The 144,179-nt window shown below is 41.4% G+C and overlaps 1 protein-coding gene across 1 annotated transcript; it reads right to left on the bottom strand.

Annotated features, from left to right (window-relative positions):
* Window positions 1–48,546: 48,546 nt before the first annotated feature.
* On the bottom strand, window positions 48,547–138,426 carry MARCHF11 (membrane associated ring-CH-type finger 11; the record flags this gene model as incomplete). The annotated part of the gene is made up of 4 exons (XM_028527684.2): window positions 48,547–49,140; window positions 73,135–73,327; window positions 136,453–136,608; window positions 137,818–138,426. Coding segments are annotated over 4 exons (1,281 nt in total), but the record flags the coding sequence as incomplete, so codon positions are not given.
* Between the last annotated feature and the right edge of the window lie 5,753 nt (window positions 138,427–144,179).

Here is a 144,179-nt window from a genome sequence, read left to right as displayed (position 1 = left end):
ATCCCACTGCAGGGAGGGGGCCTGACCACAGGTGCAGAGTTGGTTATATTTTAGCCCAAGCTGGACGCCTTTGTTCTGGCAGCCTTGCACTCTGTTCTTATCCTAAGGAGCACCATTTCTTTCTTTCACAATACCTCAACGACCATGAAAAATGATTTACCTTTTTCATTTTCAAGCTTTCAGTCCAGCAGTCTGGAACACTGGCTTTGTCGTAACTTTCATTTTTACCTTCATGGAACAGGTCATCCAACCTTCCCAGGCCTGCCTTTTACCATATGTAAAATAAGGCTATTAATGAATACCTACTTGTAGAGAATTTAAGTAACAATTACATGAGATAAGTCACATAAAGTACTTATCACAATGCCTGGAACTTTGTAAGTATCCAATAAATCATAGCTATTATTACTTCTGGTCCTTGGAAGGCAAGGGTCTGAGCCAAGAAAGTACAACAGCCAGAGTTTCATTTTCATTTATTCATACATCTTGTATTTCAGCATCCACATACCAATGAGGGTTCTTCATGCTTAAACTACAAATAAAACAGAAAATAGTCATTGAGAGCTGTGATGTTACAACTAGATTGTCATCCAGAATATAATGCAATTATATCAGGTGTGTGTTCAAACTACAAAACCATCCTTTTGTGATCATTCTCTTCTAAAGAGAAATTAGAAAGCCACTGTTACTGTCTTTGGGGGTATTTTTTAATCTGTTTGGGCTGGTATGACAAAGATGTCATAGATTGTATAGTTTATAACAACAGAAATTTACTTCTAACATTTCTGGAGGCTGGGAAGCCCAAGATCAAGGTGTGAGTAGATCTCGTGTCTAGTGAGGACCCACTTCTGGATTCTTCTTGCTGTGTCCTCACCAGAAAGAGCGAACAAGGGAGCTCTCTGGAGCTTCTTTTTTATGGCTGCTAATCCCATTCATGAGGGTTCTAGCTTCATGACTTAATGACCTCCCAAAGACCCTACCTTAAAATATCATCGTATTGAAAATTAGATTTCACTACAAACAGCAAGTGCTAGTGAAGTGGTGGAGAAAAGGGAACCTTGGTGCACTGTTGGTGGGGATGCAGACTGGTGCAGCAATTGTGGAAAACAGTATGGAATTTCCTCAAAAAGTTAAAGATGGAACTGCCTTTTGACCTGGTGATTCCACTGCTGGGAATATACCATAACAATCCTGAAACACCAATTCAAAAGAACCTGTGCACCCCAATGTTCATAGCAATGTTACATACGATAGCCAAGTGCTAGAAACAGCCTAAGTGCCCATCAGTAAATAAGTGGATCAAAAAGCTGTAATGTATTTACACAATGGAATACTACACAGCAGAAAGAAAGAAGGAGCTCCTACCCTTAGTGACAGCATGGATGGAACTGGAGAGCATTGTGCTGAGTGAAATAAGCCAGGAGGTGAAAGACAAATACCATGTGATCTCACCTATAAGTGAAACCTAATCAACAAAACTAACAAACAAGCAAAATACAACCAGAGACATGGAAATAAAGAACAACTGACAGTAACCAGAGGGGAGGGAGGAGAGGATAATGGAGAAAAGAAGGGGAAGGTTCAAGTCATGGAATATGTATAAAGGACCCACGGACAAAGACAACAGAGAGGGAAGATTTAATGTGGGAGTGGGAGGTGGTAGGCAGGGGAGAGTAATCGGGGAAAAATAGGAACAACTGTAATGGAGCAACAGTAAAAAATATTTAAAGTCTTCCATCAAAAAACAGAGAGAGAATTAGATTTCAACATATGGCTTGGGGAGAGGGGCACAAACATTTAGTCAAAGGTTTGAGTTTCACTGGCACAGTTCTTGAAGGTTCTATTCATCTTGGGAATATAACATTGTGTCCTCTCTATTTCCTAGGGGCTGGGGGCTACGTACTCAGAAGTTGAGCTTTGGTAGCATCCCAACTCTCTCGAGGCCTTTCCCTGACCAATTCTCATAACATGCAATTATCTATTTCTTTAAAGTTTGATCCCTATCCTACCAAATGTTTTCTTTCAAACCTTTCAAAATACCCCCTAAGCAATATAGGCACATTCTTCAATGATTTCTCTAACTTCTTCCTCTGCAATCAAATCATCTTGTTCATTAGAATTGAGGCCATAGGATACATTCTCTGAATTATTTCTTCCATTGTTGGGAAAATCAACTAGTAAGAGAAGCTAGTCAATACTGTATCAGACATTCTACTTTCAGGCCAATGTTACTCCAGCAGATGGTCATGAGACTGAATTCCCCCAAAGAATCCTCCTCTGGAACCCTAGTGCACTTGGTGCAGCCACCATGGAAAACAGTATGAAGTTTCCTCAAAAGATTAAGAATGGACCTGCCCAATGACCCGTGATTCCACTTCTAAGGATTTATCTGAAGAAACCCCAAACACTAATTCGAAAGAATATATGCGCTCCTATGTTCATTGCAGCATCATTTACAATAGCCAAGCTATGGAAGCAACCCAATGGCCCATCAACAGATGAGTAGCTAAATATATGTACATCTCACAAGGAAAAATGGGGACAACTGTAATGAGTGTATATATATATATATATATATATATATATATATATATATATATAATGGAATGTTATTTGGCCAGGAAAAAGAATTAAATCTTACCATTTGCGACAGCATGAATAGATGCTCAGTGAAGTAAGTCAGTCAGAGAAAGACAAATACCATGTGATTCACTTATATGTGGGATCTAAAGAACAAAATAAACAAACTAAATTGAAACAGATTCATAGATACGAAGACAGAACTGGTGGTTGCCAGAGGGCAGGAGGTTTTGGAGGCTGGGTGAAAGGGGTGAAGGGGCTAAGAAGCATAAATTGGTAGTTACAACATAGTCACAGGGAAGTAAGTAAAGCATAAGAAACGTAGTCCATACCATTGTGATAACTATGCGTGGTGCCAGTTGCTTACTGGAAATATCAAGGGGAACACTATATAATGTATATGATCATCTAACCACTATTCCATATACCCAAAACCAGCATGCAAAAAAGCAAAAAATAAAGTAAAATAAAATTCAGTGAGTTTTGGGGAGTTATGTTGAAAGTAGCAAGTTGTAGAAAGATGTGTTTCAACAAACCGAAAGCTTAAAAGCACCAACAGGTTAGTATAAATTATGTAGGGATCTATACATGTCTGGCGACAAAGATGCTCAAAAATGAGAACAGCAAACATGAGAGTTGATCTCCTTTGGCAAAAAGTGAGAAATAAGACTGGGAAGAGATTACACTGCTTTTAGTTAGGCACTATTCTTTTATGGTTTATTTTTTAAACAGAGTGGTGAATGCATGGTTTTTTAATATTATTCTTTATACCTTTTGTGTCTGAAAGATTTCAGAATAAAAATTTAAAATATTTTGAAAAAAAGAAGAAGAATCCTCCTCTGGCCCAAGTTACTAAACTAGAACTATAATGTGTCTGTAAAACATCCTCTGTGGTCTGCTCAATCGATAATAATTTTATTACTTTCTTCCTTTATCCACTCCCATGGCTAAATTTTCTGACATGCTTCCATTCTTTGTTTTATAGATTTCCAAGCAGATATATGTTTTAATAGTCTTAAACATAATTCCTTTAGCAGAAGATGAAGACAGCCCAATCTGAGCTAGGTCAGATACAACAAAGAGCCTAACTGGCTTTTGTAAACAAACTCCACAAGTGAACGGATAGATAGAATTATGAACTCAAATGCCATCAGGCTCTCATTGGGTTTTCCCTCTTTCTCTTTCAGCAGTGCTAAGATCCTGTCTGAACTCTGTAATGTGCTGCCTCCATGACTAGAATACTTATGCCCTCAGGTACCTTAACTGTCAGCCGTCTTCATGAATTGCCTTGACTAAAGAGCTTCCCCGTGGTCAGCCAAGTCCTTCACAGACAGTACGTTTCAGCCCAACATTTTCAGCTGCTTACTTTCCAGATAATGCTTCTTTCCCTTCTCCTGCACAACTATTGATCCCAAGAGCCCTTCCTTTAAAAAACAAAACAAAACAAAACAAACAAACAAAAATCCTTCCAGCAAGCTCATCTCTGTTTCAGGATCTACTTCCCAGGGTACTCAACCTTCAATAGCTTCCATCTTTGGTGTCTATGAAGAAAGGACTTCTATTTGCCAACTCTGATTCAACAAATGTGAAAAGGACTGTTGTTGAGCTCCAGGACTGTCCAATTGTGTGGCCCGGACTGCCCCGGGCAACCGTGTTGGATAGCGCAGCTCTGCACCAGTCACTGTGGCCTGGGGCCTGAAATGTGAGGGCCACTCTGAGGTAGGTATGTACCCTTACACCTATGTCTTTTGGGCAGTGAGACAAGATTATGTATGTCCCATTTGGATCTCAATAGTGCAATAGGGAGAAATGATTTGCATAAATAAATGGGCAGAATAGCATAGAAATAGCACTGGGAAGACCCATGGGAACCTGACTCTCTTCTGCCTCCCCTTTATGCCTCTGTTCCTGTTGAATACCTGTGCCTTCCATCACCATCTTCCAATTTTGAGTCCTACCCTATGCAGAGTTCAGGTGACCATGCCCCTGTGTTCTCTAGCTCATGCTGTTTGTACTAGTGCCTGCATATTGCCACTGAGGCATGTGATGTATATGTATTGGCTATTGTTCAAAAGGTATGCAAATTTCATCTTGATTACATTTTCCTAGTAAAGCAATACATATTTTTTTTCTATTCTTTTTGGGGAACATCTCCAAAAGGAAATCCACCTCACCTAGACTTACCAAACAGCCTCAGCTCGGGTCAGGCCCAAGGATATTTGTTAGCAGACATGTGCCCATTGGTCATGATGCATAGCACAGGAAGAACAGGCAGTAAGTGTCTTATTGCCTGCTGGTGCCACCTGGCTAATTATTATTGTAAACTCTGACCTCTGTTTCCCTCCCCAGAGTTTAACCGAATTATATCTTAGAACATTTTCAAATAAATGCACCCAGAACCAGGTACAATCTCTCTACTAACACTAGCGAAATGACTAGAGCAGTGGGCTTACAACTGTCCTGGACGTTGTGAGGGTGCTGTCCACACAGCGAGTCAGCTGGGGCCTTAAGGGAGTTTTAGGACCAAGCCAAGTGTCATGTTTTCTGACACTCAGATCTCAATGCCCTGGCTGTTCCTTTCTAAATTCAAAGGGATTCCCCAAACCTAAGGAGTTTAAAGTTGGCCCTAACGCCAAATCCAAAGGAAATAAAATTGCTTCTAATCTTTGTGCATTCGTTTACCCAATGGATCTATTCCTTCTGCCAGCTTATCCTTACTCTTTCTCCCCATTTGTCAAAGTTTGTTCTTCTAAATCCCATTTATTGGACATTGTTAATAGCTATTAAGTGATTTAAAGGTTAAATTTATTTTAACAGATCTCAAAGGTGTGATAAGGGGGATGTACATTTTATCTTAGAAATCTGGGCATGTGCTTCAAAAATTACAAAGAATGGCACTAGCCCTGAGAAAAGGAACAGAAAAAGAAGGACTGCCACCAGAACTGTAAAACTACCAAACCTGCTTCTGATAGCTCCATTTTTACAGTAAAAATAATAATAAAATGATCAAACAGCTCACATTTATAGAGCTCTTATGTGTCAAAGATTGTATAAAGCACTTGCCATGTAGTATTGCTTTTTTTCCCAGTCAGAGGATGCTATGAGGTGAGTAGGCCCTTTAGTTCACTCCATTTTCCCAATGAGAAATTGGATACATTGAGGCACCCCTGCCACAGCCCCCGGTTGGTTAATGGCAAGGGCAGGAATTACACTTGACTCCAAACAGTAGCTGCGCTTCCTTTTGTCTGCCCAGGGCATGCGGTCAATTGCCAGCATTGCCTCAGAATTGCATATTTTAAATGCTTTTGTTCTGTTTGGAAGAATTTCATGTCTATTCATTTAATAACTTATTCATTAAAGTGGCCCGGAGTTACCATCCAGACTGGGTGAAGCAGGCAGGGAGAGCAAGTCTCCTTGAGTGGACAGCTGTTCCTGAGGTTTATGTCACGTTTATATTATCTTCATTGGACCATAACAGTTAAAGCAAAATAGAGAAAAAGCTTCTTGTCAGGTTTTTTTCTCCCCTTTCATGTTTATTGGTTTAATCTTTAAATTACAAAAGATAATTGGACCAGTAATTCTAACCTTTGGGGGTTACAGATCCCTTTGAGACTGGTGGAAGATAGGAAATCTTTTTCTTAAAAAAATTTTATATCCCTATGCTTATTAAAGCTACCTAAACTTTCAAAAAATTTAGAGAAGCCCTAAAAAATCCTGCCTGTGAATACTCAAGAATCTAAAGAAACTATTTTTTTTTTAAGTTTAGTTACATAAGCTCAAATTCCTCTCTTGTATCCAGGGAAACACCAGAAAACAGAGACCCAGAAACCTTGCGTCTCTCCATCTCCTTGACCTCTCAGGATGAACCCTGGGAAGAGTAAGCCCCACCCTCGAGGCCCCGAGTCTCGGGAATGCAGGTTTGGCCCTGTGCAAGTGAGACTGACCAAGGTGGTGAGGACTGAAATACAGCTCATGCCCTGCTTACCTGACCACGCACCTTAGCACTGGGCTGCATCCACCATGAGTGGCACCTTTTCCTAATCTGTACAAAGAGGCTTGTATCAAGACATGAGCTGGTTCATGTCTTACATGACCACCTATAGCCCGGACTGTGCACACATCGACCAGAATTGCCCTGACTTACAGAGAAAGATCCCCTCACCACCAAATCAAAAAGCACCGGCCAGTTTCTCACAAAATTTACCTTGAAGTAGATTAAAGACTTAAATATAAAACCTGAAGACATAAAAACTCCTAAAAAAGCATAAGGGAAAATCTCCTTGACATTGGTCTTGCCAATGGATTTTTTTTTTTGGATATTACACCTAAAACCCAAGCAATAAAAGTAAAAATAAACAGGTGGGACTACATTACACTAAAAAGCTTACACACAGCAAAAGATACAGCCAACAAAATGAAAGGCAGCCTACATGATGGAAAAAAATATTTCCAAACCACATATCTGATAAGGGGTTGATACCCAAACTATATAAGAAACTCATGCAACTCATTAGCAAAATAAATAAATAATCCAATTAAAAATGAACAAAGGGCCTGAGGTGACATTTTTTCCCCAATGAAAACATGCAAAAGGCCAACAGGTACATGAAAATAGCTCAACATCATTAATCATGAGGGGACTGAAAATCAAAACTATGAGATATCATTTCATACCTGTTACACAATGGCTATTCTCAAAAATGTGAGACATGAAAGTTCTGCTGAGGATGTGGAGAAAAGGAAACCTTATACACTGTTGGTGGAATATAAATGGTACAACCACTATGTAAAAGAGTATGGAGTTTCTTCAAAAAAATAAAAATAGAACTACCATACAATCCAGCTATTTCACTTCACGGTGTTTATCTAAAGGAAATGAAAACACTATCTCAAAGAGATATCTATATCTCTTTGGGCATATTCCCATGTTCATGCAGCATTATTCACAATAACCAAGATATGAAAACAACCTAAGTGTCCATTGACAAATGAATGGATACAGAAAAACTATTAGATTTATACAATGGAATATTATTTAGCCATAAAAAGAAGGAAGTCTTAGCATTTGCAGTAATGTGGGTGAATCTTGACTATATTATACTAACTGAAATAAGCCAGACAGAGAAAGAGCAATATAGTAATCATCCTGGGTCCACCATCTGGAAGGTTTCACCTTCTGAGGTTTCAGTTACCCATAGTCCATTATGATCCAAAAATATTAAATGGAAAATTCCAGATTAAACTATTTTTAAGTATTAAATTCCATGCCATCCTTGGTAATGTGATAAAATCTCATACTGAGCCACTCTGTCCCACCTGGAATATGAATCATACCTTTGTCCAGCATCTCCCAACTTAATAGTCATCTCAGTTATCAAACCTGTCATCAAAGAGTGAGGCCATATTCATGTAGCTCTTATTACAGTATATTGTTAGAATCGTCTATTTTATCATTAGTTGTTGTTAATGTCTCACTGTGCTTAATTGATAAATTAAACTTATTCATGAGTATGTATATATGTATAGGAAAAACAATAGAATTTCCTAGTTTCCTATTGAGAGTCTTGGAACATACCTCCACAGGTAAGCAGGGACTACTGCACTGTATGACTCTTTTACATGTGGAATCTGAAGGAACTTCACTTTATAGAAACAGGTAACAGGTTAGTGGTTGCAGGAACGGGGGTGTGGGGAAATGAGGAAAATGGGTATAGGTGGTCAAAAGGTACAAATTTCCAGCCGTAAGATAAGTAAGTTCTGGAGATGTAACGTACAGCATAGTGGTGATAGTTATTCATACGGTGTTGTATATTTGAAAGTTGCTAAGAGAGCAGATCTGAAAAGTTTTCATCGCAAGGGAAAAAGGTGTGACTACGTGAAGTGATAAATGTTAACTAAATGTATTGTGGTGATCTTTGCATAATATATACATATATCAAATCATTACATCATATACCATATGCAAAGTATATCTCAATAAAACTAGAAAAATAAAAACAATTTAAAAGCCCAGCACATCCCATTCACAGTCTCCACCCTCTCTGCTGAGTCACGTGGCATCTGAACACTAGCTCAGTGCGCAAAGCCAGCGTCCTGCGTCCAGGCTCCTTTCTGCAGCAGAGCAGCATGGAAATGGTCCTGGGATGTTGTTGTTTATTAGCTCGTTGTCATGGGCACAATTTGCTAATTTTCATTCTTCAGACTATGTTTGATTTGACCAAGAAGCCTTTGTTTCTTTCTTTTCCACCTGCTTATTCACCACAGCCCACATCTATACAATATTTTTTAAATGCAAACCACTTTCCCTCCTCATAAAGGTCATGCTGGAACCATTTTCCAGGAGTAGAACCTGCACAATGAGGATTTCCATGCCTAGTGTCATTACAATTCTTCACAGACCTCATCAGCTGCGACAGTGCCAAGGATCTGCATCTGAGTCTTTCCTCCGTGCCACAAACACTTCTAAAATACCTGCTATGTGCTGAGCGCCGGGAAGCCCAGGGGAGGGCAGAGGTAAGAATTAGTGTCATCCACCTCGGAGAGGCTAGCGTAGGATCTATGTGATCAAAATGGATAGATAAGCCCCAGAAACTTTGCTGGTAAGACACTCTCAAGAAGAGGTAATGCCCTCACCACGTGTCTGTTGGGGCCTTAACTTGTCTGCTTTTACTTATGTAATAATATCAGCATATTAACATGAAGGGTAATCTTGGATGGTTTAGAGAGATCTGCCTACCTAAAAGCAAGAGAGTAACCCAAATGGCCCCTGAGTTCTCTTTTAATCATAATGTAAGGCATCGACAGACAAGCCAATCCTCTCAAGTTTTTTCATACACTTGGGGAGGAGGAAGCAGGAGCCAACTTTTATTGAACCCACTTGTTTAAGTTACAGAATTAAGACATGAAATATGTTTGCGGCCTGATAATTTGAGACCTCCCCTTTTAACCCACACTTGATACTAAGCTTCAGGCCAAATGAACCAGTAAGAGTGCAGCATTAAGGGTCAAGTCAAGGAACATGTGTAAAGGACCCATGGATAAAGACGTGGGAGGGGGTAGGCAGGGCAGGGGAGAGCAATTGGGGAAAAACTGGAACAACTCTCATTGAACAAAAATAAAAATTTTGTAAAATTCAAATTTCATTCCATCTCTGCTTTTTCTGTGCTTTGTCCTTAACATCTGATATCTTGTAGCCTTCCATTTATTTCCTGTTTTTTGATTGTTTACCTGTCCCTCCAGATCTGACCTTCATGTTTTGACTGCTTTGTATGAAGAGTGTCTTCTTTTCTTTACCCAGGGTGCTTTGTACTAATTCCATTGACACGACTCCCTGGCACACCTCGCCTCACTTCCCCCAAGGCCAGCATGGTAGACAGATTCTCCCATTCCCAGAGTGCATCACATCTTCTCTGGCTCTTACGCCCAAATGTTGGATATCCTGTTCAGGTGCACGTGATGACCAAAATAACAAAAACACACGGCACCTGACCAGTGAGTGATCTGACCTTTAACTGTGTGTGGCTGCCAGTTCCACCCTGCTGGTTGCCTCCTTTGAAAGCATGATGGTACCGAGTGTCTATAACCACTTAATCATTCATTCTATGTGAAAATAGCTTCAGGTTAAGCAAGTCTTCGAGAGTGTTGAGGAGACCTGACTGAGTGACCATTCCAGTAGCTTTTGAATGATCTTGGGGCCAAGACCAGAGGCCCTTCTCAAGGCACAGTTAAGACAGCTCCATGGTGGCATCACCAACGTTGGCACCAGAGGGCAGGGGAAGCCTCCCACGGGCAGCAGCCCTTCTGGGGGTTCCAGTGGGCGTTGATGTGTCCCTGAGGAGGTTCTCCATGCCAGTATTCTGTCGTGTAGATTGTTGGTAAATTGTTCCAAAACAAGTCAAGCTGTGCACACTTAGAATTATTTTTTTACTATTTGGGCAACCCAAGGAAAGGAACATTTGCTCTGGTCCAGGGACATAGTACAAAGGGGAAAAGGAGACGCAGAGGAGGAAACCGGCAGCTAAAACAGTGTGGCCAATGACAGTAGCACAATGTTCCGAAAATATTCTGTTGGGTTACACTTTGAATAATGGCTTTGTCTGGGAAAGAGAACCTTTAAGGCCATGAGCATTTATAAAAATGATCCCATGCTGAAGAAAAAATGAATAGATGGGGCTTTGGAGGATTGTAGCAAAACATAAAGTCAGACAAATATCCATGATAAACTTTTATGTGGAAGTGCATGTAATTTATTTATGTTGGTGTTGGGTTTTGGTACTGAGGCATGTATACCCTGAGGTTCATTTTGTGAGAGAAACAAATAAATAAAATAACTGTCAATAGACTTAAGAAAGGTTAATTCTTTTCAACTGACAAGTACTTATGCTTGCCTATAGGGCTTAGTGAATTTGGGTCTCTCTGAAGTAAATTATTCTTCCACAGTGAATAAGTGTAACTACCTTTTGTTTTGGGTAAAGAATGTGAAGGAAGAACTTGAGAGATGTTGATTGTCAGGTTAGAGGAAAATAGGACAGGAAATATGGAAAGGCAGCTTGTGCCAATAGGGAAGGGATAAGAAAAATAATAAGCATTATAACAATAATATTTTTCTCAATGGAATGTAGACTTCTTAAAAGTAAGAAATTTGTCTTAACTAACCTTTGATTGCTCAATCCTTAACAAAATGTCTGGCTCAACCTGGGAACTCAATAAGTAGTAACTTCATGAATATACCAAAGGACAGTTAATGAAAGAATGTACTATTTTATGTAATTTTTGCTATAATCCTATAAGTTTTTATTTATTTTCTTGATTTATGTATGAAAAATTCAAAACATATGGACAGAAAATGACTTGTCCGAGATCACGTGACTCATAGGTTGAGCCTGAGTTCCGGACCACGTTTTCTGTCCTCGACCAGAGCCATGATACAGCAACAAAGCTCGGATTTTAGGGTGAAGTAGGGTTGGAACAGATTTTGAAATGAAGCTTAGATTTGGGTTTAGAAAAGGTGAAGCGATTAGCCAAAGAACATATACACATAACCCATAGACACAGGTAACAATGGGATGACGGCCAGAGGGAAGGGGGCTAAGGGCTGGGTGGAGGCGGGCAAAGTGGGATAAATGGGAACACCTGTAATAATGTAAACAATGAAAATAAACTAAAAATAGATGGGCTTTCTTTTATATTTAAGGTCAGTTGCTATATATCAGCGATCATCACAATAATTTTGTATTATAAAAATTCCATCAAACTCAGTGACAGATGAAAATAAGAGTTAGCCCTGGCTGGTATAGCTCAGTGGATTGAGCGCGGGCTGTGAACCAAAGTGTTGCAGGTTCAATTCCCAGTCAGGCCACATACCTGGGTTGCAGGCCACGGCCCCCAGCAACCACACATTGATGTTTCTCTCTCTCTCTCTTTCTCCTTCCCTTCCCTCTCTAAAAATAAATAAATAAATAAATAAATAAATAAATAAATAAAATAAAAAGAAAATAAGAGTTTATTCTCAGCACAATGGGTCTGAAGGTCAACCAGCTACAGACGGACTGGCCCCAGCTGAGATTGGGTTGTGGCTCTGCTTCAAGTTTCAGGTTGGGCTGAGCTTGGATTTCACTAGGTTTTGGGCTCTTCCAAGAGTATTCACTCTGGGGCCCAGTCAGAAGGGCCATCAGCTACATAGGTTAGTTCTTCTCATAGTGAATATGGAAGAACCAGAGATAAAACCACTTTTTGCAGGTACATTTCAAGACTCTGCTTGCATCTTCACTGCTAATATCTTTGCTAACCAGTACCGTAATCAGAATGGACCTCAAAGATGCCCATGCCCCAGTCCCTGGAACTTGTCAGTGTGTTATGTCACACAGAAAAAAGGGTATTTATAGGTATAATTAAGATTGTGAACCTTAAAATAGAGAGGCTGTCTAAGATTATCTGGATAAGCCTGATCTAATCACATGGGTCCTGAAAAGCAGAGAACTCTCTTCAGCTTGGAGTGAGAGCTGCATCAGAATAAAAAGTTGGGGAGATTTGAAGCATGAGAGGAACTCAGCCCACCATTGCTGGGGTGGGGGGCACACGGAACACATGAGAAGCAAGGCAGAGGGCCTCTAGGAGCAGCCCGGCCCCCAGCTGTCCGCCAGCAAGGAAATGAAACTCTCCATCTTACATTCACAAGGAACTAAATTGGATCAACAACGTGAATGAGCTTGGAAGCACACTCATGCCTAGAACTTCCATGTAAGTCTCTGGCCCTTCCATAACTTTGATTGAGGCCTTGTGGGATCCCAAGCAGAGGACCCAGTTGAGTCCATTAAACTTCTGACTTACAGAAACTGCGAGATAATAAATGGAAGTTTTTTGAAGTCAGTAGCTTCATGGTGATTTGACATGATAGCAGTAGAAACAACCACTGCCAATGAAAGTCCGGTAGCCAAGTCCAAAGTCAAAAGTCAAGGAAGGCTATTCTCTCTATCATATGGTTGTGGTCAAACTTAAATGTAATACAACAAGACAGTGAAAAAGTGGAGCCAGCATTTTAAACTTCTCCAATAGAACTGAGGTGAAGAAGAGCACCAGCTTGTCTGGAGGAAGTTTAGCTAAATTGTTGGGAGGTCAGGATACTATTTAAAAAAATCTTCTCCCAAGATATAGCAGCTCAGAAAGAAGAAATATTTTAAATCAGTTGTTAAACTAGAGAAGTTGTCAAGTGATTTTTGGAAAAAGTTACTTTGACCTGAAATAGGTGGGGGGTAGCTTGTACATTTTCCCAAGAAGCAAGAGACTGTTCGGTGAGGAATAGAAAGGAACACTAGAAGGTTACTATTCTGGGCAGACTCCACAACAGACTAAGCCTCCATTGGTTATACAGCTTTGTATAGTTTTCCACTTGAGATTTTCTCATCAATTTATGAAGGTATGTTTGTGTTTCACAAGGCAGATTCTAAATGTTCAAAGCAGAAAATCCAGGAATGATATGGAGTGCATGGCTGTGCTCCAAGATTTGTAATGGAGCATCTTCTGCTTTCTTGTAGATGGTGGTGGCATGTATTATTGTGATAGCATCTCCCAAAGGCCCAGGGACGTGCTGCAAATGGATCCTTTAAGGATTTTAAGGAGAGGATTACTTTCAGACTTCTCTTATGTTCTCCCTTGCATCATAATTCTGGCTGGCAGATAAAGGGAGTCATCCATCAACCAATGCAAAGGAGCTAGGTCAATCTTCTTGCAAAGAAATGGAGTTAAGCTTCTCTAGAGAAGCCTTGTTTGGAGACAACTGCTCCTAAGTAGAGCTCCATGCTAGGCCACTCACTTTTATCAGATTTGTAAGACTTGGGCAATTCAGATAAAACAGCCTATTCTAAGGTGGGTCCTCTTTATGTGTTGGGAAATCTGTGTCCATTTCTACCTGTAGGAAAAATGAGCTCCTATGTCCGGGGAACCATCTTCTCTAGCGAGGATCTGAAAGCCAATGGCGAAGGGTCTCCGATCTGAATGGCTGTGAACCCCAGTTCTCCTCCAGCATAACTGTGTGATTTGGGGTAAAGTACTTAATCCCACTAACCCTAACATTATTAATCCATAAACAGGGGCTACAATAATAGCCCCCTCATAGGCAGAGAGCCATTTGGAGGATCAGTTAATAGCCGTGGTTATCACGATGCAGGGTCAAGCAAAATGTAGTCAGCAGGAGAAGAGGTTTAAGTTTGACATAAAAAGGAGCTTCCCAGAAGAAAAGGTTACAAATCTTACTGTGAAAATTTATGGAAACTCTTCCCATGAAGGCCTTTAAAAATAACCTGACGATAAAAATTGTATGACAGAAGTTTCTGGCCATTCAGGAATTTATATAGTTGAGTGATAGTCATTGCATCAAAGCTAACACTCTGGGGATTTTATACTGATTCCAACGATATTACTTTCGGGCAAACACTCTGGCACCTCATCACAAAAAGAGCCTTCAGAGAATGTAATGCACTTCCTTGCCATCCCTTTGAAAAGGGCTGTTGTCATCTTAGGAGGACTGATGCGACATCAGCACGACCAAAAGCAGTCCGAGCCAGTGAAGGGAGGTAACTAAACAATGAGAGACAAAATCTTACATGGTTCAAGCACTTGCACTAATGTTTGCCTTCATGAGCTCTAGACATACGACCACATCAGAAATAAAAATAACTTGGTTGTGTATAGGTTTAATACGGTTTCAAATCCATTTGTTTATGACATAAGTGAAGTTGTTTTAATCCACTTGTTCATGACAAAGACCAAAAAAGGTTGTTTTGGTATAAGCATGAAGCCAGTCGTGCCAGGATGCCACCCTCCTACATCTGTTGTCATTGGCAAGCGGTCAGCAGCCCAGCTGGTGAGGAACCCTGCTGGGGGCTTATTGAACATGTGGAGAAGCAACTAGGGCAAGGAGACATTTAGAATATTAATACTGAGGGTTTGTGAGGACTATCTGAGAGTTTCAGTTTGGGTGCTATGTCCTTTGGCTAACTGAAAAAACTGCCCCCAAAACCCTTGAGACATTCGCTCCCTGCCATGGCCAAGGCGACTCTTTGGTTGGTCGTGGCATTAACAGTGCAGCTGTCCAAGGAGTGACAATCTCCAAAGCTGCCCAGTCTCCCCACTAACACTGGCATCTTCATTCCTTAGCAATATGCTTCAGCAACAGGGGACGTTTGCTTTGGTCCTGACAGCTGAAATCAGCTCTGGGTTGGTCACCAGCTCTCCTAAGTGCTTCCTTGTAAAACATGGTCCACTTCCTATCAAATTTGAGCTTTATTCCTCTACCTCCCCTTGTCTGCAACAATAGTGTGTAGGGTGCATACTTCCAGTATGAGTCCACAGGCATGAGAACCAGAAGAGTCAGTGTTGTAAGTTCTAGTCCAAGGGCAGGTGAAGACCAGCAGTGTTCGAGCTCAACAGTCAAGCAGGCAGCTACCTCTTACTCAACCTTTTCATTCTATTCAGGTCTTCATTTGACTGAATGAGGGCCATTCACATCAGAGAGGGCCATCGGCTTTACTCAGTCTACAATTCAAATGTTAACTTTATCCAAATACATCCTCCCAGACACAGCCAGAACAATGTTTGACTGAAGGTCTGGATACCTCGTGACCTAGTCAAATTGACACATAAAATTAAGCCTCATACCCTGGCTATTTTTAACCATGACCTGAAGTTTTCCTAAGGGACTGGTTCCCTTTTGTAGCTCCCTCTTTGGGGAACAATGGCATCGTGTATGCACAGGGGAAGCTCTGGCTCCTATTCTCAGTTTAGTCTAGAATCAGTAGAGAGATCACACCGATGCTACCCTTCTCCACTTCTGTCCCTGTGTGGAAGTCCCTGATACTTGGCCCCAACTCTCTTTCCTGATGAATTCAAGGTCATTCTCTGAATTACTTCTTGCATAAGAGTTTTGAATGTGACAATCAATCAATAGAAGTTAGCATGCAGGATGAAAGATTTGCCATCCAGACTCTTAGCCAGCTCCGAGTAGCTCAGTAAGCAGATATTTTATGTGCTGCGTCCTCCAATAATTTTTAAATGCCAAGGAACTTATTATAATATGCATAAGATTTCAGGGGTTACTTTTGTAGACTCAGAACACCAGAAAAGTTAAAACCTCAGATATCAGTTAAGTCAAACTGTTCAGCTTGCAGAAGAGCAAAGGGAGTCCTGATGTAGATGGTCTCTCTGTCTCTCCATCTCTGGCTGTTGGTCAGCTGAACCGTCTTACAAATGGATGATCCCTCAGTTCATGAGTCTCAGTGGAAGGCGAAGCTTGACTCTCACTGAAGACCCTAAAAATGCCAGATTTTTACATTCTTATCCTTTCTTGCAGCTAAGGCATGGACATGGGTCTAAGGCTCTCGCAATCAGATGCATTCATCCCAAATTCTGAATTGGGAGCTGGAGGTGTGATGAAGCCCGGGAGGTTCCATTCTGCTGGTGGGTGGTGGGAGTGGCGTTGTCAGGAGTGCAGGCTCCATGCTGCAGTAGTGGCATTCTTGTTCAGTCCTAGAGGCAACAATGCTGTCCTGGCTGGTTTTGTGGCATGGTCCCAGCTGCTGCCTGCATCCCATGCTCCGGAGCAAGCCTTCTATGGCCTTCCTGTTGTTTAGAGAGCTACCCCATGTCTTCTCAATACAATGCTTAATAGGTATCTGCCTAGATCAACCAAAGGTTTTACATTTTGTGTTGTTTGGGGTTTGCTTTTTAGTTTCTTGCAACTAAAAATGCTGACTGATATGTGACCCCCTGGAGACAAGCTCTCAGTTGGTCTTGTGGCAGAGCTGCCATGTGGGCCATGCAACTTCCAGTTCTATGCAATTTATGGGTGTAAACCTTGCTCTTGTTATGCTAATGTCACTTCTAGTCCTATTCTCTCTCCCTTCTCCTGGGAAGTGCCATCCTAGGATAGCATATAGGATCAGTTTCACTCAACATATTGTGAATAACAGTTTAAGTGTCCATAGTAGTGAGAAATGGTTAGGTTAGGCAGCAAGCAACCTAAAACTTCTACTATCAACAGCTTAAAAATGCTAGAAGTATATTTGTGTGTTACACAAACTAGAAAGGTGCTCTAGGCTGTGAGAGATGCAGGCTCCTTCCCTCTCATTTTTCCTTCGCCCTTAGCACTAGGGGTCTGGCTTAAAGTATATTTGTAGTTAATATCTTCTTGTAGACAGATGGACTACAGAGCCTACAATGTTTCCTATCCAGCCATCTTTTTGGAAAAAAAAAAAAAAAGAAGAAGCATGCAGGCACTTGCTAGAATTCTCCCTCAGGCTGCTGTAATAAATACCATAGGCTGGGTAAATGAAACAGCAAACTTTTCTCACAGTTCTGGAGGCTGGAAGGGCCAAGAGCAAGCCACCCATCAATTTGATGTCTGGTGAGAACTTGTTTCCTTGTTTACAGATGAGGCCTTCTTGCTGAGTCCTCACTGGCAGAGAGAGAGAGGGTTCTAGTCTCTTCTTCTTAGCCCCACGACCTTATCTAAACCTAGTTCTCTCCCCAACACCCCACCTTCTAATACCATCACTTTGGGTGTTAGGGCCTCAACATATACATTTTGAGGGGACGGAAACATTCAGTCCCTAGCAGCACCAATGCTGACTTTTTGTGTGGACACTGTTCTTGGTTCACACAGACTCAGGATAGGCTCTTATGGCAGGTGGGTGTCAAGGCTACAGAGCAGACATCTCGGGACTCAAGTAGCACTGGCTATGCAGTTCTGACCCACCCAGCACCGACAGTGAGTGAATGACCTTGGAGAGGCAAGGTCAACTCTCAGTTCAAGGTACAAAGCCAAGGCAAAAACAAAGTCCTGTCTCGGAGTGGCACACCACACGGATGTGCCTCTGGGCACAGATGGCGAGCATTGGGCACAGAGGCTGCAGTGCCAGGAAACGGAGGCTTTTATCTTGAACTCTTCCAGCCAAATTCAATCTGAGTACATAAAATGATTGCATTGTAAATCTTAAGTGCGTGATGAATTCTGACTGTCTTGGCCTCCGTTCCTCTTGAAATCATCAGAAATTATTCTGTATTCACTCTCGGCAAAACTCCCAAGAAAAATAAAGGATCTCCTGTACTAAGGAGATTATTTAACATCTCTCAAAGCCAAGATTTTATCTTCTAGTAGCTTCATTGATCATCTGCAACTCTTTCTTCATTTGCCTGCTTATTGCCGATTCATACCGGCAGACGTAATCAGTGATATTCATGTTAGTGACGAGCATTTTGTAATGGGATACGTCTCTCTCTCTCTCTCTCGTGCCAATGCAGATACATGGTAATTATAAAAAGTCCTCTGTGAATAGGTTTATTACTGATGCTCTCCTGTAACTAGACCAGGCTCCTTAACTTTTAATTATCTTCTCCTCCTTCAGATCCTGAAAACAATTCTTTTAAGCTACGGAATCTCCACGACATCTATCATTTTGCCTCCCACCTCTTCAGACACATAAAGGGAGTTTCTTCCCTTCAACATCAGTCAAGGTTAGCTTGTAAGAGTTCAGATCTTTCCACGTCTCAGTGATTACATCGTCCTCAGTGTGGGGAAGGGGTGACGAATAGCCATAAGCAGAGCAACAGAAATAACAATAACTTTTGCAAAACACTTGGGCAATTACAAAGTGTTTTTACATAAACTGTTAAAAGTTAACAGCCTGAATCTCCCAGCCCAACTTCAATCCAGCCAAAATGCCAACCCTGAGCAAATAATGTTTACTGCCTTAGTTTTCTTGAAAAAAAAAAAAAAGAATTTTTTTTAATTATCCTGTGAAAGTCAGCAGAAGTTCAGCAACTGGTTTTAAAGAAAGAAAGAAAATAGCTCCAGGTATGTTTGATAAAAATCAAACGACCCAGAAAGATGGGCTGAACAGACCAGATTACACAATGGGGATGCTATGAAAATCAAACGCATTGATTTTTCTTCAAGCAGAGCATGGGCTCCCCGTATTGAAAGAACACCTGATGCTTCTAGTCTCTGGCTATGAAACAGGAAGCAAGCTTGGCAACCGCGTGAGTACAGAGTCAGTTTCTGCCACTGTACCCGAGCAGGGAAAATACTGTGGAGGTGACTTACCTCCCATTAGAGAGAAAAACAAGACCAGCCTCTCAGGCACTACTCTATATGGCATGATACAACACCTTGGCCACCACAGAACTGGTGAGATGCCATAAAATAACTTCTGCCCTTTACAACGTTGGGTTAGCTCACGTCAATGAGAAAAGGTATGTCCCATGACTGATGCTTCAAGAAGTCTCCAAAGAGATAGGAGGCTCAAGGACAGGTGAACTGACATGAGCCAAAGCTTCCCTGTTTGCAGGACTTTAGAGACAGCTGTCCCCTGGCCTGAGACTGTGTCAGCAGCTGAGCCGACCTGCCGGAGATGGAGGGCTGGCCCCTCACGCCCGCCTGGGTGGTGGTGGGGAAGTGAAATGCTGAGGCGGCTAGGTTTGCTCTTTTTTTTTTTTTTTTAGTAACTTAAAGTTTATTATGTTTCCTTTATAAATGTTGGCAACAAACCAGAAAGATAAACTGAGTTCATTTGAACCCACCAACGTTTCTCTAAAATAATATACACATTGTTCCATATAACAATTATGAAATTACTGGTTTATCAATTACCATTATTTTACAAACAAAAGTCACTTTCATGGCTAGCATATCAATCTTAGAGATTGTGAATGGCCTGAGTAAGCGCCATGTGGTTTTTGTCCTGCCCTTGGCCTCTGCTTACCTCTCCAGTTTCAGTTCCTGCCTCTCCTTCTTCCCTGTACGCGTTGCTGCAGCTACAATGAACATCTTGTTCCTGTGAAACACTGGGGTCCTCCTTCCTACCCCAGAGATTTTGCATGTTCTCCTTCACCTCACTTTTGATTGCCCACCTTCCATCCCATATTCAGGTATCTACTTAAAACATAATTTGCTATGCAATTTCACAGCACACTGGACTTCCTTTGTCTTTACCATAATAATAACAAATACTTATACAACACAGGGTTCTTGGCCCTGGCCTAAGACTACATATTCACACACCACACACAGACATGTGCCTGTAGGTCTGTGTGTGTATCCATGTACCCACCATCCAACTGTAGGAACTGCCATCAGATATAGTATCAGTCAAAGCAGAGGAAGTAAGGACGTGCAAAATACAATATATGCAGATAAGATTTTCAAAGCCTAATAAAATGGAGCAAGAGAAAAAGACAGAGCACCAGCCAGAAGGGCAGGTTCTTTTCCAAAGATGATATCGTGAACTTGTGATTGGGGATCTTAAAAATTGCTTTACATCTTGTAACATGAAAAATTATGTAAGTTTTGAACTAGAAGGTCTTTCATATTTCTTCTAAGGGCCTCTGAAATCCAAAGCAATGATGCAGTGGTATACAATTTTGAAAGCAATAAAATGTTCCACCAACAGACCACTCTTCATCCTGTAACTGAGTTGAAACATTTGTACTAACAGACCCATCATATATGTGCACATATGCACATGCAACACATACACATGTTCATGTGCTGACACACATATGTTTTCCTGAAATATCCCGTGAATAGAGACCAAGGACATTTGGGGACTATGAAATAGGGAGAGATTGGTTAGTCTGTTAGCTACTGACCATTCTCCTTTTCAAATGGAGAATGAACAGAATTCTGTAAATGAACAGAGTCGACTAAATCCTTATATTTAAGAAAATATTGATACACTGGCAATTGCACTTGGAGAAAAATTTTACAGATATGGGAGACAAAAAACTTACAGATGTAAGAGACAATCAGTGTTATAATCATGTTTGGAGAATAAAAGCATGTTTTCAATTACTGTAATCCCCAGAGTCAAATATTTAAAGCATGATGTCACTACTGGCCAATGAAACGCTAAGACTCCTCCGCTGCTCTGGTCTGGGTGGGGCCTGAGAGTGTCTTCACTCGAGAAGCAGAGCCAGAAACCGAGGGTCGCCAGCGAACCGAGCTCAAGGCCAGTGGTGAGGCCGGAGAAATGGTCTGTTTGTGGAAATGATGAGCTCCATACTGCTTCTCTACACCAAGATTAGGCAACGTGCTCACTTGAAACCTTGCCCTTGTTAATGTGTTAAGATTTTTCATGTGCTAAGAACACAAGCGCTGAACTTCCCAGAGTTGTGTGTGTGAATCTAAAAAGCCTGCATGTATAAAGCAAACAGGAAGCCCAAGGCTTTTGAATGGATTTAGACATCTTTGGCAGAAAAAAAAATATCAATGGGGAAGCCTTCTAAACATACAGATACTGGTTTCCAATCCAGACATACATGAAGCAGAGTTCCCAAACTCCCCGGCACCCACCCACACCTCCAGGCCGGGCTGGACCAGCTTGCCTGCCTTTGGCTTTAAAGGGTCTCCACAGCTGAGGCAAGGTTCTTAGCTGAAGGTCAGCTCTCTGCCTGACCTGTCTCTGTCCTTCATCTAGGAAATCTTTTTGCAGACGGCAAGTGGGGAGAGTGACAATTTACATAAATATGAAGGTGGCCTGCTTTTGGCATGTGTCACCCATTGTTTTCCAGAGATAATATGTTTGATCTGGCTGCTTCAGGGGGCCCCGACCCCACAGGAGCGCTCCAGAGATAAGTGATACCTGTGAGGGGTACAGAAAGGGGGTATAATTTCCACATAGGATCCCCCAAATTTTACCTTTTTAATTTGAAATAATGTTTTTCTCCCTTAAGTATGGTACTTTGTTTATAATGCTTGAATATATTCTACTTTTTGCAAATTTTCTATTAATCAATTCCTATATTAAGACACAGATTGTATACATTAGAAAAGTTATTACTGCCAGGAAATTTAAAGTGTTTTCCAAATTTGATTTGATTTTATATATATATATATATATATATATATATATATATATATATGAAGTATATTTAATGACTTTGGGCCTAGACATCCTGAGTTCAAATCATGGCCCTGCCGCTTGCCAGCCTGTGACCTTGGACTTAGTATCTTGCTATCTCAATGTTCTCATCTGTGGAAACTACTTTGTAGGGCCACTATGAGAGTGAAGTGAGCTAGTATTTACAAAGTGCACAAAACAGAGCTTGTGTCCCAGCTGGTGTGGCTCAGTGGATTGAGCACAGGCCTGCAAACCAAAGGGTCGCTGGTTCGATTCCCATCCAGGGCACATGCCTGGGTTTCAGGCCAGGTCCCCAGTAGGGGACGTGCAAGAGGCAACCACACATTGATGTCATCTCCCTCTCTTTCTCCCTCCCTTCTACTCTCTCTAAAAATAAATAAATAAAATCCTTAAAAAAACAGAGCTTGAGGAGTAGTAAGGACCTAGTATGGGTTAGCATTTATCATTCTATTCCTTTTAGATGTATAATAAAGCATGGCTTTTAAGAAAAGAACTTCCTACCCTGTAACATTTTTCTTTTCCTTAAAACAGAACAACAGATAATGAACTCAGCTCTTCCATCTACAGATTGGAAATGGGAACTCAACCAACCTTCACACGGAAACATGGGTAGATCTGGCAGGATATAATAGGCCCCTTTCACAAGACCCTGGGTCTTTGGTTCGTATTCTCACTGGGGGTGGGGGAGGAAAAAGACTTCACTCTTCACTCCCTAAGGACCCACCCACTTGGAGAATATTGGAGCATTAGACATCAGCCACTCGTCACAGTTGTCACGAGGAAGGTAAGGAACAGTTCTGTGTGTATCTACATTCTGAGAAAACTGCAGGGAAGACCAGTCAAGGAGAACTGAAGGAAGTAGGTGAGAAACAAACACCTACTGAGTGCCTAATATGTGCCAGGTAACACAATGCACTTTATGCTCACTATCTTTTTACAGAGTAAGGAATTATTAACTGCATCTTTAGATGAAGGTATTATGTGTGGCAAAGTCAGGATTTGAACCCAGGACTGGCTCACCCTGGCAAGTATGTTGAATTTGCTTTTACAACACCATGCCACATACACTGCATATGCCCACTGTTCATAATTATAACCCTAAGCAATCAAAATAACATTTCTTTCCTGTAGGGTTTTTTTTTAATTAGGCAAATTCATGGTATGTTTTAGACATTTTTATTCAAAATAATTAAAACAAAACAACTGCTTATTCTTAAAGGATTGATGCACATGTTTTGAGAAAAGTTCTCTGAGTTGAAGCCCTTATTCTTTGTCAGTGCAGGGTAAACCATGGGGAAGCGAAACCCAGCAGCCGCTGGGGCGCACTGGGGCCTGAGGAACCGGAGGCAGCCCATGCAACTGTGACCAGCCGTGAAGCTCCGTCCCCAGCTTTAACAAACATTTCCCGTAGTCTAAGTTTAAGGTATACAATGTGATGCTTTGATACATGTAAATATTGTGCAATGATTACCAAAATAAGGGTAGTTAACACATCCTTCACATCGCATAATTACCATGATTGTTGTCATGGTGGTAGAAACATTTAGGATCTACTCTACTAGCAACTTTCAAGCATATAATAACGCAGTGTTATCAACTGTCATCGCCATACTGCCCATTTGATCCCCAGAACTTATTCATGTTGTAAGTTTGTGCCCTTAACAAATATCTCATCACTTCTTTCACGCTCCACCCCTAGCCCCTGGCAACCACCATTCTACTCTGTTTCTGTGAATTAGGCTTTCTTACATTCTACTTGTAAAGTGAGGTCATGCAGTTTTAGTCTTTCTCTTTCCTTAGCATAAAGTCCTCAGGATTCATCCATGTTGTCACAAATGGCAGAACTTCCTTTTTTAATGACTGAATAATATTTCATTACAGATACCTGAGAATCTGGATTCTGATGCTTCTGGTAATAGCTGGCCTTCAATGGGCAATGCAGGTCCCCCAAACAGTGATATTTAGGACACCTGGCCCTGGTTCCTGCCTGCTGGTCTCAGCACAGCTGTTTTCTCTCCACAAGCCTCTCCAGGGATGAGACATGAGGGCAGGTGCTCATTTACAACCCGGGGACCTATGAAGGAAGACCGCGCTCCTTGAAGACGTCCCCAGCACTCACCCCACCCCACACCTGTGCACCCCACCCTCACCTGCATGCTTCTTCCCGGAGATGATCTTCATTTCTTGGGTGAAGAAATATACATCTGTAGTATATCCCAGCATATTAGATGTTCCCAAAAGTCTCTTTTTAAATTTTCATAAATATATCTTCACTTTTTTGGAGGGGAGTGTTTACAGAATATGATTTTAATAATATTAACTATTTTCTCATATATATTGAAGTACATGTAGTCTGTAAGTTATTTTTTATATCTTTCATATTTTCTGCTTATAATAAGAGGCAATCTGATAACACAGATCAAACAAAAACAAAGAGAAGAACTAAATGTTGAGTCATGCCGGCCACATACCGTGTCCCCTGGGAAACAACCAAGGCACGGACAGGGGACACAGGCCTGGGGAAAAGCCAGAGGACATGATGAGAAAGGACCTTTCGATCTTCCTACGGTCAGACGTGTACATGAAGTGCAACCTTCCCACACACATTGACATCTGCCTCCAGGGAGGATCCGGAGAGAGAGGTTTCTGAATGACTAAGCAATTTTCTAGTAAGATTGAGCATGACCTAAATGGAGCATTTAAATCATGGAATTGGATTTAAATTATTTAAATTATTTAATTTCATTTTATTTTTTCAAAGCGTAAGCTACTTAACGTACATAAAGGGTAAAGCTACCTAAAAGTGCACAACGTGATGATTTGTTATAAACATGCATTGTGAAAAAAGTGTGTCTTTTTCATGTTAGTAGTATTTGCTCAGTCTGAATGCAAAATGCACACATTTTAGACCAGAATAATTGTCAGCTATTAAGGTACTCTGTGAAGAAAATGTGCATTTTATGGAAATGACAGAATTGCCTAACTCGGCTAGAGCTATCTTGAGTGTCTGTGCCTATATTTTATAGGAACACAGATACCCGTGGATGACCCGATGATGCGGCGGAAGAGGATGCCGTTGGGCATACCTATCCCAGGTATGGGAAATGCCTTCATAGGACATACCTATGTCCCAGGAAATGACCAACATCTGAAGAAAAACAAGTGGCCAGATTCCCACTTCCAAAGCACATTGCTAGAGCACTCTACATGCAAATTTCTGGAATTTCTCTGTACGCATAGAGAAACTGTCACGAAAATATATTGTATTATTATTTCTAAATAAGGCTTTGATACCAAGTTGCCATTTTCTTTCCTATTTCAGTGACCTAAGATGGTTCACATGTAAGCCTAGAGGTACATGTTTACCTGCTTAGTATAATGGATAAGAAGAGAGTCTAATGCAAACTGCATAGAACAATACCAGGCAAGAACCCAATATATACTTTATAAGCATTAATTACTATTATTATCACCATTTGTTACTTTACATGGCAGCCCCCTCTTCTCCTGAACAGTAAGCGTCAGTCTCCTGACCTGGAGTTAATGAGGAAGAGGCTGTCTTATCCAAAGGGGAAATACAATGATACTACAAAGCATTATCCTGCTAACCGACAGTTTTCAATATAATAGTTATATTTGTTGGCTTCTTTTTTGATTTTTGAAACACAAGACAGACATAGCCACGACCGAAGACTGATGAGCTTTACATTTGGAGGAACATTATGCCTCAATATTGCTTCTCAGTTAGGCTTCTTAAAGTGACACTGATGTATAGACCAGCCCCATTTTTCTACCCACTACGCTGATAACTATTCTCATTCAACGCTGGTTATCCATAGCCATAGAGGAGTATTTTGGTGATAGTTACCCCATAATTCCCTGTGTTCTTAAGAAAAATAGACTTGGGTTTTTGACCCACAAATAGATTTCAGAGCATAACATATGCAAGATAAATTGTTTCTTGACAGTGCGACCAGACAAATGATGCCTTCAAGGGAAATAATGTTTCAAGAAGCCACTCACCTGGAATCAAAGCCAAACTAGAGACCTAAATTAGATACCAAAGGTCAAATAAAACTGCTGGTTTCATTGAGAGGAAAAGTTGAGAGGTTTATTGAGGGATACAAGTATGCTATTTCTTTCCAAAACAAAACAAAATTGTCATCACAGAGGTTTGTTTTTGCAAGTAGCCACAGCTGTACACAATATGTAAGTATGTGTCTCAGGCTCAGAAACCACATGGAAAGTAGGCTGAGAGTCTGGCTTATATACATTAAAGTTTGGGTAATGTCAAGGTTACGCCAAGTCTTCCAGCCACAGAACACCCCGGGTGATGCCAAAGCTCCTCCGCCCATCTGGTTCTCCATAGCGGGTTGTTTGATCACCAGTCACTTTGGATCTCACCATGCAGAACGTCTGGAAAGCAGAGACTGGGGTTCAAAACTCCACTTTGGGTTCTTTTTTTCCCTCTTTCCCCTTACAGTAAGCTCTGAGTCTGCTCTGAGTCTAGGAGTGGACCACCATACTTTCTAAGCCTTTGTCTTCAAAGAATTGCACTTCTAGTAAGAACTTTCTACTACATTTACTGGGGTGGCGCTGGTTAATAAAATTATATAGGTTTCACTTGTACACAAAAATCTGAATAAAAAAATAATCATGGTATTCCTCATTGTGCTGTGGTGTGTATTACAAGGGAGACAAGATAAGACCAAAGAAAATCCAGGGGGTGACATTATGGGATCCCTGTCCTGCGGATGTGGATTTGGAACAAAGACAAATCTTCGATTATAGCTAAGCTAATCTGTCTTTGAAATGGATTTAGGCTAAATTTGTGCTGGCTGTGGTGACGAACAGAGAAAAAGATTTTGCTGTGGAATTGTGTGTGAATAAAGAGTAAAGCTGATGGTGGCTTCAAGTTGGAAATAACCTAATAACAGCTGCACATTCACAGTATAAATGTTCTCTATTTACATTTGTCATGTGCCTTTTCACAACTATGACATCTTTGCAAGCAGCAGGAAACACTGTCTGATCTGACAGATCTTTTCCATGGATGAAAGTGACCGCAGAAGAAATGGAGACACGGAACCAAGGAGAGATCTGTTCTGTTCTAACCCTAGAACAGAACCTTCTGTTAGAACCATCAGAAGAAACCAACCCACTGGCACTTTGATCTTGAACTGCAAGAAAATAAATTTCTGGTCCCTAAGCTTCCCAGTCTGTAGTGTTTTGCTATGGGGGCCCAAAGAAACTCATGTAACTGCTCAGTTATATGTTTGCTCTACAGAGATGAGAAGGGCAGGGAGGGAAAAATGAAGGTGTCCAAAGAACAATACGGAAGAACTGACAGGATTACAGCTTCCCCCTTGTGTTGACCTCCTTAAACTGCCTCAAGGAGCTCCATCTTTCTGGCCCAGAGCAGTATCACTGGATTCTCTTCCTCCATCAGTGAGGAGATTCTGGGAAGAATTGCAGCTACTTGCAGACAGAGGAAAACAGAGTGTCCTCATCAGTATCAGTTTATAGACTCATTTTGGAAGGACACTGAGCTTCAAATCATACCACAAATAAAAGCAAAGCCCTCACTCTCCCCAAGGCTAGTCACCATTCGCAAGTATAAATCAATAGTGTGGTTCAAAATGTCTTGTTTCTTTTATAAATGTCTTGATTTCTCCAGGCCAAAGAGACTTAGAGTCCAGAGTAAGATAAAACAAGCTGGGATGAGATGCATCAGCATCAGCTCCTAGGGACCTAATCAGTGCAATCATTAAACAATATGTTCTGGGAATTCACTTACCTAGGGTGATGTATGCAAACGTGTAATTTCTTACTACAGACCTAGCCTGCTAATCTATGTCCATCCTGGCTGGGTCCAGGAGGCTAAGGGAAACAGGACTCAGAGTTGTATGCCTTTTCAGGATCATCTCAACAACAAAAATTCACAGAGATCTAAAGTATATTGCTGCCAATAGCTGGATCTTTTATTGCGAAGTGCTCTCTTTCTTTTGCTTGTGGCATAGTTTTAAATCACTAGTGCAGCTTATGTTTAGGAGAAACCAGATGATTTCTCTCCATCCTGAGGTCAGCCCCCAAGAGCCTGTCAGTTAGCGTAGTGCTATTGTTGCCGTGGGTGATGCATGTGATGTTTTAAGTACTTCATTAGTCTGGGGCTTTGTTCCCTGGGGTTTCCATCTGACAAAAGGTATAATGGGTGCTTTCCAAACGTTCCCATTGTTTTAAATCATTGTTATTAAATGCAGGCAAGCGATGTAAGAAAGAGAAGCCTGGGATTTTAGATGGTACCTTTGAAATCTTTCAGTGCCAGGGTGGCAAAGAGATTTTACTTTGTTAACTCTCAGTAATTGATCATGGCTACCTAGAGCATGTTGTTGAAAACGTGCCAAAGCCAAATGTGGGCTCAGCTGGAAGTAATGCCAAGATTGACTTGATATTAATGTCTGTTGTAACTCTTTCTTCTTATAGATGAGGAAACTGAGCTACAAAAATATTAAATGATATTCTTAAGATTGCATAATTAGTTAACAAAAACATCACAGTCAGAATCAATATATCCTGATCCCCTTTCTACTACACCATTGAAAAAATCTTAGCAGCATGAATGTAGCTTAACTCTGTCCTCCAGATGTTAACACAGGTCTTTCCGGCTCCTGTGAAAATGTAATCCAGGGAGCAGTGTTAAAAGCCTCTCTTTCCTCACACCCATTTATCCCTCAAGGACATTGACTGCGTTTGCTTAGAGTTTTCTCTAGAGACTCTTTTTATGTTAGGAATTCTGAGATACAGGTTGCCTCTCAGTACTATTGACTCATCTGTAAATTGGGAAGAGTGATACCCAAAGTCTAAATTCTTCATGTTGAATTTAAGTCTCTAGAGCCCTTTTGAGTTTTTTAGAGAAAGATTTCAAATGAAAGTTTCTTTTGTTATCAATACGCCAAAGAGTGATAAAAATATTAAAGCGTACATGTAAACATAAAATAGTCTGCACTTGAATTGAGCGAGTTATAGAGGGGAAAGGTTTTGAAAAAGGGAAAAAATGTTACTGAACTTCCGTGAAGGAATAAGAGTAAGGAGTTAAATTCTAATTCCTCATAGCAATTATTTTTCCCCCTTGGGGAAGGACATTAAGAACTTTGTGCTGTAATGTCATCTATTTTTTATTGCACCATGGAACAAGTACATCTTCCCAAACTGCCACTTTTCATTGCTTTTAAATAAGAATAGATGGGGTTGAAAAGATATGAAGATTCATTAGTTCCAGCTCTAAATATTGCAGGTGAAATTATTTGCATACACTGCAGCCTACTGCAGACCCAGAAAAAGCATCACCGTCCCCTTGAAAATCACATTTCCCAAGACTGTGGCCCCTGTGGGGACAAATGCAAAGGCAACAAGGCACAGGCTTCCTGTTCATGAACCCACCTTCTCATGCGCCCTGCCAGAGACAGAGTGGCATTCGATGTCATGGGACAGAGTCCTTCCTATACATTACGAATATCCAAAAAACTGGAGTAAGGGTGTGGAATGTGATACTGATATGGCATTTTTAAAGAAGTTGTTTAGTCAGAAAGAAAGTATTGTTAAAATGCACCCTTCCATCCATATTACCCAGGACAGTATGTGCTCCAGAATAACTGAGGCAGCGTTTACTCAGGCAAAAGCTGGCACAAGGAGCTATGGATTTTCCTGAGCTCCCATCTGCCCTGCGCCGTAATTGGTGGTTGGCATTTATTATTATATTAATTGTCAGGGCACTCCAAGAGTAGATATTGGGATCTGCATTTTATGGGGCACAGAGGCACTGAGGGCTTAAGTACACTGAGGTCATCCATTGTTCCGGAAGCAAGACTTGAACTGTCCCCTGACTCCGTTCCCTTAGGCCAACCTGAAGACTGTCCTATCCTGTATGTGGTGACCATGTCAGATCTCTCAGCATAATAACTTTTTGAAGTTCTGTTTTCAAAACAACCAAACCTCTGTTCCCAGAGAGGGGCCTGACCCTGAGCTGGTCTGCCAAGGGCCAACTGCAGTGTGTGGGTTCTCGACTTCATGTAGGAAAGAGGTCACAACACGAGTCCAGGTGACCTGAGGATACATTTATTAAAGCTGGGGAACAGTGGAACAAGGAAGGGCTTAGCACAGAGGAAGCAACAGGACAGGTTAGGCTGGGCTGCCTCAGCCCACTGGGAAGTCGGAGAAAAAGGGGTTTTAGGGACAGGTTCAGGCTGGGACAGGCTGGCAGCTGCACGTTGCTGTAGAGGTTAGGAGGTGCGTGCCTGTGGGGGAAGAAGCGAGGGGAGAAGGAGGCAAAGGGAACGGTGTGGGCTGCTCCCTCAAGAAAGAGCGCTCTGCTGGTTGCTTTGTCTTGAGGAATTTATCTCTCTCGCAGGCAGGAATCTTTGGGGAGGTCTCATCAGCTCTCCAGGTGTGCCCTGTCGGGGTCATGGTCCCCTCTGATTGGTCAGTGCCAGGGCAGGGGGTCTTTAGTCACTGCAGTTGGTTTTGGCATCACCCACCTGGCTTTGCTGCTTTCCTGGGCCTGCAACTGGAACACAGCTGAGGCCCAGGTGTTCTCTCCCAGGAGGAAAGGCCAGGGAAGCAAAGGTCTCCCTGGGAGCAAGGTCCTGGTTTCCCGGTCTTGCTTTCACCCTGGTGACCTTCTGCCCCTGGCTGAGAATTGTTCGGCCACTGTGCTCAGAGCTATCTGTCCCAATTTCCCTATTCCACTTGCCAAGGAATTTTCCTAGCTTCTCATTATCCTCTGTCGCCTCTACTTCTGTATTGTCATTTAGTTTACCTCCCCTTCAAGTGCCCAGCCCCTAAATGGAAATACCTAAGTCTCTCTGCACATAGGAAGAGCTAGTCCTACATACTTTCTTGGGGTGGTGTGTTGAGCTTGCCTAAAATGTACACAGGAAATAAGACATGACTAGGGAGGGACTACCACACCTCATTTACAACATTTGTTTCAACTTTCAATTCACTAGGCTTTGTCACTGACATGACTAAGGGCAAGAACTATGTCATACAAACTGAGTCCCCCATGGCATTTAGCCCTGTGACTTACACAGAGTAGATGCTCAGTATTATGGGTAGAGTGACTGATGGATTGAATGAATGAATGAGTGAATAATAGCTCAGTGGTGGGGTGTCCTCAGCTGCTGATCTAATCCTTCCTTTTCACTCACCTTCTAGCACCTGAATCACATCCCAAACAAAAGTTCTACCCTCCTCCTTCTCCTACTGCTCACCTGATTTGCCCTCCACTGCGTCACCCTCTGTGGACTGGCCACAATGCAATGAGGACCCAAGGAGAATGATTCAGCTCAGGATCACACGTAGGTCTTTCACGACCTTTTCTCCTTCATCATTTGTTCGTTGCCAATCTGTGTGACTCAGCTCCTGGCTTAGTGAGAGTGGTGTTTATAGTGTATATAATATCATATGTATGTATAGGTATAATTTTATATAATATATTTTTATGTAAAATAAATTTTTAGGAGCTCTCCCACAGTTACTCTCTCATTTGATTGACAGCATCTTCTGGGGCCAACAGGATGCACTGCTGGAGTCTTATCTGACAGGGAGGTAAAGGTGACTTAACCAAGGTCACATAGCTAGTTAAAGCTAGTAAGTGTCAGATACACAACCCATGTTCTTTTCACTGGACCACCAATCTCTTCTTCAATTGCTGAATGACCTTGCTTCCACCCTCAGAGCAAAGACTTAACACCGACGGTTCAGTTCCAGCACTGCACTATGGTGACTGATAAACTTGGCCATAGCTTCTAACAGTAAACACTTCTTTTAACTCACTAGCCTTGAAGAACTTGAGAAAGCATAAATTTGTTATGAACAAAACAAGACCTGAAATATTTAATATTTTTTTAAAAACCCAACCTCACTGAAATCTTATCAAAAACTGTGCTAGTGAAGAAAGAGGCTATTGTCAAAATCAGCCTGAGAAAAATCAGCATGGGGGGGCGGGGCACCCAGGCTGGCCAGCAGCTCATGGCCAAGGTGCTCCGTCTGGGAAGATGAGGAGGTTTGTCCAGGAAGGAGTGGTGGGCGACAGGATGTTCCGCTGGAGAAAGACGACTGATGTAGCAGAGACACGGGCTGAGGCAGGGCTGTCAGATTATTGGCTCTGGCAGGATGCTTAATTGCTATGTGCACCTGCGGGAACATTTGGGTCCCCAAAACACGCATTTAGGTCTTGTTTTTAATTTAATTTATTTTTAATTGATTTAAAATTATTTTCTCCTGGATCCATTTTCCTGCGTGTCAGGAGGTTAAACCGAGACAAATGTGCCACTTCTCAGTTGTGTGACACAGGAAGAGTTTCTAATTTCTCTGAGGCTTGTATTTCCGCTTTTGGGAAATAGAGGGATTTAGACCTGCCTTGCAGCATCTCTGGGAGATAAAATAAAATGATCTATGTAAGGCATCTAGGACAATGCTGGTCACCAAAACGTTTCATAGTGATTTACTTTCTGGGTGGGTTTTCATGTGCTTCTGTCTCTTATATCAAACATGCATGCTTCCAACAGTTGTCTTGACACTCAAAGTCCAGATCCGTAGGAAACACTCTTGTCAACATTTCTTTAGTCTGGAGACAAAATACATTAGACAGATAGGCAGAGAGACGCGGAGAGAGAAATGTATGATGCATTCATGCACACGCAGAGAGACAGAAACGGAGAAAGAGAGAGAAATTGACTGGTGGAAAGACAGAGATAGAGGACTGAAGTGTTGTCTCTGACTTACCCACACCCCCAGGAGACATTGCCATTTAATCTCCCTGAATCCAAAGCCTTCGTAATTGCAAGTAACATTTGGCCTTAGGAGGTTTCACTGCCTGTCCTGGTTATTTGAATTTCTTTCTTATTACTGAGTAATGAGATATCTGAGGAAAATGGAGGTCATGGACAAGAAAGAAAAAATTAAAGCTACTCAGATACTAAAAATGGGCTTCAGTGAGAACCGGAGAGCAGAGACCATCTATTCTTCCTATACTAATTACATGTCTGCAACCCCCAGCTCCAGCAGGACTCCAATGAATGCCTCACCCCCTCACCTCCTCTTCTTGCCAAACACGCCTCTGACCTCAGCTTTCACTGTGCAGCTGGGAGGTTTATGTGGAGCCCAAGAGGATGAAGAGTCACTCTGAGGAAGAGAAGTAAAGGCTGTGGGGGGCAGGTTCTTGGAAGAAAGGGCATTGGAGGGCAGAGTCCATCAAGACTACATGTCCTGAAATAATGGCACGTATCTCCTACACCTCGAGCAGGAAAGAGTCTCAGGCAGCGATATCCGCCCTGACCATTACCGTGTACAAGGACACAGGCAAGAACTGGACATGATAGGTCTGAACAGAGTGGTCACAGTATGCGTTGCCGACTTGGGACTCCTGACAACGGTTTGCAGGACTTACAACCGTGGGTGGGACTGGCTCAGTTCTTCCCAGCTAGGCCCCTGGAAAAGAGGTTTCGTTCTGAACTTTCCCAGGACCAAGAACCCATTTTTAACTACAAAATATTTTATGACCCCTTCCATAGTAATAATTGTAGCTAGCATTTTAAGAGAAGTATCAAGTGCCCACTCCATTTAAGTGTTTTCTGTATACTGATTCTGTCAATGTTCATTCCGTCTTTACGAGGTAAGTAGTATCAGGCCATTTCACAGGTGAGAAAGCCAAGGCACAGGGGAGTTAGAGTAGCTTGCCCGAAGCCACCACGCCTCCGGAAAGTGGGGGCTGAGTTGTGACCCTGCGGTCAGGTAGGTTTCAGAGCCCCACAATGAACAATTCTACTATGCTTTCTCCTGATGGGAGGTGTGCTCCCACTAAAGGAGCCACATGAGGACAGAAGGATTCCGTACATCCAGTATCACTTTTATCTTAACATCATACAGCTGAAAAAATAATTTTCTGCACATTCAATCCATAAGCAGCACCTGAGAGTGCGTGGGGGAGGGGATGGCGTGTGATGGACAGACTCCTTGCCCTGGCACTGCATGGTCAGGCCCTTTTTCTTGGACTTCACGGCTCCCCAGGCTTCCTGTCTCAAGGTCTTGTCATACTCACGGTTGCACACTGGCTAGATCCGCCCTGTCCTTGTGCTCAGAGACTGTGTCTTCGTTACTGGAATTCATGCGACCATCATTTCTTGCCCATAATGGGTGCTCAGTAAATAATTTTAGGATGAACGAATGCATAGTTCTGTATCTAGCTCCTCCCTTCCCCCACTGAATATATTTGCAAGTACAGATGATTGGGAAATGACTAGCTTAGACTGTATAACTGGTGGTAACGAAGTCTTTTGCAAGAAGAGATTTCAGAGTAGGGCTGCACAAGAGCTCCCCTAGAGGGGCTAGCATGAACAGCACTTCACGGGTCGGCTCCAGGAGCCCTTTTCCTGGGCTACTGTTAAAGCAGCTATTTGGGGATGTGGGGTGAGTGGTCAGTGAAGATGGCAGCGTCTTTGGCCAGTCTCTGTCTGAGGCTGCTCTAGATCACGACTTGCATGTGGAAGCCAGGACAGAGTATGAAGCTCCTTCCTCAAGACCGGGAGGACCGCGCTGGCCACCAGAAGCATGAATCAGATGGACTTGCGGTGCAGTCATCATACTTGGGCTGCTGTCCCCACCTGGCTGTGGAGCAGAGGTCTGCTCCTTCAGGTCAAACCCTGGCCAGTCCCCAGGGAAATGTTTCCTCCCCAAACGCTACCAAAGGCATGACCCTAGGTGGGAGTCACTCATGGCTAATCAAAATGAATAAAAGAGGGCACTGGGAAATTTCAAGTCTGAAATTGGGTTTTGTCAGGCAGTAAGAGCTTGGAAGGTTGGCACTTTGAGATGCTGGTGAAACTTTTTGCCACAGGCCTTGGGTCTACTCCATGGGGATGTTTTGAGTTTACAAGTGGTTCCCTCTCACTCTAGGAAGCAGCTGAGAACTCCCGGCAGGCCCAGCCTGAAGCCAGGATGGGATTAACGAGAATTCCCAAAAGGCAGCTGGGTCTGTGTTATATTATTAGAAAATGGTCTGTGAGGCTTGGATAGCAAACCATTGATGCTGAGAGGGTCTTTTTGTCCTCAGTTGGATGGTACATGCTGAGCTCATTTCTTCCACTTTGTTTTGCAGAGCACCCATCACTAAGGGTGGGGGAGGGGACGGACAGAGAAGGGGATGCAGAGAACATTCCCAAATAGGTTACCATTCAGGTAGGCTTATACCAAAGAGGACTGTCCTTGAATCCATGTTTGTAAAGCCCACTCCGAGTCGACAACAGGCTTGTCCTTTTCTGCCATCCAACATCCACCGGCCTTTGCACCACCACCATGACCTTGGATAGCTTCTCTTTGAAATGAATCCTTGTACACTCAGCACAGCAGCACAGATCAGTCATTGCCTATTAAGTCTTTAAACTTCTCAAAAATGAGAAATATATAAAACGAGCATGGTAGCAATGTGTTGGATACACACCCAGAATCACGCTTTTGATTTCTGGTAGAAATAAATCAAAAGCAGACACCGCTCTTGACCATGCATGAGGCAGCGCCTGGAGCTGGATAACAGCAGGCTGCAGAGTCTAAAGTGCACAGAAAATCCAATTGTAAGTTGGCTGACCACAGAATGAGACTGGATTCACTTACTGTTAATTAGGGTGAATAAAAAGAGACACAGGGAGATGTGAAGCTTAGGATTATGGGTAGTGAAAGTTGCTTGATGGTTGGAAACCAATTCTTCCTGGTGTTTTGCAAAAACACATCATATAGCATCTGATCCATTATCTATTCCCTGAAGTTTGCATGTACTGAGAACCAAGAATATTTCTGATAAAACTACATTCCAGGAAATCCAATCTGAAGGGGCCTGAGGGTCCAAACTGGGAAGGATGAGCGTGTTGGACTCCCTATTAAAGAATGGATCTTCTGTTCCTAACCAGCACAGAAAGACAGTTTTTCTTCTGCCCCAAGCTGTAAAATGCACACCACTGAACAATTCTCTGGATACTATCAGTTGAGGCTGGTGTGATGCCAAGATAACACACTACATTATTGATCATTTTATTTGCGCCTCCTGCTGCTAACTTCTCTTTCTTAGGGTGAACTCACTACTCCTTTATTCTATTTAGAAAAGAAATGAACTGCTAGGTCTGTGCAAGCTAAGAGCAAGTGTAGGGAGGTGTCAGGCCAGAAGAAATTAGTTAGATATCATGCTGGTTAATAATATAAAGGAAACCTTTGTGGGAATTTTTACTCTATGATAATGGAACATCTCTCTGCCCCACTTTCTGACCAGGAGTAAGACGGGAGACTTATTTTAATTTTAACTCCATTTAGGACATTGGAGTCTTCCAAAGAGGAGGCAGGTTTTGCTGAATATTTTAAACAATTGATTCCAGGTGGACTTTCTTTGTATCATTTTTGGAACTGTTTTCTCTAAATGAATCCTAAAGACAGAATGTACATATTCACCAAAGACTGAAGGATGCTGAAATATTAAGCAATGAGAATGGCAAATCTAGCTGTATTTGCACTTTGGGCTTCAATTCTCATTTTTTTCTTAATGCTTAGTGATGTGTCTGATACACTAACCCTGTCAGGGTAAGCCTCACCAGATGAATTTGCGGAATTTACTCATATGCATACTTTTAGGCTATTTTGCAATAATAAAGAAAAACTTTTATTTCAAGGTAGTTTTAAGAGCAATTGTAGTGAGAATTGGGGGTGCTGTATGTGTGATAAAGGGAAAGGAGAGTCAGAAAGAGATTCTAGTGAAGAGGCCAGTATTAAAACCAGGATTTGATTCCCACCCATGTTCTATTTGTAAATGGTTATCATCCAATAATCACCATGCAAAGGCAAGACTCAAGGGTATTGGTGCAGCCCCAGCACTGTTCAAACAGAATCAAAGCCAGCTGTAACTTTTAGATGGGCCGTAACTATGCTTTGGGTGAACATCAGCCATGAACTGATATTCCAGAGACTCTGTACCCTTGCTGCACCTCCAGCCAGGGTGGAAGTGCATGTGTTGTCTTGCTTTGTGCCATCAGACACAGATATCTTGGCCATAACAGAATAAACCACAGATTGACTCCTCAGCTAAAAGCCACATGATATATGTAGTAGCCCAGTGGCTTACAAGGTGGCCAAGTACCAGATAAGTGTGCTGTCTTTTGGATCAAGGGCAGCCAACTGAAAGAGAACTCTCTGGAGTAGCTGAATGAGTGGCACAAAACGCAGAAGTAGGAAATAGAGGCGGGACAGCCGTAGAGAGAACCCAAGAGTAGAGAAAGCAACAGCTAGGAAGAAAGCTGAATGTTGAGAAGGGCAAACTCGCTAGAGAAGGTCCCAATAGATGCTGCTGACAGACAGGACAACAGGGCACTCAAGCTCTTAAGGATCTGGATTGATGCTTCATTCCTGGGACACCTGCTGTGGGAAAGTGGGGGTGTTTCCTGTCCCTCCTCAGTTCACCAGGTTTTCTTTGCTAGCTCTCCATCACTTGAAGTATCTCAAGCATGTCTCTTCTCCTTGTGAACCAAAGTAATTGTAATAATAAGTATTACAATAATCAAATGCTTACTATATGCTAAGTGTTTTAAGTAAATTTCATGTTTTAATAATTTCAAAACCACTGTGAAATAAATATTATAATTATAACATCAATTTTACAGATGAGAAAACAGAGACAAAAGAGGGTTGAGAACAATGGAAGCCTTCCCATTGGATGCAATAAGTAATCGGTCAGTTAATTGAAAATGCAAATTGAAACAAGGAATTGTTAAAAATTTATTCATGCATACCTTAAACACTTTACTTTCTTTAAAACATATTGATGTAGATCAATTTGACAAGGCTTTTCCCTCCAGTAGAAATTGCTAAATGGAATTCAGCACTGTTTTTCTGGCAGAAACCACACACAAAACATATGTTCGACATTTCCTAGTTTCAGTTTCTTTGATGCAAAATAAACCTGGAGAAATGTGTGAAGCAATCCAATGCAGAATCCTTCTAAACTTCTCTTTTATTTTTTATAATCTTTTATAGTTATCCTTCCAAATCCAACTGGTATAGCTCATTCTTACCCAGTCCTTCCAAAATATTCAGCCTGATTTTCATAGGGGAAAAAAAGCACTTTTCTTTTTGCACTGATTTCATCATTAATTATATTTAATTAAATTATGCGAGGGCAACTGGTATGAAGAGATTTGAGAAATAACTTGAGAAGTAACTCAGACAAATCACCTGGTAAAAGCAAAAGTGTTAAGGCTATTAGAGAGGATTCTATAGTCCATGATGGTTGAAACTACACATACCATCTCACATGCTCTTTTAGAATCTATGCTAAATGATTCTCCCCCAAAGCTGAAGGGGACTTGGTGACCACATGAAAGAGAATGGTGAAATTGATGCTACCTGAATTTCAAGCTGATTCCAAATTAATTCCCTTAGCCTGTAGCCCATAGCCCATAGCCCACAGCCCTGACTGAGCTCCCAGCTGATACCACCACCAACTTGCCAACTATGTGAATGAACTATCTTGAAAGCAGATCTTCCAGTCCCAGTCAAACCACTCTACAGTGGAGATGAGCTGTCCCTGCTGAGCACTTCCTAAGTACATATTAGTAAGCAAAACAGAAGACAGTTTGGGTGGTTTGTTCTGTAGCTGTAGATAACTGGGCTAAGTGCTTTGGGTGCAACTGATGTGTTTCACAGAGGGAATGGAGAACATACATCAACCAGCTGCTATGTTAAGTAAACTTTCCCTGAAATTTCCTTAATATTACAGAATTAAAAGACAAAGCCTAGCTTTGAACTCAGGAGACTGTAATTGTAGAACTACTCAATATATTACTATGCCCCCGAAAATAAATGGAGAAGAACCTTAACAATTTGGTTTGATTTCTTCAATCCATGCTTATAGATAAGTTCTTCATATTTACAGAGTCCAAGGCCAGAGTACAAATTAATGCCAGAAGTTCAACACTTAAAGTTAAAAACTGTTAACTAAAATAAGTTTTATCCTCTTAACTTTACAAATACTTCTTGGAATCTAGATGGTCCAGTCTGAGTTCTTGGACTCCCTGGTGTTGCCACTTCTCATTCTACTCCTGGGTCCTCTCCCCATTACAGGGTCTTTAGTCACATATGTGTAACAATCCATACATTCAAGTTCATTCACACTTCCTGTTGCCCTATCAGCTGTCTCTTGCCTGGCCCCATGTCCTAGGGATGGCCATACTGGACAGTGGTCAGCCCCAGCACAATGAACCAAGGGAAGAGGTCATGTGGGCTCAGGAAGTAGACTTGAGCCATTTGGGAAATGCCTAAAGCAAGGTCTGAAGAAGAGGTGGTTCTGGAAGGACTCTGGGCGGGCATCTACCTTTGGTCCACAGTCTCCTTGTGCCATAGGAGTTGTGCAGCTAGAGGGCAGTAAAGCAGCAGCCTGTGGGACTTCTTTATAGCTCTAAGGACAACACTGCCTCCACCTCCCACTTGGTGTTTCTCTCTAAACACTCTCCCTCACCATCCTTCATAGTGTCTGGCACATTGTTGAGGATCAGTAAATACTGACTAAATAAAGTGTCCATATCCCCAAAGGTAAATTTTACATTTTCAGTCTTGGGTGCTGCTGGGGTCTAAGATGATCAGCCCTGAGTGAGGTCACAAGGCTGAGATATGAGCCAGGTTTGCAAACACCTCTGAGCACAGCTAGAAAATGGATTGTAAAGAGACTCTAAAGAGTGAGCACGGTGGAGGACAATTCGATTTGGCTCAATGAATGGTGACACAAAGCAAACACCAGACATTTGAGAATGAAACCTTGAGCTGATTATCCCAACTTTTCACCCTGAAAATACATTTTCCACTGACACTGACAAACTGCTGTCATCTCTCCCCCACACTCATGCCCTGCTGAGACTGCCCCTCTCCCTACCCAAGATACATATTCTTCTGGTAATGACAACCCAATCAGTGGAAGTGACTGGAGCTAAGGGTTACTTTGCTGCTCTGTAGCTTATAACGACTGTGCATTTAGGGAATTTATTTTAAAAGAACGACTCATCCTGATTATACCTCCCGAGAAGTCCCTGCAGAACCTCAGAACCTTCCATGTCCAACACCAGTAATGGTAGTGGCAGCATACTATTACTCACCAACTTGTAAGTCACAGGCCTTCTACACTTGTGTGTGTCACAGGCTGAAATCCACTTGTTGTTTTACTGCTCTGTTTACTGCCATATCCAGAAAATCATGACCCATGGAGGTAGATGTGTTCATCAGAGTTAGATGTTTTAATACTGTTGTAGTCCAAACCTAAAGAACTTGAGTCAAAAAAATTTTATTTAAAAAAGTTTGCTTACATCCTCACCATTAATATTTTAAAAACATAGAAATATTAGCTCCTTAGCATTTGTTTGTTCCTTTAATTACATTTTTACTATCCTAACTTTTGTATTAATTATTCTGCTTGATTTTCCTTTAAATTCTGTCCTGTATGTATGAGGTTTGTCTGGAAAAAGTCCAGCCATTTTTATATAAGGAGAAAGTTTTGCACAACATCGATATAACCTGGCAGCTGAGGAGAGTGGACTGGAATGCACATGGGTGAACAATGAAGACTTCGCTGTACCAGTGAGTGCAGGCAGTAGGTACCATTGAGTAAGCATGTGGACTGTGTGGCCATCACATTCAAAATGACTGAGCATACACAGCAATGAATCTTCATCAAATTTTGAACATCCATCCATGAAAACTCTTCTCAGAAGGCCACAGCTGTGAGCAACTAGTGATTGGCAGCTTCATCAAGACAACGCACTTGCTCAGGCATCACATCCTGTGCAGATTTTTTGGTGAAACTTCAAATCACCCAGGTGACTCATCCCCCCTAGAGCCCAGATTTGGTGCCCTGTGACTTCTGGCTTTTCCCAAAACTAAAATCACCTTTGAAAGGGAAGAGATTTCATACCATCAATGAGATTCAGGCAAATACGATGTGGCAGCTGATGGCAAGTGGGAGAACTGTGTGAGGTCCCAAGGTACCTACCTTGAAGGGAACTGAGGCATAATCATCCTATGTACAATGTATCTTATATCTTGTATCTTCTTCAACAAGAAAAGCTTGCCTGTCATTTTGATAAAACTGAGTTCTACTAGCCTCAGAAAAAGACTGATATAAGTTATAACCAAGGGAATTTTAAGTAAAAGTGAAAAGAAAAAGAAAAATTTCTACCTGCAGTCCGGTCAATAAATCGCATTTACTTTTATTTAGAAGAGGGTCAATGCAAATTCTTCATCAACATGGCTGACTGAAGGTCTCCACTGACACAGAGATTGTTGGCGCGTGCTTCCCCTAGGGTGGAATTCACAAGTGCACTTAGGATTCTGTCCTCTGCAAGGCCGTATCACGTCTAAGGCCAGCACAAAGATTAAACCTATGATAAATGGATGTCACACTCCCTTTCTAAACCTCCTTCTGACATTTAAAATGCCCCTCAGCTCCAGGAAATCCATCTTTACCTGAATTCATGAGCGGTGCTCTGGGCATAGACAATAGCCAAGAATTATATAAATTGATGTTTTAGTGCTACTTTCACCTTTAGAGATTTTTTTAGACAGTTTCATCAATGTATGGGAGGTGAAAGTAAACTATGGGGAAGTAATTTATTAATTATTAACTATTAATTAATCCCCTCTATGTGTATGGGAAACTAAAATGTAAAAGAGTGTTTCTCCTTCCCCCATCCCCAAGGCTGTGTTTGCATCTTTATCCCATTGCAGACGGGTTTTGGTTTTATTGTATTATTATCATTATTGTTACTTTCCCTGAAGATAATTATCCTGGGTCCTGGAAGAGTTGGGAGGTGAGAAGTGCAGGGAATAGCTGTATGGCAGGCCGAAGAATGGTCCCTCAAATATGTCCAAATCCATGAAACTGGTGACTATGTTCCTTTGCGTGGCAAAGGGGAGTTAAAAGAGCTAATCTATCTAGCTTCTGCCTATGTCTCTTTGCCCGGAATGGAGTCATGTAGCCATCCTTAGCCAAACAAACTGGAAAAGTGAGTATATTCATAAGGGTTTAAATATAGTTGCAAGAGGCAAGATAATAAGGTAGTAGGGAATGGGTGTTGGGTTGGCCAAGCAACAGTATTGGCAAAGTCCAAAGCAACACACAAGTGTTGGTGGCAAGTGAAGTTGAGGAAGTCTACAGAGGAAAGTATGCAGAGTTGTAATGCCTTGGCCTAATAGATTTTTAAAACTCCTTCCTTTGAATATTTAGGGAAGAGAAAAAAAGAGAGAGATTTGGATAGATTTATCTTTATATGACACTAAAATAACTAAGTGGAAGGAGGGGTGTTGTTGAGTTGAAGATAAAGTAACGTCAATCCGGCTGCCTGGGTTTGCCGTCAGCTCTGCTCCTCACCAACCCGGTAGCCTGCCACACGTCATTTAGCCTCTGACCCCGGAGCCTCTTCGTCCGTAAAATAGAAATAAACATCCCAAACACTTTCTAGCATGGAGCAAAGACTCGTTAATATTAGCTGTGTTTATTAAATCCTGCACTCTGAAGGTCTTCGAACACGTCACTGTATTTAATTCCTATAATGAAATATTACATTTAAAGAGGTAGTCAATCAATTTATAGTCTAAAGCAGTGCCCTCTGAAAACCATTCTCACCCATAATTTCCAAGTAAAATGTATTTTAAAGTAATTCTCGGGCTAAATAACAGTAACAAATAAAGAAATGAAAGCAAGGGATACTGGGAGAGGGACATGATGCTGCTGGTAGGTCTGTCTGGCTCCATTTCATCGCCCGTCAGTTCCACTGGGCTTTCTGATTCCAGAGGAAGTCCTGCGGTCCAGGGGCGTTTTGTCACAGAGGTGGTGACTAAGAAACTGCAGCGGATTGCTCTGTGATGGTGGTCTTCTTGGCAGCCGAGCAGGTGAGCCACTCAACATTTCAATAGGACTGGTGAAAGCAGAGCTCATCTTAGTAGAAGAGCCGCGCTGGGTCCTGGAGCTGAGAACAGAGCAGTACCTTTGCTCTCCCAGCCTTCCCCGGTTGGGCTAGGTAGTTACCTAGATTCTACATGGTTCTGAGATTTAACAAAAAAAATTGATGACTTGAATATGATGAAGACAGCTCTGAAAACACGTTTGGTTCCTGCAGAAAATTACGTTCTGCAGTGCCCACACCCAACTGGGACCCAGGCTTGGGAGAGGCTCCGAATGATGTGCTTACACAAGAGTATGGACTGAACATCACGCCTGCGATAGGCAGAGCAATGTCCCCACAAAGATATCCTACTTCCCCAAACCCGTAAACGCCTTACCCATCAGAATGGGCTTGGCACATATGCTTCAGTGAAGGATCTTGAGATGGAGAGATTTTCCTGGAACCGAATGGAATCACAAGGGTCCTTGTGAGATGGAGACAGAGGTTGGAGGGAGGCACTTTGAAGATGAAAGAGACCACAAGTCAAGGAATGTGGGCGGCCTCTGGAAGGTGGAAAAAACAAGACAAGAAATTCTTCCCTAGAGCCTTTCCAGAAGGAACCAGTCCTGTTGCTTTTAGTTCCTTTTGATCCGTCGGACTTCTGACCTCCAGAGATGTGCTGTAATATGTTTGTGTTGTTTTAAGCCATTTGTGGTACATGATAATTAGCTTCAGCAGCCAACAGGAAACTAATACAAGACCTTATCGTTTGCCATTTTCATGATCGTGTGTCTTAACACCTCCCTGCTCATGAATTATTCAGTTTCTTAGAGAGGAGGCCAGGCCGAAAGGTCCTTAGTAAATAACACTGAGACATGAACTGCCACAGCTCCGGTCCTTCCTCTAGCTCGTGCCCCTCTGCTCAGCCCCTACACACCGACACACAGAGACACACACACGACTCTCTTCTGCAGGCACTGGGTCTAGGTGGTGGAGCATCTCCAGATGCACTGGCAATGCCAGGAACAGGTCTATAGAAATAGGATTCCATTAAACACTGGGACTGTTCAAAGATGCCTGAAAGCCAGCCAAAAATGAGGCTGTGGAAATCCAACCTGACTCAGTGAGATTTACTTGATGCATTGTTTCAATAAACTACAATGGCCAAATCTAAACTTCTGACGCATGCCTTATTAGTTTAAAAGATTTAGGGAAAAGTAATTAAACACTGTCTCCCAGAGCATCCAATGTCTGTTCAGCTGACAGTCTGAGAAGTTACCCCACATCGAAGAACTCTGGCCAACGCCTGCATCGAGTGATTCTTTCTAACTTGACATTGGATCACTCACCCAACTTGACTCATTCTGGTCTTTCCCACCCTTTCTCCAGGAGGAAAGACCTCTATGTAACTAAAGGACTAATTGTGTTGGACTCTGTTGATCACCAAAATGCTACAGAGGGCATTTAGACATTAATCACACAGGCATTTTAGTAGCCTGTGGAGTCCCTGGGAAGCTGATATGATGAAAGACTGGTTATTCAAAAGCTGCTAGACCAGCTCCAGCTATGCAGTGACCCACCCCGTGGTCCAGCTGCTGGGTGAGTACTCCTACGTGATGGCTCCAGAAAGCAGGGTTTTAAAATGCCCAGGCCACCACATCCACCTACGCCCATTAGCCTGCACTCCCTGTGCACCTTAGAATAAACCCTTTTTCTACTTGTAACACTAGCAAAAGATCATTTTCCCTGAAAAGCCATGTAAAACTTCTAAACCTATATAAAAACATTACAGGAAAATTAAGTGACTGCTAGCTTGTTTTAGAAAATCAATATAAAATGCCCTGGGTGAGGTTTGTGATGTGTGTTTTAAAAATCCTACCACCAAAATTTTACAGGAAATGGTGCACAGTTTTCAGTCTCCTGTCGGCTCCCAGTGTCCTCTGTTTCCTAGGGGGGAAAAGCTCTTAAAATAACTTTGAAGTCTTTGACTAATTTACCAGATAAATCCATAGCACGTAAAGTGGCATCTTCATGAATGCAGTGAGTTAATCTCTAGATTCCACCAGGGCCTGGAACTCTGAGCTTTGCTACAAATTACAGAACCTGTTACACTGCTGTACCTCACACACATGATGGGAACATTTTTTTCTGGACTGGTAAACTAGGGACTGAAGTAATTGCCTAAAGAATCTCCATAAGGCCTTTAAACAACTATGTCTTAATATATCGAACATCAAATTATTTTTATATGGTTATGTCCTTTATACAAACATATATATTGAAAATTTAAAAAAAGAACTTTGTCATGGAAGTTTGATAAAGATTGAACTTGGACAGAAGATTTTAACATATTAGTTATATGCAAACTACTGCCGTTAAAATTTGTAAGTCAAACAAATAAACTATAAAGGAAAGTACAGACACAGTATAATCTCTGTTTAAAATGACATCAATTGCAAGACGACAACTAATCTAATTCCGGATTACCAAAGACAAATGAACGCTGCTGTCCCGCGCCACAGACAAAGGAGAACGGAGCGTTAGCGCTCCATCAGAACCACAGGCTGCGCTAACACTGCTAACCGGGGAGAGAGAAACGGGAGGAAAAGAACAGCAGCTTCACACAGAAGCAGACGCAACAGAGAGGGCTTGCTTTATTTTGGCCTATCTTTAGTTCATGAGAAAGATAGAAGAAAATAATTTAAATGATATTTTAAAAACTCATAATGGAGAAACTATCTTCTCCTTCACTCGAGCTACGATGCGCTCTCCCCCTCCGACTTCCGGCGTGGCTGCCTCCTGGGGGCGGAGGAAAGCCCGTTCTGCCCAATGGTTCTGTTGTGTTATGTCCTTTACAGCAACGGCACCTGCGTGTGACTTCTACCTGCTTCGTTGTGTAGGATTTCTCTAGACTCTTGGGGATGTGAACACAATTCATTACATTACTTTACCCCGACCTGAAGAAGTGGGAGTGCTGTTCCCACAGATATGGGCTGGAGAGAAGACATCATCCTTCAGAGATGACCTTGCCAGCTCCTTCCACCTGCTGCTTGAACCATCTTCTTACGGTTCCATGTAGAATTCAGTCCTAGCCACCCAGCCAACCCCAGAGGGTAGGGTCATGTCTTCACATGTATCCTGTGCTTCCCCATGGGAAATCTTTCACCTTTATTGGAACATGCCTCTTTTACCCCCATGTTGTTTCTAGAATGTTCTTCTCTACTTGTCTGATTGGCAGTCTCTACTCATGTTTTAAGATTCAAGTCTTGACAGCTCCTTGGTGGCTTTTGCACCTGCCCCAGGGAAAACCGATTGCTCCTCTGGACTCCCACTGCCCTTGGCTCACCTGTAACCCGACACACCGTCTCCCTCCGAACCTGAGGCATTCCGCGGCCTGCTGCCAGCAGTGTCTGACCCACACTGAAGGTGCTCCACAGGTGTGTGTGCTGCACATTAGTGGTTGGGAACAGACTGCACACAGATCTGTTTTTATAAGAATTAATTTAAAATATTTCCAACGTCTTTCCTGACCGTAAATGTTTTTGAACTTTACGGGAGCCCAAATTTGAATTACACCATTCACAATTGAAAGTTAGTTGTTCATAACTCATCTTGTGTGATACTAGAATTTCATTTTTAAGCAGTGGATTCAATTCTCTAAATGCGCTCCCTCCACAACCCAATGAGTACTTGAGTTTTTATGTAATAATTTCACCGGTGGTACATTCTGTTGAGTGGAAATTGTCAGATCCATACACCCACACTGACTCGCACCACATGTGGGGTGTGTGTTGGGTGAGCTAAGAGGTGGTGGCTGACAAGACACTGAGGGGAAATAATAGGTGTCGACAAAAGGTCCATCCAAAGGGCAAGGTGCTGGGAAGGATGAGAGTCAAGGGGCGCACGTTCCCTTCAGTCTGACAAACCCACACTGCCCTTGGCACTCCCGCCATCCCCACCCCATGCGCCCCACGCAGACACTGCGGTTCTCATCCTCTGCCCCTCCGTGTTTCCCGATGAGTTGACAGGAATACGAAGTGTCCCTTGATTAGAAGGGCGGGTTTGCTAATACTGCAGCAGTGATAGTCTAATCTGTATCTAAAATCTCTTTATCCAGCTCTGTTAATGCAGAACTCTACAAACAGTACCCACGATTATTCTCTGTTAAATGTGGTGCTCTTTATTAGTGGTTAAACTGTCCAGGACAAATATTAATACCTGCGAGGTATAAGTAATGGACTGTTGCTTTGACAGATTTGCATCCCTAGAGTGTCTATTACATAGTCTGCCTTCCTGTCCCAGGTGACAAGATTCCGAGAAACGGAGACCAGCTTCACAGAGCTGACCTCCAGGTCTCGGTGCCTCAAACACCCAAGGTTGTGCTCCTGTAGGATCAGATGAAAGCAGGCCTTTGGAGTAAGAATGTTTAACACCCTCACATCCTAGATCTGCCCCTAAATGATGGCTACATTTTCCTTCTTTCATGATTTCCTGATTTATTCACGTTTCTGAAAATTACCTATCATATCCTTAACTCGTTGGTGGCAATCTTTCAACTTGGAAAATATTTCAAGTGTTGGTAGAATTTGCTGTGTAGGAATCACAATGCTGCCTGCAAACATTCACTATCCTATCATCAATTTTTCAAAGGTTATTATTAGAGATTAGAATGTAAAGCATTTTATTCCATATGCTTTAAAATCTGATCAATTACTTCAGATGACCTACATTATTCAACTCATGTTTCTGAGGAAAGCATGACCACCTGCCTCCTCATCTATTCTGTCACTGTGATTAAAATGTGCCATTTACTTCCATTAGGAGGATTAAAAGGTGGAAATCTCCAGGTAACACTAGTTAGCAGCCTGATCCCGGGGAGTCAATAGCCTCATTTTTCTTCTCCTCTTTTCATTTAAAAACATACTTATCTAGTGAAAGAGAAACACTTCTCGCTGCTGGTGAACGTATTTCCCCAGGACTTCATTAAGCCAAGTAATAAGATTGGTGTTTAACTGATTAAGTAGATATCCAAGCTTCTGCAAAAAGAAAATCTAATTAAGATGATGCTCATAGAAATCAAGACACTAATAATTAACCAGAATGAGTCTGATAGGTCCATGAGAGGTTTATGCAAATGCGAGGCACTATTATCATCACACACCTAACAATGCGATGCTTCGGGAGCCCTCAGGGTTGTGAGTGTATAGGATGCTCTGCCTCTGTGATGTGAACTGGAGTGACACTATTTTACTTTACCTTTTTATAAGCTCTCTGGAACTGTTTCAAAAGTCAGAAAACAAGCCATAATTCCTAGAATCTGCTTTCCTGGTGACAGGTTATTTCATCCCAGCAAAAAAATTAAAAAGTCATGGTCAAGTTTGCCAACCAGCACGAGGCATGAGGAGGCCCAGTGCAGAGCAGCGTGGCAGCCCCTCTGGGCTGCTCAGCTGACGGGCACTGCGGAGCCTGCCCACAGAACTCTGAACTGCTCCCCATTCACAGTGAGTCTGAGGTATTGCACATGGAGCACCAGGCCTGATAAAAGTTCATATGAAACAAGCAAGAAAAAAAATAGTTTGGGCCCTAAGGATAACTTTCCATTCTTTTAACCCAGTTGAGTTAAATTATATGTATCATGATTTCAAGCATCAACTTATAAAATGTGTGATAAATCAGAAAGCAAACCACCAGCACTCTTTTTTTTTCAGAAAAATGTATTTGCAATTCAAATGTTCATATAAAAAGCATAAATTTTAAAAAGTTTATAGATGTGGTTTTTTTTGGAAGTGTTATGGGTTTGCCATTCATTGCAATTACATTCCGAAATGTGCAGGGTGGTCCACACTGCACCGTCATAGCCTGTTGTCACACTGACGTCACTCTCATCACGACTTCTCCTGAGCTGTTATCTTCTGACAGGTCTTCGTGGGCCCTCATTCGACTGAACAGATGCAGCAGCACGTAGCCACACTGAAACCTGGGGGAGGTTAACTGCGTCGGGTGGACCAAGTTCCTGTTCCGCAGCGCCGTCAGCGGCAACCATAAAGTCCTGCTGGTGGAAGACTCCCCCCGGCTACTTTCTTCGATATCAGTGGCTTTGTCATAATTTAAGACATCCCAGTGCAAGTTAACGGCTCGCCAGCGCTTAAACACTCTGTAAACTGCAGCTCCTTCATGCACAATGAGACCTAAAATTCAGGAAAAAAATAAAGTTAAAAAGACTGGTCATAATCCAAAGTGGGGAATGTTATTTTGTATGCAATTAAGGAATTAAGGATTTGGTCAAATCTGTCACTCATCATCTTTAAAAATATGGTATTTTGACTACTCAAATATTTTGGCTAATAGCAAAAATGAACCATATTCATGGGAATAATCAATATGCAATGATTAAGAACACACTACCACGCAGAGAGCATAATTACCATGGATATCATTTACTTGCTCCATTATGGCTCAGGACAGATCTTGGGCATTTCATTGCCTTAGGAGAAACATTCGGTTCATTTATTCATTCAACATATATTTAACATGTATTTCTTGAGCCCAACAATGTGCTAAGGGGTTGGTCCCAGCTGGTAACTTACTTTGGGAAGGAGACAGGTACTAAGATTGATACCATCTCCCCAGTTCCTAAAACGATGCTTGACACAAAAGGAAGTATGATACAATTTTTTGTTATTTTTACTTTCCTCAATAATTCAACAAAAATTTATTAAGCACCTATGTGAAAGCTTCATATATAGTATCTCATTTGGTTCTTATCACAGCCTTATGAAGTAATTATGGGCATGTCCCCCATTTCACAAGCAAACACACCAAAGCCCCTGGCACATTTAGAAACCTGCTCAAGAGCAGACAACTAGTTGCGGTAGCACAGGAATTCAGAGCCAGGCAGGCCAGTTCCGGGGCCCTTGCTCTTCGCTGCCCCACGGTGAATTGGATGATTACACATTTCTGAGACAGCATCTTGGGAAAATAAACTGGGTAATACAAGAACCTCAGAGTCCACAAACTACTAGTCAGTGAAGAGATACGGTGCCCTGATACATGGCTTCGCGTCCTCTGTCCACATAAGGTCCCCCCACACCTTGCACTTTTCATACACTTCTATTTTAGCAGGGAGTCCGAAAGCTTTGGAATTTGCGAGCCCCTCACAAAGAGGAGTCCTGGGCAGGGCAGTCCTTCAGACAGAAAAGTGAGGAGGGGCTCTCCTCTTTCAGGAGGATGGGATTCCACTGATCGCTGTTGGAGAAGCCAACAAAGTCCTTTTTTTAGTAGAATGCTTTAGACGACAACCATTTTTTAACAATAAATTTGAAAATGAGTAGATCTTCCCTCTCCTGCATTTAGAACCCTGGGTATATGCCTCAAGACACTCTCATAGACATGAACAAAGACACATGTTCAAAATGATTGTTTGCATGTTTGTTTGGTTTTTAGAAAAAAAAAGTATCAGCACGACCTCAGTGTCCATCCTTAGAAGAACAGCAGCTTGTGGTGTGTGGATCCAGAGGACTTCGGCAGTGAAACAGAAGGGAATCTAGTCACGGGCACTAACATGGATAAGCCTGAAAACACTAGTGGAAACCTCAAAGCCACAATGAAAAAAAATGAAAGTTTCAGAAATAATTAAAGAAATAACATATTTTTATGAATACAGATTGTGATAAATAAAAGTATAAAACATGCATGAGAATAAGAACCATTAAACTCAAAATAGCAGGGAGAGGAAACAATGAGGCAAGATCAGAGAGAGCTTCAATGGCGCCTTCCAACTGTATCTCTAATGTCGCATTTTTTTAAGCAGGTGCCGGGGAAATGGATGTTCAACATGTTTTTCTGTGCCCTTTTTTGTGTGCCTCAATAATTCATAATTTCAAAAATCACAGAGAATGAGGGAAATTGATCGAAGCCGGACTGTGGAATCAACAGGTGAAGCAGGAGAGTAAGGAGGTTACCCATATAAATGTGAGGAGCGGAGGGGTGGTAGTCAGGAGAAAACAGGGTGACAAAGCCATGAACTTGTCAGAGGAAAACTGAACAGCAACTGTAATACAGAGAAGGGGTAAATCAGTGTCCCACACTTTAAAGGCTGGAGAAATGGGTGACTGAGAGGATGAGTACAATGAGTAAGAGAGTCTTGAACACATTTTTGCTGGGAGATTATTTTATAGTTTCGTCAGTTAAAGTGATGTAACAGGTGAGAGAGACACCCAGCCCTTGGAACACCACACCTGCCTAATGGCAGGATTGCAGGTGTACATTGCTCCCTTACCCGAAGACCAACTTCGGGCACATGTGACTTACCAGCATTCCAAAGATATTGTCATAGGCCACTAAAAACGCGTATGGTCTAATAAATAAAAATGTCTTCAACTCAACTATTGTACATCACCAACTTAACAAGGAGATATGGAAATGTCTGTTAATTACAACAATTTCAAATAATTGTTATGATCAATTTCTTTTTCCTAAGGAATATTCAAAGTTGACCCAACTGATGAGATGGTTTTGGGAACAGTCAGAATTAGAAGTCAAAACTACCAGATTTTAATGGATGATTCTATTACCAGCTTTCTGAAAGCTCAGTCGTCAATAATTTAATTTTCCTGGTTCTATTTTTCCTCCTTAAAATGCAACTGGAATACCTAATCTATATGTTCAGCAGAACAGTATGAAGATAAATTGGAATTCATCAACTATAAAGCACTCAGATTTCCTCAGAGATGGTAACTATATAAATACAAGATATTATTATTAATTAAAAAATCAATAGTAAATCTATGTGGTGAGGAACATTCATTTGCACTAATCACAAAACCATTACAGCTTGCGACAGGTTCATTGCAAATAAGTGCCATGATGGGGGACAGCTTCACCAGGGCAAAGCACTCATTCTGCAGAATCCTATTCTTTTTTTTTTTATTGATTTCCTTTGAAAGGCCAGAGCTCAGATAATTTGCTAGAGCTTAATGTCACTTTCCATGCATGCACTCCTGGTAGCCCTCTTCTAAATACATGACTCTACCCAGTGGGCGGAAATAAACCCCACAGGTCTTCACAGAGCGCTTGGAACTGAATTTAAAGAGAGAACTACTTGAAGTTTTCGTGAAGACACAGTCTCTTAAATTTCCAGCTCCAAGTGCTGTTTGTTCATTGTATTTCAAATTATGAATAATGCTTAAATTGTGTTTTATTCCCCACAAGCTTTCAGAATTACTCCTTGCCCTCTAGAAGCTTAAATGTTGCTGAAATACGAGGAACCCCGTCCCATCCCCAATGCTGTGCTCTGTAATGTGCATTTTCCCCTTCCTTCCTTCCTTCCTCGAATTTTCTGGCGTTCTAGCAAATGCCTTCTGTACGAGTGGTTATGAGAAGACGACACTCCTGTGATTGTTGAAATCCAGAGGTCAGAATTCATTCAACTCTAGTTCCTGTGTTGAAAAATGCAGCCATTAAAATCTTACTGCTGACCTTTCTCTCTGGTGACCGGTCTCCTCCGGCCTCCTGGTGGAGATGCTCACTCCCTCCAGCAGTGTCACTCTCTGAGCAATACAAGTTAAGCTTTAAAAAGAACTGATCACCTTGCCATTTAGGCCATAGGAGAACAGACTTGACTTTACTTTTTCATCTGAGTCACTAAACCAAAAGGGAAAATCAATACTTTTGATAAAATGTGAGCATTAAATACTTTAGGATACTTGCTACACTATTAATGGCATGGATGTCAACAAGGGGTGATTCATGGGAATTTGGGATTTTAAGAGTTGAGCTCTGTGTGTGCGGCTGCTTTGTAGCATTTTCTTGCTGTAACATTTAATTGGGGCATCCCTCTATTGAGGTGCACAAGAGCATTTTGTTAGACAATAATCTTTAAAAACAAAGCCGTTAATAGTTAAATAGTTTCTGGTTTTGTTGAAATAAAGGCAATTTGTTCTTGTAGGTAAAATATAACTGAAATTCGGAAGTGATGTGTTAGCTGAAATTCTTTCATAGTAGTAGAAAATGAGCTAATTACCAAAAGAGCTTATGGGGCAGGCTATCAGGTACACGTGTTCACACACATGCACACACACATGCACCATATGTCTATTATGTCAACACAAATGGGTGTTGTAACTGGAAGAGACTCCCAAAATTCACAATCAAGTACAAATTTTGATATTAATGACCAAAGCACCAGTCAAACCATTCCACTTCTTATGTTACCACTCAGCTTTTGCCCAAATTAGTTTGGTGATTTTCATAATTTAAAAACCAAATTTTTATCAAGGATATATTCTGATGGCCACACACCGTGCTATGTGCTTTACAGGCACAATTTTCATTTAATCTTGATGGCAAATTTACAAATAGACAGTTTCATGGTTGGGAAAATCGAGACTTACAGAGAACCTGTTCAAAATCATGAAGATAAAAGAATGAGAGCTGAGACTAAAACTCAGATTTGTCTACAAACAAACCTTGAGTCCTACAGTCCCGTTCATGGGAAATGCTGAATGTAAGGCAGCCTCTCCCAGGCACAGAATGATGACCAACTAGAAGGCCTGGTATCAACTGAATGTATGTATCTCCCTAAAACTCGTGTTGAAGTCCCTGGTCTCTAATGAAACAATATTTAGAGGTGGAACTTCTGGGAGGGTTATAGGAAGTCATAAGGGTGGGGACCTTGTGATGGGATTAATGCTCTTATAAAAACTGCCATACGAGGATGTAACGAGAAAACAGTCATCTGTAAATCAAGATGAGAGCCCTAATCAGTCACCGCATGGGCTAGCACCTTCCCCCTGGACTCCCCCGCCTCCAGAACTGTAAGAAATAAATGTCTGTTGTTTAAGCCACCCAGACTATAGTATTTTATTTTAGTAGCTTGAACAAGCTAAGATAGGCCTTGCAGACACTGCAACACCCTCATTTAAAATATAAGTAAATTAAGCCCTGGAGACTGTGGTTGGAGCAAAGTTATACAATTAGTTGCCATTTTTAACGTCCCTGAGTGTCACTGCCAAGGAAACAACCAACCTCTTTCTTCCCTCCCTCACCCCCCACGCAAGAGAAGAGGGGTGGGAGCCTAATTTGAAGGCAACACTATGTGGTCAGAGCTTCATCTGGTAAGCTGCACGTACCCTGAGCCTCCCAAAGCAGTGCAAGGCCCTGAGGAAACCACAAAGAGACACAGGCTAAAGCCCTGTGTGCCGTTCAATCAAAACCAACCCCTGGGAAAGCTGAAGAGCTTGCAACTCACAACAGATATTTGGCTGGAAAGGGCTCTTGACTGTGAAAATGTCCAAGGTTTCTAGATTCAATTTTACTATTCTCCCTTGCCAAGATTATTTCCTTTCTTTCTTTCTCTCCCTGAAAACTGTATATAACCAAACTTTACAAATGTAATCCTGTGTCATTCTGAGAAGCCAGTGTGCAGCAAAAGACTCTGGGTCCCATTTGATCCCGTTTAAGAATATTTTAGAATCAATCTCATAAAAAAAGCCAGTAGCCTGGCTTTTGACATCTTAATTCTCATTCTTACTTGGAAGACCAGGGGATGTTTAGACCAAAGAAAGTTAACTAAATGAGACTTTGGTTCAAGATAACCTCTGTTGTGATAACCTTTGCTAGAATGTAATAAAATGCATTAATCCCCCTGGCACATTTTCCCAACCTGCCCAAAATTTAAATGCCCAACAGTCATGGAAACTTAGACATGAGTGTAGAGGTGCTGACTTTAAAAGTCACTCCTCCATTGTTGAATCTTGTTAATGTAATCTTGAGATAACCATAGGTCATCATTGCTATGAATACTGAATGTTTTTTGCTAGACTAAACTATGGATGGAGCGTAAAGAAAAAAACAGCAATGCAAAAATATGAAACTTAGATAGAGACAGAAAGCCATACATGTGTCATCACAGAAGTCACTAAGCTCACAAAACAAAGCTATAGTAAATCGATAACTTAACAGGCAAGTCTCTGGGAACTACAATGTGCTGTTTATATGTGGGAATTTTTGTGAATACGTATTTCCATCCTTGTCCATATCAGAACAAACAATGTAAAGGAAATCCCACATAAAATGCACTTATATCCACAAAAGATGGGTTGATTTTTCTATTGTTGAATACAAATTGTAGATACACGTTCATAGAACCAGGTTGTTAATGGCAAACTGCTCATGAAAGCTTAAGCCTTAAATGCTCAACACTCAAACCAGGGAAAACAAAATCTGTGCAAAAACCATGATAAGGACAACTTATTCAGAAACATGCCATGACCTGAAAACCTTTGACACTAGAGGCTGGCTAACTTCCAAATACTGGTGATCTAATCCACCCAACCCCCAAAGTAGATCCCAGAGCACATGAAGAAATGATTGTTGAGTAGTCAGGGCCCTAAGTGACTGTTTCTCTGAGCATGCACAAAAGAAAACTCATGGTCGCTGTCCCATGACACTGTCTGTCCTCTCGGCTCAATGAGACCTGCAGTCATCAGCCTGGATGCAAAGAGCTCATTAGTGCTGCATCTGCAATGCTGATGACATCACTGACTGGGAACAGAACAAGACGGCGCAGCCAAATGCCAGTACGGAGTGCAGTCTCTTACTAGCTGGCAGTGAGAGAAGCACGCCCTTCCCTGAAAGGTCCTGCCATAGGCTGAAGTGCTTCTGGACTGGCCATCCTTATTCGGTTAATGACCGTCTCCCTAACCAAGTCAGCTGAAACCTGAAAATCACCTAGACTCCATTATCCCCTTGCACCAATTCTGCTAATTCTGTCTCCTTAGCAAGTCTCAGATAAAAACATAAATCAGAGAATTCCCTGAAAGGAACACGCTCCTACATTTGCATGATGAAGTATTAAACATGCTTCAAGATCCAGATGCTCTCATAATTTTTGTCACTGACTCACTCAAAATTAATCACTCCCTCCTACCTTCCACCACTCCACATGAGAAATACCTGCACCATTTTACTTATCACCTGTACTGGGACAATTTGTTTATATGCCCGTGACCCTAGTCATCTGCGCGCTCTCTGAGGACAGGAACTCTACTCCTACTTCAACGCCTGATACATGGCAGGGATTCAATAAATCTTTACCACGTGAGAGGAAATGCGAAAGCAGCCAACACTGGAATTTAAAGGATGATGAGAATGCACAATCTGGTTATGACTGTTATTAAAACAGAAGGAGATCTCAAGTCTTGTTCTTTGAGGCATTAGGGCACTATCTTGGTATCAGAGACAAACAGATGTATTCTCTGAGGCTAGAGATGAAAAGGGCCCATATTTTATGACAGCGGATTCTGCGCCGTGTGGGTGTGACCATGAGGACACACAGAGACACACACACAGAGGGTCCAACAGGAGGAGAAGAGTTGTAAAATTCTCTACGAGGATTTGTTTTCAGCCCCAGAAAATTATAGCAGCCTCCCCCATTGTTTTGTTGGCCTGGTCATCCAGCGTTTGCCTGCATCGGTCAATCATGAAGCCGGACAATTACAAAATGATTGTGCCCAGGCCGAAAGCCTAAGAGACAAGAATGGATTCCAGGCAAACAGGGAGAATAAAGAAGATGTTATCCATTCATCTGACCACTTGCTTGCCTAGGAAGCCAAGCTCTCGATGAACTATTTTAATTATTTCATCAGAGAGGAGACTCCTTTTCTTTTGATTACGGGCCCTGGAGCACGAACATCCCACTGCTACATTCACTGAGCAGTCCTGGAGAGCTGCAGACTTTGTCATACATTATGAACTACACGATGTTAAATTGTCCTTTGTAAAAGGATTCAAAGAATTCACTCGAGAGAAGAACTGTTATATCATCTAAGTTTCTACCCAAAAAGTGCCTGAGGTAAGAAAACAGAAAAAAAACCTATAGATATGATTAGTTGAATAAAAGACATAAAGGAATGAGCCCAATACTTTTATAGATAAAAAAAAGATCTCCTAGAGTTCTCATAAAACTGGGAGCATGGATTAGAACCTGTTTAATTTCAGTTGAATGCAACTTCAATCTAGCGCTCAATTCATGAACAGATGAAACATTTCATAGCAAAGGGCTAGCGCTGTGTATCACAGGGCTAAGAGGACAGAAGCAGTTACTGAATTTCAAAATTAGAGAGTGTGGGGTATGACTTAATCCAACCCCTTCATTTTGGGGCACGAGGGTCCTAAGGACCTGAGAAACAACGTGGCTTGACAAAGCGTCGTGACTGGTTAGTGTCCGAGCCCAGAACCAGAGCCAGACGCCCGACGCCAGGCCCAGTGTGCTCACTCGGCAAGAGCGCAGACTCAGGAAGCATCCTTGGGCAAAGCCAGCCCTCACTGTGCCTCTTTGGCCCAAGGGGCATTGCACCGACTATGAAGTAGATAGAATCAAAATCTCTTTTCAGTTAAACCAGAGGCTGGGGTTAAGGTCTCTAGCCTTTAGCCTCGTGGGCCCATGGCAGCATGTGGACAGGAGATGGGAGAAGTACAGTGACCCTCACAATTTATAACAATAAATCACTCTGCAAGGCCGATGTAACGGTACATGGTTTAAAAACTAATCAAAATCCATCTTCTGTGTTAATTAAACCTTTTGGGATCAGTAATCAACTTTAATGTATGTCCACTTGTTTCCCACACTTTAGTGTGTGGACCAAAGCCAGTTCTTAGAAGGAGACTATTAGTGGACTTCCTCATGGGAAGCAGAAAGAAACCCAAGTAATTTCCCCCTTTTTTCTGCATCGGACAAACTGTCTACTGCAGACTCAGAGAACACAATGTTCTCAATCTTCAGGGTAAAGCATATATGTGCATTGGCTGTTTCACCTTTCAGGGTGAGAGGGATACTTTTAAAATCTAAATTTAAATATCTAATAAAAACCTGTTTATCTTTGTGACCTATAACAGGCTATTTCACTTTTCTTGGCCTTATTTTTCATTTCTCTTAAATCATACAGGCAGTGGGTAAAAATTCTGAACAGAAGCTACCATCCAAGCATAAATAAAATTTCTTTTCTTTTTAAGATTTTATTTATTTATTTTTAGAGAGGGAAGGGAGGGAGAAAGAGAGAGACAGACATCAATGTGTGGTTGCTGGGGGTCATGGCCTGCAACCCAGGCATGTACCCTGACTGGGAATCGAACCTGAGACACTTTGGTTCACAGCCCACGATCAATCCACTGAGCTACGCCAGCCAGGGCTAAAATTTCTAACTCTTCCCTTTCATTCACATCTGTCAAGTTTGTTTAATAGCAAATATTAAGGGAATTTTTAAGCTGACTATAAAAAATGCTCAAACCTCTGTTTCCTTAATATTTTATTGTGTGATCTAGCAACAGAATTCAAGGTTGAAATGTGGTTCCTTATATAAACAATTCTCACTAAGAAATTATTTTACTCAGACCAACGGAAAGAGAGATAGCTTTGGTAGAATGCACTAAATATTTTCCATTCTCTTTACTAATGTTTCTGTATGTTTTGAGGTTTATTAATTTAGCATTAGTAAAGACTTCACAAAATAGCTACATTACTTTGGGTTTTTAGAAAAAAATTTTTTATCCATTTCTGATCTAAAATCAGCTCTTTCATAGTTAAAGTATTTCTCTTTGATGTCCTGCCTCAGGTGTTTGAGGCAGCAACTAAGAAAGTAGATTTCACTTTACTGACTAGACATTTTGTAAATGAGCCATTCAAGCTCAGCATATAAGAAGCAGTTTTTACCAAATAATAAACAGAACTAACTGACCCAGAAATACACAGGCTCTGGAGCGACGGGGTCTAGATTCCAGTCTCGGGCGCCTCTCCCAATCCGTGTGACCTCGGGGACACCGGGTAGTGGTGCCCCAGCGTTCCCATCTCTGAGATGAGATCACAGAAGTGCCTGCACTTCACCGGGTGTGGTGAGGATTAAGTGTGAAAACTGAGTAACAGTGCTGAGAATGCGGCCAGGATCGCAAAAACACGATCTCGGCCATCACCAGAGGTACCACGTTGGAAGCACCTGAAAACATGCACGGACCGCATATCTGTGATCCTCTCTGTGGTTCCTCATGATGTAAGAGTCTGTCCCCTGCTCCCTGTCAGCACACCCAGTCCCTCCTCCTCTGTATCATACATAAAAGCATCAGTTAGAATAATCATTTCACATTCTCTTCAGTAAAGAAAAAATGTTGCCGCAAAATAGAACGAAATCAGGAGATCCCCGAAGATGGGGGTGCCAGTTCTGAAGAACGATCTCGGGTCATTAGGTCAACGAAGTTGCCTCTTGTCATGGTTCCCATTACCACACAATCTACTGCGCTCTCTCTTGCACGGGAAACTTCCCTTTTCCAAGCTGGGTTGGCCTCTTTAATAACCGCATTTCAAAGTGGCCTAGGAACACCCTCCTCTCTAATGTTGCAGTTGTTCCCAAGCCTCATGCGTTCAGAATTCTCATAATCACTCTTTTGGAAAATAGTAAAGTCACAGACAGAGTCAAGTTGCACCCCCACACACACGTTCCTGCCTGCACACACCAAGTCAGCACCTGACGGCTCAGCCGCCCTCCACAACTGCGGCCGGTGTGTCCTCTGCCTCTCGGACGTCCTCAGCTTCCTAGACCCATGCACCTCAGCTCCGCGTGGGTGACTCAGCCGCAACCTGGTGTGCCTCACCCCTGCCCTCTGGTGCTCCTCCTTCACTCCAGCTGGCAACTTGCCCTTCCAGAAGTTGTTCCAATTACAAACTCTTAAACTACCGCCCAGTGCTGACCATAACTACCTCCAGTGCTTCTCACCCACTCCCTTGCTTGATTTCAGTGGGCCCTGTTCCACCCCTGAAGACTCTGAGCCCCTGGACTGCGCAGTCTTTGCCCAGTCCACCGGTTTCTTTCTGGCTGTGGGCCCTTCCATAAGGACTGAGAAAACATATCCCATCCTGTACCGGGGTTTCCAACCTTTTGGAGCCTCTGGGTCTCAGTGGAAGAATTGTCTTGGTCCACACATTGAATACATTGTGACACGTAATCATAAAAATATCTCATACTGTTTTAAGTAAATTTACGGCTTTGTGTTGGGTCACAGGTTGGACACCCTTGCTTCGTCACTCTCCCACCACTGAAGGTGAAAGGCAAGGCTGAACTTGCCGCTGTCTTCCAGCAGCTCCGCATACAAAAACCCATCACAGCCCAGGCTCACCATTCCATCACTCTGCACTTACTCTTCATCCATCCCTATTGGGTGAAAAAGGAAGGCCACAAAGCTCTGGCAATTGGAGCCATCCCTACTCCTGCCTCAAGAGGGCTCTCAATCATGCCCAGTAATGTCTCCTGGCTCAGCTCCACCCGCCCCGCCCAAAGCCCTCCGTGGCTCTCCTCAGGCTCCCTTCTCCACACTGTGCTTCTCTGTCTCAGCAGATGGCCACACTGCCTATTTGACAGAGGTATTTTGCAAGGAGTCCCTTCAGTTTATTTTTCAGGAGCAGCAGATGCAGCCGTCTCCAGCTGTGCCATCGTCTCCTCCCGCCTGCCCACCTCAGGGACACCAGGTCCCTCCTATGCAAGGCAACCCCCACCCCCGTGTGCTGGGTCCTATCTCTGTGTCCTCAGGGGCATCAAACTATCCCTTCCCACCTGCATCTTCCCTCTTTCAACTTCTTCTGGGTCTTTCTTCTCAGCATTTGCCCTGCCTAACTCTACCATTAAAACATGGAGCCCTTCTCAATTCTACAGCCCCCTCTAGATTCTGTCCTCATTCAGCTGGGATCCGTGATACATTCTGAGCCCCCTTCTGCCTATACCTGCCATTCTCAGCCTACTGTGATCTTGTGTCTATTCATCCAAGCCCCATATCGCCAAATTCAGTGACCACACTTCGGCTTTATTTCACCTCCTCTTGACATGGCACCTGGAACTGTTGATCACTTGCCCCTCCTCCCTGAGGTTCTTCCTCTGCTCACCTGACCCCACTCTTTTTCACACTGGTCCTGTTTCTCTCTGCCTTCCCTTCGAGTCTCTCTATGTTCCTCAAACTGCCGATCATCTCACCTGAATCACTTCCCTTTGCTGACACACTGGTTTCAACCACCAGATATACCGTAAATCTCCCGCTCAAATTTCTATCCTGAGCTCCAGACTCATAAATCCAGCTGCTTACTAGCCATACTCACGTAGACTCCCCAGAAAAGAACATTTTCAAAGGAACTTATCTTTCCTACCAATCAGCCTCTATGAATCACATCAGATGGCCCCTCTCCATTACTCCCCAGCTCTGCCCTACCGTCATCGAATTGATCATCTTATCTTCTAACTGATTTCTTTTAATATTCTGATAGTGAGCAGCCACCCACCACCAGTCTTAATGCAGCTCTAATCACAACATTACAATATCTTTAACTTCTCTGGCACAGCCCTCTCACCCCCTCCTCTTCAACGTCCCCTGGGCATCGAGGCCGTTTCTTCCGCATCAAGCTGATCAGTCTTGTACAGCAAGCCACCCTTAGGGGGCCCCAAGCTTCCACAATGTGCTCCCACTGCCAAGCTCCATCACAAAGGCCCTCCAGCTGACCAAGGCTTACTCCCTCATTGCTACTTGTCAACAAGCATCGTTTGCTCTTACCACACGAAATTACATGAATCCTTAAAAATGTTACATGTTTTCATGGATTGACAAGTCCAAGCAGCTGCCTCTCTCTGGACCCTCTGTTGATCTCCTTTAAAAGTTAGCTCAAGACTTCTTCCTTCCCACAGACTTTGCTGACCCTGAGTATGGTTAACCTTCTCCCATCTGCTCCCACATGTACTTCTCTCCCCGAAATTTGCAAGTTGTAATTGAATTGCTTATCTCCCTATCCCCCTCCAGCAGCTGCAGAGCAGGGAGCATGCTATGTTCCAGGGCTAGACAACCATTTCTGCAAAGGGCCAGATACTAAGTATTTTAGGTTCTGTGACATTATGGTCTCTCAAAGGTTCCAACTACTCATTGACAATATATGAATGGAAATGTCTGTATTCCAATAAAACTTTATTTATGGGCACTAAAATTTATATTCGATACAATTTTCATATGTCACAAAATATTATTATTTTCATGTTTTTCAACCATTTCACTACACAAAACATTCTTAGATCATGGCCTGTACAAGAACATCCCTGTGCTGTTTACACCTCTACTCTGCACTTCAGGCTTTGGACACAGTAAACGGTCAATCAATTACTGACAATCTCTTTGGCTAACCTGTCCCCAACTGAGAGAGATGGCTCAAAGAGACACACTATGTCTTATGGGGGAAATGGAAGCCCACAATAACAATATATTTGGTCAGCTGCTCTGCTAATTATGCCAATATTTCTGGAAAAGAACTTGAAGTTTACAAGGTCAAATGAAAGAAGGGTGCTGGTTTGGGTTTTATCTCCAGAGGAGGCCTGAGGAGTTAATTAGTTTTGAGAGACCATGAAAGGCAAGTAGCAAAACAAATTTCTTTCTATTTTATTTCCTGGGTTTTTTTTTAAAGGCAGCAGTATCACTAATAACTAACTACGATAATAATCTTTAGAGAAATTGGTAAACATCAGTATGACTAAGGCATACAAAAGCCTATAATTTGTACCTCCAGAGTAAAGAGATAATAACAGTCTACTTTTTAAACAGGATAAAAATTTGTTTCATCTCTAAGAATTTCAGATTACAAAGGGTCACTCTGCCTCTCCCCCCATAGGGCCTAACCAGGATGAGCTCAGAAACTAGAAACCAGAGGCTGGGGCCGGTGTTGGAGAACACCCTCTTGCTTGCCCTGTATCAGATCTTTTCATAAATGAAGTCGTGGCATTTCCTGGGGCAAGAAATATCACACTAAAATAGTGTGTGATATTTTGACCAGGAAATATGATCTCCGCTTGTAAAGGAATTCCACTCCAAGAAATCCTTCCAAACAAGCTAGCAGAGCATGCAACTCTGCTAACAGTCCCGGCTGCAGGGGGACAGACCCTGCCAGCGTGGTCAACCTCACAGCCCAGGCCTTGGCCCGGGAGGAACTTGGAAGGGGAAACCCAGAGGGGCTCGGGCCAGAGTGGAAGAAGGTTTCTGTCCACCCTGCACTAATGAGCAGCTGTGCAAAGGCCTCCTACGTAGCCAAATGGCTGCACTGAATGGTTTAGGTCCCTGGTCAACTTATAGATCAGGAAGCGGAGTAGGGACAGCTAATAGTCTATGTCAGGAGGAAAACTGATATGAGGATTCAATAAAGAAATACTGGGAGAGTCAACTTTTCTAGCTACTTTACCAGTATTTGAGTTTGTTTGTTTGTTTGTTTCACATGCCTAGAATTCAGGCAGATTTACACAGGTTAGTAGCTTCCCATGAACTTCAGAATGAAACAAGGGCAAGGCCTTTGGCAATGTACCCTCTTACACTGTAACGCAAAATGCCAACCTCCCACTGAGGCAGCTCTCCGCGGCCCCCTCTGGGGCTGAATGCCGACCTCCTGACATTCAAAGCTGTTTTCCTGCGTGATCTCAGTGCTCAGACCCCAGACTTGGTGGTAGCGGTGCTTGTTATTGGGGTGGATGGAAGTGGTGTGATGCGTTTGGATCTGGGCTTCCAATGTTTTGTGATAAAAAAAAATCGACACAGATTTGAAGTCTTAAAATCAAGCTTGCTGACAATCTGGAATGGCGCGAGGCAGGTGTGGGGACATAGGCAGCTGACAGCTATTGTCTCCGCTCCCCGCAGGGAAAGTACTTTCCATGTGGAGATGGCCTGTGTCCAACCGCACTGGATGCTGGGGTCCCGCAGCCCCTCAGGGAGGGCTAGGGAAGAGCTTGCTCCATCGGACATCTGCACACCCTCTGCGCAGGACAGCGCCTGGGCGGGCCCCGAACAGTGCGGTCCACATGGGTGTTCTCTTGGTACTTGCACGTTTTCCCTGGGAACTACTCGATAATTTTATATTATATACATATATATAATTTTATATTTATCTATAAAATATTTTGCAGCTTAAAAATGCTCTCTCTACAATGATCCAAGGGCTGTACTTCCTGGCAACCTCACCGACCGTCGCTCCTTCAAGCACCTTCTCCTACGTGGTTGACGGCCCTGTGCGGTTACGCGGGAGCTGGAGGCTCTTCTGCGCTCTCCAGCCAGCTCGCTTCTCTCTGTTCTGCGTTATGGCATTTCGACTCCAACGCTAATTTCTTTCAAACCCTTTCAGCAAATATGTTTTTCATTTAAAGTATTGTCAATTTCTGAATCATGCTGATTGAGAAGTGCCAGAGAGCATGGAAAAACTTAAAAAGGAGAGAGTCTAAAATCATTTATATTTTGCTTGGAATGCATTAGAATTTTTTTCTTTAGTTGATTTACTTTTTTAATTATGCTTCGCCTAAGCTAATTGCTTTATGCTTGTTGAAAGTGAGCCACAGGAAGGAAGATGACCTAAAAGCTCCATTTTAGGAGGAAACAACACAGGCATTAAATAGAAGACTGGGCATTCTCAATGGCAAGCCCTCATTTGTGGTAACCGGGACTTTGCTATCCTAAAATTCTTTGTCACACTTCCTCACCTTTCCTTGTAACTATCAAAGAATTATCAAATGTACATTTTAAATTTCATGTCAATAAAATGTTAAGTAATGTAGTGCGTTTAATTGCATTGCTTGGAGGGAAAAAATAGCAAAGTGATGCAATAACAAAAGCAAGAGAGAAATATTACCTTGGCTCTTAAAAATGTAAACATATGTCTGATATCATCAGTCTAAAACCATAGGAATATGTTGTGTTTACTTATGCTTCTGAAGTTCTATAATGAAATGTGAATACAAGTTACCAACTGGGAACTCTAAATAGTTTTCCTGTGTGTACAAGTTTTTTAGTTGCTTTAGTTAGATATATTACCAATTACGAAAAAACAGAGTTTCAAAAGGGCTATAATATTGATACAATCTGCATGAGTTTTTAAAAAAATTTATTTTAGATCTGATATATAGGAAAATAAATATTTGGGAGGGTGTGGCATTTCTGCAGAGAAGCAGTTTTTTTTTTTGGTATTGACTATAACTGGTACAGTAAAGAGAAGACATTTTGATCTGATCCTCATTCTAGGACATCTCAGATTATTTTGAAAATTCCTTAATCTCTGCAGCTTTCAGAAGCAAGGAAGCATAAACAGTCCTATCGTACTTTATTTCATTATTTCAAGACAGCACTGCAACAATGCTCCGGTTTTTGGCTCCTGATGGGAACACTGTGCGTGTGTGTCTCCCCCATCTGCATGCTTGTGCTTTCATTTGAGAACTAGGAAAAGGCAGAAAACAAGCAATAACAGAATCAGTGATTTAGCCACAGAGCCAAGGGACCAACGGGAGAAATTTTTCTTAAAGCAATTTCAGGGAGCACTTTCTACATGAAAAAAAAGGGACAGATTGAGGAGTGAAGTCCCCTCAGTGTGGACAGTATAATAGAAAAAACGAGCCCCTGAGCTCTGAAGTGTGTGGGGAAGGCAGGGCTTTTGAGGGGCGGTGATCTTTGGTTTCCATCACCCCTGCTAGATTTCATTTTTCAGAAAGAAGGAGTAGAGTGTTTACAACACTGATCATCAGTCTCTGTCCCTGCACATCACATCCCTCACATCCTAAAAGCACCCGAGAGCAGAGCTGCATGTCTGCATGGCCTGGTGAGGCCACCCTCATATTCCTGGATAAAATTGCTTCACAGGTTTAAATAGTTATAGAATGGAATTTTTTTGAAAAACACTCTAATGGTGTTAAATACAGTTCCGACTACCAGCTACAATATCAAAAAATGATATCCATGCTTGTCAAGGTGAGGGAAAACTGAAACTCTGATAGTAGTGGGAGGTAGAGGAAAATATAAATTGTTAAAGCCTTTTTAGGGTACAAAATGTTACCATGTGCTTATTACTCAAACCAGACTTTCCACTTCTTGGAATCTGGCCTAGAGAAATACATAAAAGGATGTCCTTCACAGCGTTGTTCCTAATGGCAAAAATATCCATCAACAGAAGAAAGTTTAAGTAAATCGTGTACATCTGTTCTAATGTGAAAAGAGCTCCACATCATATTGTTGAATGAAGACAACTATTTGCATGAAAAATAAGACACGTACATGTCTCGGTGCCTGTGTGCACGTTAACCTAACGAAAACAATCTGGAGGACACGCACCAGACTGTCGAGAGGAGGTGTTCTTCAAATGGGGTGACCTACCAGAGACACGTGAGTAAAATGGTTCTTTTAAAACTTGATGTATTTCATGATTATATATACAAAGGTGTTTTTAAATTTGAATATGCATATATTTATGAGGACAATTAAGACATTTTTAAAAAGAACACAAGTAATACGAGCTTTTAAATTTTGTAACCTTAATTAGTTCCTTCCCTTAGTATTTCAGGGAAGATCAAACCATTTTCCAGACAGGGATTTGATACCACTTTATAGTGTTAATGAGATTAGGTATAAGCATTGCTAACTCTATTTCAGGAATTCCACTAAAAATATAGGGCTTTAGTTTTAGTTTGTTGCTTCTGCAAGAAACTGAAATCACCTCTATTCTGCTAGACACTAAATGACTTGGTAACTGCCCTTCCTTTTTAGATGCAAGTGAATCAAATAATTCCCTGTTTTTATGGCCACCTTAGTCCCACAATCTTTTAGTCATTAATAAACATATTCTTCTTGTGGCCCAAACTTGCTTTGAATCGCATCACCAATGGAAGTAAGAGCCTTCTACTTTCTCAATGCGCAAAGCACAGAGTTAGGAACCAGATGCTGTACCCAGTGCATCAGCCATGCATTTGCTCTTCATTTCTGAGTTTGCTAACCTCCCTTTGTCCACTGTGCAAATCCTCTTAGGAGGCAGCCTACCCGAGTCTACTTCAGTTATTACTTCTCCCTAAATTACTGCCCCTGGGCTACAACATCTGGGTGGTTTAAATCTTTTATATTAGTTTTCCTGGTGCAAAAAGATAGTCTGAATGCCATTTATTTAAATATTTAAAAGATCTCCCCACATATAAGAATTTTATCTCTTTATATATACCTCCATTTCCTTAAAACACATCTTCCTCTTATGGCTCTCTGTCTACCTCTGGACCACTGCCTTCTCACCTGTAGTACCCATCCTTCTCTTCATCCCCTTAACTCATTTCCACTGTATTCATCTCTCACAGAACAGTTTTTTTACCATTGAGGAAACACAACCTATTTATATAGACATAGTGAAACTTGTCAATCAAAACCTTATGCATTTGCCATTCGATCATCTAAAAATCTGTCCAATATGGTAGCCACTAGCCACACATGGCTATTTAAGATCAATTTAAATCAATTTAAATAAAATTAGCTTCATACTCAGTTTCTGTTTCTCTTTGACCACATTTCAAATGCTCAACGGCCAAGTGTAGCCAGTGTCTGTGGTGCTGGACAGCACACACATACGATGTTTACGTCACTGCAGAGAGTTCTATTGGACAGCCCTGATGTAGGTCCTGATTCAACTTTAATAGTACCCACACCCTTGAGAAATTCAGAAGTTTAATAGCAGAAAAAACTGGGGGCATAGGTAAACATGGCTCGCCTCCTCACATAGCCCCATCGAAATTACAACTAAAATACAGAACCACCACTCAGAACTATCAGAAATCAAGTTGAATGGAAGTCTGACAACTATGGGATTAAAGAAACCACATCCATCCAGACTGGTAGAAGGGGCAGAGATATGGAACAGGCTGGTCCCACATGCATATGTGGTGGATAAAAATTTGGGAGCTATGTCTCAGGAGCAAGGAATCCCAGCTCCACACCAGGCTCCCTGGCTGAGGATTCCAGTGACAGGAAGATAAGTCCCCATAATTTCTGGCTACAAAAACCAATGGGGATTGAGTCAGTAAAATAAACTTCTGGAGTCCCAAGAAGCTCCTCTTAAAGAACCCACACACAGACTTACTCAGATTCACTCTTCATGAGCCCCAGCACTGGGGTGGCAGCTCAAAAGGCACCAGTGCCAGACAGGGAGGAACTGAAGTGTTCGACATTAAGGCAGGAAAGACGATTTTCTCCAAGACAGAAAGTCAGGCAGAGACCATTGTCCCTTTTCTGAGCCCTTCCCCCAGAAAGCCACAGAGCCACAGGACTGGTAGGCTGCTGCCACATCTGAGGTTCCATCAATCTAGCTAACAAGGTTCACCCCATCTTAGAGATCCCCTGAAACTCTGTCCCTCCCAACTTATAGGCCCAAACTGTTAACCATGACTTTTCCCTATGAATGGCTTGTCTTGGCTGATGCTTCGCCACTTCCTAAATCTTCTCAAACAAGCAACGGCCAGCCTCAGTAAACCTCCAGCCCCTGCACCTCTTGCTAAGTGGTCACAGAGCCAGCACTAGCAGCAGCCAGCTTAGATTCACAGCTTGACTTCACCTGGGAATCTCCAAGCTCAGCACAAGTAGCAGCCATCTCAGACTGCTTTATAGCTCATGCAGGTGACCTTGGGCAGAACACAGGTAGGGGCTGACCCTGGGCTGCACTTCTCAGGAAACCCCAGGGCCTGTGCACCCAGTGGACAGCTACAGACCATGTTAGAGTACCAACATCCTGCCCATGCAGAGCTGATCCTCCATGGAGGGAGGAGGTTGGTGGTCAGTGGTCATAGTCAGTCCTTGCAGCTGACTGGCCTGGGTAAATCCTTCCTATTGACCTACCAACAGCAATCAAGGTTCAACTACAAAAGGAGGGTGTACTCAGCCCACACAAAGGGCGCATTTCCAGTACCCAACTTAGGTGATAGGGGAGGATGTGCAACTGGACCTTACAGGACACCTATTACATTAGATCACATTCCAAAACAGGAGTCATAGCACCTCTACCTAATACATAGAAACAAGCACAGGGAGGCTGCTAAAATGAGGAGAAAAAAAAAACATGGCCCAAATAAAAGAACAGATCAAAACTCCAGAAAAAGAGCTCAACAAAATGGAGAGAAGCAATATATCAGATGCAAAGTTCAAAACACTGGTTATAAGGATGCTCAAGGAACTTAGTGAGGACCCAACAGCATAAAAAAGATACAGTCGGAAACGAAGGTACAGTAATTGAGATAAAGAACAATTTACAGGGAAACAACAGTGAAATGAATGAAGCTGAGAATCAAATCAATGATTTGGAACATAAGGAACAAAAAAACAACCAATCAGAAAGAATCCCCCAAAATGAGGATAGTGTAAGCAGCCTCTGGGACAACTTCAAGAGTTCCCAAGTTCAACAAGTATAAACTTTCACATTATATGGCTGCCAGAAGGAGAAGAGAAAGAGCAGTAAATTGGAAATCTGTTTTTAAAAATGAAAGAACACTTCCCTAATCTGGTGAAGGAAATAGACATGCAAGTCCAGGAAGCACAGAGAGTCCCAAACAAGATGCATGCATAGAGGCCCACTGCAAGATACATCATAATTAAAATGCCAAAGGTTAAAGATAAAGAGAATCTTAAATGCAGCAAGAGAAAAGAAGTTAGTTACCTACAGGGGAGTTCCCATTAGGCTGTCAGCTGATTTCTCAAAAGAAACTTTGTAGGCTAGAAGGGATTGGCAAGAAATATTCAAAGTCATAAAAAGCAGGGACCTACAGCCAAGATTGTTCTACCCAGCAAAGCTATCATTTACAAATGAAGAGCAGATAAAAAGCTTCCCAGACAAGAAAAAACTAAAGGAGTTCATCATCACCAAACCATTATTGCATGAAATGTTAAACTTATTTAAGAAAAAGACTATCAAAACTATGAACAATAAAATGGCAATAAATATATACCTATCAACAACTGAATTTAAAGAACAAACTAAGCAAACAAGAAGACAGAGACAGAATCATGGATATGGAGAGTGTTTTGATGGTTGCCAGTGGGGAGAGGGAGAGGGAGAATGGGTGAAGAGGTAAGGGGATTAAAAAATACAAATTGACAGTCACAGAATAACCATGGGAATGTAAAATAGTGTAGGAAGTGGAGTAGCCAAAGAACATACATGCATGACCCATGGACATGAATCGTGGTGTGGGGATTGCCTGAGGGAGTGGGGGGTTCTGGGTGGAGGGGTGGCAAAGGGTGAAAAACTGGGACAACTGTAGTAGCATAATCAATAAAATATAATTCTAAAAAAAAACAGGAAAAAAGAAAAAAAACAGGATCATGGAAAAAGCAGAAAACATTAATAAATGAAAGTACCAACAAATTAACCAAGTCTAAAAATAAATAAATAAATTCCCCAACTAAATAAATTTTCTATAAATCTTTACATTTTTATTTAACAATCCAGTAAGAATCTCTTCCTAAACATTACACACACTGGCTGGATTATAACGTTTTTTGATTCTGAAGTAATCTATAGATTTTTAAAATCATTCTTTAAAAAGAACACTTATGAAGCTGCCAACTTACTCCTCATTTAGTTATAAACAAGTTGAAAAGCTTGGATGAACAGAGATGTAAGAATGGTTTCAACCACAGTAAAGCCCTCCGAATGGCCAGACAATCTTACATCCTCCAGCCGTGACAAGGGGGCCATCTTCCCATGCGCCAAGCATCTACTCCTCCCACAGCCGGCTTGGCTCTCACTCCCCCATGAAATCTGCCTGAAATCACCCACTCCCTGAACACAGCAGCCCAGAGTTAACCTCTCCCAGCTCTGTCCAACTACCATCTCCTCTGCATACTTGCACACTGTGCCCGTCTCCACGTTCTAGTCACCTACTACATGTCTACCCTGCCTATAGGGCTGGAAGCTCCTTGGGGGCAAGAAAGAGATGGACTCTTATTTTTATTTGCAGCACCTAGCACTGTGTCTGACATGGAGAATGCCTTCAATAAATATGTATTAAACTGAGCTGAGCAAATAGGGCTCAAACCTGCTTTTCACTCTACTCTGACTTCAAAGTCTTGCTGTTGGGGATATTTGAGGTGTAATCACTGTAATCTACTTTTGTCACTGTCTACACTTAATTACAAGACATTTTAATTAGTTTCAAATGTTAGCAAGAGCTATTACAGGCTATGATCTACTTGGCTACTGGAAGCTTATCTCTATTTGCTTTCTTGACTAGTAGCCTCCTGATTTCTTGGGGAAACAAAAAGATTTTCTTTGGCCCCAAACAGACTAGTTAATGGATTTTCCAAGTGAAATCAAGAATGCTGTTCAAACCGAATTCTTTAATATTTTTCAAAATATACAAATAAAATCACTGAATAATGAGATTTAATGAGCCAAAAGACAACAGTATTGTCAATATTTAAAACTTAGATAAAAATTCACTCTCTCAAGTATCTCCAAGAAAATGTCAATTGGTTTTTGTTCCTAAGAAACTTAACTTTATAAAATGGGCAAGCACCTAGATTTCAAAAACGAATCCCAAATATGTCATGTATTGTTGAAATATCATTAGTTCACATGTATGTGCTTTTTAAATCAAAATTCTAATAATCTTGATTGAAAGTCTGACATTAGCAATCAAAGTTTGAGATATAATTACTCAACACTAAATGAAAACTGTGAAATTCAAGACAATGGTTTCCTGACCAGGAGATATATGGCTCCTTTTGGTTAATATCAAGAAAGTCAGCTGGATTTTTTCCCCTCTAGCTTGGGTTGGGAACCTAATGGTTCTTTTGCTTTTCACCTCCCCTTTGAATATTAATAGAATATCACACTTCACAACATTTATGTTGAAAGACAGAAGAAACACTATCTCTGAATTTGTTGAGGGACTTGTAGAACAATTTTGTAATTCTTCTTCATTTAGAACACTACCCTCGAGATTACACTTGTATAGAGATTTTGAATTTCTAAAAGCATGCATAGGCATTTTCACATTTAATGCAAATTGTTGATATACATGATTAGCTCAATTATTCAGGCAACATCTGCTCAGTTTACATATTACCCATGACATTTCCCTGCCTTCTTTTTTTCTTTCTGGCTTTGTACTAAATTTGATTACTTTTTTTCTCACTAGCTTTGTACTAGTGACAAAGGAGAAAAGAAGATAAGGAGGGGAAATTCAGGCTGATCATATTTAAAAATTTACAGAAGTCTTTTAGAAAGAAATGACTGAGAATATTAAAACTGCTAGCTACATTAAGGCTTTCATGAGTGGAGGCTTTTAAGTGATTTAAATTATTTCAATGTTTGTGATTGACTCAAATACCCTTAATCTACAACTTGCGATTGATAACATGATTTTATAGTCATTATTTCCTTCATTTAGGCCCGTGAGGTAGGGGTGTTATTCCCATCTTTATAGGTGAGAGAACAGGAATACGGACAAAGTTGATCTGTCCAAGCAGAGGCCAGGATTAGAGGCCAAGTCATTTGATCCAAGCTGAGCACCCGTTCCCTGAAATCGGCGTGTGTCAGACCTTAGGAGGCTTGTAAAACGCAGATGGGGCCGAAGTTTCTGATTTGGCAGGTCTGGGGTGGGGCCTGAGAATGTGCATTCCTTAAAAAAGGTGTGACAGATTCTGCTCCTGCTGCCGGTGGTCTGCAGACCACAGCTTGAGAACCACAGCTGCCTCCCTCAGCTCTCTCCATATCCCACGGAGATAGGAAGCACATCAGACCAGGGAAAGTCTCCTTGATGGGGTGTTGCCCTGTCTCTCATGGTACAATATTAAGGAAACAACAGATCACTGAAGTGAAATGCACAACTAAGAAACCTTTTTGCGTAGGGTCAGATTGATCCTTTGCCTCTTCTAAGCACTGAATTTAGTAGGTGAAACACAGAGGCACAGGACAGTAAGTAAAACTGTCCCCAAGTCCCTGTGCTCTCCCCAAATACACAGTATCACCATTGGTGTCCATCAGTGCTACCCCAGCTTTGTGAAGGGTGACTGATTTGCTCTGACTCCTTAGAAATAAATGGCTGTCCTTTCATCGTCCACCCCAAATAATTTCTTTGAGCCTTCCCTTCCTTTGCATTGCAAAATATGTCACTTAAAATCGGCATTATTCTGTTTATTTTTTTTAGACTACTCAATACTGTAGATGTTATGCTTTTTGAGAAAAATGGCCAGATTGTGACGCCCCGGACAGTTAATTAGCTGGAGAATCAAGATCATGCGAATCACAACATTCTATGTTCCATCCATCTGATGAAAATATAATTGCTGCAAGAAATGGATTACTGACAGTTTGTGAATGTTTAACGTCATGGTCTTACCTATGCACACTAGATCCATAAAACCATACATTCCATAGCAGATTTGAAAAAGGATGTCCTTCCTCTGCCACACTGCATAGGGGCTGAAGGCTGACCAGAGGAGCCAGGTCACACTCGCTATTAAGAACAGGGATCCTAGGATTACAGCAATCATCTGAACTTTCTCAACCAGTGTTATAGAAATGCTTTGCCACTAAAAGAAAAACAGAGGCATGTAAGAAAAAAGGTGCTGTGCTTAGTTTTAAAAAGAAAAAAAAACATTTTTATCTCCATGTTTCTCTTTGTAATTTTAGATCCTTTTCAATCGGATTGGCCCCCAAATGAGTTTTTCCATTTCATCCAGGCTATACAAAATAGACAAAGAGATAAGTATTAAAGAATTGCCTTAATTTTATTCTTTTCAGTACTTCACCATTCTACAAATTTAGTCTAGTTTTATTCCAGAACACAGTACTGAGTGCGAATGGCTGAGGAGTATTTAGTACCTGGAATCACATTATCATCTTTCCGCATGCACAGAACTAAAAACATTCTGGAGAAACATGGTGAGGACTCCTCTATTTGGAATTTTATTTTGCTCTTAACAGATATGGCTACTGCAAAAGAGGGAATTTCTTAGTTCATGAGAAAATGTGAAAAACAAATAATTAGGTTATATAAGAACAAAAGTGAAAAAGCTATTTAAGGTAAAATACTAGAATAATTATAAGGGAACTATAAAATTATATATCATCTGTTACTGGTACTTCTCATGTAGTCAGATGTTACTGACTTTTAATTATCTATAAGGTAATCCATGAAGCCATTTTTGTCAAGATTTAGAATTTGTACACAAATGGAGCACCTTTGAAACTCGTAAACTGTATAAAGCACACTCTATTCAATGGGGAAAGTAATCTGAGACAATGTACAGTACAAATGATCAAAAACCTTTCAAGGGTGCTATCAACTTGAGAGAATTAATTAGTCATGTTCACACTTTTGCCTGATGGAACAAAACTAAAATCACTATATGGTATTCCAGCAAACAATGAAACTCAAAACCACTTGTAGATTCTCATTCTGTGTGAAAGAGTTCCAACTGTTGCAACATATGGCTTGTCAGAAGAATTCCTAAACAGTTTAAATAACCTTTAAAAACCAATGAGCTGAAGCGGGCCAGCATCTATTGGGTGAATCTGGAATTCTCTTAAACTCTTTACTTACCTGAAGTCTGAATATGTGCATCCACAAACAGCTAGTCTATCACTACCCACACTGCCCTCTCTCCCTCTCACTGTCACTCAGTCTTTCTCATCATAAATAATTTACATATAGTATTTAAGCGTGCATTTGGCCATGCATATTCATGGACAACCTTAAATTCTACATTTATGAAAGACTAAATATCAATATGCATTTGAAATATTTCATTCTCTAGAGTCATTTATTTTTCTTTTAAAAACAGAACCAAATGACAAAGTTTGGTGGAAATTCCATAAGAAAGACATTTCTAATCATTTTAATACAAAGATTCATTTACTGAAAAATGGTTCTTGCTTTCACAATTCTGGATGAATAATAATTAAACTAGTCAACATTATTTTATCATTACCAATCAATCAATGTTGTATTTCAAGCTGGCTTTTCACTAACTTCCTGACATAATTTTAAACACATGAATTTCAAACTGCTAGGCATCTGAACTTCAAACCATTTTAAATTGGAGTCACCAAACAAGTGTGGAGTATCACTGTCCGCTGTTCTTGTCTAGTGCTGATGCTCACTAAAATCTGCATGAAGTACAACTACATGGTAGGCAATATAGAGAATGGCTTTCAACTAGCATCCATCCTAGATGGGTGCTCTCGTGTCTGCATGCATTAGGACACCCCCCATCGATTTATTAATCACATCAGATGAAAACAAAGTATACTTTTAAATCCATGAGGCAACGGTGTTTGCCAGTAATCCTTTATGTTCCAGATTCATCACATAATTTTAGTGGAGTTAAATTTGGACAGCTCAATATTGTATGGTTAATTATATTTAGCTTCAATTAGTCTTACTAATTAATTGACCCAAGACTGCCTGCATGCCAATTCAGTAACAAATGGTGGCTAGAGGCCCTACCAGACTCTTGGATTTGGGTGAGCTGGTGGGATTGTTTGATGTGGCTGAGATGTCTCCTGAGACACAGGAGATTGTGGTGGCTCTCAGAAGTAGCATGACTCACAGTTAGCATGACGGCAAAGGGGGTGGGAGGGGCGCTCAGGTGGCAGCCTTTTGACACATGAGACTTAACTGTTCCTTAGCAGAAAAAGTGAATGACTAAAGGGACAGACCTCCTAGGAATAAGCAGCATTGATGCTTCACACTTAGTGTTATAGCAAATTTTAAATGGTTTAAAACTCAAATACTTGGCAGTTTGGAATAAATGTGGTCAGAATTATGTCAGAAAGCAAAGAAATTAAAAATGCAATTATAGTACACTAAGAAGTTTAATTATGTACTATTATCATAAACAATTTTTCTTTGTGGATATAAGAATTTGAAATTTTTGAAGCTTATTTTTAAAGGATAAACTGCTCAAGTCTATAATGAGCTTACTGAAATTTTTCATTTTGTATCTCTTCACTAACTATGCAGATCTGCCTAAAAGTGCATTGATGTTCTTCATAAACCAGTGAACCTTAAAATCAACACCATTTCACTGAATGCCTAATAAGAACCAACCATTATTGAAACCGAAATTATTAAACCAATTATGAACATAGGCATTTCCCTTTGAACGCTGATAGTACCTTGGTAATTTCTTTGCCCACTAGATACTGATCTTTCTTCTTTTTGCCATTACGTGCAGTAAGTGGGATGTGTTCACATTCTTCCCACAGGAAAACAATGTGGCTTTCCACCACTAGGAAACATCCACCTAGCATCCTTGCCCCGGAAGGCACACATTATCTACAGGCTCAGCCTCAAGGAGCTGTGCTAATGGACCATTAGCCTGGGCAATAAAAATAGAAGATGAGTCTCTCGGGACTTCTGTCTTTCCCCAATGGGATCCAAGGCCTGGATTTCCATTTGTGAGACATTTCTAAATCTTATACAACATTTGTCAACTGCTGAACTCATTTTCTCTCCTAAAATTTGATATATAAAAATGTATGTATACAATACTTTTTTCACTTAAATTTCTTCCCAAGATTGGAAAGGGAAACAATAGAAAAATAACCAGATTGGCTTTAAATAATTGCTATTATTTTATTTCTTTCCATGACATTTAGGTATGTGTTTATACTTTTACACCCCTGAAAAATCCAATTTTATGTAGCCTATGGGATCTCGCCAAGTTAGACCAGTCAGCTCCTCTTTTGGAAGTTTGTCCTCATTTAGTGGACTGGAATTTAATGACCCTAGCCTACATTAGGGCTAATACATTAGGGCCTACATATAGGGCTAATACATACCAGGTACTTTTCTAAGAGGTTACATGTATTAACTAACTTAAGCCCCAGGATAACTTTATCAGGAAGGCACTATTATAATCCCCATGTCGTAAATAAGTAAATTGAGGTAGAGAGATTAAACAATTTGCCCAAGGTGAAACACCTAGTGAGAACTACAAACTGAGATATAAACCCAGGAAGTCTGGCTCCTAGGTCCACACTCTTAATCCTTATACTATGCTGTGCAATACCACCATCAAGCTCTAATTAATTGCATATTCCCTGTCATTTCTGAGCCACAGCAATTTTCCCGATAAAAGCTTTGAGTCTTCCCTCCCTGAATCTACTGAAATAGCTTTCCAGCTGGACTTCTAGCTGTGAATCATTCCCTGATCCTCTATGTAACTCCTTAGGCCACGTTCCTAATGAAAGGAGAACCACCCCTGCTGGGCTGGACTCTAAATTCTGTCAAGGACGGTTAAGTGTTTGGTCCAGCACATATACCCAGTGCCTGGCGCATAACTGCTGCAGGAAAGATGAAAGAAAGGATAGAGGGGTATTACTGAAAAAAGAGGAAAGATGGGGGAAGGAAGCTGGAAGAAAGGAAGGGAGGAAAAAGGGTAGGAGGAGAGAGAAGGAGAGGCACACTCCTCAATGTCACTTCACCTGACTTCTCTGTATTCTCCCAAATGCTATGTACTTTCACCTTTGGCCCCTCTCTGCTTCAGAGCATGTTCCCTCCTCAGCGTGCAATGCCCTTCTCCCCTTTTTTCCCATCCATCCTTAAAAGGTCCTAATGCCATCTAAAGCTGTCTGCCTCATGCTGTTCCTCTTCTAAGCAGAACCCCTCTTTCTGGTCCCCGTAATCCAATGTCTATACTCCTGTTCAGTTTAGATTTCTTTCTCACTTGGACCCCAGGTACGTGTTTATCTCCCCGCTGTCCATGGACTACAGGTCTCATAACAGCAGAAGTGGAGTCTCGTCTCCCTTTACGTACACCAACAAGCTGAACCCACTGCTGGTGCGCAGGAAGACTGCCCAAAGAGCCCCAAATGACACAATGATCACCTTGAATTAAAGCTTCTTGCCTTGAATGCAAGATATACATCTCCACTGTGAAAGCTGCGTTCCATGCCCCAGTGGGGTGAAGGGGGGTGGGGGGAGGGTCCTAAGAGAGACACCCTTTTCACTAGAGTTAAGGAACCCACAACCAAAAACCTTACATAACAAACCTTGTTACTCCTTTACCACCCAAGCCCAAACTTCGTTTAGATTCCTCACGAATAAGCAACCCAAACTTCAGTGTCTTTGTTCTGTCACTTCTTCACAAATTTATTGTTTTTTGGCCTACAAAGTATAAAAAGCTGCTCATTCATCATTCTGAAAGTATCATTTTTGATCTCCCGTGTGCACATATTAAATTAGTTTTTCTCCTGTTAATCTGGTCTTTTTCAATTTTGTTAGTCCACCCATAAGAACTCAAGAGAGGCAGAAGGGGAGAATTCTCCCCCTCCCTGATGACACCAAGTAAATGCTTTGGATGCACAGTACCCTGACTTTAGTTCCATCATCGCTCTGACTGCCAGAGTAACATTCTCTCCGCACCCATTCTAGTACTACCTACTGGATAAAGCTGCACCTGTGTCCGAACCACCAGTAAGTAGGGAAGTGAGCATTTAAACTTAGATCTGTTTCCAAAGCATATGTTTTTTTCTAAAATGCCTTTCTCTCTGTCTAGACATCATTATACCTATCTATCTAAAAGGCAGTTGTAGGGGTGGAAAATAGTCAACTATGAAAAGCAGCTCATCAGAAGTGCCAACTAAATCTGATCCATGTAGCTTTCCAAACGGCATCCTCAAGTATTTCTTGAATCTGAAAGTTGCCGTTTGTTAAATGAGTATAAACATAAAGAAGAGAATCTCAAAGAATTATTTCTTTTAAATTTTAATGAAGTTTGGATGGAATTAAATAAACTCCCATTGGAAATTAGTTAACATTCTCTTTATACTGTTCACAGATGCACCAAGTAAGGGCCACCAGTCATAAAAAGATACGAACAACGTGCACGGCCCGGAGCTGAGTATCGTCCTGTGTGAGGGGCCACGCTACTGTGGCACTCTGCATGGGGAGTTAGATGCCTGCTCTCGCCCTTACCCAGGCTGCTCTGAAGCCATGGCAAAACTTGTTGCCCTTACCAATGAAATCCCACTAATCAACACAGGTCTATTACTGCCTTCAGAGTAGAAGGAGTAGAAGAAAAAGCTAAGAATTTTCTTCAAAGAAATGATGGGAGCCTAAGCCAAGGTAAGACCAAGAGTCAACCCTTGTAAAAATCTATTTCAACCAGCAAGTTAAGAACTGAAGAAAGGCCTAACTCAATGAGCCTCCTGCAAGCTATTTAGAAGCTGTACCTGTCATCCCATTGTCTGAAAGAGTTAGTATACCTTCTCAGTTTAGAATTCAGTTTCCTCCTGAACGTAACAAATGCTCACAGAGAACAAGATGGAACTCAGAGAAAGTAGATTCATTCAGTGTGCATTAAATCATTCCATCTAAAGTACTCTTTCATCTTTGTTTGTACGAGAAAGGCCAGATATGAATCATAAACTAATAGATTTGTAGCACAATGATTTATAGTGCACAGGTGACAGGTGGGATTACTCAACAGTGTCACGGGAGAGAACACCTGCTCTGAACAAGTGTCCTCTTCAGTAAAATGAATTTAACTAAAACCTATTTTCAATCATCTTTAGATGGCTTTTAAATTGAACCACTAAAGTTGGGATTTGAAATGCTGGCTGGAAAGATCTCAATGTATAATCAATTGGACATGTGGAAACAACACTCAATTAATTATATTCCCACTCTGTAGAACTGTATTTATAGGCTGCATATTAAAAGTGATTTTATGGTTTGGTATGGGTCTTCTCTGATAGAAAAACATCTTCAGCCTGGCTGGTGTGGCTCAGTGGCTTGAGCCAGACTGAGAACCAAAGGGTCACCAGTTCAATTCCCAGTAAGGGCACATGCTTGGGTTTGGACCAGATCCCCAGTGGGGGGTGTGTTTGAGAAACATTGATATTTCTCTCCTTCTCTGTCTCCCTCCCTTTCCCTCTCTAAAAATAAATAAACAAATTTTTTTAAAAGAAAAGAAAAATATCTTCATAAACTTACCACAGCTGAGATAAATGTCAGGTGTTAGAAATTTACTTTGCCTCTAAAAAAGGTGAAATCTAAACAGCCTAAAGAAAATAATTAGGAAAACATAAAACTGCTTCTTTAAGATATTACTAAAATTGATAAAATTCTAGCAAGACTAACCAAGAAATGAAAGAGGAGATATAATCACTGATCCTATAGATAAAAATAGTAAGGAAATTTCATGCACAACTTAATCACAATTAATTCAACATTATCAATAAAATAAACATTTTTGAAAACATAACTTATCAAAACTGACTTGAGAAGAAATAGAATTCATGAATAACCCTATATAAAGTAAATTGAATTTTTAATCAAAAACCTTTCACAAACAAATGAACAAACACCTCTAGGACAAGATGATTTCACTGGAGAATTTTATGAAACATTTAGAATATACAATATTAATCTTATGTAAACTACTTCAGAAAATTAAGGGCAGAAAAGTTCCCAATTCATTTTATGAGGCCAGCAAAAACATGAAACCAAAACCTAACAAAAACATAATGAGAAAATTAAAATTGTAGACCAATATCCTTTATGAGCACAGATTTTTTAAAAAATCTCTATAGAACATTAGCAAAATCAAATCCAGCAATATATAAAGGAGTGGAGTTTATCCTAGGAATGCAAGGTGACTATAACATTCAAGTGTCAATCAGTTAAATTCACCTTATCAACCAACTAAAAAAAAGAGTCTCTCAATAGACTTGGTACAATTACGACTAACATCCATTCATGATAAAAACTACAAACAGAGAAAAAAGTTCTTAACTGAAAAAAAAGTGTCTACAAAATACTTAAAGCTAAAGTAATACATAATTACGGTGAAAAAAATATCTCTGCACCCTATTCAAGATCAGGAACTAGACAAAAATATCTACCCTTATTCCTCCTATTCAATACTGAACTGGATGTCCTATTCAATGGAATAAGGCAAAAATAAAATAATAACAAGTATAAAGTTTGTAAAGGAAGTAGTATAAAATTGTCTCTATTTGTAGATGACATAATCTATGTAAAAAAACCTTATGAAATTAACAAGAAAACCTAACAAACCAGAGAATTTAGCAAAACCTCAAAATATAAGGTCAATAAACAAATGTCAATTGTATTTAAATGCCAGCAGCAAAAAGATGGAAAATAAAATTACAAAACATTACTATCAATATATAAAAAAACACCATAAATCCAAAATTACATAGCACTAAATTTAAAAAAAAATCATCTATGAATCATTGCTAAAAAAACCCCTAAAGACCTAAATTGACACTTAAGGATTTGAAGGCACAGTATTGTCCAGACAACCATTCTCCCCAAATTTAACTTCTACACTTAAAATAGAAAATAGTACCAGAAAAACAAAAGTTTCTTATCATTGTTTACATTATTGAAAAAGAAACTACTCCTTTAGAGTAACCATCAATTAGTTGATATTATCAACTGAAGTCTAACTCACAGTGACTGCAATTTCCAAAAGAATTAGGCAAAAGGAAGACCTCTACACCACTTCCTCATGGGCGAGAATCTTTACTAGAGCTCCCTTCACTACTGGTAATGAATATCCTCTGGAGGACAGTGTCTTGGCCACAGATCATTGCTTTATTTAATTAAATGCCTGGAACTAGATCATGTGACCAACAGAAATGCAGAGAGGTGGGCGGGCAGCTCCCCGTGTGTGCTAAGGGAAGCTATGAGGGATTCACCTCATTGTACACAACTCAGAACATCAACAATTTTTTTCTCCAGAAACCTGGAAATTCCAAGAGGTTTCACAAGCCATGTTTCATAACTTTGGAAATGTGCTCAATATGGGTTGTACCTCAAGGTGAGGGTCATCTTGTAGGATTAGTGTCTGGGACTGTTGACCTGGGCCCTAGGATTAAAAGAGAGAAATTGTCTTCTTCCAGAAAGGAAGTCCCTGGGTGGAGAGGAGCTCTTAGAACACTTCATTCCAGCACTGAGATTCTTCCCAGCTTTCCCCATGACAATGGGTTCTGCTGGGGTGGACACGTGAATAACCTGGGACTTTAGAGCCTGAAAAATAAAGTCCTGGAAGAATTCAAACAAAAGTGAAACTGGCCTGAGGCCACTTTGGCAGCAAAGGGACTGAGAATCCAGGCGTACGCCGAAGTGACCAGACAAGCCTGTAAAGTCTGAAAATGCAATTCCAGGAGGGGAGGAAACTGATCCAAAGTGAAGGTTTGATCACTAAGTGAGAAGCAAGACTAGCAGAGCCCAGATACATGGAGTAGGAGGGATGCTAAATGGGTGAGGCATCTGTGGATGGCCAGGAACCAGGACACGAACCAAAAGGGTGAGATGGGCCTTGTAAAGAAACATCTGTCCAGAAAACCCCTGCCAACAAAAGCTGTCCTTTATTACCCAGATGCCCCAGCATGGAGACAGGAGACCGAGTCCTGAAGACTACCCGATCTGCTGTTTCCAGGTCCACAGGAAGGAGTAGGTCAACCGCAGACAGGTGCCAGTGTTTCTTATACAAGACGAGTATCCTTAGTTAGACAGTTTCATCAAAGAAAAACCTCGCAAATGACTGAGTATTAATAAGAAAAACTACTTTTCAAACTGATTAGCAAACAAGATTAATTCAGCAACTATGGCGTATGGAATCTACATAAGAAACACCAAAGGGCCTGGATCTCAGTTAAGAAAAGGCATATCTATTCCTCCATTTGTTTCTCCAGAACTATCATGTCTTGTTTCTCAATGTAATTTCTTGTTCACATGTATTGATTATGATTGATTTTCATATACTTGTCAAGGCCTTTCTGGTCCACATTTAGCAGTCCAAAGCTGAACTATAAAAACATTTTAGCTCTACAGTGTTCAAGAACTTATGTGGCCTTTTTCCCTCTGTGTGTTAATTATTTCTTGTAACAAAAGCAGGTGCTGTCCATTATTCCAAATCAAGGACATTTGGCCCAACTGCCAACTGTCTAATAAAGTTAATCTTAGTAACTAGACTTTGCCCCATATGAATTTAATGTGTGTCTACATATAATGCATTTTTGTTTCATTACTCTCCTCAATATTCGGTATTAATTATGCTTAAACACAGTCATCCCAGGGGATCTCTATCTAGTAATTACTAGGTGGTCATAATCCTATTTGCCTGTTCTCCCCATGAGGAGTTAAAAGCTCTCTTCGCTGAAGGAGTTTATTACAACTCTCAGTGGACTGTTACTGTTTTCAATCTTGCTTTTGGAGTAGAATTTTCTTGGAAAGCAACTACCTTCCCATTTGCAATACTTCAGTTCATACAGACCAAACACTTATTCTGCTGTTGGTCAGAACGGCGCCCTTGGTAACTAGGGACCACAGCATGAGACATACCACCACTTCCATGGGATTTAGGCAGCATCTTTACAAAGCGGCTTTCTCTTAGTGATGGGGAGGCAGCATAATGTGTTGAGACAGAGAGCTGTGAACTGGCTCTACTACCAAACAAGTTATTCTTCTCATGAGGACCTCGATACCCCATTATCCTGAGATATCAAATGTCACTTTATAGAAAAAAACATTGAGGTCCTGTTCCTGACTTCTCCACTTGATAGTCTTACAGCCACTGGCCAGTCCCCAGAACCCCATTAAGGAAGGAGAACGGGCATGAAGGCAATCATTCTGAGATAACTACGTCAAATGTCCATTTACAGAAAAGGGCATGATCAAAGAAGGTAGTATGTTTGGGAGGCTGTGAAATTTTTGTCACTCGAGAGTAGAATCCATGTTGGTTTTTACCTTCAAATAACCTATAACCTACGGAAGGCTTAGACCAATGCATGCGAAACAGAGGGGGGCCAAACAGTAAGCCATGGCTGAGCATAAGAGGTGGGAGTTTCATAATGGGAGTCAGGTGGGAAGACACCAAAGCAAGCTCACGCAATCCAGAGTGGCTTTCTGGACGGGACAGGCTTCCTGTCAGTGGCAGGGAGAATCTGGAGATGTTGAAGACTGAGATAGGACCTTCTAGGCAGGAACAACCTTAGCAAGGTCCAAGGAGAGGAAACAACTAAGGATGCTCTTTCTGTGGCACCAAATTTAAAATAACGCTGTGTCTGAAGGACCCCAGAGGAACCATCTGAGAAGTAAAACATGTGGTAAGTATCTGACAGATTTGGCTGTATACCATCTAACAATATGACTAATTTCCTCCGCGTAAGTCCTGTGTATGTATGATTATCTGTTTACACATCTGCTTCCCCGATCTCACTGTGAGCTCTCTGTAGGCAGGAATTGAACCTTTTTGATGTCTGAGTCTTTGTTACTTGGCGCAGCACCATGGCACGTTAGCAGAACTTAAGAAACATTAGGTCAATGAATTAGTTTGGTTTTGCTTTGTCTCTTCACATGACTTGTTTCGACAGCATAAAGACATCCCAAAAGTCACTTTAACTTTCTAATTCTAGGCCTGTGGTTCTCAACCACAGCTAATTTTGCCCCATCCACTTCTCAGGGGACATCTGACAATCTCTGGAGACCTCTTCAGTTGTCATTACTGGACACGATCCTACTAGCATCTAGCGGGGAGAAGCCAGGAACGCCGCTGAACATCCTACAATGCACAAGTCAGCTGCCACAACAAAAAGCTGGCCCAAATTGTCAACAGTGTAGCAGGGGTGTCCGACCTTTTGGAGTCTGTACCACACTGGAAGAAGAATTGTCTTGGGCCACAAGTTAAATACACTGTGACGTGTAAACACAAAAATATCTCATAATGTGTTAAATAAACTTACGATTTTGTGTTGGGCCACAATCACAGTCATCCTGAGCCATATATGGCCTGTGGGCCGCAGGCTGGACACCCCTCGGAGAACGATAAACCTTTTTCTAATCCATTACACTTAAGACTAAAAGAGATGCCATGTTAGGACTTTGGGGTGTTTTAGTTGTGTTCTCTTCTGAATTTAAAGCAAGCTTATCTTTTAAAAGAAATGAAAGGAAAGAACCTAATTCTTTTCAAGATAATTACTCTTAGTTTCCTGGGAAACTTAACAGCAATGATGTCCAAAGTGTGTCTTTGGTCATCTCATCAGCCAGAAAACTGCATTACGTGGTGACTGTGGCCAGAAAACTGCAGGAGAAATGGATGGTGCAGAGAGGACAACATCAAATAGTGATTATTATGCTGATGTATTCAAGGTAGCTAGTTAACAAGTTCAAATTCTTTGTGACTCTGCCTGCAATAACCTACGTGAATATATTATTACAGCATGCTAATTTGTTAAATGAATGACAGATGTTTCAATGCACTTAGATGAGTAAGGAAAAAGCATGTTCCTTAAGGAAAGATTTCTTTATAACATGGGAAGATAGATAGAGATGGACAGAAGAATTAATTGATGAAAAGGAGGAAGGGGAGAAGAAGGGAAGAAGTATAGATGGATAGACTGATGGGTAGAAGGATGAATAGATGAATGAATAGATGACTAATAGATAGATTTACACCATATAAATGGATGGATGGGTGGATGATAGATGGGTAGATGATGGATGGATGATAGATAGATAGATAGATAGATAGATAGATAGATAGATATACAAACAGATGAATAAACAAATGAATGGATGGAGGAATGAATGGACAGGTGGATGGACAAACAGACTAACCTGCCTTCATCCAAAGCCACAGTTAAAGTCACTGTAACATTTATAATGTTGTATGGCCATCCTGTATTGTGTCTTCATACACTATAATCACCCAAATTTTAAAAAAATGGTTGGCCTTCTCTGTTTTTGGTTGGGGATTGGAAGAAAGCTATCGGAAAAGGTTAGGATGATGCTAACATTCTGGTGCCAAGCAACTTCTGGAGCAGGCCCCCTTTGGGTCTTGGGCAGGAGAAACTACCCTACAGACTAAACGACCGGTGGTTCTGGAGAAGAGATGGCTCGTCAGATGGGAGAGAAGAGCAAAAGCACTCTGGTAGTGAGACACGGAGGGCAGGGACGAAAAACGTGTCCACTGACCAAATCCAGCCTCGTCCACATCTGAACATACACAGTTGAGAAGTGCCCTCATAGAAACACGTTTGGAAGGAGACAGAAAGCTCCTCAGAGGCCCTTCATTTTTAGGAAAAGGGTGGTTAGGGACACCGACTGGGGGTACACAACATGGCCACTGGATGTGGTCCAGTGTTCCTGTTACTCTGCCACGATGCCTCTGAATTTACCCCGAAACCTCATTCTTTCTTCACTTGGGTCATCTTCTCAGTCCTATGGGCTCGTGTACTATTCACTCTCAAGCCTGTCTCGCGAACCCAAGGGAGTCAGCCCATCATTTATGACAGTGGCAGAAACCTTGTGCCCCATGACCCATAGCGTTAGAGGGGACTGGGGGAGAGCCTGGGACCTTGACCACAGCTGGGGCCCTGGCTGCAGGTGAGCTGTTTTACTGTTGTGACATTTCTGTCTATCCTGAAAAACATTCCAAAACAGTGAACATTTCAGAAGGGATAAATATGAACTTATCTACATGACAGCTGAACTAGCTTTTAAACTACCTGTGAACAAGACATAATCTAATGAAAGACGTGAAAGAAAATTTTCTAGAGTTGTCTTTTCCCCAAGAGATATTTAGAATGAAAAAATAAACTAAGTGGTTTGGAGAAAAGAGGAGGGCCTGAGGGAAGAACTATTGATTTTTCTGGTAATCAGATCCTGTATTATTGCTTTTTAGGAGGTTATGTCCCTATTAAAAGACAATTGATTCTTCAACAAATTTTGTTGACAAAAGTTTTGTAATTGGAAGTAGAAATGCACAACTAGAGCTAAGTATGCTTTGCAACAGGAAACTTGTACCCCCAAATAATCAATAAATTATTAAACAGCTATAACATAAAATGTGCCCCGCCACTAAAATAAATAAAGCCTATATCTTGGCATTTTAGGGCTAAAGGAGGAAGGGGGAAGGAGGGAGGGGGAAGGGGGAAGGGGACCTGCTGGTGTCCAACTGTTCCCAAGGCAGGACAAACTCCAGGTGGTGAAAAGGAGCCGTGTCACATTTGCTCACCTGTGGAAGACTCAGCCAGCTTGGGGCTGGGGAGCTGGGCAGAGAGGGGGTTGCAAGGCATGAGGTTCAGAGAGAACGCAAATGGGAGGTGAGGCCAATGGAGGCGGCCCACAGTGGGGGATCTTTGGAAGCTGCTCTCACTGACTCTGTATGTCTGGGGGTGGGAGAGTGAGCAACACAGGACGAGGCTGGCGCACCTCCAGGTAGTGGAGGCACATAACAGAGTGTGCTCTGGGCTGTGCTTCTCCTTTATGGAGACAGCATCTGTGTTAGTGCATGTGCACGTGTGTTCACATGTGTGCATGCATGTTTCTGATTATGTGCCTGTGTCTTCTGCCTGGTGTTGATGATGGTTAACATCACAAGCCTCAATGTGATCAGACTTCAGTGAGAGTCCCAAATTTGCTGTTTCCTGTATAATCTAGGAAATTTGCTTGACCTTCCAAAATCTCAGCTGCCTCGTTTGCAACACAGAATAACAATACCTACCCCAGAGGACTGCTATGAGCATCTCAGGAGAAAACTTTCAGGAAAGGCTTAGTAGCATCCCTAAAACATAAACACGCAAAGAACAGCATCTAGCTATTAAATGTTAAGACAACGGAGTTCCCGAAATGCACCACCAGAGCAGTGCGCAAAAGCAAGCCCAGGGATGTTGTCAAGTGGGCAACTTTTTTTCCCGGACCATGAGTGGAGCACACCAGTGAAGTCCAACTTGGGGAACACATCGTCTTCCCGGTTCTCTAGAAAGACTAGGCAAATTATATTTATATATTTTTCGTTGATTTAGAAAATATTGTAACATGTGCAATTCTAAAGGCCTCCCTTAAAAGACAAAAATGATAATGCAAAGGATTCTTGGTTAGGATACTGAGATCGAGATCACATAATTCAGTTTCTGTATTTTTAAGATTATTTTGTACAAAGGAGCCATTAAATTGTGTCACTGGACTCAGGAGACTGGATGAAATGAGGAAGACTATCCATCTGCTTTCTCATGTTCCCACTGTTGTATTATTTGCAATATGGGCTACAAGTTGTGTGTGAAGGGCAGCATCTTCATGTATGAAGTGGCAATCATGATACAATATAATATAACATACAATGTAAAGTGGATATTTATTTGAACTATAGAGTATTAGAGGTTAAAAAATGCTTAGAGACATTCTAGTCCAGGCGCCCATTTTAGTGAAGCTGAGGATAAAGGTAAGCTGATTTACCCAAGGTCACACAGCTGGTGATCAACATCATAAAAGTTACAGATCTTTACATGACCACTAGTAATAGCAAACTCGAAAATGATGTGGATTTATATTTCTAATCTCTAGCCTGTGAATTAATTGCTACTGTATTCCTTGAGGTCTGACAAGAAGATACTTCATTTAGTATCAAAGTCTATCAAATTAAAGAATGACACGGCCAGAAAGCATGATTTTTTATGGTATCCATGACAGGAAATTGCTAATGCATGTCCAACACTACTGGCAAACTTAAGTCTAGGCAATATATGACATGTTTAAAGTAAAATTGGCTCTGGTAGATACATTATTTTTCCTCAAAATTATTAGTACCTTAACATGATTTATAGAAAGTTCTTTATGCAATGGGTTGGCAATGTTCAAGGTATAACTTTTTTTTTGGTGGTGGAGAATGGAAATTTCCATTCCAAAGGACTCCAACATATAGTTAATCATTTTAATACAACAACCACAATTAATGTTGACTAGTGATCCAATGAAAAGCTTGACGAAAATTTGGAAGAATATTCCTACGCATACTGAAAACTCAATATGTTATTAGGCCTTGACTTTAAAACAAACAAAATTTTAGAAAGAGAGTCCTTTTAGATCAGAGGCTATTTCTCCAGTTAAAGTATATACAAGGTTGGGCAAAAACAGGTTTACAGTTGTTCATATGGACAACAGTACAATAATTAACAAGTAAGAATAAACTCTGGTTTCACATACTCACAACTACAAACGGACTTTTGCTCCGCCCTGTGTGTACTTGAATGAGGAGGACAAAAAGGGCGTAACTGAGGAATGACATCAGTGTCAACACCATGCTGTAGTGAGAAATTGTTAACAACACAACCCACCCTCCTAATGTCAATATTTGATATCAAGGGAATATTTTTATTTCCGAAGGAAAGCTATTACCGTACTTGTCACAGAGCTGGTTTACAATGCCAGGATGAAAGGTGACAGAAACCTTGGCTTTACACTGTAAACTGAGAGGATACAGCTGAAGAATACAGAAAGAGTCTTAAAATCTGAAAAACATTGTGTTTCATTTTTGCAGTGATTATATACGAGGGACAACTGCTTACATGCCCTTTTCTTCTCGCTTCCAGCTGGTTAGTCTCCCAGGAAGCACCGTTTCTCTTGGCAGTGCGGCCCCCGCCCCTCTCGGCCCAAAACCGCCGCTCGGCCCAAGCAGCGGAGTTGGAGGGCCTCGTGGCATGCGTCCACTCTTGAAGGGGCTGACGTTCTTGGAAGTCTTTCTTTTACAATCAAGAAAAATGACTGCCTAGATTATTAATATGAAAATGAAATACAGCGTGGTTTCTCACGCTCCCCCTTGATTAAATTTACTTTGTTTGGATTGCTGTTTTAAGAATAAAAAGCGGTGTTGTAGGGAAAAAAAACATTTATCAAAGCTTTTCTAGTCGTTGACATTTATCCATAGCACTTATCGGCACCCCATGGCTCACACTGCCGAGATTATTTCATCCTTTGGCAGTGACTACATTCCCGTCATCGGTGAGGCTCATGAATGAGGTTATGAATCTTGATTCTGCAGTAACATTTTTAATGGAGGCTGAGATGCATCTTTGGAAGGGAAATTTTTCAACAAGCATAACTTAAAATGAAGTATTTAGTCCATCTACTTACGAAGATAAAATTTGTGAGTCTAATTGAAAGCACCATTTTGGAAGGAGTGCCCTCTTGTTCCTCCATTTGACTGCCGTCCCAACACTGACACCCGACAGGCACTCACACCCTCTTCCCGTGCTTCTCTCCCTGACTGCCTGTTTGGTGCTGCCGGCTTCCCCCTCAGCTAAGGCAGCCGCCAAGTGCAGCTGGATGTCACAGCCTCTTCAGTGCAGGAGAAAAGAATGAACTCATCAGTACATCTGAATCAAGAGGCCTGAAGGTAGAAGAGGGGACAGAAGCAAGGCATGAAAGGGAAGTATTTTCTTTCTTCAAAAAGCACTTTCAAAAACCATGAATGCTGGTAGTCACCTAGTATTTTCACATGATGGATAAAAGGAAAGGAATAAAAAGATTTATGTTAAAATTTTGTACCAGTTAAATTGAAACTGGAAGCTGTGACATAGTTTTGCACATTCCTCGGAGGAGCTAAACAGTCTCCTGAGCACAGGATGATGTGCACTTCGTGAGGCAGAAACCTTCTTGGAGCGAGATGGCAGTTCAATGCTATGATCCCAGCCTTTGAAATATGCAGGCACAGCAAGCAACAAAGAAAACCATCCCTTTACGTTTATTTATCAAGTCCATGAACAGTGTTTGTGAAGTTAGTGTGTCCTCAAAGGAAGCTCTTCAATTACGTGAGGCTTACTGCCTGTCTGTCTGTGACAGCCAGATTGAATCTGTCTGCATAAAGTGAAACTGGTGGACTTCGGTGCCGGGGCCTGGGACTCTCTCCCACCAGGGGACACACGGCAGCTGCCCACCGCCTCCCTACACGTGCCCCCACTAACAGGAAGCTGGGATGCCCACGTCTCCATGCTTAGGATTTCACCCAACAACTCTGAGCATCTCAAAGCGCTTAGTTCAGCATGACCCATGCCTCCAATTGCAGAGGACTGTTCTTACACATGGTTTAGAGAATAGTTCCTGCTACCATATGAACTTCTGAAAGAAGGAAGTGTTGAGCTATTGTTTGCAACTTGTCTAAGAGGACTGTGTAGCAACTTGAGAAAATTATTCTTAGGCTACTGGAATCATAAATAAAAGCTGCTATTTGGAATAACAAGTAAATAACAGCTGCTACTTGGGCTACTGGAATACGTAGTAAAAGCTGCTATCATCCCATACAATGACATCACATTTTGGAATACATGGAAAGAATTTCAGTTTATATTTCCATTGCATGGAGGTATAACCTCATACAAGAACAGTTGCACAAAAATACCTAAACCTAGGGACAAATGTTGAAGAGACTGGATTTGGGTACGATTCCCACAGAAAGTGCTTTCTCAGACTCAGTGCTCCTGCAGGGGCAGCCAGCGGGAGGGGCCAAGACTTCCTTCGGGCACAGGGATAAAAGCTCACGGGGAAGAGCTGACATTGCCCAGTCAGGACATTTGAGGACAGAGATAATAGGAAAGAACTAAGCTCTTACCATAATGTCACTCTGGCAATTAGAACCTCAAAGGGATTATTTAAATTCCAAGGAGGAAACATACTGAGAAGGGCAGATGCGTAAACACTGCAGTAGTAACAGCAGTGAGGAATTCACCAGAGGAGAAATGAGAGCAAGAGAAAGGAGGAGCTTAGCAACTGTGCCTTCTGAAAAGAGCCACCTAACTTCACGCACAGAGGAGGGGGCAGCTGAGCCCCAGGATCGCTCTGGAAATTTTCTCAAATTGATTTTCTTCCACACGGAGATGAATAAAATATGACTGAATCAGCTGTGCTCTAGTATGGTTCACTTGGGAGGCTGTGAATTATTTATTCCCGAGTACGTACCCATTCAGTATATTTATTCACTAACCTTTTAAAGCCATCTTATAAAACGATGCAAATTTTTCTTAAATTGGTTCATTTGGGTAAAGCTGCTTCAAGACTAGCTTCTTCCTTTTGCATTCCTGAGCTAACGTTCATCTCCACATCTGGAGAAAACAGCATCCACGTGGAAAGTGCTCTCCACGCGGCAGCAGCGGGCAGCCACACCCACACTGGGACTTCTCCTCCAGAAAGCCGCAGGCCCACAGAAGTTGGTTGACTGCTCTCTTTAAACTCAATCACTTTCGGAAATAAAGAAACAGACTTCACTTGTCTGTCCTGTAACTTAGTGCTCGCTCTGCGCCTGGCGCTGGACATGTGTTGGTGAAAAGCTGGCAAGTTCCTCCTCACATAGAACCTACAGGCCAGCAGAAGACACGAACGTTAGATCAAAGCGGCACAGAGGAGGATGGTGTGCAACTATGCGTTGTGACGAGCCCTGTGAGAAAGCACTGGCTGCTTGGAGAAGGAGAACAGAGAGAGCTCACTGAGCCTTGGGGGCTCAGGGAAGCCTCTCTGATGAAAAGGCACTCAATCCTGAGACCTGAGGGAGGGATGAGCACGAGTGAAAAGCAGGGCGACAGGTGTGGCCCCCGGCAAAGGGAAGAGCGTTGTGCGGATTCTGAGGAACGTGTGGAACTGTAGACGGAATCTGGCAGGAGAAAGGGGCAGTGACAGGGCATGGGCTCAAAGACACAGGCATGGCCTGGGTTAAGCAGAGCCTGTGCGTCCTTTGAAGTTTTCTCCCGAGCTCACTTGGGGAACCAGCCACTAAAGGCAGGAGGTGGTGTTTCCTTCTCTGCCGTATAGAGAATGGATCTGATGAGGGGAGAAGTAAAAAATCTACTTAGGAGGTCATTCAACTGGCTCAAATAAAAGTTGGCCAACTTTGGCCAGATGGTGCTAGAGAAGGTAAGTGAATGAAGAGGGGGTCCACTGAGATGGGGAAATAAGAGGAGAGTGAGGTCTGAGGGAAAAAACCAAGAGTTCTGCTACAGGCATTTAGGGGTTTTTTGTTTTGTTCAACCCTCACCCAAGGATATCTTTTTATTGATTTTAGAGAGAGAGGAGGGGAAAGAGAGAGAAAGAGAAACATCGATGTTAGAGACAAACATCGATTGGTTGCCTCCCTTATGTGCCCTGATCGGAAATCAAACCCACAACCTTTTGGTGTAAGGGATGGCATTCCAACCAACTGAGCTACCTGGCCAGGGCTAGACAGTTAGTTTGAAATTCCCATTAAACATTCAGGTGAAGATGGTCAGGTAGGTTGTTGGATTTATGAACAGGAAAGAAGTACCATATTCCACAGAGAAGGAAGAAACAGGATAAAAATAAAAACAAAATAGAGCAGTCAGAGTTCAGGGGAAACTGGCAACAAGAATCAAGAGGAGGGCACTGCCCACTGCATATTATCGGAGAGGCCTGAAGACCCCTCTTCTAGGCTACGGCTAGCTTCAGCAAGAACAGTTTCAGCAGAGTAACAGGCAGAAAGAAGCTAGCATAGAGTAGGTTGGAAAGGACGGGGATTATAAGAAGGTGGAAACAGTTAGGCATGGGTATTACAGTTTACTCTTGAAAAAGAGGCTTAGGGGTGCCAACACCCCACTCAGGTGAAAATCTGCACATAATATTTGACTCCCCCAGAACTCAACTACTAACAGCCTACTGTTGACCAGAAGCCTTACTGATAACATAATCAGGTTGATTAACACAAGTCTCTTATGTTACATGTATTAATGTGCTCTACCCTTACAACAAAGTAAGTTAGAGAAAATGTCATAAGAAAGAGAAAATACATTTACAAAACTTATGTTTCAAATCTGTGTGTAAAAGGACCTGTAAATTCAAACCCACGTTGTTCACGGGTCATAGAATGGCTCAGAAAAAGAAAAGAAACAAGCAATGGCTGGGGGAGTCAAGGAACTTCTGTTTGTTAGATCGGGGGTAGGGACTATCGGACTCTGTACAACTACTCTTGGGAATACCCCAACAGAGAGCAGGCACCAAAGAGTCAGGAACGCTAAGAAACCACCAAGGAACAAAACCCATGAGCTGCTGAGCACGGGGCCAGGAAGAGAGGTCACACAGGAAGCATCACCGCGGCATTCCACACAGGACTTGAAAAAAACTGATTTTAATTTTTCCAAATCCCCAGGCCTGTGATGATTGGAAGCCTTGAGAATTTAAAAATGTTAAAGGATGCTTATTCATGAACATCACACATTTGGGATAGTGAAGTCCTATCTGCCAGTGAAACAATTGTGCTTGCTGACTTGCTGACAATGGCATTTAAGAACCCTCAAATTCTGAGTTTATTCCACCAATTACTCTTCTAAGGCAGAGCTACCCAAGGCTCTGTGTTTTATTACTTCTATTTATAGCAATAAAAATTCAACCCATAGATTAAAATAAACGTGCAGAATGCAATGAAGTAAAATAAACTAGCTTAACATGCACTACTGAGTAACCCCTCACAAATGGAGTCCCCTTGGCTTTATGTCCATACATATGCTGCTAAGTGCTTCACTCAAGGACACTGCCATCCCAGCAGCCGGTCCAAGGACAAGGAGATCCATTCACTGATCCTGTAAGCAGGGGCTTGCATCTGCACAGCATGCCACGAGCCTGCGGGGCCCCTGTGGAGTTTCTGAGAATGGGGTTCTAAGTGGTTTCTGAATGTTCACCTTGTAAATCTAAAGTACAACAGATTCATTTACTCATTCATTCATTCAACACATATGTATTGAACATCTACTAGGTGCCAGCCATGTCCAATGCTAAGGGCACTGCAAAATAAAATAATTCTTGCCCATAAGGAGCTTTCACTTACATTAAGAATGCAATCTAAACTTACATTTACAACTCAGAAGGCTGCACTATTAGAAAGCTTCCATATCATGCCACTTTCTTTAGGTACGTAACCTTTTTATTATATCCTCAAGTGGTAGAAAGAGAGCCAGCTGTCTCTGGCCTCCCTCTTCTTATAAGGGCACTAACTGCCATCATTCAGATGCTACCCTTATGACCTAATCACCTCCCAAAGGCCCTGTCTCCAAATACCACCACATAGGAGATTACATTTGAACATATGAATTGGGGTAGTGGGGCATAAACATCCAGTCCATAATATCAGGTAATTGCAATAATATAAAGTCAGTAAGGTGGGCCCTAATCCAACAAGACAGGTGTTCTTCTAAGAAGAGGAAATTTGAACACAAAGACATATACAGAAAAAAGACCATGTGAAAATGCAGGAGAAAAGCGGCCATCTCCAAACCAAGAGAGGTGTCGAACAGACTCTTCCCTCTTGGCTCCCTCAGAAGGAAATAACCCCACCAACACCTTGATCTTGGATTTCTAGCCTTCAGAACTGTGAGACAATAAATTTCTGTTGCTTCAGTAAAACAGTCACATAACAGACATACAGGGAATACAATGACATGTTTTCTAGAAGTGAAGGTCAAAACTGGAAGTGTGGCCTATTTCTATGCCCTGTTAATAAAGATTTCTGCTTCCCATAGGGAAAAGTGAAAGATGCTATCCCACGGCTTCACATGCATTCACTTTAGTGACAGCTGCGGGGAGTTTGGTGTTGGGGGTGTGTCCTCAGCCTGTTTCATCTCAGTTGCCCAATCAAATTAAAATCCAAGGTAGCCATTAATGTTGGAAATTCAATCACAAACTCAAGGGAATTCATGTCTCAAGATAAGAACTGAGTTTAGCTTAATGGAAATTTGTAGACATGGTAAGAACTATTAGATAAGGTCTTTTTTATTGAATTTATTGGAGTGACTGGTAAATAAAATTATACAAGTTTCAGGTGTACAGTTCTATAATACCTCATCTATATTGTGTGTTCTCCACCCCAAGTCAAGTCTTCCATTACTATTTATTCCCCCTTTACCCTCTCCTACCTCCCACCACCCCCTTTCCTCTGGTAATCACCGTATTGTTGTCTATCTACCAGTCTGTTTATTTGCTTTGCTTAATCCCTTCCCCTTTTCCACCCAGCCCCTCAAACCCCTCCCCTCTGACAGCTGTCAGCCTCTTCTCTGTACCTAAGAGTGTTTCTATTTTGTTTGTTAGTTTATTTTCTTTATTAGATGCCACGTGTGAAATCATATGCTGTCTTTCTCTGACTGGCTTATTTCACTAAACATAGTACTGTCCAGGTCCACCCACGCTGTCGCAAAAGGTAAGACGAACAGATAAAGTCTTTTATAAGACCTTCAAAAAAATTCAAGGTGCATCAATAAAAATGGTATGCCCTATTCAAGCGTGTTTTGAAACTATCTTTCAGAAACAACGTAGGAGCTGTCTCTCCGTAATCTGCATAATGTTCTGAAAAGGTGTTGGTGTTTATGGGTTTACAGCTGAGGTGACAGATTTTCTTGGTTCATGGAGCCCTTAGTGTCGAAGTAAATTTTCTCACATCCTAGGCCAAACAAACAAACAAACAAACAAAAAACAACTTACAGTTCTGTTTATCAAGCAGTTGGATTCAGACAACTTCATGAATGCTTACTTCCTAACAAACTAGTAGCTATTTAAAAACCATAATATAGATAAATGTCATTATTAAGTGACCACAATTACTTGTAATGGGACATAAGACCCTACTGGACACCGAACAGCTTCTCAAATTTTGGACTCAGATAAGACGCTACCAGCTCCACTCCCTGTTCCAGCTTGACCTTCGGGGGGCGCTTCCTTTCAGCAGAACAATCACTGAAAACCTGGCTTCACAAAAGTACGATGTCGAAAGGAACATTGGAGATCTAATGCTGAAACCTGAAACGCTGAGCTACCTCCAGCTAGCAATTCACCCCCTGCCCTCCTGATGGCGCTGTGTTTTTCTTGAAAATTTACAATATTCAGTGGTTCCCCCCGGGGAAATCTTAGGGCCTAGATTTCTGAGCAGGGATTTATACAATCATTAGTTTGTTTCCAGGATACAACAATACACTTTGGGGCAAGGTTTGTAATTAACAACAGAAGGTGAAAACCTACAGTTCTACTAGTCTCTTAATCATTTCTAAGGTTTTGGCTGACTTTTTGGCAGAGCTGGTATTTGTCAGTTTTTTTCTGGAGACATGGCTACACTAGTATGAAAAATGCCAGGTCAGTCATGTTCCTACTGTTTGACTATGTTCACATTGCTATGATTGCCTTCGATCTGAGGGGTTTTTTTGCAGGAATATCTTTCAGGCTCCTGTCAATTATGCGATAGTAAAATGGAATTTAAACCAAGTACTATAATCCGTACTCTCCACTCCAGAGGCCTGGTAACTGTGATACGTCACATTAAAGGTGAAATGCGACACGAGAGAGGGTGGCGCTGCCAGTCGCTCCCTCTTTGGAACACCGCTGACAGCACATTCACGACCATCTGACGTTGAACCTGAGCACCGGACACAAAGGCCAACCTGGATATTAAACACAGGTAACGCCTCCAATGCGTAGACTGAGCGTAACACATGTAAATCCTAGAACTGGGATGGCACACGGTTCGAGTTCCATAAATCCTGTTCTAACCATTGTCTCAAGGCAACAAAAGCTAAATTCAAGGGGAAGATATATTCTTCCCCTGGACCTCTGTCTTTAGTCTTAAATATTTGGTTTCAAATATCTCAAAATATCTCACATAATGGGACATACAGAGTTATGATTCTAATCTCAGAGTTAAGATTCTAGTAAATACTGACGTTAAATCGATTCACTATCTTAACTATTCACTATAATGCAATTCATTTTTCTAATCTTAAGATATGGCATCTTTAAAAGTCCTGCTTTGGTTAGCATCTACTTTTAATAGGCATAAACATTTCATAAAAGAATCAAGTTAATAACTTGATTAAAGCACTCAAGTTGAAAGAATATTTTTGAAAGGCTGTAAATCTTTAGTCACAACATAAATCTACCTACTTACATCATCTCAACTCAGTTGAAAAATAGATAAATAGTATCTCCCATGGTTCTGTCAAATAATAACTGATGGAGGTAACTGAAGTCTCATATAATTAAATAACTAGATCATTAAAGTAGCATATCTAGAGTGACCGGTTAAGCAGTCAAATTTCACAGAGCAGGACGGAAATTCGTAGGACGACAGGGATAAATGGACACGTACGAACATGGGGCTGAGTGTTCAGGTAACGTGCTAAGGGGTCTGGCTCACTCTCAGCCATGTTCACTGATGGCGTCCAGGCACCAAACAGACGGTTCGTGCTATTCAAACATCCCCCCTTTCTTTGTGTTTAAGTTGGAGCCACGTGACCAAGTGATCAATAGGACGTGAGTGACGGCCATCCCAGGCCAGGCTGTAAGGTCATTTTAGGTGATCCTGTCTCTTCCTCCAGTTCCTGAGGACCCTGTGTTGCAGACAGTGTACCCCCAACCGAGAAAGGCGCTTGACCCATGCTGGACTAGAACGTGAGGAAGCGGTACCCTCTGCTGGGTTAAGCCACTAAGATTTGGGGGTTTGCCTCCAGAGCCCAGCCCAGTCTCCTCTGACTAACAATGCGAGGTATGTCTGAGCAGTCTGGACCCATGTCTGCGTCAACATAGCAGGAGTTTACTTGCACGGTTACACAGCCTCTGGACAGGCACTCGAGCGCCACAATTACAATTTGTCGTTGTTCCACAAAGAGGGACTGTTCCGAATGTGGCGGTGCATCCACTTTGCAGATTTCTACACTGACCCAGCTCCGAGGACTCCTGTCTAGTGCGGCACAGCGGAGGGGAGAGAGTGAAAGGCTGTGTGTCAAACACTCTTCCTTTGGCCCTGCAGGTCTACTTCTGTCTTTTCTTGTCATGTTTTTTATAAAACCATAGCATTAGCTCCACTGCCCTCTGGCTTCTGGTTGGATGGGGCTAATGGGAGGGGCTTGCAGGTCAAAGGAAGAAAGGAAAGGAAAGTGGGGGCATCTGCTTCCCCGCTCCCTCCCTTCCTATAAACTTGGCAGTGGCTTCATTCTTCTGCAGCCTAGTTGATCGCCACAGTTACAGCTCTGAACAGACAGTGTTCAGGAACTCGCCAGCTGCCCCCTTACGCCAAGGTGTCTAACACCTGTTAGTTCTCTCCATTCTAATCGTACCACCTACAAAACCTGTTGAGCGATCCATCTGTTCCATACAAGACCTGATAAAGGCTACACGTAAATAACAAAGCTAAAAGTATCTTTACTGAAATGCCTCTAAGACGCCAAGACACACAGCAGCACTATCAGGTGAACTGCTGCCCCTACTGTGACTCGAGGCACGATGCAGCCTCGCTGTGTGTAGGGCCCAGCCACTGCCTAAGCAGCACGCACACCTCTGGGGTGAAAGGGCTCACAGGGACCGCACCTATCCCAGGGCGTTCGAACATGGGCACAAGAGGCAGTGGCTGGGAACTTCTGCCCAGCTTTGCAAATTGCTCAACAGCTTATTATCTGCCAAGGCAAGCTCAAGCCCACTGAGATAACCCCTGAGGATACCCAGAAATGGATGGAAAGGGTTTGAAGATATTTGGGGGCCCATTATAGGAAGCAGAAATAGAATTTGAGGTACTTGACACAAGCACCTAAGTAATTCTAAGCTGGCATGGTCTGGGGATACCATCTTTCTTAGAGAAGGTGGTGTGGGGAAATGTGCCCTAACCAAAGAATGTCCTTGGGATGAATTTGAAGTTTGAGTCATATGCCATGTGGTGTGTGTGTGTGTGAGAGACAGAGAGAGACAGACAGACGGACAGACAGACATAGAGAGGAAAAATGAGAGAAAGAACACCACTTTGCGTATTTCAAAGTCCGTAAGAAAACTAATTGGATATTCAAAATTTTGGATTAAAAATGTGAGCAAGCTTGATCATTTGTTCGTACAAGTAATCCATAAAGCATTGGCTCCTGATGGATATTTAAACCTGAGATATTCACTTGTTCTGCCCTTTTGGCCCAGTTCTTTCCATTTTCAAAAGTGGCCCTTTCATTTTGTATGTAAGATCTGCCTTTCAACACTTACAAGTCCCATTAATCCTTGACTGGCAAGGGTCGATTATAAAATGAGCGTACTGCTGAATGCCTCTCATTCTAATGCCATCATTCGGTCCTTTATGTGGCAGCCCGGAGCTTAGAGACCGTTCACCACTGTTCGAGCAGGAGACAAGTAAGTGAAATGAGCTCTTACTCTGCTGCTTGCCTCGGCATCACACTCGTTTTCACTTCTGAAGGGGCAGGTGTCTTACAACTGAAACAGTAAACATCGGGCTATCCAAAGACATTTACAGATTATCTAAAGCTGTGGGATAGCTGGGAATGTTTTCTATCATCTCCATACTCTTATCAGGGTTTCTCTGGTCATAGTTTCTGGGCATTGCTAAGGAAAGGCTTTTCTAGCATATAGTTTGTCCCCATCCATTTTGTTCTATAAAGTAACATGTTATAATAAATTTCTGAAGTCACAGTACACAATGGGAAATAAATTCCTTATTTTTTAAGTGTTATACTGAAGTAGTTATGCCAAATTTAACTTTACTTAATATAAAGATGTCCAAATAAGGATATTTAAAATATTTATTTTAGAGTTATTTTATAGTCTCATTACACCTTAGTGTATTATTTTTCAAACAACTTGCCAGCTCAGCAATACTTAGTTTCTGTAGTGTTTCGGCAATTCCAGAAAAAACCTTATAAAAGTAAGCTGCAGAAGAACTGAGTAAGATATTTGTAATATCCTTCTCAAGTTTGATGTCAGGTGTTTTGACAGAAAAACAGTAACCAATTGATATCCATTTCAATGAGTTACATGACTCTTGCTTGCGGGCATTTTATGACACCTGTCCCAACTGACTTTTATCTTTACAGGATGGGGATATGTTGTCACCACAGTGCGGAATGTCTATCAGTGAGGTGAGGACCAAAAAAAAATAAATAAATAAAAATGGAGTAGACAGTCAAATGTCTGCTATGAAATGAGAAACTATTTCTCTAGTTACAGAAATAAAATGAGAGATAATTACTGCCCTAAGATTTTGTCTAACTGAATTATGTAAATGCAAATAAAATCACACGTTAATAAATTCAATCATTACATCCAGATTCAATTTTAGAAATCTGGTCCACTTCTCAGCTAACAATTCATATTAACAACTGTGTGGGTGGAAGTATCATAAATTCCAGATGACAAATACACATACTCATTATATGTGTGTTCATGTTTTTATTAACCATCTATTAACCACTGAGCCATGTTTCTAACCAATGAAGATCATAAGAATTGCAGTAAGATTAAGTGTGCACAGCTCTTGAACTTGATACTTCTGCTATGCTCAGTATATTCACACGTCACAGTTAGGACACTGTGATACAAAGTATCGTGCTGGTGATATTTGGGCATTACAAATGTAGTTTTGTTGTTTTGCAGCTTTCTGTACAGCTGTAGGCTATTGCAGAATATAATCAGTGCAGGGTGCAATAAACAGAGGACAAATCACTCTTTGGAAAATAAAACATCATTGGTTCTGGCTAAAACACATCTGATGATATGTATGAAACAAGAGAATATAAGGTCAACGGACAGTAACAATTTCATAGATGAAAACAATGAAGAAAACATTACTAAAGGAAGTCAGGAATGCTTAAGATTCTAACTTACACTGCAATTTTGGGGGATAGAAGACAATCACTGTCACAACAAATCAGCCTGGTTTCACTACCAGAGATCGGACCACAGGCTGACAACCTATCTCCGGATATGTTTATATTGTAGGCACACTGTCCATTCTCAATGAAATTCACTTCCTAAAACTTTTCCTACCTGCCAAAATGTATTTTAATCCGTATGCCTTAAGGCTCATGTTAATGTACCAGGCAAATATGATCTAATGGATTCCGCAGTTTATTTTTATTTTTTGCCCTTTTAAAAATTTATTTACTTGTTATTTGTTTATTTAATTGTTGTTCAAGTACAGTTGTCTCCATCTTCCCCACACCCACCTCCTACCCCGAATCCTACCCTCCTTTGGCTTCGTCCTTGGGTCCTTCATACATGCTCCTTGAAGACCCTTCCCCTTCTTTCCCCTGTTATTCCCCTCCCCTGGCCCCTCTGGTTACTGTCAGTTTGTTCTTTATTTCCACGTCTCTGGTTCTATTCTGCTTGCTTGTCTGTTTTGTTGATTAGGTTCCACTTATATGTGAGATCACATGGTATTTGTCTTTCACTGTCTGGCTTATTGCACTTAGCATAATGCTCTCCAGTTCCATCCATGCTGTTGCAGTTTAAATAAATGAAACAATGTTGAATATTTACACACATCTTTAATATATATTTTAAAAGCAGCAGTACCTGACTATTCCATTTAACACAGGATAGCCTGAAGTAGATAGAAGGGAGGAGTAAAGTTACTTGAATTTACACATAATATTAAGGCAAGTGTTACAAGAGTTGAAAGTCATTCTTTTTCAAAAGCTCCAAAATCTAATCTCAATGTCAATAACTCCAAATTCATATGTAAGGAAGAAAGCAAACAATCATTATATAAAAGAAAAGGCATGCAGTGATGTAGTTGGTTCAGTAACCAGCAACATAATCCCATTAGAATTACCTTTTATGGAGAAATGGAAGCAGAAAATAGTAAATTTCAGTTTATTTGTTATTTTCTATTATGAAATATAATGAATATATACATGTGCGATCACACTAACACAAGGGTGAAAAAATGGACCCTTGTAATAGAAAGGGAGGAAAACAACACAATTTAAATCAAAATGTAATGTCAGCAAAGCTGTATGAAGAACTAGGGAAAGATAAAGAATAAAAAAAGCAGATTGAGGGGATGTGGGCACAAATTCTTTCTTTCAGTTGCCCATTCTGGAATCACGAAGGAGTCAGTCCGAATTCTCCAGGGTCACTTTCCACCAGTTGAACTACGTGATCTCTCAGATCCTTTCCAGCTCAAATACTCTGGGAACATTGCCATGTCACAAAGGACAGCTCAAAAAGAAAGATTAATTTACTTTCTGCTTAGGAATTGAAATATGTGTCCCTTTTTCTCTAAATACCTACTCAGTTCTAACTTCTGCTACCTTCTGATATGAGATATTAAATAGTGGTGATGTGGCATCATTTAAAAGAAAGAACAATAATTAAGTCATAGATGCTCTGAGGTAGGATAAAGTTCACCAGAAAGAACAGAAAACAGAAGCCAAGACAAGCCACTGTCTATAGCCCTCGCCTGTGGCCCAGAGTCAGCCAGAGGATTCCTTTCATGCGTGATCCAGAGCCCCAGGCAAGAGCTCCAGCATCCCGGACTGAGGCTAGGGAGGCTGCCCAGCTGATGCGAGAGGATGCAGCAGGGGCAGCTCTTCCTCTTGCCTACAGAGCAGGTTTGTTGCTGTGTTCAGAACCAAGTAGAAAATGAGTTATTCCCCAGGTGTTTAAATGGCCAAAGAGTAGAAATAATTAAATAGATGAGAAGAAAAGACAAAGTATGATGCGCAGCCGTCTAAATACATTCCTTTTGCTCTCATGCTATCAATCTTCAGGCCAGTTGTGTGTGCCTCACCAGTCCAACTGAGTGCCTGTTTCAGGGCTCCATCCTTACTGGCCTAGGGGCTTCCACTTCACACCCATCTTTGGCTTCTTCCTCCTTAAAGTGGTCCTTTTTACCCTCTTACAGGGCCTGGATTGCCAGAACCAATGACAGTCAATGATGGAAAATTTGTGTATGGAAATCTACTTGTATAAGGAGAGGTGTTTTTTTTTTAGTAAGCAAAGTACTAGGATATGGAAAAGTTTAAATGACAAGCAAATAGTTTTATTTGGATATGGATGGTTTATATGCTGTGTAAGGGAAGAAGACAGTGTGGAGTGTTAGCCTGGGGACCAAAAGGAAGACAGCTGATGTTTTATTAACAGAACCCAAAGAAAATTTTAAAAGACTTCTTCAAAGCCTCAGAAATATGAAAAAAGGTATGCTCTGTAAGAAGTAGAAAGTTAACAAGGAGAGAAAATCCTTAGATGAAAAGTCAGCAGGAACACACAGAAATACAAGCAGCTGCAATAGAGATAATGATAAATAATTGCAAGGATATAATAAAATATAAAAGGAGAACCAAACTTCACATTGGAGCAAGCATTGATAGTAACATGGACAATAGGAACAAATGCAATAATCAAAGACATGCTGATAAAACTTTCCCGTATTTAAAAAGAATAAATTAGTTTTTGAAATGTCTCTTAGGTACATCCTAGAAAAAAATTATTGAAATGAAAACATGAAGATATATCCTAAAGGAATCCAGGTTTTAAAAAAAAAACAGAACTAGTTACTGGCTGTGGAAAAATGGAAAGAATGGCCATGATCGTCCAGTGTTCCTATATCCATGTCTTTCGTGTTCCACAGGTCCTTCCACTGAGAGGCAGAGTCTGTTTTACCACCCCTTGAATCTGGTCTGATTCTGTGACTTGCTTTTGCCAGTAAAGATGTCAGAAATGGCGGTGTACCAGTTCCAAGCCTTTCTTAGATCCCTGTCATTTGCATAAGGCAAACTAGCCTGGAAAAAGAGAGAGCCCATTGTCCTAGTCCAGGTCAGAGCTCAGCAAGCCTGCCAATGCTCACAACGTGAGAGATCTCTCCTAAGATCCACAGAAGCACCTCTCTCCCCTAGAGCTGACCACAGAAGCATGAGAGGATCCAGCTGAGACCAGAAGACCACAGAGACTACCCAAAGACTAACAATAACAAAGGATCATCGCTGTAAGCCACTGCACTTGAGGGCTTCGTTACCCAGCACTTGCTAACTAATTCACCTAAACAGAAACAAAACATTGTAACATGCATAGACACATACATACATATTTGCAAAAATATGAAAAATGTCAAAAGATTCAAAATATCCTCAATGGAAATAAGCAAAATTTGAATACTCCAACAGCCAATCAAGCAAAATACTCTCTTCAGACAATTCACAGAAAAAAACACAAATGGCTAACTAAGAGACATCACAATCTACTCAACTCTATTGATAAAATAAACAAATAAACAGCAAAATTTAATAAACATTGAGGCTGGCATGAGAAAGCAACCTCAAGCCACTCCTGGTGAGAGGGTAAAATGGTGCAGCCACTCTCATAACTAAGCTCATATTGTACCATGAGCCTGAAAAATGTTCATGCTCATGTTTTATACATAGAGCATTGCATAATAAAACATTTCAAAAACAAACCAAAAAACTGGTACCAAAAAATCCTCATGCTCTTTCACCTATTAACTCTACTCAGACTTTATCTTAATGAAATAGCTATAAATATGGACAAAAATTTGATCACACAAGAATTTCAATAATGGAGTGACTATATATACACGCACACACATGCTATATATATATTCTGGTATATCCTTTTAATTAAGAATTATGTAACCATTATGAAAACCATATGTAATAAATATTTACAAAAATAAAATAAGAACAATACAAAAGATAAACTTGGTATTAAATTTCAGGTATACTAAGCATGACTACAACTTAATAAAATTCTCTGCATACATATACTTAAGGAAAATTAAGTCATGTTAAGTAATCTTTGTATTCTGAAGATAAAAATATCTCTAACATACAAAGACAGACACACATAATTTTCAAATTTCCTACTCTACACATTAATTTTATAACTACAACCAATAAATTCACTTTCTCAACTATCTGTTATAGCTTTGGGTGAATTTAGAGATTATTTCCTGGTTCAGTACGTTTTACAACCTTTACATCAGTGACTACACACTGGCACAGTACATAAACTTAACAGCGCTGGGCCTTCGCCCAAACCGGAGACGGCACGAATTTGGATGACATTGTCAAATGCTGAGGCGATCAGAGATAAACAGGATGGGATTCAAAAGGGACCTCTGCTGGAGCATTTACAGAGGATAAGCTAATTACACGGCGTAACACAGAGAATGAGGGCAGGTGTGTCTGAAACGGATCTCAGAATTATTGGACCAGAAACTGCACATGAATTAGAAAGCTGTATATAAAATCAAGTACATTACTGAAACCTAAATTGACAAATGAAACATGTGATTGATTCCTCCCCATCCTGCTGGCCATATACACAATGTTTTATAAATATCACCTATAGTTTTTGGATCCACAATTTAAGACGGGTTCAAAGGAAAACATTAGGAATACTAATATCTCTTTAGAAATTAGATAAAAGAGAAAACACTGTTGAAAAGATTTCAACCTTGGAATATATGAAAAGTAATTATTACATAGTTGGCAATGGTCTGGTGGTCTCCATGTCTACTAAAAAATACAAAAAAATATGAGTGAATCACATGATAACACATCTTCCCAGAGGGAAGCAGGCCTGGTTCTGAATTCTAGCCACCCCTGTCTCTTACTGTGCTTCAGGTCCTTCTCTACAAATTAAGCAAAATGATAAATAAAATGCGCTCTTTAAAAAACTCAGGGAGAAAGTGGTAGCAGTTAACAAGGAGGTACTATTATGTGCATAAATAGTGACCCAGAAAAAGAAAACGGCAAACAGGCAAGGGGGGGGGGGGAGGGGGCAGGCAGAGGTAATACAACAAAATGTTTGGGAAATACATCAGACTGAAAGTGCTTATCAGGTACTAGAAATAAGTTTGACATAACAATAAACATGAAGTTAATGGACTTCAATGACAATGAAAAATCCTCTGGGCATCCAGCTAGGACAAAGGGATAAATTTATGTTGAAGGGCTTACAGACATCAGCTGACCCTGGGCTTCTCCCCAGCAACATTCAATATTAAAACGTGGCAGAAGACCTCCAAAGACCTCAGGCAAAGAAAGTTGAGACAAATAAAAAAACCTTAGCAAAATGACTAACAGACGCTGCTCAGTGCATTTAACAAAAGACTGAGAATTAAAGCCACTGTGAAAGCTATGGCTGTAGAACAGAAGGGAAACAGAATGTACTATGACAATGGAGAGACGGTGAACTAACTGAACTTCGCAGACAGGAAGAGAAACGGAGAGGTGGTGAAGTGCACTGATAGGGTAAACACATAAAATTCAAATCTGGTAGAGGAATAGAAAATCCTTTTTTTTGTCAGTATATGTATGTTACATATACTTACAAAACCAATGTAAGTATACTAAAATATAGAAGTAAATAGAGAATAGCTAAAAATATATAGTATAATCAACTTCAATTAGGTAGCAAAAGGAAGTAATGAGAGGTAGAAATAAGTGGAATTATGTTTATTTCTTGATAGGTTTCAGGGCATAAATATACTGCCTAAATAAATATAATGAACTAAACAGAACTATGAAGTTACAGTTATAAAAGTTATCCCTAAAAGAGTTACAACATGAAAGTCAGGAACTTTCCAAATAATGGGGAAAAAAAACAATTAAACCAAGACCATATAATAAAAAGTTGAGAAATAAAGAAAAACATAAAATATGATTACAGATTTAAGACTAAATACATCTATTACATAAATAAATATACTTGCATGATATTAAATATCAAAGCAAAAGGATCTACAGACTGGTTCCCAGAGGGGAAAAAAATGGTTTGCTTTATGTAAGAAACACTTAAAGTGACTCAGAAAAGCTGAAAAAAGGTTGGGCAAAGGCATGCCAGGTAAGTACCAACAAACACTCAGGGGCTTTTATGTTAATTTCAGATACAATGAATTCACAGCAATGGCATTCAATAAGAAAAGCTACTTGGAAACTATGCCAGTGCAATCCACAATGAACCTCTAACAGTTATAAATATGGCATCATCACTTACATAGCAAAACCTATATGAAATACAAAAGTATAAGAATTATTAAGTACTGAAATATACAATATCTCTTTCTGACAAAGAACCACTTAAACAATAAAAGTACAATCATAAAGCTGTTCTGTTATAACAGTGGAATTCCGTATCTTAAAATGGAGAATGTAACTTCTTTACAAATCTCCACGGAATGTACTGACCACTAAATAGGTAAAATAAATAAATAAAGCCTCAATCAATTACAAAAACAAATATGAAATAATTTCTGTTCATAATGCAATAAAAATAAAACCTATGACAAAAACCAGAAAATCAAGGGACCCTATCATCTGAAATTTTTAGTTCTCTAAAATAACCTTAATGTCAAAAAAAAAATCAAAACCAAAGTATGTATATTCTGCATACAGAATATGCAGAAAATAGTGAAAATGGAATACTCGATCACAATCTCTAGGATAGAGCTACAATGTGCTTAGAGAAAAATCCATAGCCTAAACTTCTTATATTAATAAATTAGAAACAAAGAGTTTATAAGTCAAAAAATCTAAGGACAATGAATGAGATAAATCCTTAACTAACCAAAATCAAGAAGGAAAAAAAATAGAAGTAACCACAAACTATTCATGGAATATGTAAATCAGAAAAACTTCTTGGCTCAAAAATATTATAATAAATGTAAAAACTGAAATGAATGGCCGATATTGTACATTACCAATGACCACAAATAAAATTGATGTACATTTTCAAAGAATAACCCTTCCCAAAATACACCAGACTTGTGAATCCTGCAAATAGTTAAAGGGACAGTTAATTTCAGTGCTATTTATAATATGCACAGGAAAGTAAGGGGATCTCTTGGTTCTTTCTAGGAAACCAGCGTGCCATCCACACCCACGCCTGACAAAGACAGCACACCCACGTAGACAGAAACCGCAAGAAAACACCACTGTGATCCCAGTGCAAAAATCTCAAAATACACATGTGCAAGCCCAAGTGTGCAACACAATGGTGCTCATGCCAGGTGTGCAAGAAGGGCTATTCAATATTAGAAAATAAGTCAATGTAATCCTTCATGTTCCATTAAAGTAAAAAGAGAGAAATCTTACATTCTTCACTAATGCTGAGGAGGAATTGAATACAATTTAGTAAAACTTATTTTACTAAAAATAAATTTGTTTTAATTTTTTTAAAACACAGTAAAAAATATTGAAACATCACTAATATCATAATAATGCCTAACCTTTATATAGTGCTTATTATGTGCCTGGTGCGGTTTTAAGGGGACAGGTACCTATTCAAAATCATTCTTTACTCTTTTCCTGAAGTAACAGTGAGGCAAGGCAAAGGTAGCGGGGATACATGGGTGTGGGGAGGGGCGCACAGCCAATCCTGTGGGACTCTTGTTTTATTCTGAAGGTCGGGAGAATCATCAGGTTGCCAAACCAACAGAAGAGAACCTTCTAAGACCTTCTTCCCAGAGTTCTGGACAGAACACCTGACTGGGTATGAAGCCCTCTGCTTTACCTTCAGCTGACGTCCAACACATCAGATGCGGACACATTCTTCCGGCGTGCCTACTGGGGGCCAGACACTGCTCTCGGATTTACAGGTTTACCAGTAGAGACAAACCATCCTCCTCCAGCTCACTTTCTGGTCCTAAACCCAGAAGCAGCGCAAGTCCTCTTTGTTGGCAGTAAACACTCCCCAAATCTCAGGTACCAGGTAAAATAAAACCAAAGCCTGGCCCTTTCCTAAGGAGTCCACAGCGTCCACAAGGACGTGAAGGCCGTCTGGACACCAAGGACTTGTAAACACGCCAGTCGCTTTCCATGGGCGAAATAAAAGCAGGAAGGCAGGGGGAAGTCTTCGAACGAAAATGTGGGGGAAACACACCCTCTGGAGGCTAAACAGCCTGGGGCACCATGGGCTACACAGCACATTCACTTTAACAGTTTGATGAAAATGGCCATTTTTAAAAACCAATAAAACATACTTTCCAATTACCTTGAAAATGTGAATTGAAACTCAAGAGCCAAGAAACATGAGAACAATATATTCTGACCTTAAGCAAAAAAAAAAAAAAAAGTAGCACTACCTCCAAAACATCCATACTGTAGAAAGTACTTTCTGTTCTCCAGGTACTTCAAGTTCATTACCTGGGGGAAGGACCACCCATCCTCCCCCCACCCACCACCCCCACGCAAGACCTTCAGCAATCAGAATGTTGCTTGATTCTTCAGGAGATTTCTTTTTCCTTTATCCTGGCAGATCACTTTAATATAAAGATTTTAAAAGGCAAAACAAAGCCACCCACCCCATGATTTCCAAATGACTGACTCACTGCCAAAAAGTGAGAAAGCAGCCTTGTGAGCCTTTTTAAAAGGAAAAACAGCAGATTCTATCTTCGTCACAAGCCAAAATGACTAAAAACTTCACTGGAAGAGTTGGCATAATGGTTTCTAAAACTAAAATAGCTAACAAGTAGTTGAAATGGGTAAAAATTATTAAAGTGCACTCTATTTTGCAAAAGCAAGTCATTTCTAAGGTGAGATTTTGAGAGACAAAAGCATCCAAGAACTTACAGTCATAACATGATTTTTTTTGAGCAACCTGGTACCTAAGTCATCATCTACCCCACTCAAGCTCACTTTCCTTGTTAAAATAACATTAAAAGTAATTCCACTCCAGGGATGTTGGGACAGATTCCAAAATGCCTCTTCTGAGCCCAACGGCGTCTTAAGCCAAGAGGATGGCTCATAAAGCAACCAGATTAAAAAAATGTATATACTAGAGGACTACAGTGCAGCCTAGCTTTGACCTGCAGGTTCAAACTGCCTGCAAGTTCTGGGTGCCAGCATCTCAAGGGAGCACAGTGTGTGTGCAATCCAGCGACCCAGGTCAAGTTCATCGTTACTGCTTCTACTGCCTTTCTCTACTCTGTTAGCTCCACTGAAAGGGAAAGCCCTGTTCACATTTTGTGCATTTTATCTTTTAATGTGCATTTTACCTTTTAATGTATAAAAGCAAACTGCATTAGACGTTAAAAAGGGCAAAACACCCTGTGCCCGTATCTCCTCCCTTCTCCCTTTTCTATTCCTTAGTTTCTTTACCTGTCCTTGGCTCGTCATTCTATGGCAAGCTCTCTAGCTGATAATTTTGTTATGTTTCTGACACTTAAGATAGCACAGGGAGGTAGAAGGGAAGAGACCACCATGAACACGCTGCAGCAAGGGAGGTAAGGCGCGGTGAGAGAGGACAGCTGGTGGGGCGACTCGTCCTGCCTCTGCTCTGTTCCCCAGACATTCCCTCTGCCTCTAACGCTCTGTCCGGTGCCCTGAGCCAAGGCAATCTGGCTGCCCTGGTCCACCCTGGCTAGCCTGGTCCTCCTCCCATCATCTCTCAGGGGGAGCTGGCTCCCCATGCCACTGAAGATTGATATTCTCCCCCTCTAAAATGGACCAGCCTTGCCCTGCGTCTTTAGAGTTCCCATGATCTCTCCCAAGCAGCTAATTGGAAACACTCATTGACAAGAAAGTGCTTGTGGAGGAGAATTCTCCTAAGCAAAAGCAAGCCCTGTTAGTGTTCCAAGGAACACAGGCATTTTTCTTCAGCTCTAATTCAGTCTGTTTGCCTAAACCAGAGAGATTAATTGCAAAATAGAACAGGTCAAAGAGAGGGAGGCGGGTGTTTGAGGGAATTTCACCTAGGTCCATCTAGGAACATGGGCATGAAGTGGGGCTGTAGTCATACTCCTCAGGTCTGAGCTTGGTGAGCCCCCCACACAAAACCAGACCTAGCTTAGACATTCAAATGATGAAATCTCTTCAAAACACTGGCAGGACTTCAGAGGGAGTGGGATTTGAATGGATGCCTGTGGTCTGCGGGCAGGAGCTGCAGTCTGCAGGCCCGAGTGCAGGCTCTCTCTGGCTCTGCGGTCCCTAGCAGTGGAGGCTGCTCACTCCGTGTCAACTGAAACCGACCGACCTGAATGAACTGAAACACACAGAAGTTCCTGGTTCTTTACTTTGGAACAAGTGATCCAGAATAAACTTTTAACCTCCCTTAGTCTCAAATGTACCCACCTGCAAAATGGACTATTTATAAAATCAACACCACAGATTTTTCTAAAGGAATTTTTGAATTGATGCATGTGAAATAACTTTCTATGTGGAAAAACAAGAAAACACTAATTATTATTTCTCAGAGAAAATCAGAATGAACACTGTAAAATAAGTTTAGTAAAGTGAGGATATGTTCTTGAGCACTCTCTAAATATTCATTAAGATGACTCAACGCCCTTTAAATGGGATTCATCAAATAGCTCTGTGACGCCCAGAACACTTCCCAGTGCGGTACTCATCTTGACGTATAATAGGCAGCAGGTCCTCACTGCCTTCTCTGTAACAGAGCACTTCGCAACAGCATCCTCCTACACACTCTTACTCTCTCTCCCTCATTCTCTATCCCTAACTATCATACGTGTGATCCCTTACTTTCTCTCTACTTTACCCCATAATCCTCCCTCTTGTCCTTCCATCCGCCAGTTTGTCTGATTTGGGGGTTTTCACTTTTTGTTACAGTGTGCATTCTGAGTCTTAGTCAAAGCAACAGACTGCACTCTGCTGATGAAGCACACAGCGGGATGCTCAGATGTGAGTCACTGGCCCCACCGCCAGTGAAATTATATTGTAATTTAATAACAAAGTGAGAAATTCATGGTACCAGAGCAAGCATATCATCTAGCAGTGCCAAACACCATGATTAAAAAAACAATTTTCAGTTCATTATCTGAAGTTTTAGGTTATTAGGCAAACATTTAAATTAAATGGAGACATGAGGATAGCTGATTAATTTTTTTCAATCTTAATCTGGATTTTAAATGCCATGTGCCCACAACAGGAAAAAAGCAAAATTAAGAGTGACAGCTGACAGCAGAAATGAGAAAAAGACATAGTATATGGAGCTCAGAGCACCATCTCTAGGCAAAACCTTCCCATTAGAGTTAACGTAAGGATTACAATTGGGAGTCATTTAAATGTTGTAGGTTAGTAGAAAAGAGCTGGATACGTTCACTTAATAAAGTCAAAGACCTTCCACCCTTTGACTGGTTTTCAAGGAGCATATTGCAGAGGAAGGAGGGAGTAGTCTCACAGTGGAGTAACCTGACAAACGCTACCTCAAATCAGGTGGTCGAGATCCACAGCAGTAGTAACCCATGTGGACAGGACATACCCTTCATACAATGCGACGAGAATGGCACCTCAACTCTATAGGTCTTGCTCCCAAAAAACCATTCCAGTCTACCCAAGGTAAGAATATCAGCAAACCCACACTGAGAAACATTCTAAAAGACACCTGGCCAATATTCCTCAAATCTGTCAAGGTCAAAAACAAGGAAAGTCCAGAAACTGTCCCAGTCAACGGGAGCCTAAGAAGACATGACAACTGAATGCAGTATGACATCCTGGAGAGGATCCTCAATCAGAAAAAGAGTATCAAGAGGAAATTAGTAAAAGTCTAGTAGAGTGTGAAGCCTGTCAATAACAATGTGTCAACATTTCTCCATTGTGACAAGAGCACCATAGTAATACAAGGAAAACTGGGTGTGGGATATATGAAAACTCTGCCTATTACCTTCGCAACTTTCTTGTACATGTAAAACTATTCTAAAATTAAAAGTTTATCAACATGCCAAAGACCACTCACTAACTGCAAAAACTAAATAAATTCATGACTTTTATTGCAAGCATTCCACAGGACTAGCATAATAAGAGGCAGTTATATTTTGTTGTTGTTTCTTTACCCTCAATTTCCAGACTGGGCTTCTAACTCATTGTCTGTCTTCCTTTGTGGCCTGGTGTTAGGTGTCTGCCCCTAGACTTCTAAGGGCAGGCCTTCATCTCTAGCCAGCTCCGCCTCGTGGGGCCTTAAACTCACTCCCTTTCCTGACCCTTACCATGACCTCTACCCACGGTTCTCTAGGAGAAACTGACCCATCCACTGATGTTAATGTTATCAACAGCTCTTAAATAATCTACATGCCCCCTGGAGTAATGTTTAAAAGAGAAGAAGTAAATTTAATTGGAAAGGCCCATAAATTTGGGGGCAATATGAGCTTTTCTGGATTTTTCCATCATGCTAAGGCAATGCAAAAGGGCCCATTCTTCACCAAGACAATTGGGACATAAATTTATAAACTAAATCTGTGTCTACCCCAGCCTGTAAATAAAATCGACACCTAAAATGCTTTTGTTTTATAGTCATCTACTTAAGTCCAGAAGTAATGTTTTGCTATAAACTGAGTATGTCTCCTACAAAATTTATATGTTCAAACCCTAATCCCCCATGTCACTGTGCCTGGAAATAGGAATTTCCAAAGGTGATCGTGTTAAATGAGATCATTGGTTGGGGGCTAATCTGATAGAGCAATGGTCTGAAAAGAAGAGAGTCCTCGATGTGAGGACGCAGACGCAGAAAGGCGGCAGCACTCTACAAGCCAGGAAGAGAGCCATACTAGGAATCAAACCAGCCAGCACCTTGATCTTGCACCCAGACTCCAGAACTGTGAGAAATAAATTTTTGTTGCTTAAGCCACCCAGTCTGTGTTATTTTGCAATAGCAGCCCAAGCAGACTAATACAGTTCTTTATGAAAGAAAAAGTGGTGTTGGAACACAGGACCAAATATACTTATTCTACATAAAATGGCATATGTGATGAAAAGATCAGTTTGCTGATACTGACAGAATTGTATTTTGTCCAGAGAAGAGAAAGCTAAAGGAGTTCATCACCACCAAACCAATACTACAAAAAATGTTAAAGGGACTTCTTTAAAAAACAACAGGCCAAAAAATGTGAATAAAATGGGAAAAACTACATATCTATCAATTACGTTAAATATAAGTGGAATAAATTCTCTAACAAAAAGACATGGTGTGGCTGAATGGATAAGAAAACAAGACCCATGCATATGGAGCTCACAGGAGACCCATTTCAGATTGAAATGCACACACAGACTGAAAGTAAAGGAATGGGAACAGATATTTCAAGCAAATGAAAACAAAAACAAATCTGGGATCACAATACTTCTATTAGACAAAATAAACTTTAAAAGAAATGCTGTAACAAGAGACAAAGAAAGACCCCCCCAACCAGTTCCACTTCAGAATAAAACCCAAAACACTAATTCAAAATGACATATGCATCCCTATATTAATCGCAGCATTATTTATAATAACCAAGATATGGAAGCAACCTAAGTGTCCATCAATAGACAAATGGATAAAAAAGGTGAGGTACATATATACACTGGAGTATTTTTCAGCCATAAAAATGAATAAAAATCCTGTCATTTGTGACAACATTGATGGACCCAGAGGGTATTATGCTAAGTGAAATAAGTCAGACAGAAAAAGACAAATACCACATGACTTCATGTATATGTGGAACCAGAAACCAAAACAAAAGAGAAAAAAAGAAGTATACTTTGGGAAAAATATAAACTAAGTCCTTTTTTTCTCATTCTAGCACATGCTTTTACATGATCAAATGCGTAAAGATGCTTTTCTTCCTGATGAATGTCACTGGTGCTACTTTTCACAGGGTCACTATCTCCATGTTTCAGTATTCATGCAATACACGGCCCTTAGAGCAGTGCCCCCATAGTAAAGTTCCTTCCATTTCTGGGTGAGTTTTGCCCATATCTGTCCAGGGAAATAAGCAGATAAACTTTTACCCTTTTTCTGTACTGGATCTTTGAGATGGTTTTGTGTGGAAGTATATTTCAAATCTCTTATCTAATTCAATAATACTTCCCCCAAATTTCATAAATGACGTGTATCATCTAGTTGCATTCATTTACTGGACATATGAATGTCAAGTTCATAATAAATTTTAAGAATAGCATAAAACTGATCACTGTTTTAAATAAAAGAACTAGGACATAAGGTCAGCCTTCTCAGTCATGGGTGAGTGACCTTGATAATACTCCTCTTTAAAGGCCAAGACCCAACTTGTTTCTATTTTATTAAATTAAAGGGGCAGGTAGGGTCCCTATAGCTTCTCCCAGGGGTCTTCATTATATTATACCAAATATTCTAACTCATGGAAGTGATGTCTGCTACTCATCAGTTAATACCACAAATAGGCAAAGCAAGGTACAGTTAGGCAAAGCCTTTAATTTCGCTAAAAGTGTTCTTTTTTTTTTTCTTTTTACCTTAGATGGCTGAAATAGTTTTTAAAAGAGTATTCATGCTGAGAGAGGAAGACCTCCAGCCAAAAGCGCAGAATTCTTTGCAGTTCATGACCACGTGGAGAAGAGTAAAAAGACCCCTGAACTCAGGGACCACTGAGTCTGGGCCAAATCCACCAGCATTAGGATCTCAGAAGCATGGAGCATGTATATGTGATACCTAAGGTAACTGTGGCTCTAACAATAAAAACCTGAAACAAATTCAGAGTTCTGGTTTGAAATGCTGAAAGAAGCAGGAAACTGGAGTGGATTGTTTGCACATTTTTAAGTTTGGGCATAATGACTAAAGTGGAGGATAATCAATAATCTCATTTTACCTTTCTGCTGGAGCACAATTTGAAAGCAGTTCAGCTAGTGCAGAAGCAGAAATACAGGCTGTTGCAGATACATTTCTTAGGCAGTACAATGCTACCTTCCCCTGTAGTACTTTGTAGAAGAGTACTTATCAAGGGTAAAACTGGGAATTCAAGCGTAGCTATTCCGTGCTAAAAATCTTAAAAAGAAACAGAGACCCTAAGATGCTGAGCTAACAGCTTTCGAGTTTACCAGAGTGAAAATACTGGAAGTATCTCAGTAGACCATAGATTCATTTTCTCAAAGGAAGAACTTTCCCAAGAGCTCTCTTTCATTTGCTGTCACGGTGGATGTCATGTTTGAGGGGGCTGTGTTTACAGTAGGGCACAGCCAGCCACAACAGGACCGGTGCTGATTGGTTCATCTACAGGGAGCATGAGTGAGCCTGCTGGGGACTGATTTGAGTAGTGGTTATACAAGTGTGGATACATGTAAAACTTCATCAACTTTACATGTATGCACTTTACTCCCCAGGAGTCATTCCTTGATGAAAGAGCACCTTGTTGGAAATAAATTAAATAACCCTCAGACTTCTGAAGGGTCCCATGTCTGCCTCAGGGACAGCAGGGAGCTGTAGGAACCAATTCTGGCTGCAGTCTACCAAGAGAAGAGGGCTTCGTTGCTCAGCACTGGTACGGAGTGGGGAAGTTTTGATTTCCTGGGCCCTGAAAGCCAGTCGTGAACTTGGAGACACTTAAGAAATTGTTTCCCGCCTTCCCAAATCCCACAATAAACAGCACTTGGGCTAAATAGCCTCCGTGGGCAAGCCTGACAAGCCCACATCGTCTCCGTGAGTGAAAAAGTGTTGCAATTTCCAAAAGGGTTTAACACATTATCTGTTAGTGAGTTAGAAATGGCCTTTTGTATCAGTGTAATGGTCAAGTCTGAGGTAAACAATCATTGATGTTTGTGTCTCCACAGAGCTAACGCCTTCTCTGCATTTCAACGGATACTCACCTCTTCCGAAAACACCCCCCATGCAGCCCTTCGCCCTCTACCCCTGTCCACACATTCAAGGCTCAGGAGGTGTTTCCAGTGCTCTCAAGTGCCCTGGGCACTTTCCATACTGGACTGTAATGTATGCGCTTCTATTCCCCACTGGGCCCTGAGCTCCTGGAGTCGAAAGGCCATCACTTACATGTGATTCTCAGCGCCTGCCTCATGCTTAACACAAACATTGAGGACGAGTGCTTTACGCCTACCTGGAACGCTGTTCCTGTCTCTCCACCCATTCAAACCCGGCAGCTAGAAAATGGATCAACTCAAGTGCTTCCCACTGCACGAAACCCTCTCTGACCTCTCTTGCTGTGCTGGCCTTCCCTTCTCGGAAACTCTGTGGCCTGGAGAGCTCACTGCTAACATCTTATTTCTCCCCAACAGCTTCATGTTTGCACATTCCTCCCCCGTTATATTTTAATTATAAATATCAATACTTTAACGATTTGTTTCTAACTATTCTTCTATATTCATAGATATGACCTATAGCTATGGATCTATATATCACTAAGTGAAATTAGAGCATACACATGTTCTATAAACTGTCTTTCTGTCCTTAACGGTAGGCTGTAAAAAAACTTCCCAAGACAATAAACGCTGTTAGTTTCAGAATGCTCCCCGGTACTGAGGGGGCATAATTTACATAACTGTTCCCCAGCCCTTCCGGATAGCATTCAGGTCTCCCCAACATTCCTCCATCACAAACAAGACTGAAACAATATCCATGTACATACATCGCTTCAGATAGAATTATATCCTTAGAATAAACCTCTTGAGGTGTGCCTGCCAGTCAAGGAGTGGGAGATTTTATATTCAGATAAACGCCCTAGATCCACTCTCTAAAACACTGTATCCGTTTATACGCTCCAAGTCCCTTTGCCAGAGTTTTGAGCCTGACACGTTACTCTGTTTCCCAGAAGGACAGACATGGCAGCGGGCGGCCCTGCATCTCTGTCTGAGGAATGTACGTGGCAGCAGCTGCTGAAAGGCGATGTCAGTCAGAATTCCTCCAGTCACTGCTGCAAGAGAACGTTCCACCTCACTCTACCGTTGCCAATACCCATAGTAAAAGATGTCCGATCTCCCTACTCACTAGGAAAAGGTGAGGAAAAGAAAAATGACTTGTTTGGTTTTGCTTTCCTCTCGTTGTCCTTTTGGGGTGAAAGCAAAGAATACCATTTTATGTGGATGCAAATGTGAGGAAACGACAAGTGCGCCATTTTCCGTTCCCTTTCCTGCACGCGCTAGCGAGCACTTCCAGAACAATCTCAAATGCTGGTGGCAGCAGCAGGCACTCACGCTTTCATTCTGATTAACGGTTGTATCTCCAGTGTCTCGGTCATTAATCATCAAAAGGTTTTTGTGGAGCTTTATGTTTTTATTTAATTTTACTCACAATTATATTATGATAAAATGACTTCTACCAAATTGATTTCTGGGCATCCATCAGTATGAACACACAGTGATTACTATATTACAACTTGTGTGATATAAACCAGACAATTTCTACCTACCTACCTACCTACCTACCAATTTGTCTAACAAAGAACTTTTCACTTTCTGTCCAAACATGAGATTTGTCTGAAGTTTCTGGACCGGCATGCAAAAATATAGTTAAAACACATGTTCTGATTATATGCATGGCATAAGAGTAATAACAGGGTTATCAAAATCCATGTCACAAGGCATTTTAAGGCCTATTCATTAATTCATCTTAGAGAAACTAAGCCAAACCTTGGCAGGATTTGGTCTTGTGCAAAGAAATCCTGATTGAGACAAGATACATGCAAGACCACAGAACAAGATCACCTACAAAGAATTTTCGCAGCAAAAGCAGACATCCACTTCTTACCCTCAACCAGAGACACAAATGGAACCCAAGGTATTTCATCACTCCTCCCCAAAGTTTACGACATGAAAAGCCCCCTGAGAAATCCAACTGCAAGACCCAGCATTGTTTTTAAATTCTGCTTCCTTTACTTGGCTAAGAATGAATCTCTTAAAATACTAAGATATGCCAGTAAGCAGTATCGTGCTTTTTCACCACCTGCAGCTAGTAGCGCTATCTAAACTAAATGCACCTCTCTGCTTCTTACTAAGACCAAGAACCAGCAACGTCATTTGGACCACACAGAGAATAAATTACAGTAAGGCAATATGAAAATTTCAATGTGAAAAAATAAATATGATGGCACTAAATGCACACACTTTATACACAATCATTCACTTTAATAAACTTCCTTTGTTGAGGTACTGTCCAATGTTACACACGTGGCCAGGTGCCAATCCTGCCCTTGAGTTCCTCACCGAGTAGCGGAGAGACAAAAGCATACGCACCACTGCAGAAACACAAAAAAAGATAAAATTCCATGGCAGTCCCCAGAGGAAGCAGATCCCACACAGGTCGGAGTGACCAGAGACCTCTTAGTGGGTAAGTAGCTCCTGGGTTGGACTTGGAAAGCAAGAGGAGATGCCTCCATGTAGAAAACAGAAAAAGGGCATTTCTAGATGAGAAAGGAGTGTCAGTGGCACAGGAACTAAGGCTGTACTCATGGCTTACGCTGGAAAAACACAGTAGTACCTCTTCAGCAGGTTCACAGGGTATACGATGCACAGAAGTGGGCACACGTTTGGTCACTGCCAATGCAGCCAGCGTTCTTCAAAAAGTCCAAAAGGCCACACAGACCAATCGTTTGCCAGGGATTACCTAGACCGGGGTGATGAATTGGGGCAGGCTCTGGGAATGAGTAAAAGGAGGGATTATTCATTTTACACTCCTGCTTTTTGTATTATCTCAATTATTTAAATGTTTACATACATATTAATGGTATTGTTTAGTAAAATATTAGACTTACCCCAGGTCCCTCAGTGCTATGTGGTGACTCACAAACTAACACTCAGGCTCCCTAACTGATTGGAAAGTGTTTTTCCATTTTCCCAAACGCATGTAAACTTTCTGAATTCCAGAGATTTTGATTGATCTTGTTAAATGCTGTCACAACCTAAACAGAAACACCTCAAAGTGGGATACATTTTTCTAGACCACTCACTTAACAGCATTTTTGAAAATTAATTGTAGCAATGCCTCTTAGGCACTTTGGAAGGCACCTGGCACAGAAGAGTCAACAAACAGCAGCTACTGTTGTTGCCAGGAACGACCTCTGAAAGCAGCCATTGCAGTGCAACACAGACTTCTAATGAGTGTGCTGACTTTCAGAGCTCATCCAAGGTCCAGCCAGTCTGCCCGGGAGACACCCAGACATACCCTCAAGCTCCTAATCCAGACGATTCTCAACTGCACTTTTCAATTCTGGAAATCACATGTTGGGATTTGCTTCAAGTAAGCATTTATCTAATCCACACCACTTTCTACTTCTATTTGCTAAGCAATCAAGTTATTTTTAATCCATAAATATCTATAAATACATAATGAACAATATATTCATTGTATTGGGTTCTGAATGGATTTAACAGATGCTTGAAAAATAATAATTGTATAGTTTAATCTCTGTGAAGTCCCTTTGCTGGCATTGTTTGGTCTGGGTTCTGTTGGTTTTTTTTTTTTTTTTTTTTGGTCAGACACCTAGAAGGCATCCATTTTCAGACTGATTCCGTACGAGAAATGAGTGCTCTGACTTCTGAAGTGCTGGCCAAATTGTGACTCACATTGATAAGGAGCCCTGTGTTACTTTTCATATCATACAGCTGTCAGCCACATATACCTAGCACCTTATTTAAAGTAAGAGCCTTGTCTTCAGACTATAAACTAAAAGTGCCTTCAATGATGGCCAATATTCTTTTAGTTCTTTATGGGAATAGTAATCTTAGGTCATTGTGGAGTTGCTAGGAAAAGGTTAAATGAATATATTTTAATGTGGAACATGCAAGGTAGGTATGTTATTAATGTTAGCATTTCTCTCCTTCCTCTCAATGAAACTTTAATGCTATTTCATTGAAAAAATGTCCCAGTTTTATATCAACCCTTTGTTGCAACATTGCCATAAAAATTAGTATGCTCTATTTTGCTAAAGATTTTAACTGCTGAAAGCATGTTATTGTCCATGCAAAATAATTTTAATTTACTATGTGTTTATATCATTTAGTACCCTAGGGTTTACTGTTGAGAGAAAAAGCCACTTACTAAGTAACATAGGTCACTTGTCTTACTGTATTAATATCTGATGAAAAATATCTTTCCAGTTCTCCAAACTAAAGCATATGTGACCGAGATTTTCAATTTCTAAATTAACCATAATAATGTATTCAATTCTTATCATATTTAGCTTTTATATATTCTCTGAAACCCATATTGGACTAGAAATACATTTCAATGTTTGATAAGGCTAAAGTATTAGGTTGGTCAAAATTTGTATGGTTTTTTCCACAAGATAGCTTCAATATGCTTAACCGTCTTTAACATCACTCAAAACAATTTCGTTAGATTGTATTGTGTGAGCTGTCATATCACTGTGCATTTTTTAAAAACATCAACATTGGTGAATTTTTGTGCAGTCATTGAAATATTGAAGATGGCGGAAAATATGCAACATTTTTGGCATACTATGCTTTATTATTTCAAGAAAGATAAAAATGCAACTAAAATGCAAAAAAAAAAGACTTGTGCAGTGTATGGGGAAGGTGCTGTGACTGATCAAACATGTCAAAAGTGGTTTGTGAAGTTTCCTGCTGGAGATTTCTCACTGAAAGATGCTCCGTGGTCTGGCAGGTCAGTTAAAGGTGACAGTGATCAAATGAGGACACTGAGAACAATCAACATTATACCATGAGGGAGAGAGCTGACATACTCAAAATACCCAAATCAATGAAGTTATTGGTGAAAATGAAAAATGTGTCTTTTATTTTATGGGAAAACTAAACGGACTTTTTGGACAACCCAATACTACGTGTACATCTTTATGTAAAAGATGGCATATTTATTTTATATAGTTATTCACTTGAAATTCAATGCCACACTTTGTCCCTATTTAAAATATGTTTAATGAATGTTATGACCAAGTCATCAACTAACAGAAGCTTCGTAGCCCTAGAGGCCCCAGTTCCACCTATGATTTCTGAAAACCACGGAGCTGACATGGTTTTCCCTGCTAGAGCACAGCATTCCTTGTGCCTTCTGCCATACTATCTTGTACTCCTTGATAAATGATTTACTCTGCCAAGATGATAGGGGCAGTGAGAAAAGCCAAGTTTTTAAAGTTACACACACATTGTTTATTTTCAGTAACTAATATGTCATATTTTCTGTGCATCGAACCAGGAGAATTGTGGCCTCATTGGTCTGGAATGGGTATGCACGTCTTTCAAGCAAATAATCTGTCTGGTACCCACTATCAGTGTTCTTGAAATGCCTTGCACCTCTGAAGTAAAACTGTATTTCCCATTTAGAAAAAGAAAATTACATTTATCTCTCCTTGTTCCTTCCTTCCTTTGTTATTCCCAGTTATTTCCAGGTATAGAGCTTTTCCTTGGGATTCACAACCAGGGGAGAGGCTGTTCCCCACCCCTCCTCCCACCAACCTCGAACCTCAGGAGATGGTGTGCCTCAATAGTTAGCACTTAATTAAGGTTCCTCTAGTTGTTAACTAAGAACTTAAGCTGCTTGGAAAATTGTTCTCCCTCAAGCAAGATGGCTTGCCATTAGTAAAACAATCAGCAGTAATTAAAACCCTCATTTTCAAATACAGTTCGTAAGTTTTACATCATAAAAATTGCTTCCCATCTAATTCCCTTTAAAATGTTGTCCTAAACAAACTAAAAGTCTCTCTCTGAGAAAACTAAATCCGAACAAAAACCAAAATGCGATCACTACTTCTATTTCAAATAACAAAACTGCCCTGATATTTGTTCAATGGTTGCTTTTAGTTACATGAACTCAGATAAGGAATACTCTTCTTGTTTTATTTGATAAAAATGTCTAAAATACTAAATCATCAATATATGACAAATGTTTTAGCAGAAAACACCAGATGTTACAATTGTCTTCTCTTTAAACTTGTTGCTCCCAGATATTCCATGGGCATTCAAAATGTGAATGCGCTCCCTAAAATAACTTCAAATGGATTTCGCATTCTGCTTTAAGTTCCCATAACCTTAGGTCCTTGAACTATTTAAGAAGTAGCTCTTCCTGCTCTCTGAACAGATTAAAACTAAACCCTCCAAAAACCGCCAAGTGCAATACAGAAAACAGAAAATGTTTGATTTAATCAAAAGCTAAGCAGACAGAAAAACAGGCACCTTCTCTGAAACAAATTGGGTAAATAATAACAGATGTCAAACGCTTTTAAGTAAGTGGAACCTGGGCCAGGTTTATTTTCAAACAAGATTAAAAAGCATACAGAAGTATCTCTAACCTAGTGGAACTCTGTGTACCGTGCATCGAATTTCAAGAACACCACTCTGGTTAACAGGAAACACTAGAGGGCAGAGTCGCACAGTGAAGCTCTTCTGACAGCTAATGAGGGAAAGGGATACCATCATTGGGATGCTTGCTCCTGCAGACCCTCAACATCTGTCGCTACTGACTTATTTTGAGAGGTTTTAAACTTCTAACGGTAGATCTAGTCGAAGACACTCAAGCAAACAGGAGAGCCAAACAAGGGTTCCAGGGAGATCACCTACCTACCCTGGGAGTGATCACTCCTCCTTCCTGCATGTGTTCATCAACGTAACATCTCACTCCCTATAAAATGATCATCACTTTTCTCCTGAATAAGAGATTCTTAATAACCTACTTGTGCTGATGGGCTTTAAAAGCCAAAGGTTTTAGGTTACAATTGACATTTCCCATCAAATATGGGGAACTGGTGATTCCACTTTGGTTGACTGAGTACCACAAGCTCAAGCAAAATGTCTCCATATTATTAAAAATTTTCTGAACAGAAGGAAGGAATCTTCACCCTTCAAAGCTCCCCTGCATTCATGCTCTCTGCCAGTGGTGGAAATGCACAAAGGAAGTGTTGCCCAGAACCTTGCTTGGTGCACTGATTAATGGGAGCCATTTGTTTCAAACAGATTTTGGAAACTCCAATGTCTGTTTCTGTAGCTCCAGGAACAACATAAGCCCTTTCCCCTCATGGTGCATGGCTTTCACAGTGGCCATGTCATGTACATGACCGCTGGATCGCCCAGTTACGTGACCTTGAAAATTACAGCCTCAAACATTCATTCTCCAAGTAGCCAAGTTTTTTGACAACCATCAATAAGATGTTAGAGTTTCTCTTCAAAACAATCCATCTTATAAAATGTGTGTTTTTAGCAGAAAAAAATGTACTTGTCCAAGAAATAATAACCCCAATATTAGGTTTTTACTTCTTGTATTATCAGTATAATAACAAAAATCAATATAAAAATAATTATAATCCAAAATAGGTCAAATTTCTCATAGATAGTGGCTTTTATTTAAATCCTAACCCCTTGATAATTCCATAGATTGAAGAGAGAATGTAACAGCATAAATAACTCAGGAAGAGCAAGTTGGAGCATCTGTGATTCTTAGAATACAGAGCACATTTTTCACTGTTCTTTCTCTTAATTTCTCTGATTATACGCTATCATTGCTCTTAAAACCAATTCACCATAATATCCAGAATATACAAATGGGTTAAAGATATCGGGGCCCCTATCAAGGCTTTTAATATATTGATGCAAATTATAAAACTATAGGCTATATATATTGACCTCTCCAACTCACTCATAGAAAACCAAAACTCAGAATAAAATGTCCTTCAGTAGAAAAACCACCCGTAGTAAACATTCACTAGCATACCTTATTTCTAGAAAGCCACATATGAAAAGCTTCTGTCGAAGCCAAAGATCATAAAGTGGCCGCCTTCCCTAACCACCCACATTTAAAATTCCCCGCCCTTCTTAATCCTTCCTATCCCCCTTCTTTGCCCAGTGTTGTTTTCTTAGTATTTACTACTAATTAATTTACTAATTCTTTTACAGTAGTTTCCCCTTATCTCCAGGAATTATGTTCCCAGAACCCAGTGGGCACCGAGAACAGCAGACAGCACCAAGCCTGTATGTACTTTTTCCCTAGACACACATAACCTATGGTGAAGTTTAACTTATAAATGAGGCACAGTAAAAGATTAACAACCATAAATAATAATAAAATAGAACAATTATAACAATGTACAGAAATAAAAATTATGTGAATGCGGTCTCCTCCCTCAACCAGTCTGATAACTAAGACGGCTATTAATAATGGGTGAGTAACGTATACAGTGTGGATATGCTAGACAAAACAATGATTCGGGTCCTGGTAGGATGGAGAGGGATAGCTGGAGATTTCATCATGTTACTTAGAATTTGAGAGTTATGAGATGTGTATCTCTGGAACTTTCCATGCTGTATTTTCAGAGAGCAGTTGACCACGGGTAACTGAAGCTGCAGGAGGAAAAACGGCCTATAAGGGGGAGTACTGCACTTGAAATATTTACTTACACATTGTCAGTCTCCCTCTCTGGAATAGATGTTCCCAAAGGGCAGGGATTCTATGTTTTATTTATTTATTTTAGAGAGGGGGGGAAGGAGGGAGAAAGAAAGAGAGAGAAACATCAGAGTGAGAGAGAAACATCAATCAGGTGCCTCTTGTATGTGCCCCCACCGGGACCGAACCTGCAACCCAAGCATGTGCCCTGACCAGGAACCCACTGGTGACCTTTCTCTTTGCAGGACGACACCCAACCAACAGAGCCACACCAAGCCAGGACAGGGATTTCATGTCTTCTGCTTACTCTTTTGTTCATCACCAATCCCTAGAATAGTGTCTGGCACCTAGTAAGTAATTAGTATTTGTTGTATGATTAAGTGGATAAATAAATAAATACATAACAAACCCATAATCTGGCAGAACTGTATTTGTTAAAATTTGTTCTAACAAGGTTAGGAGTCAGGAATTAATAAAATGCCATCACATGCCAATAACTTTGGAAGATGTTATTCGATTTAACTTCCCAACATTAAGGAATTAATACATATGGTATCACCCTTGGTCACACAGCTTAGAACATGTCTGAGCTAAAATTTGGACCCTGGCCTACATATTGCTAAAGTCCATGCTACGCTCTCATCCTTGTGTTTTTTGAGCACTTCTTTAAGTTCTGGTAGAAGGTATTCCAGTTTCATGCTGTGTAAGAATACCATCTTGTATGAGACTGAGCCCCTTTATCGGAAAATGGGGTTGGAAACCAAGATCTGATGCGAGGCAAGCTTTTTATTACCAGAGTGTCGCTCTCACACCCTCTCAACAGACAGAGCTGGGAAATGGGTGTTTGTATAGAAACCCACGCATAAGCACATATTTATAAATATCGCCATATGTAACTGTTTGTATCTATAATAAGCAAAATATGAGTTTACACTAATGTTTCAGGCTCTAATCCAACATCACATGGTTCATTCTAGCACACACTTTGTTAATCATCCAGTTATTAACACCATCTACGTATCTATTGTCTATCCCTCACCATCAAGAATTTAAATTTAGAAGTAGAGGTCTTACCTATTTTAACAAACGCCGCAGCTACAGGGCCTAGAACAGTGTCTGCTACATAGTAGTGATTGATGAATGAGTGAAAAAATAATCAAGAAAAAAACAAAGATAAAATATTTTGAGGCAACACCTTGACGTGAGTAAAATCATTTTCTACACCAAAAATAAACACATATTAATCCATCACTACGCCCTGTTACATTATTCATCTCCACGCATTCATCATCACTTACACTGAAACTTTTCCCACGGGCAATTCAAAGAATGGCTGGCATTTTTCTCCTGCCGTTTACTACAGGAGAGCTTAATCGTGTCCAAAATGAAGTAACGTATTTCTATCTCAAATTCTCTTTCCTGCAACAGATACTACCTTTCATCTTGGTAGGGTTCAAGACAGAGAGAACAAGCCCTGGCTGGCATAGCTCAATGGATTGAGCATGGGCTGCAAACCAAAGTGTCGCAGGTTCGATTCCCAGTCAGGGCACATGCCTGGGTTGCAGGCCACGGCCCCCAGCAACCGCACATTGATGTTTCTCTCTCTCTCTCTTTCTCCCTCCCTTCCCTCTCTAAAAACATAAAATAAATATTTTTTAAAAAACACAGAGAGAACAGGCAGACAGGAGGTGGTGAGACTCATCCCCCATGCATAGATGTTTCACTAAACTACTCAAAAAGGTTTCAAAACCTCCCTCCATTGCCTCAGAACCATGAGTCACCCAAAGCTACCAAACAAATTTTGGTAAAATAGGTTCCAACCTAGTTGGCTTCACATTTTTTTTCACTTACTACTACTACTCAAATTTCCAAAAAGTCTTGTCTTGATGTGAAAGTGACTTTAACAGAAGCAATGGCAAGGTAACCGAGTCTACCATGACAGGTAAAGGAAGACAGTTTGAGGGGGGGCAGAAAGGTGGTTTTACACTCAAGATTTTCTTTCAACTTCCAGATTTGAACCCAGGCATGCTGAGTCCTAGAAAAGACAATGTGGGTAAAGACTGTCACCTTTATTTACTGCTTCTTTCTCTCCAGAGGACTAGAAGGCCCCTTGGACACCTCCCACCCACCTGCCTCCTGCCCCCCGCCAAAGTCTAGGAGTGTGATGTTGTCAAGAAAAGGAAGCGGTGGAAGGAGGAGGATAAAACAGGTATTTACTGAATGCTCGATATATGCCTGGCAAGTCCTGTGCTCTTTTCTACTCTACAAGCTTTTTATTTTCTGTATTTTTCCTTTAAATTAATACAGAGTCCACTTACACACATATTTATGTTAAAAATCTGCAAACAGAACAGAGAAAAGATATTAACATTGGGGATGGAAGTGTGGAGAGAACAGAGAAAAACTATTTTCTGCTACTTCTGGAATGTTCTTCTACACGAGTTAAGTAAAATCTACTGATATTTGTGAGAGATGTAATCCTTTTTAACATCTTTTTTTTAATAGGCTGAACAACCCAGGGTGTTTGAATTTCTTGTAACAGTCCCTTGTTCCTTTGAACTATTCTGTAACTCCGAGTGATGAGACGAACCAGTGCGTGGCACACTGCGAGTCCACGTATAACAAAGGAGTGCTGGGGGCGGAGAGGGCTCCTGCAGTAAGGACTGGATGCACACAGGGAGGGCCCCCTGTGCCCAGATTAAGCCTGGGCCACTTGCACATAATTAGCATACCAAGATGAGAAGCAACACTAACTGGCACATTAAGGCAATGGACCTTTGTTACTATGATAAGGAGATATTGCCCAGGTATCATCAGTCAGAATGAACCATTTTGAAGAGATAAAAACTGGAGAAAGAGCAAGATTTTAGACATTAATTTTCAGAGCATACCGCACCTAAAGAATGGAATAAGAAACGTCTCCCAAGTAAGTTTTCTTATTGGCTTTGTCCAAATAATAATGCTTCCAGGTTTCTTCATGTCTTCCCATGTGACTGCTTCCAGTCCACCTTTACTTATGCAGGATTTCACTTGGCTACATCACGTAGAACACCTGTTGGTGAGTTATGTTCACAGGGAAGATGCTGTCAAATATCCCAGGATACAGAGAACACAAGTCACATGACATTTTTCTTGGCAGAGTCCTCAGTGTCTGCCATCCATTTACTTGTAATTGCCGGTGATTATTTCCTCATCAGCCCACTCCCTGATGCTCAGAAGGGTCGGAAGCGCTCTTGCTTTGCTCTCCAAGTCATCCTACTCCACTCTTAGAAGGTCCGAAAATAGAAGAAGGCTGAGTTTCCTTTGCTCCGATCTCTTCAGCAAACATCAGTCACGTCACGGCAAAGCCACACGTCAAGGCAGAGCAGGAAATGAGCAGGGAGGAAATAGTCTATTTCTCTGGCTACATCTCCCTGTGCCAGAGTATTGCATTCACCAGTGGAAAATCATTTTTGAAAGTATGTTATAACTGTATAAACCACTCATCAAAAAAATGCATCACCTTGTTTGCAGCCTGGTGGCAGGCTTCACACCCCCCCAAAAAATTATACCCAGTAGAAATTCTTAGCAGCTCATCTATACTCATGATAACACAGTAGTAAATGTCCAACAAATTATTTGAATTCTCTGAACAAATGCTAAACGAAATCCTTCAACCAGTGACAACCTCAAGAAAGCAAGTGTGTCACACACGGGTAATTTCACATTTACTGAGTCTTTTTCCATGACATTTCATTTTTTTGAAAAGAGCAGATATGTCTCACTGGAAACTTTCTTTTTAATTCTAGGTTTTTAAAAACAGATACCACTCTTAAGGCTTTTTCCTGTGGTCTCAGAACAGAATATATTTGCCCAGGGAGGACCATAATAGGATTATTAGAAGAGCCACTTAGAAGCAAGTTGAAAATCGACATCCAGTAAATGGCAAATGTGTAAGAAATGAATGCAACTTGATTTCCGCAAGTCTTTTGCTCACTACAGAAATACGAACATGATGCTTTCTACCTTACTAAAACATTAATTTGTTCATTCATTCATTCATAGCCCAAATACTCATTGAATGCCCACCAGGTGAACAAAAAAGTGAATCTCAAGCTTACTGACCTATGCTACATCATTTGTTCTAAAATCTGTCCCACTCATGACTATGCCCTCTCCTGGAAGGCAAACCCAGAAACCCCAAGATAACTAAAACAGTATCATTTTGGTACATTCAAAAAAGGATATTCTACTCACACCAGCTTGGGTGTGGAGAACCTGGTAGGACTTGTTTTAGGGATGGACATAAACGCCTTCCAAACTCCCTGAGAGGAGGGGCGGGCCTATTTCAGGGACACTGAGGGCTTAATCTGAGATGGCCCTGCCTTGCTCTTGTGACTCAACTAAAACTACTGGAAGTTTAAGATGTCAGTCTGAGACGATCAAGAAACTGTTTAGAAGACACAATGCTTTTAATATTTTATATTAAGGAGTTAATAGCATTTTGCCATGGAGCTACATTACTACCATTTTCTAAATGATATAAGCTTATAAAGACTTCATTCAAAATTATAAAGGAACATGTAAAAATTTTAGAACACTTCATCCCCTGAACGACGAGTTTGGAAAACGCCTACATCCATGTCAATACACCATTCGTTTAAGTCAGAGGTTGGCACGATACCATCAAATCCAGCTGGGCCAATCCAGCTCACCCTGTTTTTGTCTGCCCACGAGTTTTAAAATTTTAAATGGTTGGGGAAGGGGGAATCAAAAGGAGGACACTATTTCCTGATGCACTGAGGTTATATGAGTTCAAATCAGGTGTGCAGATAAGATGTTTCTGGAACACAGCCACGTCATTCATTTGTAGTGTCCGTGACTGATGTCCTACTGGGACAGCAGTGAGGGTGGCCCTTAAAACCTAAAATACTTACTATCTGGCCAGAGGAAACATTTGCTGACCTCTGGTTTAAATAACAAGATACATGTTCTGGAGCCACAGCAAGGTTCCTCTGCCTGACCACTGACAAATCTTGCCCTCCTAATATGCTCTGGCCAGTTAAGTCTGCCTAGCTCCACCCAGGAAAGGGTTCTTTCTTCTACAGGCAGCTGAATGGTGGGCCAAAAGAGCAAAAAGAAAGGCATCAAAAGAGAAGTACACTTAAAAGAGCTAGAAAAATGTGGAAGAGCAGATCCACGTGGAGGAGAAAGTTCTGGACAGCATCACCTACTGGGACAGCGCCCCCAGTCCTCTTACTCTAAAGCGTGAAAGTGCACAGAGACCTGCACGGACCCCAGCTGTTTTTACCACCAGCTCGGAACCAGCTGACTCTGAGACAAACTGTAAAGTCACGTGCCTACACAGTACACAGGACGGCTGCAAGGAGTAGACAGAGCACAATTCATGTATTTTATTTGGTAGAGAATCATTCATCTGTCCTAGTGAGTAAAACAAAAATTTACATTTTGAAAATTAGTAAGCAAATGAAACAAAAACAATTTCAAAGGTGAGCAAAGTGCCTTGTGAGATGTTCTTTATTTTGACATTTTTAATTATCCATGAAATCTGCCACAATATGCATTTAAACATTACATTTAACACTGTTTCTCAGTTGTTCAGATATGGCAAGGAAAAGCTTCCCCTGAGCTTGTCTTTTTCTCTTAAACCTACAGAGAATGTTAGTAACAGAAAGGGTAAAAGAAAAGTAGTGGCTCGCTATGTCAACCAGGTTGTATGTATGCAGACATTTTAATCCGTAAAATGCAAATGCCTTGAAGTGTTTCAAATGACAGCATGCATGCTGATAAGGTTCATGCTCTGATGTTTTCTTAACACACTTTCAAATCATAGTCAATTTTCAGTGATAATTTGTCAGCCTCTCCTAGTGCATCAGCTCCATCAGGAGAATGACTTAATCACTTCTGCAGGTGAAAATATCTCTTTCACGACAGAGTCCCATTTAGGAAAATAATGACCCCAGGGTCCTCAAGAACTTAATTAAAGTCCTATAAAGACTTTACAAATACATTCAGAAGCTGTACCTTAGAACGTTTGCCAAGATGAGCCAACCTGGTGCCAACTTCCTCTCTAATTCAGAAGTATAATGATGAGTCCCAGCATTTTAAGAATACGGATAGAAATGAAAAATACTCAACTCATTCTCCTTCCTAGGAGATTCTCCATCATTCTTACTGCTATGGAAGACCTGTTGCTGATAGCACATTATAAGTGTTGAAAGGAATAGCAGTAAGAAGGCTAATAAAAATGTTAAAGGATAGTAAAAATGGCCAGGAGCCTAATACCTGCAAAATATAGGACCTACATGCAAGTCTCCAACCCTTCCCAGGCAAATGCCTTCCTAGTCTTTTCCTCTGGTGCTGAGTGACAGAGGAGGGGGAAGGAAATCTGACAGACACCAGAAATCAGCACTGATGCTTGGCTGGTCACCTGTCTGCCTCCTTGAGATTACTGCACCCCGCCAACACTCCTCCCACTCCCGATCTTGGGAGCTTCCCCACCTCCTGCCAAAATATAAACAAACAAGGGTGCTTGAGTGCCCTAAATAACACTGTCCTATGTTTGGCCACATATGAAAGCACCTCGTAACTCCAGCAAAGTCCCACGGAGAGGGACAACTGGAGAGTAAATACACTCCTGTGTGCTGAGATCACTGTATCTTATTACTCCTGATTTTTAAAATGCTGATCCATTCATTATTTACTGTAACAACTTTAGCCAAAAACTGAGATGGGCTCTCCCAGAAAAAGGAAGTAAAATCTAGGGATAAAGAATAAAATGAAAAGGGTCATTAACTTCACATAGGTTACAAGACTTAAGAAAAACCACAGGGACCTGTGAACACCACTGTGGTGAGCGGCTGAAGGTCCCCATCTGTTTGAACATGTAATAATTATCAAAGCCAACATTAAAATACTCTAGGCACTATTCTCAGCACCTTACATATATTTGTATGTTTAATCCTCAAAATAATGTATAAAATGGGTGCTATTATCATCTTTCAAAGATGAATTAACAGAGGCACAAAGAGTTAAGTAACTTGTCCAAGGTAATATAGCTGCTATCATCCACTTACATTGTATTTTTCTATGTAAAGGAAATACAGTCCAGTTCTTACAACGAGTTTGAAGTTTCTCATACAACACTTCATCTAGTAAATGCTACTTCGTCAAGCATTTATATTTTTTGACAAAGTATTGAAAGCATTCACAAATTTAAACATGGCTTAATTAGTTTAAAATGTCACTAACATCTAAAAATATAGTTGATTTTAATGTTGTTACATTTCACAAGTTTTACGCCATACTATGAGATTCAAAACAGAATTGACTTTTATTCTTAATCATTAATGCATCATCTTGACTATGTTAATCAATAAAATACATTCTAGAAGTAGGTAGAAGGATAAATGCATGTTAATTACTTCAAATGTCTTAATTAACTGCTACTGCTAATGATACAGCAATTAAGACTTAAACATGTTACGGAAGATACATCAGTTTTCTATTGGGTCATGGAGTGGAACATTATTGAAATCCAATGAAAGGGGGAAGTTTAGACCCACATGTTTTAAAATTTCTAGTGTCAATGAGAAAAACAAGTAAAACCAAGGTTTTACACTCATTGCAGCATATTCATCTCACACACACACCTGGTTTCTGGCTAACTGCTTTTTTCCCTTCTGCATGAGGCACCACTAATGGAGTCAACCTCCCATTCATTTCTTTAACCTCTTTTGTTTCTGAGCCTTGGGAGGAAAATTATGGTGAATGCCTGCTGACCAATCTGGACCTGAGAAGGACCAAATGCCGAGAGCAGAGGAGGTACACAGAGCCATTTTAGAAGCTAGCTCCTATGGTAAATTAAAGACAGCTATTCTTAAAAAAGGGGCCGACTCCAGAGGTGGAGTCCATTTGTCCACCTTCCCTTCTCTTGAGTCTGAGGTGGTCCTGGGGCTTGCTTTAGTCAAGAGAATGCAGCAGATGTGAAACTGTCACTCACAAGGTTGAGCTTTAAAGAGATCTATGACTTCCACTTTCTTGGAGCTCAACCCAACATTGTGAAATGTCCAGGCCACATGGAAAGAGAACTGAGGCATCAGCCGACGGCCCCACCTGAGCTTCCAGCCAACAGCCAGCACCACCTTGGACGTTTCAATCCAGTCAAAGCTCTGGACGATTGCAGCTCCACACTGGTGCCACACGTGGAGAACCTCCCAGTGGGCCTCAATCAACCCAGAGTCTTCAGAGATAGTAAGTGATAGTTGTTTAAACCACTAAGTTTTTGAGATGTTTCGTTGTGCAGCAATAAATAGTAAAGGTCTTTCTAGACCATCTTACAGACCAGGCTGAAACCAGCTGCTGTTTGACCCAAAAGGTCAGGCTGGCTACAATGGGGTTGAGAAGAACACTTTCTGACAGTGGCCGAGACCATGAACCTAGGAGCCAGACTGTGTTTGAATCCTGATTATGCCTTTTACTAGACAGGTACCTAGTAGAAGGTACTTCACTTTTCTGTGCCTCAGTTTCCCTTTGTGTAAAATAAAGATACTAATATCCCCTACTTCACAGGTTTGTAATGAAGATTAAATATCAGTATCAGTATATGCAAGGCACTTAGACCAGTGCCTGACACAGAGTAAGTATTCAGAAAATGCTCTCTCAATATTATTATATATTCTTCTCTATTCTTTTTTATGTCCAAGGAACCACCAGCTCAAAATTATGTGGCGGCTCTATACTTAGGACAGAGGGATGTGGAAGGTGACGGTGAGGGCCCCAACCTGCTTCTCATTTGGTTCTGCACCATGAGAAAATGGGTCTCTGCCAAGCCATGATGAATGCAATAAATGCTAAATCTAATTGGCCTCATGCCAGCACAGGACAAAACCAAATATCAGAGTAAATGCTCAGTTTATGGGACATCCATAACAGAAATGTCAGACAATTGGTCAAACTTTATCTGACAATAAACTGCTCCTAGGTATAAGGATCTACACTTTGGGAACCTTTTAACTGATCTCTGTTCATTAAGAGTACTGAGCTTTCTATGCATACCATGTAGTCCTAGAAAGTGATTTCCTCTGGCATGATCTAAGCTGTTGTTACTACATTCCTATCAACTTTGTTTTTAAAGACTATTTTCTGGTGCACTGCAACAAGCAGATCAGGTTACAGATGACGGTAACATTTGCATAGGTCATGAAATTAATCCAAATGTTTAGTAATACTGGGTTAATTTATTGTTTTGGTCGTTTATTTTTTTTTTGTTTTGATTTTTTTGGCCATAGACATACTTTGGGATATTGCTTTTGCTAAAATAATTATTACATGTTTTTTAATGAAGCAAAACATAGTGGTACTTAATTTATTTTGCTATAGATTAGAATTACAAGTGAATTGTGTTTTTGCCCCAGTATTTTGTCTCCTTTATACTTTAAAATCATATGAAGGACCAATACCTACTTCGAAAGTAATCATCTCAAATGAATTAATATGTAGTAGCATAAGTTTTAGTTTTTTAGATACTTGGCATTCCATTTCAGCTCTTGAACATCCAGCCTGCTATAGCAGTTCTCAGGAGACTACTCACTACAGCCCCAAAGCTCTCCATTTGTCATTTCCACATGATTTTATTCACAAAATTATTGTAGATTCCATTATACTACTCATATCCTGGTCTTTGGATATGGTTTTATCTGTTTTTTTTTTTTTTTTCAAGACAACTATGGTGGATCCTCAAATTTATATCCAAAGAGCTCACTTAATTAGAGGTTCTGGGAAAATGTGTCAGGTTCATGCCTATCTTCAGCATGATAACATCACTCAACCACATTAGTTATTCTTCTTCTTTTCAAATTATTTATAAGCCTTAGGTCAGTTTGAGAAAATTAATATTTTCATTTCATGCCCGATTATCATGCCTTAAATGATGACTATCAAAGACACAAATTAATTGCGAATTATGTGAAGGGTGCACAAATTAAAAACTATGAAATGCAAATTATTAATGCAGTAGTAATTCAGCTTCCAGATATCTTTTGCAAACACTAACAATTTCAACTATTTTATACTGCTCAATGTGAACTAAATTTGGGGGGGTTGGTATTTTAAATAGAAACAGAGAATACTAGATTTTGTGACTTTCTTTCCCTCCTAACTTTTTAATTCCCTCTTCCTTTCCCTTCCATTACCTCCTCTGTCTCTGTGCTATGGCCCTTACTCTTTTGTATCTGCTTAACTTCAGCCCTATGTCCCTACCAAATCTTGTCAATCACACATTACTCTGCCTTAGTTTAAAATGTCCTTCTTACTGCTTTGTTATTTTACATTACATCAGTCTTTTCAAAGGACTGAATCAGTTTCATCATGACCAAAAAAAGCTTTACTTTTCCAGGGGCATTTGTAGGCTTTAGGGTATTGTGTTGTTATGTGATTATACACAAAAAAGTTTAAGAAAATGTACAATTTCAGTAGTATTACTGAAAGTTAACTGCTGGGAATACTTCTGCGTCCACTATGTACTTGACCACAGAGAAGAGTGAAAGTAATCAAAATTTAACTGTGAAAAAAACTCATATGAAAAAGAAAGCCTAGTGAATTAAAAAAAAGTATTCAGATTAGAATGAGACTCTAATAATTATTCTTTGAATAAGGGGCCAAAGTTTCCAGATGAGTAAAGTTTTGCTTTACTTGTATTTGTTTCCCATAAATTGAGCTCATCCAGGGTTTCAATGCTTAAATTAACAGAATATTACTAAAATAGATTGTAAATATTTCTAACTAATAAAATTGACCTAATTGGAGTATAAGACATTTTACCAACTTATCACTTTAGAAAAAAGATGGCATAATTTCATCAATAAATAACAAATTAATAAAGGAAACCATTTGAATAAAATGTATTTTGAGTTTCTCAGATAAAAATGTCACAGATACCTCAAAACACATCTCTACAAATTCTAAATCTTGATTTTACCGTGATTTGCATAAAATGTTAAGTAGTATATGTAAGTACCCCCAGTAATAACTAAAGTCAAGTGTACTTACGTTTAGCAAAGTTATTTCAGGGGAAAAAATGTCACAAATGTTTACCTGGCAAGGTTGTTTCATTTTGATGGCTATGACATGGTATCTGTAACAGCAGAGTTCACAGGTCCAGGAGCCCCTCTCACTGATCCACTTTAGCAGGCACAGCTGATGTGTGTACCGAACTGACCCGTCACATCGGCAGGGGTTCAACAGCTCCCCCTGAAAAGAAAACAGCTCAATGTGAATATGTATGCTCGTGTCTCTATTTTTAAAATCTTTCTTTTCTTTCAAAGCCATTTACCCAGAAGGATATCAACATCAAACTCTATCCTAGAAAATGAAATTAAATTTTTATACCTCTGATGGGAATGAAACTAAAGTCTTAAAACTATTTCAGAGATATTGCTTAGAGTTATGACATAAATGTTCTACCAACATACAAAATGTTTGGAAGATGCAGCTCCCAATACTCTTGGGGGAAAGCTGTACTATTAAATCTCTTTAATAACTTGTAAGTGGATGGTCAGATGCATTTCCTCTGCAGTTATTCTTAATCATTGCTAAAGAAGAAATGCATGGCATCCCAGAAAGTAACTTGCAATAGCATCATGCTTTTATTTTTTTCTAAATGTAGCATCATAAATATTGACTTAGGGCACTATATTCCTGAAAGCCTGCATATTCTTATGCAATATCCTTACTTTTAAAAATAGAAAACCTAATGTTTTCTCAAACCACACATTTTGCGAGAGTGATATATTATCCCGTTGTCTCCAAGAGTCCTCTCATGTAAGTCTGCATGCACCTCTAATGGAGTTTACATTTTAGAGTTGTTTCTAACAAAATATAAACTGCGTGGATGCCTGAATAGCCTTTCCTTAGCAGGGCCAAAGTACATTTCTATTTCTCTTGTAAAAGTGTAACACACTTGTCAAATCACTGAAAATAAGTCACCACAATTTGTAATAAAGAAGGATGTTGCCCTTTTGCTTGCGACATGACTCACCCCAGTTTGTATTCGGAGACGATCTCCCTCAGGACACAATTGTAGGAAAAGGATATAGGTTTGTTTCTAACTACAAACCAAAATCCGCTTAGTAAATAACAGTAATGCCATAAGTTTTTATGGCATTATTATTAAAGCACCTGAAGAACGTGTAACTGCAATACCAGATATTGGGGGGGGCAGGGGGTGTGGATCAAATGGAACCCTGTATTCGTCACCGGGACACGTTCCGGTGCCTTACAGAACTGGAAAAGCAAACACGGGGTAGCCGCCTCTCAGGCGGCGGGACCAGACCAGCCCCACCGCGGAGCCTCCGGGAGGCGAGCGCTGTCCGTGGTGCTGAAAGGTCGGCCGTCGCGGGCGAGGACCCGCCGGACCGGCCCTAGCCCGCGCCACCTGCTCCCGGGTCCCCCGGGCCTCACCTGCTCCGAGCCCTGGAAGCAGATCTTGCAGATGGGCTGGTGGTGCTGGTGCTGGTGCCCAGCACGCTGGTCCTCGCCGCCGCCTCCGCTGCTGCTGCTGCGGCTGCTACACACCGAGCGCGTCTCGGGCTGGTCGCCGGCGCCCCGCAGCTCGCCCTCCCGGCTCGCGCCGGCCTCGGACTCCCTGGGGCCGCCCTTCCCCGCCGCGGCTTCGGGGACCGCCGCCTCCGGCAGACGCCTCGGACCGTCCCCGGAGTCGCCAGCCGCCGACACCTCCTGGCCGGCGGGTGGCAGGGGCAGCGGGGGCAACTCGTCCTCGCCCCTGCGCCTCGGGACCACCCCTGCCGGCGGCTCGTGGGACCCCGCGAGGCGCTCGGGGGACGCGGGCGGCAGGGGCAGCGGCGGCAGGTAGCGCGGGGGCGCGGGGATCGAGGGCGACTCCCCCGGCGGCGGCGGCGGGGGCGGCTCGGCATCCCTGCTCTCCGCCCCGCGGCGCCGACCGCCGCTGAAACCGTCCTCCGAGCTCGTGGTGGGGCCGCCGCCGCCCTCCCGGCAGCCCGGCTGGAGGGCCGGGCTCGGGCTGCAGCCGCAGAGAGGACGGAGAGGGGGGAGGGAAGAGGGGGGGACGGAGGGGGGGAAGGGGGGGCGAGCACCGGGGCTCCGAGGGCTAGGGGGCGGGACGGGGAGGGACGCGGTGGCCCGGCGGTGGTGGCAGAGGCTGCCGCTCCTCGGAGCCGCCGGCTCGGCTCTGACGGAGGCAGCGCGGAATTCGGCGGCGCGCGAGAGCCGCGGGGGGCGGGGGCCCAGGCGAGAGCGGGGAGGAGCCGCGGGGGGAGGGGTGTGCGGGGGGAGGGGGAGCCGGCGCGGGGACGGCGACCCGGCGCGGAGGGGGCGTTCCGGGCAGGGCGCGAGGTGCGGCCTGAACTCGCGACGGGGGATCCCTCCGCCGCTGCCGACCCCGCCCCGGGCCGCTCACGTCGGTTCCGGGCGGATGCGAGCGGCTCGGCGCTGCGGCTCTCGAGAGCCGGGCGGGGGTGGGGTCGCAGGCCACGGGGCCAGAAACCGTTAGTGGGCGGGTCGGTGGGATGCGGCGGCGCCGGTCGGGATGCCGCCGAGACGGCCGGGTCAGAGACCCGCGTGGGCTTAGAGGCGCGCGAGTCTGGTGCCCTGGTCGCGCCCGAACCCGCTGAGAGGGGCGCGGGAAAGGGCGCCGGGCCCTGGGGGTTGGTGAACCCTGCGGCTGCTCCGGGCCCTCCCCCTCGAGAGCACCTCCCCGGGCCACCGGAGTCCTAGAAACAGAAGTCTCTGGAGCCTGTGCCCTCGATCTGTCCCCCCCCCCCCGCCCCCCAGCTCCTGCAGTGAGTGTCCGGACTTATTTGTATCCTGATGACATAATTATAAGTATCTTGAGTCATTTCCTGGAGACGTGCCTCCTAGTGCCACGCTCCGTGGCGGTCACTTTCATCCTTGTTGTATAAAAGGACTCCACTCCGGAGGTCAAGTGGCTCCGACCTCGGAACCCAGTTTGGCGCGCAGCGAAGCCAGCGTGTCTGCACCTCCACTCCGCAAAACCTCTCTGGGACTCACCTTCTGCTAGGGCCACAGTCCCCATCAGTTCTCCTCTGAAAAGACTTTCCCTGCAGGGAGCTGGAGGAGACCCACGCACTTGCACGCGCTTCCACGCACATTTGGGTGCTGCAGTGTGTCTATACAAAGCAATGGTGATTTTCACCAGTGTAACACTTGAACGTCTTGGGCACAACAAGCTCGCACTGGCTACATTTCACAGTTGAAGACCCAGAATCAGATAGGCAAAGAAACTTGTTCCAGGCCGTAGAACTATTAACAAAGAACTTTTGAGTTCCCTGACTGCACATTTTCTGGCTCAAATACAACGATTTTTTTCCCCAATCCTCTCTCCTGCCTCCTAAAACAGTATTGTAGTACATGTGTCTGATAGCGCTGACTCCCCCTGATAGTTAGATGTTGCGAAATGCTCAAGATAAACTACCAGCTTAAATTAATTTTTCCATTATTTATTTTGGCGGTAGGAAGTGCATTTGCTAAAGACAAACACACACACACACACAAAAACAACAACAACAAAACCCCAGCTCTTTTGACAGAAATTGGTTTGGTTGGAAAACAGTAGTGAAGAAAGTCAAGAATGCTGTCACAAATGGTCCCAGATGAAATAGTTCCCAGGAATGTCCTCTAACACTTAGCTCCCTGAGACTAGCTTATTTTTGGTAGCAGAGTGGCAGGCAGCAAGCACATTTTTAAAATAATCCCGGAATGCCCTAGGAACTTATCACATTGAAGAAATGTGGTTGTAGACACGCTTTCATTTTCAGTCTTCACCTGTCAAAATGTCATTGCACAAGTCTGCATATTGCCAGTCTTAAGATAATCATAAGCCTTAGGATAATCATAAGCCTTGATCCTAAGTTTGTGAATTAAAAGGTGTCTAAATTGGTTTTGTAAAAATACTCTCCCTAAGTCAATTCGTGCCTACTTTCTACCAGGCGTAATAAAGTGCATCATTATTTGAAGGACAGCATGAAAGCTGTGGGTTCCAGATAAACAATGCAGCATGACTCAGACAACAAAGATGCATGGGTAAAGGAGGCAACAGCCACAATGCTGGATGTGTCCCTCGATTGCTTGTTTCTGAAATAATCCTGGTAAGAAAAAATGAACTTTCCTTGGTGAGTAGCCACGTAAAAACATTTCCCAGCTTCTAGGATCTCCAGAGGTGATCACTCCCTAAAAAAGAGAATCATGTTCACTATCTTCGTTTAACTCAGTGGATCTTCGGTAGATCAAGAAAAAAAAAAAACACCTCTATAACTGACTTCATCTGCTGTAAAAATAGACAACAATGGAGAACAGGATGAATCACACTCAGCCTGCTGTCACCTAAGTGGAGGAAATGATAAAGCACAGATGGGGGATGAAGAGCAGGGTGCCCACCGATGCTGACAGCCATCCCATACCCAATGTGCATCCACCAACTAAAAAATCAAGGAGGGGAGAGGCAATTCTATCAATGTGAGCAAGTACTGAAAGGCACATCCAACCCTCTTTGAACCTGTATAAGTGAGGAGAAAGATATAAAAAAATACAACAAATGCTTGAAATTTCTCCATTCCCATGTCTCCCCACCACCACCACACACAGAGTAAAATGTGCCCTTCACCAAAACCTGGATATTTTTTAGTCCCGTCCAAGCATAGGTGAGCAAAGGGAGGGGCCCAGCCAGGTAAGTATGTCCAAAAAGTTACATTAATAGATATTTTCTTTGAACTTTCCTAGTGACCACATCCCTTAGCTGTCCCCTGGAGTTACGTCAGTGTTGGTAGATAGAAAACAATCCATGCTATCCTAGGTCAGAATGGTTTCAGAATGACCTTGAAGCTAAATTAGGTATGATGACCTTGATAAGTCCTCCAAACAAGAGGACAGTTAGCCTAGGGAGCTCTTTAGAATTGCTTTTCAATTCTATTAACTTTAGCCCTTACAGATGCTCCGTAATTGTTCAGCTGGCACCTTTGCAGTGCATGAATTTGTCCTTCTGGCCACTGAGTACAATACACAGAAGTCACAGTTGTTTTCAAATAACAGAAAAGAAATGAACAACTCTTAAGTATGCCACAGAGCAACAGGTCATACTGCATGGGTTGGAGGGTGATTTTTAAAGAGCAGAGCAAAGCACAGTCTGTGCGTTGTGAGAACTCGATCCAGAGTGAACGCTGCTGTGCACGAGAACTGAAGTGGCATCAACACCGCACCACACAATTCCCTGCACAGACAAGGCCACAATGTGTGTTTCTGGCAACACATTATCTCCTTGGCTGCTCTGCTTAGACACCCAACAGTCATTTCAAACTAACCCAGTCCAAAAGCAAACAACACCCCCAAACTTGCTAGTTTCCCAATATAGGTCATAGCAATAAACCAGGTGTTCATTTACCCAGTTGTTTATGCCAAAATCCCTGGAATTATCCTAGACTTTAATTCTTTGCATCATATAGTCAGTATATCAAAAAAATTCTTTCATATGCACTGTGAAACTATATTCCAAATTTCACTATTACTGTTCACCTTCACCCCCACCATCCCAGTTCAAACCACCATCATGGTGCACCAGCACTGTCAGCATAGCCTCCTGTCACCCTGCTTCTTACTTGAGTCCATCTCCGACAGCAGTCAGGGTGACACTATTCAAATGTAAGTCCAGTTATGTCAGCCCCCTGGCTGCCCACACCCACCAATGCCTGCCTGTCATGCTTCATGCCACATCAAAAATCTCAGCATGCCCTACAAGTCTTCAATGGCCCCTGACTATGTCTCTGAAGACATCTCCGTACCCTCCTCACCACCTTGTCTCCTGTCTCTGTTGTTCCTTCCTACCTCGGGCTGACCTTGAACATTCCCCAGGTACATTCCCTCTTCACCCTTCTTCCAAGTACGATGGCTCACTCCTCACTTCATTTAGGTCTCTGCTCAGACACATCTCATCAAAAAGACTTTTCTTAGCCCTGCTAGCTGAATAGATCCTCCATTTTGATTTTAACTATAACCATTTCCCAATTTTACTTTTCATATCATTTACTATCAACATTATATATTCACATATTGTATGTATTTTGTTTGCTTCTTTTCTTATCTAACATCTTGACTGGAATACTGGCTTCATTGAAGGTTATATTTTTTTCACTTTTCTGTTACCAGTGCCTAAAACAGTGCCTGATCACAGTAGTGCTCAGCCAGAACTTACTGAACAAATATTTGAATAACCCAAGTGATCAAGCTGGTAATTATTCATTAGCCTCTGTGTTTAAGTCACTATGCAGCTGGTTAAACCGTAGTTCCCAGGTCTGAATGCAATCAGTACCACGGTTAAGAATGCAGCCATGGCATTTTGGTGTGCCCCATGTGCTATACAATAAAAATTTTTATTGCTTAACCAAGTGAACTAAAGTTACTATGTTCTCTTAGCAACTCGTAGTTGCTGCCTAATTAGTCATTTGCTGCCATGTACAAGTGAAGCCTAAGTTCTGGTTGACCTTAATCTCACATTCAACAAAGACATCAGAAATCTGAAAATGCAACAAGGACGCCAGAAATCTGAAAGTGCATGTACTGGCATTAAGGGAAAGTGAAGGTGTGTGGAGAGATGGTCTCCATATCTGGCCATTCTGTTTGATCGTCTATCAGGTTCCTCATTGGACTTCACCCTCCACTGCATCCTTCGTTTGTCATTTCTACCCATGGGTTTGGTACAGGTCTACTCTTCACTCTTTCTCTTCGCCTCTCGCATCTCTTCATTGCTCCCTGTCCTTGTTGTCTCTTTGGCTCATGAAAGCTTTCAAACCTAACCCAGCGGGCCAGTCCCCTCTCCACCCTTGCTAGGTGGCATGATCCTCACCAACTTTGAACTGACTTTTCTCCAAGAACCTGGTGTCTTCTCTGAAAGTTCACAGACATCTAAACTGCATACAAGTACCATCAAAGCTATGAGATAATTAGTGTCCTAATTTCTATCAAAAAACGCTTCCTTCAATCTTCTCCTGAAATGCTTTCAGACCTTCAAAACAATAAAATATCTTAAGAGCATGTTTGATTTAGAAAGGATCGTACTGTATGTTTTAAAAATTACAAAAAGAAAAAACCAAGCATTATTTTCTCCTTTGGTCCCTCTGCCTTGAACCTTGAAAATCCTGAGAGACTTTTCACCTGACAGGTTGAAGGCAGAGAAATATGTTGAATTGCCGTGTACACTTGGTATCTTTAACCTGACTGACATCTGGAATGCAATTGAGTCAGTGTGACGAGATAGGGCCACCCCAGCTTTAGAAGGACCTCACATAAAGCTGGCCCTGATGCCCCTCAGCTGAAAACCCTCTATTTCCAATACCAGGCTCAAACATTGAATGTGGTTTCTGTGACCTTTGTCACAGTGTACCCTGCACTGGGTTTGGCGTGCACTCACCTGGGTCCCCCCACCCTGCCCCTGTGCGAGATCATGAACTACTTGGAGTGAGAGTCTGTCTGTTTGACAAACCCTTTCTCCGAGGCATAGGCTATGATGGCTGACATTAGTACTAGCTCAATAAATGTGGGTTAAGAGAGTAAATATTAACTGAAATCTGCATTTTCAAAAGAACTGCTATGTACTTTTTTAAAAAAGTCATTGATAAAAAGAAAAGAAACCTGGGCTGCTAAAGGTGGTTAAGATCATCAATGTAGCTCCTCCAGTTTAAAAATGAAACAAAAAATTAGTTTTTTAACCACTCTTCTATCTTCTGCTTCCGTGAGTTCCACTTGTTTAGATTCCACATCTAAGGGACAGATAGCAG

The sequence above is a fragment of the Phyllostomus discolor genome, chromosome 3 (assembly GCF_004126475.2).
Source record: "Phyllostomus discolor isolate MPI-MPIP mPhyDis1 chromosome 3, mPhyDis1.pri.v3, whole genome shotgun sequence".
NCBI classification, from domain to species: domain Eukaryota; kingdom Metazoa; phylum Chordata; class Mammalia; order Chiroptera; family Phyllostomidae; genus Phyllostomus; species Phyllostomus discolor.
Note: the sequence above shows the minus strand (reverse complement) of the source record. Positions and strands in the feature narration are given on the sequence as shown.